Source organism: Ischnura elegans, chromosome 8 (assembly GCF_921293095.1).
Source record: "Ischnura elegans chromosome 8, ioIscEleg1.1, whole genome shotgun sequence".
NCBI classification, from domain to species: Eukaryota; Metazoa; Arthropoda; class Insecta; order Odonata; family Coenagrionidae; genus Ischnura; species Ischnura elegans.
In genome coordinates, this window is record NC_060253.1 from 117,775,880 (window position 1) to 117,889,169 (window position 113,290).

A 113,290-nucleotide genomic window follows, 5' to 3' on the forward strand; every position below is an offset into this window, starting at 1 on the left:
AGAGTGTGGGTTGCATCAGCCCAGCCCCAATTTTTAAAGAAGACAATGAATTATTTGAGTTTTTTTTAATTTCCAGCGTGTGGTATAATATGTTTTTTCAATGATCTAAGCGTTATTTCAAGTGTGGGCTCATCGCAGTGGTGAGAAAGAAATGAATTCCAAGTCATGTCATTCCACCTTCGTGCGGGTGATTTCGGGTGTGCAGCGTAGTGTTTGATGGCACCAGGTTACTCTATATATTGCCAAACCTTGTGGGCTATGGACGTTTCGCATTATTTAATGTTTCATCTCGTGATCTGTAGGACATTGAATGCGACAATCGCTTTCAGTAATTTTTAAATGACCCATTGATAACTTTACCTCGATTTTTCTGTTGATTAGTTATTTTTCTACGTTGTCGGACATGGATGAAATCCAATTGTAAAACCTGTTATCATTGTAGTTTTATTTCAGCTACGTGTGCAAAAACAATCGTTGAATTTCTTTGGTAAACAACGAAGTTATAAAGTTTTTCTTTTCCTGGACGCGAGTTGGTTGCGTAGGGTGTGGGTGGGGCCAGCCCATGCCTAATTTTCAAAGAGGGAAATGAATTATTTGAGTTTTTTTAATTTCCAGCGTGTGGTATAATATGTTTTTTCAATGATCTAAGCGTTATTTCAAGTGTGGGCTCATCGCAGTGGTGAGAAAGAAATGAATTCCAAGTCATGTCATTCCACCTTCGTGCGGGTGATTTCGGGTGTGCAGCGTAGTGTTTGATGGCACCAGGTTACTCTATATATTGCCAAACCTTGTGGGCTATGGACGTTTCGCATTATTTAATGTTTCATCTCGTGATCTGTAGGACTTTGAATGCGACAATCGCTTTCAGTAATTTTTAAATGACCCATTGATAACTTTACCTCGATTTTTCTGTTGATTAGTTATTTTTCTACGTTGTCGGACATGGATGAAATCCAATTGTAAAACCTGTTATCATTGTAGTTTATTTCTGCTACGTGTGCAGAAAAAATCGTTGAATTTCTTTGGTAAACAACGAAGTTATAAAGTTTTTCTATTCCTGGACGCGAGTTGGTTGCGTAGGGTGTGGGTGGGGCCAGCCCATGCCTAATTTTAAAAGAGGGAAATGAATTTTTTGAGTTTATTTAATTTCCAGCGATAAATATTGTATGTTTTTCCAATGATCTAAGCGTTATTTCAAGTGTGGGCTCATCGGAGTGGTGAGAAAGAAATGAATTCCAAGTCATGTCATTCCACCTTCGTGCGGGTGATTTCGGGTGTGCAGCGTAGTGTTTGATGGCACCAGGTTACTCTATATATTGCCAAACCTTGTGGGCTATGGACGTTTCATAATATCTGATGTTTTATCTCGTAATATAGAGGTACATCAACGGCGAATTTGCTTTAACTTTTTATTTAATGACCCATTGAGATTTTTATTTCGACTTGTTGGGAGGTCAATTTTTGTTATATCTATTGTCCTCTTGGGTTAGATCCAATTATATTAAATGCTCCGGTTTGTAGTTTGTTTTCACCTTGTATGTGGAAAATTGAATGAGTAATGAATTAAAAATGGCTTTTATTTTTATGAATGTTTCAGTGCATATGTTTAGCCCTACATGTGATTATTTCGGTTCCGATATGAGATAGCGCCCCATGTTTTAAATAATTATTGTATTTCTTTTTTTACTCTATAGCCATGGGGAATATCCCACACAGCATATCGTTGCCAGAGGACGTCCGCTGCGCGTCCGTCGCGTCCTCTCAGTGTCCGCGGATTTTCAGGACAGCCAGAGGACATCCGCCGGCTGTCCTGGCCATCCGTCCGCACACTGTCCTATCTTGGATGTCCAGCGGACGTCCAGCTAGTGTCCCATTATGCAGGGTTTCGGAGTTTTGGTTTCCTCTTAAAACACTCACCTCCTCAAGGAGGAACTCCGAGAGAAAGTCTCGAGATCCTCCTCCGAGTAGGGAGTATAGGAGAAGGGAGAAAGAAAAAAAACTCTCTCTCGTTTCTGAAGCCAGAATACTTCCTCCCGATCGAGGAAGAGGAAATTTTTCGTGGAGGAAGAGTTATTTTGAGGATTATTTTAGGTAACCAAGTGTAATCCTCTTGTTGGAGTGTGGACTCTGGGAGGAAATTATAAACTATTTAACGAAAAAATAAATTTGACATTTTTACCGCTTCTATAGTTTAAGAACAACAAATGTACGCTATTTTTAAGTTTTACATTGTTTATAACAATTAATTAAGTTTAAACAAAGTTAGCAACAATTTAAGTAACATTTACGAGCGTTAAAAATTTCTACATGCCTTACGGGTTAAACAACAACAATTTAACGAACTTATGACTCTCTACATTATTTATAACAATTTTTAAAGTTTTAACAAATTTAGCAACAATTTTAGCAATTTTCAAAAAATTAAAAATTTCCGCATGTTGTACGGTTGAGAAGCGTTGGATGAACAATAAACCCGTACTCTTTCATGATTATAAAAATTACTTAAATTTAGCAACTTTTACAAAAATTAACAACAGGAATAATGGAATTTATCGATTTTTACTGAAATTTTATATTATGTACCAATGTCCTGCCGACGTCGCGTAGCCGTCTCGGGGACATTCCATTCCTGCAGGTTAAATGAACTCTTTCAACTTATTGATTAATTAATATTTACTCTCCAGGGATTAAAAAATCTCAGAGGCGATTGATTGGAAAGTATTTTAATGAAACATAACGCTTTAAATTCATTTTAATTTTTAATGGTAAGAATTCTCCTAAAATTATCACGGCATCGATGGCCTCATTCCCAGATTAGACATTGTAATTGTCCAATTTAAGGATAGGCAATAGAAGGTAAGTACTGCCGTACCTTTACTTTATATTGAAATTCTAGATTTTTTGGTGGCGAACGAATTTTGAATCTACCGCTACTCCGCGATACAGATTTTCCCATGGTTCTCCACATTCCTCCGTTCCTCCTTTCCAACAGAGGAACCGGAATGGAACACCGGAGACAGCATGGTGGTTTGGCGGTTACAAAGATGCAGCTACATGTATTCCAAGTAAGTTTGATGTGACATCCAAATAATTTTTTCTTGGCGTTCACTGTCGGCAGTATAGTGTTTCCGCATGCTCCTTATATTTCTTATAACTCAGCCTGTAACATCTCGAGGAAAAATATGGCTCTGCTTGGAACAACATGACCGTCTCGGTAAAACCGTTACTTGGCAACTAAAGGTAGCGTCTTTTTCCGTTGTTCATGGTGAAATTTTCGCTTTTGTTCCTTGTTTACATGATATAATTTAAAGTGGAAGTTCTTGTACTATAGTCTCTGTACGCGAGAACGTATAGGAAATAATGTAAGTGCTAGCGTATAAAATAGAACCTGTTGTTTTGATAACGTAGGCTACGGCTGAATTTGTTGTCCGAACGGTCCGTTTGGTTCCGTTCCTAAATCAAATCAAGTAGGGTTCTTGGCAATAAATATAACTAGGAATTGACCCACATCTCGTGATATTAAAATATATATATATATATATACACACGTTTGAAAAAAACTCACACGAGCATTTTAAATAATGTAAAACTTCTTCTTGCCCTGGGGTGGGCACACAACAAAACTTAGAAATTGACAGAAAAACGAAAAATAAAATGAAAGAGAGGAACTTACGGGGAAAGGTTGTTTTTACAAATTTTCGATGGGACGCAGCCCATCTTTCTCAAGTGAGAAGAGGAGGGAAAGTGAGGAAAGGGCATAAGGAAGGGTGCAAGGCAGAGGGCAAAGATGGAGGGAGGAAAAACGGTGGACGGGGATTGGTTGTTCTTTCTAATGGGCGCGGTTGATTCCTGGACCAGAAAACGCACGGAAAGCCCATATGCATGCCTGTTCCAAGTCCTTCAGCTCTAGGGGGGTGGTAGACGGGGGGAGGGAGGCTAATATTCCCACTTTGTAGCATTGGTCAAACAGAGCTTTGTGGGAGGAAGCATGAACGGCGACTGGAAGGGAAGCAGAAACAGAAGAAACGCTATTGCATGAAGAGCGATGCCCGTTCATTCGGATGCAAAGGGGAGTGGTGGATAAGCCGATATAAAAAGCGGGGCATTTCTGGCACAACAGTATATACACAATGTTTTTTGTTGTGCAAGAAATGTCCGACACAGAGGGGAGAGGGAAGGCAAGGAATTGATCGGGAAGGGGTTCGGTGATGAGGATGTGACAAGTTTTGCATCTTGCACGGTTGCAGGGCGAGGGCTGTGGTTTAATATAGATACTTCGTTTGGGCAGTGGTTTGGTTGTTTTTAAGATGCTGGCCAGATTTGGTGGTCTTTTGAAAACGAGTGAAGGGCATCGCGGGAAAAATCTGGAAGTGGTCGTGTTATCTGAGAGGATGGGGAAAAGGTCTTTTAGGGTCCTACGCAGTACGTCCACGCCCGGAAAAAAGGTCGTACAGAGAGAAAGAAACTGCGACGAATTGTCCCCGCCTAGTTTTTTCGGGACATATGATTTTTTTCGGATCTTATTCCGGAGGAGGGGTTCCGGGTAACCCCTTCTCCTGAGAGCATGGTGTAAATTTGAAAGGAATCTATTAAGGGAGTCTGGATTATTACATATTCTGTGACCACGGATGGAAAGAGAAAAAGGGAGGGAGCGTTTTGTATGTGTCGGATGACAGCTATTGTAGTGTAGATATTGCTGTTTGTTTGTGTTTTTAATGTGTACAGATGTGTGAAATTTATTTTTTGTGAGAAAGATGTCCACATCAAGGAATGTGACATGAGTGGAGGAGGAATATGAAGTAAAATTTACAGATGAACATGAATTGAGGCAGGAGATGAAAGTGATTAGGGATTCCATGCCATGTGGCCACAAAAGAAAGATATCATCTATATATCGGACCCAAAGGGTGGGTGTGAGTGGGTATTGGGAGAGAAAAGACTGTTCTAGGCGGCCAAGAAAAAGGTTTGCATAGGACGGACTGAACCGGCTCCCCATAGCGCACCCCCTAGACTGCGTGTAGTGATTGTTATTGAACGAGAATGAATTGTGTTTCAGTATTATCTCGGAGAGGTCGACGAGAAACTTTGTGCTCGGAATCTGTGGAGTGGAGCGCTGCTCAAGGAAGTGTTCGAGAGCGGATAGGCCTTCTGTGTGCGGTATGGAGGTGTAAAGAGATGTGACGTCGATGGTCGCCATTATGACGTCTTTGTCTCCAGGAAGGGTGGTTGAGTGAAGGCGTTGGAGGAAGTGATACGTGTCTTTAATGTATGAGGGAAGAGAGTGCACTATGGGTTGGAGGTAATGGTCAACAAAAGCGGAAATTCGTTCTGTGGGAGATTGAATGGAAGAAACTATCGGACGGCCGGGATTATTAGCTTTGTGTATTTTAGGTAGTATGTAAAAATGAGGGCTTCGGGGGTTGGAAGGTGATAGCAGTGCGATGTCTTGGGTTGTTAGTCCTTCATGTGGTCCGTTTTCCTCGAGGAAAGAAAGAATCTTTTCTCGGTATTGGGGATTGGGATCAGCAGGGATGGGTTGGTACGCCGAAGCGTCGGACAATTGCCTAAGCGCCTCGTTGTTGTAGTCAGCCGCATTCATCACGACCACAGTAGACCCTTTGTCTGACGGAGTGATGACGATGTCCGGGTTATGGATGAGGGAATTTAATGCCAACTTTTCTGTTCGCGAAAGATTGTCCCTAGGTTTAATTGATTTAATGAAAGATTTGTCCGAAAATTTAGAGAGGAGGAGATTACTGAAAATTTCAATAGGATGATTGGAGGGAAGAGGTTTGGGTTCGTGCGAAGAAGGAGGCTTAAATCTCGTCAGTGCATTATGGACGGTAGAAGAATGTTGGGTGGGGTTAGGATGGGTCTCCCAGAAGAATTTCCACTTAAGTTTACGGCAGAACTGGAGTGTATCTTTCAGAATGTGAATGGGGTTTACTTTCGGCGTGGGGCAGAAAGAAAGCCCTTTGTGGAGGAGAGAGAGCTGGTCAGGGGAAAGGGGGGTGGAAGAAAGGTTGACTACACTCTCTTCCTGGGGTTCCTCCGTGGTGGCAGAGGCTGGCTCATCGGTAGGCCCTGGGCGTGAATCGCACATATGGACTCGCTTGTGGACCTTGGCGTGGGGTGGCGGTGGGGGAGGAATGTTGTAAATCACTGATAGGTCGGGTTTGAAGCTGTGAAGAGGAGGAGGCGGGGGCGGAGGGTTCACCAGATGTACGGGTAAAGAGATGCCTAGGCGGAAGAAGGATAGGATAAGCGAGGAAAGCTTCTTATGAGACCTTTGGCGTCGGATAGAAAGAGAACGTTGTGAGGCAAGCAAAACTCGATTAACCGAAGCTAGAAGGTTCGGCATGTATTGACTAATAACTTTGATAAGGGATGCAATATGTGAATAATATTTGGTGACCAGGTCGTTGTACTTAGTGAGAACTGACTGGCAGAACTGAAAAGAAATTTGGTAAGTGAAAGAGTGAAAAGATGGACGTAGGTCAGGTGGCAGGCCAGTCAGAGGAAGTTTTATAATGAGACCATTTGGTATGATTCCCAAGGATAAACACATCGAGAGGAACTCTGCGTGGCACGTGAATTGTGCTAGCTTGCTTGAAGATTTCTTTATAGACTTCAGGATGGAATCAATCGCGTCCACCGTAGGCATTTTGGTAGGTGAGAGTGTTACGGAGGAGTACTTGAGGTAGGGAGTAGGTGAATAATAAAAAAGGAAAAAATGATAGGAAGGAAAGGAACGATAGGAAGATGAGAAAGATGGGAGCGGCTCACCGTTCTGGAACTGATGTAAGTGGATCCGGCACAGGAGAGCAGCTCGAAGAAAAGATCACACGAATGGGTTGCAGATTGCAACAATATACACACGTTTGAAAAAAACTCACACGAGCATTTTAAATAATGTAAAACTTCTTCTTGCCCTGGGGTGGGCACACAACAAAACTTAGAAATTGACAGAAAAACGAAAAATAAAATGAAAGAGAGGAACTTACGGGGAAAGGTTGTTTTTACAAATTTTCGATGGGACGCAGCCCATCTTTCTCAAGTGAGAAGAGGAGGGAAAGTGAGGAAAGGGCATAAGGAAGGGTGCAAGGCAGAGGGCAAAGATGGAGGGAGGAAAAACGGTGGACGGGGATTGGTTGTTCTTTCTAATGGGCGCGGTTGATTCCTGGACCAGAAAACGCACGGAAAGCCCATATGCATGCCTGTTCCAAGTCCTTCAGCTCTAGGGGGGTGGTAGACGGGGGGAGGGAGGCTAATATTCCCACTTTGTAGCATTGGTCAAACAGAGCTTTGTGGGAGGAAGCATGAACGGCGACTGGAAGGGAAGCAGAAACAGAAGAAACGCTATTGCATGAAGAGCGATGCCCGTTCATTCGGATGCAAAGGGGAGTGGTGGATAAGCCGATATAAAAAGCGGGGCATTTCTGGCACAACAGTATATACACAATGTTTTTTGTTGTGCAAGAAATGTCCGACACAGAGGGGAGAGGGAAGGCAAGGAATTGATCGGGAAGGGGTTCGGTGATGAGGATGTGACAAGTTTTGCATCTTGCACGGTTGCAGGGCGAGGGCTGTGGTTTAATATAGATACTTCGTTTGGGCAGTGGTTTGGTTGTTTTTAAGATGCTGGCCAGATTTGGTGGTCTTTTGAAAACGAGTGAAGGGCATCGCGGGAAAAATCTGGAAGTGGTCGTGTTATCTGAGAGGATGGGGAAAAGGTCTTTTAGGGTCCTACGCAGTACGTCCACGCCCGGAAAAAAGGTCGTACAGAGAGAAAGAAACTGCGACGAATTGTCCCCGCCTAGTTTTTTCGGGACATATGATTTTTTTCGGATCTTATTCCGGAGGAGGGGTTCCGGGTAACCCCTTCTCCTGAGAGCATGGTGTAAATTTGAAAGGAATCTATTAAGGGAGTCTGGATTATTACATATTCTGTGACCACGGATGGAAAGAGAAAAAGGGAGGGAGCGTTTTGTATGTGTCGGATGACAGCTATTGTAGTGTAGATATTGCTGTTTGTTTGTGTTTTTAATGTGTACAGATGTGTGAAATTTATTTTTTGTGAGAAAGATGTCCACATCAAGGAATGTGACATGAGTGGAGGAGGAATATGAAGTAAAATTTACAGATGAACATGAATTGAGGCAGGAGATGAAAGTGATTAGGGATTCCATGCCATGTGGCCACAAAAGAAAGATATCATCTATATATCGGACCCAAAGGGTGGGTGTGAGTGGGTATTGGGAGAGAAAAGACTGTTCTAGGCGGCCAAGAAAAAGGTTTGCATAGGACGGACTGAACCGGCTCCCCATAGCGCACCCCCTAGACTGCGTGTAGTGATTGTTATTGAACGAGAATGAATTGTGTTTCAGTATTATCTCGGAGAGGTCGACGAGAAACTTTGTGCTCGGAATCTGTGGAGTGGAGCGCTGCTCAAGGAAGTGTTCGAGAGCGGATAGGCCTTCTGTGTGCGGTATGGAGGTGTAAAGAGATGTGACGTCGATGGTCGCCATTATGACGTCTTTGTCTCCAGGAAGGGTGGTTGAGTGAAGGCGTTGGAGGAAGTGATACGTGTCTTTAATGTATGAGGGAAGAGAGTGCACTATGGGTTGGAGGTAATGGTCAACAAAAGCGGAAATTCGTTCTGTGGGAGATTGAATGGAAGAAACTATCGGACGGCCGGGATTATTAGCTTTGTGTATTTTAGGTAGTATGTAACTCTCAGGAGAAGGGGTTACCCGGAACCCCTCCTCCGGAATAAGATCCGAAAAAAATCATATGTCCCGAAAAAACTAGGCGGGGACAATTCGTCGCAGTTTCTTTCTCTCTGTACGACCTTTTTTCCGGGCGTGGACGTACTGCGTAGGACCCTAAAAGACCTTTTCCCCATCCTCTCAGATAACACGACCACTTCCAGATTTTTCCCGCGATGCCCTTCACTCGTTTTCAAAAGACCACCAAATCTGGCCAGCATCTTAAAAACAACCAAACCACTGCCCAAACGAAGTATCTATATTAAACCACAGCCCTCGCCCTGCAACCGTGCAAGATGCAAAACTTGTCACATCCTCATCACCGAACCCCTTCCCGATCAATTCCTTGCCTTCCCTCTCCCCTCTGTGTCGGACATTTCTTGCACAACAAAAAACATTGTGTATATACTGTTGTGCCAGAAATGCCCCGCTTTTTATATCGGCTTATCCACCACTCCCCTTTGCATCCGAATGAACGGGCATCGCTCTTCATGCAATAGCGTTTCTTCTGTTTCTGCTTCCCTTCCAGTCGCCGTTCATGCTTCCTCCCACAAAAGAAAAAGGGGTTGTGGTCAACATCCACTTTGAAGGTCATTCAAGTTTTGATGAGGTATTCTCTGAGTGTGCTACTATGATGGTTTTCTGGGAATTTTTTTCATCAATGGGCACGCACCTTTGAACTTTCATCTCTGATCTCTTCAGGAAGTCCATTGTCATATCAATATTTATCCAGTCCACTGCTTTCCCTTCGAAAGAGGGGGCCCAATATTATTTGTGCAGTTTATCCTAAGATTCTTTCTATTATCCATTCCAAGGTCAGTTTCTATGGATGAGAAAGTGTTTTCCCTGACATGATGGTGGGTGAGAGCATTCTTTCTCTGTGGAGAAACATAATATTACATGGTATTTAGATATCTCGGAGCCCATTCGCGACATGGAGTTGGCTGTAATAAACGTTGATTCAAAGATCTGCTACTATTTATGTGTCAAAAGAGAATGGCAATCAGAGTTTTGATGACTGTATCACAGTCCCTGACTAAATAAATCGCTCACCCTGGAAAAAACACTGCATAGTTGTAAAATTGATGAGCATGGAAAAATACGAAGATCCAGCAGGAATTACTTGGGGGTTGACTTCGACATTGTAATTCTGCCAAACTCTAGAGGCAGTGACTATTTTTCATATTAGATCTAGTTCTGTTGAAGATGAAATCTTTTCAATGCTCAGGGTAAGCTAATTGTTACTCAAGGTTCAACCGTGTTTTATTAATAACTGGTGAGAAACAAGGTGAGTCAGAGTCAAGGTGATCAGTACGCTGAATAAGCAACTTCTTCTGACTCCACAAGAGACAAAAAAATGCATTAACTTGGCAAAATTCCAGATAACCTTCTGTTAAATAGATATTCCGTTATGAGGATAGAATTTCAGATTAAGGATCTTCTACTGTCTCATTATTTCACTTGTCCATAATGATGCAATGATGAGAATTTTTTTGGGGAATTATGCGTATTATATTATTTCAGACTTGCCATAGCAACATGTATGTCACTCTTATACATGGAATAAGTTTTTTTAACTCATCAAAGCCACTGAACAATTAGTAAAAATGGAATCAAGTTCATAGTAATATTTTGCTTCTTCTTCTTTGCATCTTTGCTTAAAGAAAACAATGTTGAAAGTTCATATATTTTCAAAAGATTTCTTTGAAAATGTTTCCATTATACAAAGTGTTAAAATTAGTTTAAAACACTACTTTCTAACTTTTTTAAATTTTCCCTATTTTTTAGTGTTTTAAATTTTGTCCCTCCTGAAAGACATTAAATCCGGTGTCTACTATTTTTTCTATGGCAATTTCATTTTATGAGTGTATACTATAACAATTTATTCAATGTGGTACACATTTCTCTCTGGACTAAAATAATGTTTGGTACCTCTGCTTACTCTTCTAAATTACGTTGATGTATATTGTTTTCACTTAATGGTCATGTATTTTTTAATTTATAGATTTAAGTCTGTAGTAATATCCTGTGTGTAAATTTAAATTACATCATCAGCAGGTAAGATTATTTTTTTTATGAGTTACACCTGAGAACCTTGCATTTATATAAATTGGAGAAATTGTAATTAGCGCAGCAGGTGCAATATGTACTGGAAATGGGTTCATCAATGCAATTTCATTGTACAACCTTTAAAGGCACTGTAAAAGTAAATTTTTTACATGTGCCTTCAAGTAGCCTTTTTTGAGGCGCCTTTTTAAGGCGCCTAAAAGGCGCATTTAAGATAGAAGATGATAGGCACCTTATAGGCGCCTTGTGTGTGCCTTTTGAAGGCAGTGCCTTGCCTTAAAAAAGGCACCTTTAAGGCGCCTTTTGGAGGCAGTGTCCTACGTGGGAGGCCACTTGGCGGACAATCACCGGATGTCCGAAAGGTGTCCGTGTGCTGTGTGGGTATCTGTTTCATTAATTTTGATTCTTTTTCTTTCTTATTAGGTGCGTTGTTTTTAATTATTGGCATTAGTTTGACAGTGAATGACCCACTGACATATGGTCTGCAATCACTTTTTTCTACATGGTGACTTTGTGATAGCGCTTAAGTATTTATAATTGCTTCTTTTTGATTAGCGTTTATACTACGATGTTTTTAATGATTCTTTATACACATTATGACATTGAGTATTATTTTAAGGAAAAATTTCATTGGTGCTTTGCGTTTTTGTTTTGTAAAATCCAATGTCCTAAGGAACTTCAGTTTCGTTTCCCAATGGCACTACTTTTAGGATAGCGCCCTTGTATTAAATGTGTTATTGTTATTTTATTTCTGCTGCATGGTGGTTGTAATGGTACGTTTCATAAATATTGATCATTTTTCTCTACCTTTAAGCTCGTTTCATTTGCATTCTGGCTTTAATGTATTTATGAATGACCCACTGAAACTTTGACTACACTTATATGATAAAGTCTTATTTTCGCGTATTATTAATAAAAAAGAATAATTTTATGTGGTTATATGGAAAAAATAAACGTTATTTTGGCATTTTACCTTGTTTCATTACAAAAATCGCACTGATAACGTTGATATAAAGCATTTATTCTTAGCTAATTCATTGGCGTTATTTCCTGGAGCGTGGGATGACCTTCCATGGGTCAAGATAATGTACCCCATGGAGAGGTCAATGCATTGACCTCTCCGAAATGACCCATGAAATCGCAGCTGCACAAATGTATTTTGCCTCGTTAGATGTTGCCCTTAATATGTAATAGGGTAGGCAAATATATAGACATTGATAAAAATGTCCACCTCTTCAAGTTTTTCACAAAAGATAAAATTTGATTAAATCTGTAGTTTAAACTGTTATCGTTAATAAATTTAGATTTCATATATATTAAACACTTTTTAATTTAATATAATATAGTATTATGCTTGTTTTTATACTTTCTTGTAAAAATTAATATATTTCATGTTGGTGTCTTTGCGCAAATGACCTCTCGTGTGGGCTGCTACGTCTGCTAAGGGCATGATTCACGCGACCTCCCGACATTCAGTGCGTGGCACGTGTGATCGAGGTTACTGTTCCTTGGTGAATTTTTTTGTACAAGTCGTGAAATAATGATTAATTGCTGAGTTAAATTGGCAAAAGGAATTTTTATCATCAACTGTGATGGGTGCTTCTCATAGCGTTGACATTCCTGGAGGAGGAACCGAAGGATAGCATGTACTAAGAGTAAGTTGCTTAGTAGCGGCGTTTCTTCAATTTCTTCTGATATGTGTTAATTAGGAGGCAATTTTTACTCCTGGACGCGGAATATTACGGCCGGTTTTGAGTAATTGTGGTTTTCAACAGTATTTTGATTTAAGTATCCGCTTTATCATTATCAAAATTGTGTATTAGCATATTATGTAGTGACATAATAGTCTCACTGAAATAGAACTTATATTTTTGTACTCGATTTTCCGTCAATATTCGTGCGATAGCGACTTTAGCCTTACTTACTTGTGTAACTAACCTTTTTAGCTGTATTAAATTTTAGGCTATGCATTATTTGCTTCCTCTATCTTTATAAACAGTTATGAATGACCTTAACAAAAAACTCCACATCATAGGATGCCAACAAGCTCATTATATGATATGCCAATTTGATTATTTTAGCTGCCAAGTGAGCATATTTAGACCAGTTTAGTGATTGATGACGTTTCTGCCTTCAGCTCAATCGGTGTGTTAACCTATTTAATTTTCAACGGTAATGGCAACAAATTGTTTTTATTTGCAATGAAAGCAAGCATAGCTTTTTATGTTGTCTCAGGTAGGGTGCTATTGAGGTGCATACTGCTATTTATAATTTTATTTTGGGTGTTCTATTTATATTAATGTTTACATTGTAGTCGTAAGATATTTTTGTCGTGTATTGCTTTATTAATTGGCTACTCTACGGTACGTTTTGTCAATTTGTGAATAGGTGACGTGAAATTTAATGCTTGTAGTGAACCGGTCTTCAATGCCGTAGAATTACTGATAGTGGAGTAAAAAGTTGCAGCCAGCCCGATTGTATCGTTCAAAAGTAGGCATAAGCATAAAACATTTTCTGTATAATGTACAATTAATTTTTATTATTGGTAATATACCCTACGGCGTTTTGTTGCATTCAAAGAAAAAAATTGAAGAACGAGACGAGGTCATTGGTGCAAAATTTGGCTAATCGGAAGGCCGAGGGGTTTAAAGTTTGCAACTGACAACGTTGATAAACAGATAACTGCAATATTGACGAGCCTCGTATACTTTGATGATTTTCAGCAATTTCAAATTTTTAAGAAAAAACTGTATCGATTCAACATTTTGTTTTGGTTTTTAATAATCTCGATTGAAGTTACATGCACTGGAATAAATGAATTATGTCGAAGAATGTAACTTGCTGTACTTTTCTCTTAAGCCCCCATGTAAAGAGTGCTTTGTCGTTTATTTAAAGTTAGGAACATAGAAAGTAAGAGTGGATCCTGTACACTTTCAACCATTATATTCACTCTTTAGTGTGACACAAATGCTTAGTAAATAAAATAATTCTTTTTTCCATAAAACATTGCAGAAATGAAATACATGAAAAGTTTTTTTGTATTTTACATAACTCCTGACATAATATTGGTTTCTTACTATAATTTGGCATGCTTATTTTGTAAAATATAATAGCTGCATTGGTGTGCTTTGTCTTACATGAAGTGATCTTGGCAGTTGTGTTTATGAGATTCGTTCAAAACTTTAATCGCATTTTCTTCAACAAATTCATTGACACTCACATTTGCAAGGAAACTAAATTTAGGATTCCCTCAGTTGATTTGACTCGTGTCTTTCTTTTGTTTAAGGTCCAGGATGGATCTCTGGGGCAACAGGCTGGCCTTGAATCATTCTTTGACTTCATTGTTTCCATCGGGAACAAAAGATTGGTATGTGTAGATAAGTAACCCATTGTCTACAATGAGACTTAAGCTTTAAATGTCGCTTTACACGGTGAATGATCATGCAAATGAAATCATGCACCTTGTATAACGGAAAAATTTGCGAATAAACCGTCACGCGCATGCACATTCAATGAAAATTAGAATATGTGCTACTTTTGCTAGCATGATACCGTGTATGATGGCCTGAAAATTCACTGTGTACAGCATCCATAAGGGAACCTAAATGCAACTATCAGGGTTCCCTCCCAACAGTGAAGACCTTAATACCGTGAATAAGCCATGAATTTCAACTACCGTGAAAAAGAACTCGAAAGAGCCGTGAATTTCGTCATCAAACCTTAGAAACCTCTCAAACTTGATTGTAGAACTACGATAGACAGACAAAAAGGAAGAATAAAAGCGCCGTACATTCGAAGAGCTTCTATTAATTGGTCCGTGTGCCAATACAGCACATTGACCTTAAGCCTGCGATTGGAAGACGTTAACCCTGGCAAAAAATCAGGCACTTCTTCTTCACTTCCCAGCTCTCTCCATTTTCCCACTCACACCCTTTTAGCCGGACCTGAATTTTGCTAACGATAGGTGACGTCATGAGAGATAGCACTTTTATTGTTGTGTTTGTATTCACGGCATCTGTTGCTTTTGTTATATTTTTAATTAACGTGCAGCCAATGATTGTTAGGTGATCAATATTTCTGCCTTAAATGCTTTATCTACAAACCGTGAATTTGAGGACATTTAAACCGTGAATTTTATAATGTAGTTAGAGTGGGAAGCCTGACTATACAATGGAAGTAAACCATAAGACATAGAATGTATCCAGGCCAATAAAAGCTACTCAGGATTCTATCAATGTTATCTCTCTCCATACAGCTCACGTTTCGTAACCCAAATTGCATTCCGTCATCTAGGCTGATGATGAGTGGATCAAGTGAGCCAGCTTTTTCTATTGTTCCTTGGTTGTCACATGATTGGCTTGGTGTCAGCCAACCAGATTCGGCAACGGTATAGTTATATCGAATCACCAATTTTCATCGGATCTTCACCAAAATTATTAATACATAACTTATTTCACATTCTAAACAATCCTAGGGGTGGGCGAAAGCACTTCAAGTACATATAAAAATTTACTATTTCATTACTCATCTTGGCGTCCAATGGGTAACATATATGCAACAGCAGCTGTCTTAGTCAAGAAAAGATGATCGAAAACAAACTGTTGCTACGGTGAGCAAATTAGTTTGTATTGGAATCAGTTTTTTGTATTTTTTTGTTCGATCGAAAACAATGCCAGATTTTGGCATGGTCCGTTGGGTTTGGGTATAGACAGGGCATGAAGTGTCTTACAAAGGATGCAAATTTTCCTTTCTATATTTTGTAAAATCCGAGCGAATGACTGGCCTATTCCTAGTGTACGGTCGTAAGACTGGAGGGGTGGGTTGGGTAGTGCACGGTAGAAGCCGTGCCGAAGGCAAATCATACTCGAAGGATATTTTTTTATCATTGGTTCCCTACGTGTAGAAAATCACAAAATGACATTTGAAAAAATTCACAAGCCATACTTTTTTTTGGCAGCCATTTTTAAAAGAGTGGCTGGGCAAATTTAGATGAAAAACGTGTTTTGCATAATGTTTAATTTCGAGGCTAATTTAAAAGATATCAGAATAATTCCAAAGACCAGTGTGTTCATCATGAAAAGAACTTTTGGAAACCATTTTTTAAAAATCTATCATAAAATACAGTCGGTCAAAATCTCTCCACAAAAAAAAACTGGAAAAATTTGTCAATACTAACATTTTAATGCCATAAATGTTTATGAAGGAAACGAGACTTGTAAATGAAATGTTGTTTCTGAGTTGAGTACTTAAAAAACTACATGCAGTATAAGTTTTAGCACTGAGTATGCCCTCATTTTTTATTCTTATTTGTGTGTCGACTGACTCCGACAGATGGGCTTATGACGGCATTAGCGAAATTATGTGGGCGGGTCAGATTATGCCAGAGTGGGTCGGGGAATGGTTTTCGTATTAAAAACATTAATTCGTCCCTTGAAGTGATATCAAATTCCTCCTGTCACCTGAATTGATACGAAATAAATTGTTCACCTTGGCCACAGTTTAGTTTTCGATCGTCTTTTCTCGTCTATGATGGCTCCTGAGACGTATAAGTTACCCATCCGACGCCAAGATAAGTAATGAACTAGTAAATTTTTATTTGTACTCAAAGTGCTTTTTCTCACCCCTAGGATTGTTTAAAAGGTGAAGTAAGTGATGTATACGTAATAATTTTGGTGAAGATCCGACGAAAATTGACGATTCGATAAAACTATGCTCTCACCCCAGATTCTCCTCGGGGATGGTTTCCACGCATTGCTCAGTGAGGGTTCCCACCCAACTGTGAGAACCTTAAACCCGTGAATGAGCCGTGAATTTCGTCTACCGTGAAAAAACCTGGAAAAAGCCGTGAAATTTGTCATGAAGCCTTGAAAACCTCTCAAACTTGATTGTAGAACTATGATTGACGGATAATAAGAAAAATCGATTTATGGATCATATTTCAAGGTCTGTAACTCGCAGGCACTGTCCACGCATTTATCTGCACACGTATATTCGAAGTACGAATATTGGTCTGTGTGCCATGACGACACACAGGCCTTAAGGCTGTGATTGAAAGACCTTTAGCCAATGTGATCATTAACCCTGGTGAGAAACAGACACCTCTCCACTTCCCCACCACCCTCCATTTCCTCACTCGCGATCTTTAGCCAGACCTGAATTATGCTAACGATAGGCGACGTCATACGAGCACTTTCATTGCTGCATTTGCATTCCCAGTATTTATCGCGATTGCTATGTTGTTAGTTAACGTGTGGCCTGTGATTTTTATGTGATCAATGTTTCTTCCTAAAATGGTTTATCTACCGACATGAATTTGACGACATTTAAGGCCGTTTTGCATGGGGCATGGAATTGCGCAGGTTAGAGCTGCGTTAATTTCTAAAATAGCGTGGAATTGCGCGAATGCATGAACAAAATTAGAACGGGCTATTTTGCCGTCTTGCATCCACGCATTCTCGCATGTGTTCTAGCAATTCACCGCTTTACACGACGTAATTTTGATTGCGCCTTTGCACGCACGTCAGATTGTGCAATTCCGTGTACCGTTTTCCGTGGCTTTTAGACCATGAAAAGGTGGAAAAAACCGCGAATTTTATAATTTAGTTAGAGTGGGTATTCTGTTATTAATCATGTTAGGGCCATTCCACTTCAAATCACCCAATATAAATAAAATTTGTTGTTCGACATTTTTAATTGTCCTGATTTTTTTTCTCATTGGTTCCCTACAAGTAGAAAATCACAAAAAAAAACGTGAAAAAAATTCACAAGCCATACTTTTTTTGGCAGCCATTTTGAAAGAGCGGTTTGGCAAATTTTGATGAAAAACGTGTTTTGCATAAAGATTATTTTGAAGCTATTTGAAAAGATATCAGAATAATTCAAAAACCATTGTATTCGTCATCAAAAGAGCTTTTGACAACCATTTTTGTCATTTATCATAAGGGTCATTCCATGTCAACTCAACCAATTTTTGGGGGTTCCCACGCTCACCATCTCAGATTTTGATAATTTTTTCCCTGTTGTTAGTTTCAACCTTAGTTAAGAAAAATGCAAAATATTAAAGACCCATTGCAAGTATTTTCCAAGATATGAGTGCTTGAAGTCAATGAGGCGCACACAAAAATTCTGCGCACCGGTCAAATTATTCAAAACTACCATATTTGTGCCCCTGTAAAACCTAAACCAAACGAGTGAAGCTAGTAAAAATTTTAGAGGCTATAAACATGCTGCTATAGTTTTCAAAACTGTTATCAAAACGATTTTCACTTGACAACTTTTTTTTCTATAAATGTTCAAAAATTGCACTTTTGACAAATTTCGACGTGACTCCACTCCACGTGACGTCACAGGGACCTAGTTTCTCTACGAGTGCATAGGACTTTTACATCGTCTGAGGTTACCAATGCATGCATGAGGCACAGAGCTCAGGGAAACATGTCTTAATAATCACCCATTAAAACTGCCTAAGGTCGGAGAGTTTCCTCCGTCTGATAGGATATTAATAATACGTATTTAAGCCAAGCACTACCAGCTAGCGTGGTACTCACCTACCTGCTTGCATCTTGCGTAGTATCAGCGTTCAGAGCCTCGCCCCAAGGTCACCTCAGTTGCGGCAGTGGGAACCAGAATGACGTCACACAGACTTTTTCCCGGCATTCATACTTACCCGTCGTGTTTTCGCGCGGTTGAAAATTTTCACTTTTCATTTGATCACGAAAAATAGATATCGTCATTTAAAAATCTAAGAGTGTGAAATACGTACTCCAGGAGTAATAATCTTTCGATTTGGCAATAAAAAAAATGGGAAACCACCCTATTATCTGTTAAGCTAATTCATTTAAACAAAGTATGATCGTAATTCTTCGTTAAAACTTTCGCGGGTGCTCGTCATGTTGAATTAAAACTTTTGGGCTATGTCGCCGCGTCAGATTTTGGGTGGCCCCAACGTTTCCCGACCAATGCTGGTCGCTTTCTTAAGGGAATCTGAAGAGGTGGGATTTAAAATTGATATATATAGGTATACGTGTCAGGTGGTGGAGGGAGGGGAGTGAGAGGTTGGAGGAGTAGGTTGTCTATTATTTTTGCCAATTACGGGTTGCCAAGTACAGCTGATTTTAAGGCTTGTGTCTCTGTTGAAGTTGTTTTTCTCCTCTTTAGATATTTCTATTACTTCTCTTACAAGTCTCTGTTTAAAGCCTTTCACTCTCGCAACAATTTTTGCTTCCTTAAGGTCGATTGTGTGGCCCAGCTCTGCGTGTTCGGCTGCCGCGGACTTCGTTGACTGCCCCAGTCGAATTGCTCTCTCGTGCTCCTCTAGACGTGTTTTAACCAATCTGCCTGTTTTGCCGATGTAGTTCTTCCCACAGGTCTGGCAAGGAATTAGGTATACCCCTTCAACTTGTAGTGGAGTTCTATCCTTGACGGTTTTCAATAGATGTTTTATCTGTACGTGAGGCGAGAATATTGTCCTTATCTGGAATTTGCGTAGGATATTTCCTATTGTCAGTCGTCCCCTTAATGTATGGCAGGAAGGCTTTCTTCTGGTTGCTGAGGTCATTTACAGAGGAGTTCGCTGCTTCTGTGGTGTTGATTTTGATCTCGTTGTTCTTTCTGATAACTTTATTAAATGTTCGAGAGATAACTCTGCCGTCGAATCCATTTACCCGTAGAATGGCCTCTAGCTTCTTCCTCTCTTCGGCAAAATTGTTCTGGTCGCTTATTTTGTAGGAGCGGTGAATTAACGTGTTGACTACTCCATTTATTTGTGCTGGATGATGGTGAGATAATGCGTGCAGGTACCGATTTGTTGCTGTAGGTTTTCGATACACTGCATGCCCCAATGTTCCGTCCTTCTTTTCCACGAGGACATCTAAGAATGGAAGTTTTCCGCCTTCCTCCACCTCCATTGTAAACTTTATGTTGCTGTTGATCCCATTCAAATAAGTAAAAAATTCCTGAAGCTTTTCTTTGCCGTGCGTCCAAATGATAAAAGTGTCGTCGATATATCTGACCAAAATCTTCGGCTTGTAGGGGGCGTTCTGAATGGCTGTATCTTCTATATGCTCTATGAATATATTTGCAATTGCTGGGGAGAGAGGAGAACCCATCGCTGCTCCAGACGTCTGTTGATAAAAATTATTCCTCCACTGGAAGAAAGTGCTCTTGAGGCAAATCTCTGTCATCTTGACGATGTTTTCTCCGAACCTGTCTTTTATGATATTTACCGCCTCGTCACAAGGAATATTTGTGAAGAGCGATGTTACGTCAAAGCTGACTAGGATGTCTTCTTCTTTGACCTTGATGCCACTAATGATCAGAAGAAAATGTTGTGAGTTTTTCACGAAAGATTTAGCGTCTTCTACTGCGGGCTGTAAGATCGGTGCCAGGTATTTCGCTAGTTTATATGCTGGTGAGTCAATGGCGCAGACTATGGGTCTAAGGGGCACTCCTTCCTTATGAATTTCTGGCAGGCCGTAGATACACGGAGTTTTTGGATCCTGTGGGTTGAATATTCTTCTATCGGCGGGATCTGGTATTTACGTCTTGATTATTTCTTTCACTATCCCATTGTATCGGGCGGTTGGGTGTCTGTCGATCTTTTGATATGGTCCTTCCGCGAGTAAATCTTCCATCTTCTTGTCGTAGTCTTCTTTCTCTAGGACGACCGTCGCGTTGCCTTTGTCAGCTGATAAAATCACGATGCTCTCATTTTCTTTCAATTTTCTAAGGGCTTCTCTCTCCGCCATGGTGGTATTATGCTTCTGGGTTTTGCTTTTCATTCTGAGGATTCGGCAGGCGTCCTGTCGAACTATTTCAGCCGCGCTGGGGGGCAAGTGGCCAATGGCGCTCTCTACTCCACTGATGATTTCTTCTACTGGAATTTTCTTTGGCGTCAGCGCGTAATTGAATCCTTTTTGAAGGATCGACTGGGCGGCAGGGTCCAGGGGAAGTTTTGAGAGGTTGACGATGACCTTTACCTCGCATTGTGGATTGTAGCGTTTCTGCGAAATTTCCAATCTTGTAAATTTCCTCTTCTGCTTCTCCATCATAGTCTCTGCTACCGCGATCATGGGTGATGCCATCATCCTGTCGAGCCTCTCGAAATCTTCCTTCTTCATGGCATTGGCGAGAATGATGTGAATGTTGAAAAGTTCCTTGCCGACGTTGTCCAGTTCACGGCGGGTCTCTTGAATCGTTGCTCGTAGTAATTGTTTACTGGCGTTGTGAAGAATCCGGGGTGTGCGTTGAGAGCGAAGATGATGACGTAGTCTCAGGAAATTTGGCAGAATCTGCTGGTCTCGGCAACGTAGTAGAAATGATAGTTGGCACAGAAGCGATGACTTCTTGGCTCGGAGTTTGTCGAATTTCTTCGATCGATGTTGCAATTCCTCCCCATAGAGGCGTCGTAATTCTTTGTTAAAACTTTCGCGGGTGCTCGTCATGTTGAATTAAAACTTTTGGGCTATGTCGCCGCGTCAGATTTTGGGTGGCCCCAACGTTTCCGGACCGATGCTGGTCGCTTTCTCAAGGGAATCTGAAGAGGTGGGATTTAAAATTGATATATATAGGTATACGTGTCAGGTGGTGGGGGGAGGGGAGTGAGAGGTTGGAGGAGTAGGTTGTCGATTATTTTTGCCGATTACGGGTTGCCATGTACGGCTGATTTTAAGGCCTGTGTCTCTGTTGAAGTTGTTTTTCTCCTCTTTAGATATTTCTATTGCTTCTCTTATGAGTCTCTGTTTAAAGCCTTTCACTCTCTCTACAATTTTTGCTTCAGGATGAAGAGTTTGGAAAAAATAATAATTCTCGCATAGGAGCCTCTTCTGCATTTGGTGCAGTAATCCAGGCCTCCTCGTAAAGACGCACAACAAACAGGCACGCGTCTCGAGATTTCTCCTCTAATGGCGGTAAAGAAAACTCCTTGCGGAATCGCATTGGTACAATGGGCACACGAATCACCGGGGAATTTTCTCTCTAGTGGCACTGATTGGGACAAATCCCAGGAAAATGTCAATGCACACAGTTGGATGGTCACTGGGAAATATCACTGTAAAAGTTCCTTTATGGGGTTGGAAAGAATTCGTTAGAAAGGGGGATTCATTTCCGGGAATTCATTATCCTATGCCCAAATCCTCAACGCCTGGACCCATGCTATTTACCCAGACCATTTACTACTGTACCCTGTTCTCTCGCCAAACCTTCTTTCTCCTCCTGTAATCCTACCCTCATTGTCCCCTCTGTTCCTCACCTTATTCTTTCTCTGATGGTCGAAAATCCATCAAAAGGGGGAAATCCCACAAACCCAAGGCCTCTCCTCCCCGACCCACCTTCCATTGACTCTCAACTAACCCCACCTTTTCCTGGTGCAAAGAAATAAAACCTCATAAGTTGTAACCCAGAGCTTGAACAATGGTAAAGAAATACATGCGAGGAGAAACACCTTCACATACCATTCAGGGGGTTAGCTCTCAGGAATGATTATCTGAATTTAGACAGACGCACTTAAATGTAAGATTTAGATATTGAGAATAAACAACTGCTACTAAGCCCGTTTTGGTAATAAACAGTGATAAAAATAACATTAAAGATTATATTTTAAGTGTATCCAATGAGTTTTATGCTCTTACAACGAGTGAGAATGATCAACAAAATTGAGAGTATGCAACCCGCGTGCCACCCAAAGTGTCTGACTGTAGTGGCGCATGCTCACTCTCGGTGCGATATCTCGGGAACCAAACGGCAGAAATGGAAGAAATTTGAGATGGTACTCTGCAAATGTCTAATGAGTCGATGTGGAAGACAAAAAGGTGATAGAATAATCCGAGAGTGGCATCATCTTCACTTACGTTCGGAAAACATCCAAAAATACCATAATTTCAAAACTTTAAGTGTGATATGGCATGTTATCCCCGTATCTGATTGCAAAAATAATTTTCATGACTTATTTTCTCACCAAGAGGAACAAAATTGGGGGTTATCCAAAAGAAATTCGAAAACTTCAAAAATGAGGATCACCCTACTGTGTACGTGGCGTTAAAATCATATGTTGACCCCCAAATACTTTGCTAAGTAATAATAATAATATAATAATAATAATATATAATTTATTCCATTTACAATCAAATATTACATTTTAGAACATACTTAAATAATTTTGGAATATATAGGTACCCCTTTGAGTAGTTTTGGGGCTACCATCTTAAACTTTATACATAGGTCTGGTGCTAGCACACATGAGAAGTAAAATTTCTTTGTATTCGGTTATTGGTTCTACTGCCGATTGCATTCATTATTACAAAACGTATTTCAAGTATTTGGACAAGGATAACTATTTTTCTTATATAAACTAGAGATGTGCGAATAGTATCCGCGAATACTCGAATACTAAAAAGTATTCGATATTCGAGATCTCGAATACTTATGTCAAAGGTACCGTCTCGAATACCTCGAATACTTTGAATTTCGCGTCATTCACTGTCGCTCACACGTCGTTGGAAGTTGACTCGGAAAAATGAGGAGAACTCTAGTCGTTTAGTGCATCCAGCACCGTTTTAGGCAAGCTGACGAACTACATCAAATTCGCGGGTGAGAACGGTGAAAAGAGTTCGACGAGGGGAACCGAAATTGATCGGGTGAAAAAAATCCGAAAATCCTAGGTGTCCCCCATCAGGAGAACCTCAGTTCCGTGGGATAGCAACATTGGCGCATTTCCCACGATCCGCTATCCCCCTCCATTCAGCGTTCGCCCCACCCCCTCCGTGGATTTCCTCTTCCCCGAAATCAAACAAAAGGTCCCGGCTCGTGCAGGGATCGTATTATGAAGACCTCAGCTTCGAAAAAAAATATCAAGTCACCGGAAAATAATTGAATCACTTTTCACCTTTCCTTCTTTCTCCCCACTGACCATTTTCCTGCATCCATCTTTTGATAAAATGAGACGAGGTGTTTGCCATGTGTCCTTTGTGTCTAGTAACGACAGGCACTTATTTTGAATCTTCCCCAGGAGATGAATCTACCATAGGGAGGAACTCAGTGTCGTGGGATAGTGACATTGGCGCATTTCCCACGATCTGCTATCCCCCTCCATTCAGCATTCGCCTAACCCACTCTGACGATTTCCTCTTCTCCGAAATCAAACAAAAGATCCCAGCTCGCGCAGGGATCGTATTACGAAGACCTTAGCTTCGAAAAATATATCAAGTTACACGAGAACAATAAAAACGTGTCTCACGCCCCCCCCCCTCTACTCGCCCACTGGCCTTTTCTGCTTACCTGCTTCGAAGTTCCCCATTTCTGGAGGTCAACCGCTGCATGAGTCATCTACTAGCCCAAACGTTTTCTAACAATGACTTTCGGCAATTGATATTACACTTTTATTGGATTGAAATATTAGTAATGTGCGCGTAATTTAAAAAATAAGACCAAACACGACATATTTCTGACTTAATTTAAGCATTTTATGCAGGAAAATAAATACCGGATAGATGAAGAAATACGATGGAGGCTTAGCGCTTTGGCGTAATGCTCAAATAGGGTGGTATCCTATTATTTTTGTATTGCCTAAATCGAAATATTAATACTCCTGGAGTACCTATTTCATGCTTTTAGTTTTATAAATCGATATCTATTTTTCGCGATTCAATTAAAAGTGAAAATTTTCAAGCACGCGAAAACGCGACAGGTAAGTATGACTGCCGGTAAAAACTCCGCGTGACGTTGTTCTGGTTCCCGCTGCCGCAAGTGAGGTGACCTTGGGGCGAGGCTCTGAGCGCTATTACGACGCAGAATGCTAACAGGTAGCCGAGTACCATGCTAGCTGGTAGCGCTTGGCTTAAATAAGGATTATTAATACCTTATCAAACGAAGAAAACTTTCCGACCTTAGCCAGTTTTAATAAGTGATTATTAGGACATGTTTCCCTGAGCTCTGTGCCTCATGCATGCATTGGTAACATCAGACGATGTAAAACTCCTATCCTCTGGTGTAGAAACTAGGTCCCTGTGATGTCACGTGGAGTGGCATCGCATGGGCGCCAATCTGGCCTTTTTCAAATGAGGATAAAATTGACCATTGCCTTTGGTCTAAACCGGTATTTCTAGAACCAAATAATTTGTATATTATGAATACACCAATGGTGGGTAACGAATCACAATCATTGCGCTTCGTTTTCTTTAGTGAAGGAAACTACCCTATTGTTTACATAAAATTAAAATATTCCATTAATCAGCAATTGTCCTGATTGAATCCTTTGAAGGCAATCACAATTACTCGCCAAAATCTTGGGTTTCCTGCTGCATAGGCGACCTAGTCAAACATTTTCACATTCATCGTTTAGTATTCGAGGTATTCGAAATTCGAGGTATTCGAATATTCGAGCAATGATTAGATATTCGAATTCGATAGTCGAATTCGATATTCGAATTCGAGAAATCTACTATTCGACCCATCCCTAATATAAACGCATAATTACATACATAGAATATACAACATACCTTTTATTGTAAACTTTTTAACCCACCTTTCTTAGTAGAAACTCTACTTCCTCACACTTCATAAGCCATTTTTTTACGGTGGATGCAAATCCCTATCTTTTTTCCGAGTTTGCTACATTACTCGGCAACATGCTAAACAATTTAGGCCCTAAGTAATTGTATGACTGCCGATCCATTTCAGTCGTCGGCCTAGGTATATGGAAGTTTCTCCAAGCTCTAATGTCATAGTTTTGTGGTCGGGCCTTTTCACCACTACGGTTATAGAATATTCTAAGGACTTTATAAATGAATAAATGCCTTAGTGGGAGGACATCTAATTTTTTGAATAGAGGAAATGAGTGGCTTTTCCTATACGATCGTGTTATAACCCTGATAACCCTTTTTTGCGCCACTATCAATGGTTTAATGTTGATAAAATATGCTCCACCCCAGCAGGCTATTCCGTATTGCAATCTTGAATTAACGAGAGCATAATATACCATTTTTAACACTGATTCAGGGCATATGTATCTGAGGAAGTAGAATTTTCTTACAATAGAAATCATTTCTGATTTTAATTTATTTATGTGAGACTTCCATTTACAATTTTGGCCAAAATATATACCTAAATATTTTATGTGACTAACCTGTTCAATCAAAATACATTTATCACAGGAAGTAACATTATCTTTTATACAATTTGCACATTGATAGTATAGTTTACTTTTGCTTGAGGTAGATTTACTCATGCTGAACATTATACATTTCGTTTTTTCACTTAACAACATATAGTTAGCCGAAAACCACATATTGAGTGTTAATAGATCACTTTGTATGTGTTCATATAGATCATCAACACTATTAACAGAGTAACTTAGTGCAGTGTCATCTGCGAATGACGTTAATTGACCTTTAAACCTGCCAGCACATAAATTGTTTACATATATTAAAAACAGTATGGGTCCCAACACAGAACCCTGTGGCACACCACAGGTGAGTCGAATCTTTTCACTGTAGCAATTCTTGAGACGCACACATTGATCTCGATCACAAAGATAACTTTGAAACCAATCATATGCGGTTCCACGTATACCCACTTCCCATAATCGATTCATTAGCATGTTATGATTAATGCTGTCGAAGGCTTTGGTAATGTCTACAAATAAGCCAGCAACTCTACAGTTCTTATTCAGTCCGTCGTTCAGCTCTGAACAGAATTTTAATAATGCATCCTCTGTACTCTTACCACTCATAAATCCAAATTGGTTTTTATTGAAAAAACTATGCTGATTTAGAAATTTAAGAAGTCTGACTTTAACAACTTTTTCTATTATTTTAGCAAATACAGATAATAGGGATATTGGTCTGTAATTATTTACGTTCATTTTATCACCTTTTATAAAAATTGGTATCACTATTGCAGTTTTTAATTGTTTAGGAAATATTCCAGTATACATACTTAGATTAGCAATATGGGCAAGGACCTCCGAAATATTTGCATTTACTTCTTTTATAACTTGTGTAGAAATATTATCAACACCTTTAGATTTTTTAGACTTTAATTCCTTAATAATGCTGCTTATTTCTTTCGCATCAGTGGGAACAAAAACCAGTGAGTCAATTGAATTGGAGATTGGGAATATTTCTTTGTATTTATTCGTATTACTTTCAAAATAATTGTTCTGGGTCAATGCTTGAATTACTTTACTATAATGTGAACTAAATTTGTTTACAATGTCCTGGCACTTAGTGACAATGATACCATTACTAGTTCTAATTTTTACACAATTATTATTTCCTTGCTTTCCTCCCGTGAGTGAATCTAAAATGCGCCATTGAGCAGCGGTATTATTGACATTACTATCAAATAGGTCCCTGTAATACTTTTCTTTGCACTTTTTAATATCATATTTTAATCTTTCCGTGTACGATACGTAGTACCTATTTAGCTTTTCATTTTCAGGGTGTTTCCTCATTTTTTTATACAGAAAATTTCGCCTAGAAATTCTCCCGCACAAAGCGTAAGTCATCCATGGCCTCTTCATTCCTCCCGATCTGTTACTGTCTGACACGTATTCAGCTTTTTCAATGCAGCATTTAAATTTATTTATAAATGTTTCATAGGCTTCATTGACATTTTGTTGTGAATAAACATCATTCCAGTCGCATCTTAGCAAACTATTATTTAGATGGTTAAAGTTTATCCGGCAATGGCTTCGATAAACTCGTTCGTATATATTAATGGGTACATTAATATTTAAAGAACATGATACAGCATGATGGTCTGTTAAACCCCAATCGTCCGCTCTTCCCTCATACTTATAGTTATCTCTACTTGTGCAAAAAATGTGATCTATACATGTACCACCCGTTTTGCTAATTCTAGTTGGTACTCGAATAAGCTGGTCCAGTCCATGACTAGCCATAAGGGTTCGATATCCAAAGGAAATATCGTTGGGTTGTAATATACATAAATTAATATCACCAATTACAATTAAATTCCTCTCACGAGAGATGGTTAATACATTCTCCAATTCACTCAAAAAATGTTCAACAGGGTTAAAATTAAGTCTATATACACCAATAATGCTTACACCAATACACCAATAATCCAAGAAGAATCATTTATCCCTACTGATATTTTAACCATATCAGCAGTTTTTAATTCACCCAGATCAATAGAAAAAAACTCATAAGTATCTGCTACATATGCAATAACTCCTCCAGCCCTGTAGTTATTATTACACACATCAAAACTCCGATAGCCAGTTATTTGATACATAGATACTTCAGTGTCATTGACCCAAATTTCTGTCAAAACTATTACAGCGGGTTTCATATCGAGATTAATTAGTTGAAATACAAATTTATCAAAATTAGCTCTTAGACTTCTTATATTTTGGTGCAAGACAAGGAACCTGCCACCATTAAATCCACTATCATTAACAGTACTCTGCATTTTGTTAGTAAAGATAGGTTGAAGACGTACATAACTCACTCACAGAATGCTTACAGTTTCTCCAGGTCATCAGAGGATTTCAGAGTGATTACTTCATCATTCTCCTTCTTCCTCATGAGTATTGTCCCATGCCTTAGCCATAAATATTTGTATCCCTTTTCTTTCTTCGCAAGACGCGCAGCAGCGAAGAGTCTCCTCCGACCTGGACTCAGGCTCTCGTTTATGTACACCGGAGTATCGGTCGTTAAGCCCAGGTGCCGTGTGGAGAAGGTCCTTTTCACTCGCCTCTTTTGAAGAATTTCTTCTTTTGTATACCTACGGACGAATTTGACTATGATACCTCTCGTTCCGCCTTCGTGTCCCTTCTTTCCCAATCGGTGGCATGTGTTCACCATATCGTCGGTTATTTTAACACCAAGGGTGTCCCCGACACTTTTCACGATTTCTAAGGTATTTTCATTTGGTTGCTGGGGAATGCCATGTATTTCAAGGTCATTAACGCGAGAATATTGCTCTTGGTCGTCTAACCTCTTTTCTAATTCACTCACTCGAGATTTTAAGCCAACATTTTCTTGCCTAAGCAAGTCTATTGTCGCTAAATATTCAGTAATCTGCGTTGAGTTTTCTTGGAGCACTTTAATATTTTCATCTAATCTATTGTGCACAAACTCAATAGCCCTGTTCAAGTCCAATTTCATGCGTTTCCTGTCCTCTTTAGCTTCTTCTAGAAGGTTTATAATATGAGAGATACTAGCAGTGTCCGTATCCGCCAGTGGAACTACTGACATGCTCTTACGTTTTTCCGCAGCACAGGTAGGACAACGCCAACTTTGCTTTTCAGCGCTAATATACTCGATATCCTCTTTGGACAAGTGAACACAAGTAGCGTGACACTGGGTTTGACATTCACTGCAGGTAATCCTTAGCTGGCGCTTAAGAACACTCACATTACATACACTGCAATTAGCCATTTTAAACTGTGGTTTCCACTTAATATTAGTAACTCGAGGTTCTAAATTGAGTAGGAAGTTATCCTCGTAATTGAATGCACTTATACTCTGGACGCAACTGAACACATCACTGAGGCACCTACCTGTCTCGAGCGAAGCACCAGCCCACGTCTGTCTCGTGTGGAAGCTCTACCATGACTGTAATCAGTAAGTAATCAGTTTTGATATTGTCACCGCTAAAGTTGAGGAGTAAAAAATGTCCGTTTCTTTAGCAGCTTTACATTTTTTCTTTTTTTTTCTTCAATTTTCAAATACCCTGTTATATCATGTAGTAGATTTAAGGCCATAAGTAAACAAAGGACTTCTTAAATAATGTCAGGTTTGGTTTTAGAGTCATTGCTCAACACCTGCTTCTTAATTAGTATTCATTACTAGCAATACTTATAGGAATGTTGCCGTTCTACACTAGAAGGACCAGGATCGTATGGCTGCTTAGAACGAATATTAACCATCATTTTGATGGGTAGTTATTATGATAAATATTTCTTCGTTGGTGCTAGAATTTATAGAATACCTCATCAAATATAACCTCTATCTTAATTTATCCATGCAACTGAGTAATTTTGTACAAATCATTTAACAATAAATGATTCTAAATGAACAGCAGTCACGTTGCTCCTGCTTCTCCTGCCCTAGCCTACCACACGCCTCTCGGTATGACTGACATGCTCCTTACTTCCATTCAAAATCTAGTAAGTAGTGTTAAATGTGTGTGCTAACTAAAACATCAAAATGGCTTGGCGTCATTTAGTGTACAAAGAGTCATCGTTTCACGTCGACTACCGTTCCTGAAAAACGTGACGATAAATGAAATGTTAATGGGAGTATAATATCCCATAAAAAAAACAATGTAAAAAGTGAATATCGGCTCCTAGACCTCACAATTCCTATGCGAAAAAATTTTAGCGTATCATATGTGGGGCATTTTTAACGATGGGAATGCCAAACCATGGCATAAATACGAGTTCATGTCTTCATCGACAACAGTAACAGCAGTGACGTAAATCCTCCTCCATTTTTGTATCTTCCCGCATTTGCTTTTTGGCTTAGCTCTGGTGTGCAGTCCAATGAATACTACTTCCACTACCAGACGCTACAGATGGTGCTCCGGAGCACCGGTCCATAGGCCCTACGTTCACTACGAGAATTTCTTTTCAGACCGGTCAGGAGCGAAATCAAATTGGTGTAAATGAACGAGGGCGGGCAAACTGGAAATCGAAAAGATGGTTTTAATTGCGAAGTGAGGTGGGCGGACATCGCCTGGGCATCTTCATGGCTGAAACATCGTCGTAGTAACTTCAGGAACCAAAATTATTGTGAACATTGTTCTTTTGGACATTTTCGTGGAAATTTCTCTGATGCTAAAATTTGCTAAAACAGTAATTGCAATTAACAATATACTCAGTTTTACACTTTGTTTAGACTGACTGTATTACCGCCCACGAAACGAACAACCTGCAATGCCTGCTATTTCGCCTTTTTTTCTCATGCGAAATTTAAAAGACTTGACGTTATCGCGAAGCGAAGGTGCGATAAACGAATGATGATCTCAAAATTTTCGTGACGTTATCGCGAAATGACATTAAACGGGGTGACGTACAACAAGGACTCACTCTATTTAAATAAATAAGAGATTGTAGCACTTTTCCACAAAAATGTTTTACCCTGTACAACACGTTTCAGCTCATAGAGCCATCATCTAGTACAATACCAGCTGATGTCTTGCACCACCACTTCCACCAGTAGAAGCCTGAATCTGTTGGACCTGTCATTTAGAGTAGTAATTTCTGGACTAAAAGACATTATTATAAAAAAAAAAATAGAAACGCATTTTGACAGGTGTTGGTCTTCCAAGGTAGACAAGTGGTATAACTCCATTTCTCCGTGAAAACATTAAATTATATTTTAACAGAGTATGTACTATTAAAAATAAGCATAAGTCAGATAAAATGAAGACTACAGAAAAAAAAATTCTAGGCAATATGATAAAGTGAGTAGAGGTTAACAAGTAAAAAGGTATATGGTACTTTTTCATTTTTCACACAGTTTATTTAAGACGATTATAGGTGTCATTGCTGAGGCGACATCTTCGGGCTTTGCTCTCCGGCTGTGGCGCCATGCGCATGACCTGGACTGCTAGTCGCATAATATGCTTGGCAGTCCATACCACCTTGTCCGGTACAGTCCACAAATTTCCACAGAGGAGAATGACGCCTCGGTGGCTTAACTGGCTAAAGCACTCGGCCGGAAATCGAGGGATCTGGGTTCGAATCCCGGACAAGGCGGATGATTTTTTTCCTCTATGGATTTTCCGCACGATAACAAAAACGTTTGGCGGAGGAAGACGACAGTACACTGGGCAGTCGACGTGTGCATTGAAATGAAGGAAGGATACTCCTGCGGACGAGGAGGAGGAGAGAGCCCGGCAACGTACATTACCTTTTTAATTGTTTACAATGGATTTTCACAAATTTAAGCCTGAAACCATCAAGTTTTAATAGGGGTTGCCCACCAAAATGATTTTTCTGGACCTTCAAGTGTTTAACCCTTAGTCTGCTCCCATTGTCTATTGACGATTTAAACTAAGTTTGTACTCTCTGAGTTTGTAGGTGCTCAGAAGTTCGTCCTTTGACAAGTAGATGTCATGCGGACATCTTTTACTCCTCTTTCTATTTTTATTGCCCGCCAGGAACCCTTAGTAGCCTATTTCAGATTATTTGCGCAGTTAAAGGGTTAATAAAATAACTGGTGTGGTGACTGTTGTTGCAGGACCAGGACAATGAGATGCTGAAGGAGGCCTTGCGTGATGCAGTGGGGACAGAGGCGAAGATGTGCGTCTACAGCAGCAAGACGCAGAGTGTGCGTGAGGTCATCATGCGGCCTGGAGAGGGGTGGGGGGGACAGGGGCTGTTGGGCATCTCGATACGCTTCTGCTCTTTCGAGGGAGCCAATGAGAACGTTTGGCACGTGCTGGTAAGAATCAAACAACCAATTTCAGTTGATGCTTAATGATGCTTAATTTTATTAATCTTTAACACTTTGGGTGCTGGGTGAATATCACCAGGTCTTTACCCCAGTGCTGGCTATTTTTTTGCAATTTTCAAAGCGATGTTACAAAAAGAATTTTTAAGATATGCATGAGTGAATAGCATTAGTTTTAAGACCATACTTTTATCTTTTGAATTCATATTGAAATATTTTGTATATCATAATGCATAAAGAAACTGCAGAAGCTAAAAGAAAGCCTATATTTGTATTGTCAAAAAGTTGAAAAATCATTGTTTTTCATAAATTTATTTATAAAATAATCACAACACACTAATTGGAAATAGTAATTACCAATATTTGAAATTATAATAGTAGTGAACATTTAAAATGATAATAATCAATGTTTGAACAATAATAAAAATCAAATAATAGCTATATTGCAAAGTTCTTCCTTGTGTGGAAAAGCTGGAAGCATGGCTCTATGCAGAGACCAATCTTACATGTACTACACTGATAGGAGGTACTATCGTTTTCAAAAGTATGTAGACACCCACGAGCCCCACTTAACTGATGTGGTAGGGTCGGTAAAAACTTGGAAGGTTGGCACATGAGGTAGCCTGCATCTCTCGACAGTTCGCCAGCAATAGCCGACGAGGACGGATGCAGGGGCGATTGGGATAGCGGGACGGGAGTCAAACTGTCAAACCACAGGCGCAATAGCCCAAGCAGATGGAATACACCGAGGAAACTCACGTCCACGCACGCGTTTTGGCCGTCTGGAGAGTTTTCATTTGGGCTCCGTGGTGAGGTTGTTTCCTCTCTTTAGATTCATACTTGGAGTCACCGTGTACACTTAATGTTTATGTGGCTCCGTAGCTGAGTAGGATTACTTCACGCAAATTTGATGCACTGAAGTTATGGGGGGGATTCGAACCTGAGCCAATTGTATTTTTTTTATTTTGTGAAAGGTCAATTGATAACATCAACATAATAGTTTACTCAATAAAAAAATTACCACCAAATTTTTTAAGCGACTAATTTTTTTTAAAATAATGACTCAATCTGCCTTAACACATTTATTTCTAAGCAAGTTTATTCAAAGAGTGGAAATAAGCAGGGGAAGTGGCAGAGGTTGTAATTTGTCCTTGCTACTGTCGAATTTCCATTGATAAAAATCTGTACTCATATTGTGGACAATACTCAATAAATAGCCAGATACACTCGTGTGAAATTGGAATGATAGCCGTAGATCATGATGTTTGAAACTCTATCGATAACACTGATCAACCAAAAAATAATTTTTCCTATTCTAGCCACATGTTTGGCTAATCCTCTGGTATTTTTCGGGCTGATTCCGAAACTGGGCCCAGATGTTTTCTATCGCGTTGAGTTTTTTTTAGGGCAATCGGATTCAAAGGAGTTTAAGTAAATAAATAAAATAATGTGAAAAATGGGTACTCACTCGTAATTTTCTCGCATATTTAGCTTCTGACGAATCCCTTTTCAGTGTCCACCGCTAATCTGATAATATGTTTCTGAACTTTTCATGGTGCTGTTCGTGCATCAGTGAAATATTCTGGTGGAAACACATATCGTGTTGAGCACTAACGGCGTCAAGGTATGTAGGAAAAAAGTCCAGGTGTGAGCCAATGAAGTGATTTGTTTTGAATACGTAGAGCAGCCCATTTTTAACGCAATTTAATTACATTAACCACCAGATAGTGGTGATATTTAGCCATTCTCTTTCCTAGAAAACCTTCAAATGCATTTTTGAATGACTTCCACGAATTTTTTTTGTTGAACTCTTGTTGTCAAAATTCCGAATTCTTCAGCACTTCTTCAAAAAAAAATCTGTGGCCCAATAAAAAATCCTTCTAATATCTTTTTTTTCACTGATTTTTAGGACATTTGTTTCAAATATGTAAAACCTGCACCACTTTTACACATATCTTTTACTAAATTTTTAAAAATCCCTAATTTAATACTTAGAGGTAGCAAAATAATGTTTTTAGGATCGTAAAAAGATGAAAAGGACATTTTTGAATCCAGTGACGAGTGCTTACGTTATAGCCAATCTTTTTTCAAGCAATGATTTTTTCTGTCTCTGCTATCCCAATCGCGGAAGAAGCAATAATATTTTGGTGCAGTGAAACTGTATGCCTAGTAAAATACAGCTACTTCTAATTTTCCACAAATTTTGGGTACTGAAAAATTTACTGCCTATTCTGGTAAGATTCTTTTATGTCGGTTCCATGAGCTAATGCTTTGGAGGGAAGTTCAATTCCATTATGTTAAAAAACAGCCTTTAAATGACGTTAAAGGAATCAATGAACTGAATGATCATCTGTGTTATATTCAAAACTAAGAGTACCCATAACAGAGAGAACATCATTGCAAAACTTAAATTTTGTTATCATGAGAAAAAATTATTTGAATTCGTCATTGAGAGGTGGATGCATAGAAATTTTTGTATTTGGATCCAGCAAATTCCAACCCATCAATTGTGATCTTAAGATTTCTCTCTGCTTTTTAGACAAATTTAAGTTGCGCAATAGATCACTTAAATACTCTTTTGTCATAAAATGAGGTGTATCAGAAATGTTTGGTCCGAAAATTGGGTCTTTCGAGTTTTCGAATCCATAATTCTCAGATACTTTCTGAATATTCGCTAAGATCAACATTTTGTGTGGTTCCACCACTGGTAAATTTTTCAAGTGTGGGGTTGATTCTAGGTTGTTTGGATCTTTTACAGTGCGTTTTGACTGCGGTGTTATTCCTTTAATTTCTGTTTCACAAAAATAGATTTCAGAAATATGATCCTTAGCTTCCCGTCGAATCATGAGGACGGAAAAATTCATATGACATTTTCCATCAGTCCAACCAGTCTTTCACACCTGCTACATATCACAGAAGACTCCGATCCTGTATCCTGGTCACCCAACGGACAGTCATAATAAAGTCTAAAACACTGTCTCAAAAAGGTAATATTCCTCCTTTTAGCCTTCGAAGTAATTTCACCGCACACGTAGTAAAAGTAATCGTGGTAGTTCACGCACTGTTTAGGCCCATTCCCCCTTTTAAAAATGTCTGCCAAAAAAGTATGGCTTGTAAATTTTTTCAAATGGTGTTTTGTGATTGTCTACTTGTAGGGAACCAATGAAAAAAATTCAGGATAATTAAAAATGCTGAACAACATGGCCTCGGTGATTTGAAACGGACTGACCCCATGATGAAAGCTAAGACACTTCATAACGATTACAATGTAATAAGCTGACATTTCCTGCGAGCAGCAAATTTCTAAAACCGTCTGCAGATGAAAAACACACGTCTTTACGCGCCGACAGTCACATGCTTATTTGGAGTGGAAGCTGATTATGCATTGCATCAAAAAAAAAGATAGGTTACTGCAAGTTTAATTATATATTTTGTTGGGACAGGAAGGCATGCTCTCGTAGGACAACATGTTATGACAGGAAATTATTATTTTTTCCTGTTCATGCTATTATGATATATAAATGAAATAAATTACTACTTTTGTAAAAGAAAAAACATACATTCAGCTGTCCCAATGAAACTAGACGTGATGGAAATAATCCCTGCCCAGATTCCAAATCAGCCAAAAAATACGTCTGAGATCATCCAACGACGCGTCCTGGAGACGTCGCGACGTCTCCAGGACAAAATCTTTGTTCACCAGTGTGGGAAGTTATGTAATTAAAAGCAACAATGCTTTTCTTCCAATAGGAGTGCGAAATACAAATATATCCAAGGATTAAGTTGAAGTAAATTGATACATGAAATCTTTCTCCCTTAAAAAAGGACGAAAGGGTAATTGTGTGACCTCGGCTAGGGCCCATGATAGGGGGTCCTCCACCGGAAGATTTTGGGAAATCGCACGCCTACAAATGGATTTTGACGCTATTCTGGCTCTTAAAATTTAGATTCAAGTTAATAAAAAGTATCAATTTTGTAAATAAAAATACTAAGAAAAATGAAAATTACATAGCTTAAAAATTTAGATAGGTGTGATGGTTCTATTATCTATTTAGAATATTTGTACCTAAAAACCGCACTGAAATATAAAAATCCTCCAGAATAACTTTCGAATAACCCTTTCAAAAAGCATAAGGTTCTCTTTTATCTTCTAAAACCTTTATTTCATTATTTTTTTACAAACTTTGCATGCCGATTAAGCTGTAAATAAAGCTGTAGATAAAAATAATCTAAGCTTAGAATTTTATAATTGTTAAAAATAATTTGATATTAATCGACCTTTCACAAAATAAAAAAGTCATTTGGTTCGGATTCGAATACCTCCCGATAACTTCAGTGTATCATATGCACGTGAAGTAATCCTACTCAGCTACGGAATCACATAAACATTCCGTGTTCACGGTGAGTCCAAATATGAATCTGAAGAGAGGAAATCCTCGCCACGGAGCTCGCAAGAAAACACTTCGAAGGCCCAACATGAGCGTGGACGTGAGTTTCCTCAGCGAATTCTATCCGCTAGGGCATTTCAGCCTGTAGTTTGACTCCTTTCTCGCTAGCCCGGTCGCCCCCACGTCAGTCCTCGTTGGCTATTGCTGGCGTACCGGTGAGAGATGCAGGCTAACTTATGTGCCAACCTTCTAAGTTTTTATCGACCCTACCACATAAGTTAAGTGGGACTCGTGGGTGTCTACATACTTTTGAAAACGATAGTACATTTTCTGGCAGCTTTCCCAGTCGTTTTTCGCCCTTTCTCGGAGCACACCCTACACCTCTTTCGAGCCTTCTTTTGTCCTGATGGTGCGGGAATTTTTTCAGTGAAATGCTTTTCAGATATTCTAGTTATCTCGGCTCTGGCGTTTTCAAGGGGCGATTCGTCTTCCAATGTAACTAACTCCGAACAAATTTTTTGCGTAAAATAGGTGACTGCAACGGATGTTTGGCTTAACTGATTGTGGCATTTGTCACTGCCATAACTATTAGGTGGAATACCAGCTTACGCCACCACTTCACTGATCGATGATCCAGGGCACCGTAACTCATTAGTTGATCAATTAGATCTACACCAAATTTTTTCTTGTTATAGTGTATTACTATCGCAGGTTTAGTTTTCTCCCTTCCTCTGCGATCTTTGAAAGTGATCATGTCACTTGTATGTCGAGTGGAGAGCAGAAACACATCACGTTTGTCTTTCCAACGCTGGACTAATATATTTTCATGTCGCGCGAAAACATGCTATCCATGAGATAGGCGAGCATTTTTTATCGCCAATGGAATCCCCACCCTATTTTTCATGATAGTACCTACTAATCCCGTTTGAAGGCTTTCCAATTCACGGGCCAGGGCTTGTGTAAAATCGGTCTGTATATAATGTGTGACCCTTTTTAGCAAGCGTTGCCAAAAGTCTCTTGACTATAGCCAATCCAGAGTTTTCCTGGCCATGAAACACATCCACATTCCAAACAAAACCACTGCTTGCTTCTGGGAGCATGTACACTTTGTAGCAAAACCTACCACGAAAGGGACAAATTCCTTCATCTACAGTTATATCCTCCGCAGGTTGGTAGGATTTTTGAAATTTATTTCGAAAATCCTCGAGCAATGGACGCACTTTGAATAGGGGGTCGTGACGGTCTACGCGTTTTTCAATGAATAATTGGTTGTCCGCAAGATGGAAATTTCCTAAGATTGCAAGTAATCTATCTCTAGAAAAAACACCAGGACAGAAGCCACACGCCAAGACGGGATCAGTACTCCAATGATCATGGATACGAGGACGTTTGCTAAAGCTGATGTGCATTATAACGGCAAGAAACTTTTTTACGTCACCTTGAGTCACTGTTTTCCAGGATTGCAATCTGCTTTTTGCGGATAGTAAGTTCCATCTCCTCAGTTTTGCAATTCTTTGCCTTGCATATAAGTTCGTATGTTCCTTGATACAATTTATCAAATCAATGTCGAAAAATGTTCAAAAAATCATCATCTCACTTGAACTATTTAGCCCAGTACATATTTGATTTCACACCATAGTCACCAGTGAAGATTACATACTTCAAAGATGGAAAGATTATCGTTAGAATAGAGGCTCGAAAAGTAGCTAAGTTCCATATCCTAAATAAAAACCTTGGGAAGTGCGTCAATATCACTCCAAATATCTCCCGGGCCCGCTCCTCTGTTAGTTGACCGTCTTCCTCTAGGTGCACCCCTACGATTGCACATTGTTTTTTGAGCTTCTCCTCGCTTACTTAGCTGTTGCACCATTTCTGGTTCATTCAAACCTTCAGACTCTGAAATAAATATCATATGAACAATGAAAAACAGTAATTGTACGAATAAATGTTGCGCAAAAGATATATAAAAGAAGTCAAAAAAAGGTCACGCGGGTTGCGTTACTGTACGCAAGAAATGGAAATTACCTGTTGAACTATCTTTGCTGGGCATGTAATCATCATCGCAATCTGAGTCATCAAAATCACTTTCACTATCATCGCTGTCGAAACAATTCAACGCATTGGCAATGTCTTCGTCGGCGAGATTTCGCTCCATGATCACTGGCGAAAGAACACACGAATGACGAACGAGGTAGGGATTTCCAAACCTTCAGACAAATTTTGTCTTGAAGGAGAAAAAATATGACGAAATATATAACTTTGTGGCATTAACTTCACCTGTAAGAGCAAATGCATGAATCCGAGTAATACCAGCTGCGTAACTTTGAGGCGGGAGCCGCCACAATGTAAACAAAATGCCCGTCGTAATATTACGCCTCCCGCAAATTCTGCAACACCTCGCGCCGCATAATATTAAGCGGTTAGCGTTCAAAGTGTTAAAAGTCTTAGCAGACATAAGTTGTACACCAGTGAGCTTTTATGATCACAATTGCTCAAATTTAGCACTATCTTTGTATTTTCCTTCGATTGTATCTCCTAACGTTAAAAACGATAATGATTATTTTAAGAAAATAAGACTTGGTTTAATTCGTAATCCTGAAGTATGTATGCGATGTATTTAGTGCACGAACACTTTAATACTCTCTCATGTATTCATGAGATTTGGCTGAGCAGACTTCTTTATGAATTTGCAAGTCTCATTCTCCTGTAAGTAGAATTAATTACCAGTGAATGTTCGTGCTGAAAATACATTATCAGCCTTTAAGAGAGCCATTTATAATTATTTACTGTTACCATTCCTGAATGAAATATGAAATCTAATTCCTTTATTCAACTTTAAACTAAATTATGGACTCAATTTAAAGTTGAATGATACTTCTTGCTTTTTTATTACTATTTTTTAATATAATGTACTTTAAAGTCTTTAAAAATCTTCGCAAGTCTAAAAGGGTATTAGTCGGTCGATCTTGAATAAAAAGTACCTTTGAGGATAGGGTATTTGTTGGAAAAGGTATCGTCATTTGCACTCGAATGAGATGAAGTCAATCTGGGAGGGTGCCTACTCCAAATTGCAAGACAATGAAAAATACAGTGTTGTTTCTAATTGTTGAGTCTAGATGATACCGTTTGTGTTTCCTTTGACTGCCACCAGGAGGTGAACCCATCGTCGCCAGCCGAGGAGGCCGGACTTCGAGCTTTCGAGGATTACATTATCGGAGCTGACTCGGTTCTTCACAAGAGTGGTAAACATTTTGTGGGGTGATTGGGGGCCCCAGTCGAGATAAAAGTTAATAAAAAGTAGTGATTTCTCAAGAATAAATGTTGTGAGAATGCATAGCTTGTAAAATTTTCTAATTTATCCTGGTTCTAGTATCCATTTTTTGAATTTTTTCCTTGAAACTCCACTGAAACATAAAAAGCCTCTAAAATAACCAAGGACATGAGTCGGTTCCTAAATTTTTTTTGTTCTCGGTACTGGTCCGATTCTCTCCCATTGGTTCTCGATACTCGGCTCCAAGGATGAACTATTATTATCTGAATTAATGGCAAATTTTGATGAACAACAACAAGAAGTCAATGACAATAATTTCACTAAAGAATTAAATCAGCAGGAAAGCTCTGTAGAAAAAATCTTAAGATTGTCTCCATAATTTTATTTTCCTAGTAAAAAAAAGTTTAAATAACACGTTGTTAAAGAATGCATGATCGACCAATGTGTCACATTACATCAGGTAGCCACTGGTTCTTTCTCCAGGTCTTGACTTTAAAAATTCAACATTTTTACCCTATTTATTCTGTTTTGGTAGAAATATTGCCTGCAGTACCAAACAGGCATTCACCGAAAACAGTAGTTGTCGAATGTTGGTGGTGATTTTCGGGAATTGCTGCGTAGGTAACATTTTCATGCTCAAATAACGTTTCACTCCTCCCACTGGGAGCGTTATCAAGAGAATGGGAAGGAAACTGTTGTCATCCTGAGCTTATACATGTTTTGTTACCTATTGTTGACCCGATTTTGAATTTTAGGTGATAGCCGTTGGTCATTATATTGGGCCAGGAACCCTCTCCATATGCTAATGACGCAGGCCTTTTCAAAACGCTAACCCACCGAGCCAAAACCGTGTGTGATGCGGAGCATATCAGTGGTGAAATGCAACACCTTATGTGGGCACTGAAATGGTTGCAGTGTCTCTTTCATAAAAAGAGCGATGAAAGAAAGACACCCCCCTCAAGATGATGACACAAGGGGAAGAATTAACATACGCTAAACTTCCATACATCTCCGGGGTCACCGATAGAATCGCTAGGATCCTTCAAAAAGGCTACATGAAGACTGGCTTCTGCACGGTGAAGAAAATTCATAGTATCCTACCTTCACCGAAGGGTAGCCATCCTCCCCTTTAATCTATGGGAGTGTATGAGGTTCCCTGCTGCTGCGGCAGAAGCTACGTGGGACAGAGGCAGCGTTCAATCTCCCAAAGGCTTAAAGAGCACGAAAGAGCGTTAAAACTACATCAGTGGGATGCATCAGCTGTCGCTGAACATTATGCCTCCAGCCCTGGGCATAGAATAATGTTTAACGTTACACGGGCATTGGCGAAGACGGAATAATATCATCAGCGTCTTATACGTGAATCCGTCGAGATAGCGAAGAAGGCCAAACAACTTCAATAGGGAGGATGGATGTATAACCTCAGCCGCTTATGGAGAGGGTTCCTGGCCCAATCTAATGACTGACGGCTATCGCCTAAAATTCAAAATCGGGTCAACAACAGGTTAACGAAACCTATAATATAAGCTCGGGACGAGAACGGTTTCCCTCCCATTCCCTTGATAACGCTCCCAGTAGGAGGAGTGAAACGTTGAGTGTGAAAATGTTACATACGTAGCAATTCCCGAAAACCACCATCAACATTGATAAAAGAATCCGTGAAAAACTTCATACGAAAAGTAGTGGTTGAATTTGATTGGCCACGCGAAATATGCTTGGAGCACAGCTTACATACTTCATAGCATCAGGATCTATAGTGAAACTCCCCCAACATCTGATGACATCATCCGTTAATTTGTTGTAACTAGTGAGTCAGTTCAAAATATGTTCTGTATTCTGCGATGTAGCTTAAATTGTTACTTTAATTGACAACTCACTTGCATGCTTCACTGTCACAGTTCCTATAACCTCAGCAATAAACTGCTCAATATGCCGCTACAGCGACACCATGGATAAACTGAGCGGACATGAGCTAACGCAACGTTGCAATGCAGTGCATTCTGCAGGATAACCACACTTTTCGATGCCTTGCATGGGTTTATCAACTTACGAACAATTTCTCGGAACATATCTTGCTCATATGTCGAAGATTTACTGTATATGTACGTGATTCAATCATAAGAGCACTTTGACGTGAAACGATTTTCCACTGGCTGCTGTTCATTGCAGTCCACACGGCATTGCAGAGAGTTGCATTTTCTGAACACCGCCTAAATATCACGTGAACGGCAGCTGGCTAGAAGTCATTTTGTCTGAAAGGGGCCTCAATGTAGCATTGTCTGTATTTGATGCGGTAGAAATTTCAGCGAAGAACCGACAGTACCAGGAGCCGTGTAGCGGAAGCGACACACCTCTAAAAATAACCATTATGAGTAGTCCTTTCAGAAAAGCATCAGGGTCTCTTCTATCTTCTCAACCTTTTATTTAATTTATTTTTATATGATATTGATACCCTCAGTATGTTTTAAATAAAACAAGAAATGAGTGCGTAGAATGTTATGATTGCAAAATATATTTGGTTCAAGCAATCTGAGTACAGTGAAACATCTCTTAAACGAAACTCAAGGGACCGAAATTTTGCCGTTTTGTTGATCGGGAGTTCGTTCCCCGGGTGTGATATGCATGTTGCATCATCCTAGGGGCACGGAAATTGAAGGGAGTCTGTTTGCGTTATCTTCATTCTTCCTTCGCACACTTCTAAACAGTGCTGATTTCTTCAACTGCAATGCAAATTGCGGGCCAGAGACCACAATTAGGAAGCCTAAGTGCGTATTATCCAATCACTTCGCGTGCTTTTTAATCGGTTTTCAAAAATCGGTTTCATAATAGGGGAGTTCGTTCATTGGGGTTTTTCACTACCCTGTTTACATAGGCAATTGGCCGGACCAATAGCAGTTGTTCGTTGAACGGAGTTCTTCGTTTAGCGAGAGTTCGTTAATGTGAGGTTTTACTGTATTTTTTACTACATCTTACGTATAGGCTTCACGAGAGACAAGCGCATTGTGGGGGCCTACTAAGCTCAGGGCCCAAGGCGATTGCCGATCGGCTGACCTGGCCAGACCGCCCCTGGCCATAATCACCAGGGGCAGTTTGGGCTGGCCAGAGCCACTCAAGCCCCTCTGTTTTATGTCGAGAGGTATTTTGTTTTGCAATCGGTCAACAGCCCTTATTTTGACCTCTCTGAGCACAAAAATTGTAGATGCCTGTTCAAAAAGCGTGCTGGAAGTGAGATGATATTCATGATGGCGGCTAAGTTAAGAAATGCCGTTTTCTCTTAAAGGTCGTTTTAAATGGGGCACTTCATTTTGCAGGTTAGCACTGAAAATGTTTGTTGAAATTGCAAGAATGCATGCTCGGGATTAGAGTAGAGGTTAATTTGATGTCTCGCATCCACGCATCCTCACATTTATTCTAGCAATACTCCGCTATACACGACGAAATATTGATTACGCCTCCGTATGTACGTAAGATTGAACAATAGGGAACTTGCATATATTTCAGATATAATCAATAGCCCCAAAATTATATAAAAATATATGTTTGCATATCTCGGTGAAAGTTTTTTTATTATTTTATGACGTGGTTAGCGATATTTAATGCATCAAAGCTCACGAGAATTTTCAAATGCACGTGAGAATCGAAAACGCCCGATGATTGGCTGGTAGAAAAGTGACGTCATAGTTCAGTATGAGGAGGCACGGCGGCACGGCCATAGTAGAGGTTGCATACTTGAATACAAGCGACGGCGTGGTTATGATTCATTTATTGAAGTGCAGACGTATCGGAGTTGTTCATTGTGACTTCAGGGATATTATTTGATCTATTTTTTCTTCATTGAAAGCGATAGATTGCGGAAAGATGAAGGAATATGGCTATTCTTAGGCTGATCCTAGGAAGCTTCCTGTTACTGATTCTATCATGATACCAGGGTATTTTAGTGAAACTGTAGACTTCGGCGCCGAAAGACAATGCCGAGAAATGGAAAGGTAGCTGATGTGCATCTGAAATGTTTTATAGTTCATAAGAAAGTGAGACTTGCATGTAATATTGGCGAAAGCGTATACTCATGTGAAATGTGTATTCTTTTCGCAGTCCGTTAGAGTCTTATGGTGAATTTATTTCCACCTCGAAGCTTTCGATGATACTTTCAAATTAAAAATACCTTGCCTGGAGGGCGACAGGAAGCTCTGAGGAAGCCAGACTATTAATGTTTCAATTTAGTAGCGATAATATAGACGAACTTCCAACACAATCTACCATCTTGTGACTAAAAACCCTGAAGCCACTTCCTATTCTGCAGAAAGAATCGGTTAATCGCCCTTCGATCAATATAATAAACACAACGTCTTCAGGTGTTAATAAGTTACTTTTAAATAAATACTTCCTAAATTAGCATTAGAATGTGCATGTTTTCCAAACAGAGTCTTTAATACATTTTGGGAGCTTCTCTCACGATATATCTGAAACCTACTCTAAAGGTGAGCTCATCGTCATTGCGATTGGTTGTCACTTAAAAATTCCGTATCAGAAATCGTAGAGAATGACCTTTGACGATGACTGTGATCACCTGCACTCACGCTATCACTGGAACCCGTGGTGGAAATATCAAACCAATACAATTTCTAATTGGTTTTAACTGGGGAAAGAGCAACATAGAACTGCAAATTCTTCGGGCAACTTTAGGTTTGACTTTCCCTCAAACACCCCATTTCCCCTGTGGTGCACATCAGGATCCTATCTTTATACGATGGCCTGACAACTTTTAAATGGATCCTTGGTTTATCCTGACAACCAACTAAATGGAAATTGCTGATCCACACGTCTTCCTCTATCTCCACAGTTTCCAAATCAGGGGCCGTGGAGTATTCCTCTTGTGACTCAACTTTTTCTGAAAAGCAAGCAACGGCATAGAATAAAATCAAAGAATGCTGCGATTCATTTTATGTGACCACCTCTGGATTCCATTCGTTTTCCATCTACAACTTCCTTTATCTTTCGAGGTAAACTATGGGACAAGATAATGTTTAAATATTTTCATTAATTTATAACAAAATATAAGTTCTAAAAATACCCAAAAGCCATTTTATTAATCCGCACTGATGAGTGTAAATGAAGATGAATGCTGTAGACGTAGTTGTTTTCCGTTGGTTGAGTTGCAAAGTTCATAAAGTTAAAAAAACGGCTAATTTTTCGGTGCGTGGAGTCATTTATTGCACTGGCCGCGTCTACATTTTTGAATTTTTTTGTAATAAAATCAGAATTTAGGATAAAATTTCCTTTAGAATGACGTATAGTTCATTATTATAGCATGCTGTGAAGCCAGGATATAAATTTGCAAAGTACAGCGGCACATCATTTTGACGCCGACAGTAGAAGAAAACGCTGTCTTCTTGGCTGGCACTCAATGCATGAGGATCAACGTTGCTCTTTATTTTCATATTCCATCCCTTGATTTTAAGCATCATAGAATTTTCTATGTCCTTCCGTAACTGAAATTGAACAAGTGCCATAAATAATTTGAGTCCATCTTAACCATCGAGAAATACCTATCTCGATTTTTGTTGAGAAGTTGATTTTTTATTCTACGGCAGCCGAATTATCGAAAAATCTCAGTTTCAAGTTATTCAGTCAATGAAATATGGAAATATTATTTATATTTAAGTTATCTTCGCTTACATAGCACACGGGGTTATCATTCCGATTATTATACTCTTATTTTTCCGTAACGCTCATCCCGACAGACGGCATGCATCGAGGCTTTTCTTCTAATTTGCTCGGTGGAAATGCTGACAAAAATTTTTTCTGGGGTGTTATTGCACAGAGAAACAATGCACCACTTGTAATTTTTCCGTATTTCACCCATGTTCTCCTTTAAATGCAACATGGCTCTTCCAAACCTGCAGTTACTGGGCTTGGATCTTGGACTCCTATTGAACTATGACGTCACGGCCTAAGATTAGTGGGGGCAGTATTTTTTAGCCCGCAAAACTCGGGAGACTTTTGGGAGTCATTTTCTAGTGTATAAACTGAATTTTAAGCGGAAAAAATTATATTGCGGTACTAAGTGTTTACTGTAATATATCAGCATACTGTTTATAAAAAGTATGCAATTTCCCTATTACGTGCTCCTTGTAAAACGGCATTTGGAATTGGAATAAATCGCTGTATTAAACATGTGTTGTAACAGATTGACTAAGTATTAAGAGCATAAAATGGCCTTACTTCTCAAGATACTTAGGAAAGTGGTTGCGTCTGTTTCAGAAAGTGTTACATGTGTTTGTCTTTGTTGCAGAGGATTTGTTCTCGCTGATTGAGGCTCACGAGGGGCGTGCGTTGAAGCTGTATGTGTACAACACACAGGAGGACGCTTGCCGTGAGGTGACAATCACGCCCAACTCGGGATGGGGCGGAGAGGGGAGGTAAGTGAACATTCAGCACTCTCGCTAACAGCCTTATCACAAAGGTCTTGCTTTTACGAAGCAAATCGTTTGTCCCGGTGTAGGAGCCGATCCAATCTATAGTTAAAGGAACGTCATTAAGAAATTTAAGTTGTTACTTAATCTATAATCCCTGCCCTGGGCCTTATTCATGAAGGCCTTGATTGTGTCGAATCTTCGACAATGTCGAGGTGGCGACGTTCAAGCCTCCACGTTTCCGTAAGTTGCAATTCCACGAAGCATATTGTCGCTGTTTCGAGGCCGCCCTAAACGGAATAAATATTGAAGCAAGGTAGGCCTCGACAATTATTTCGAGTCATGTTTATCCTCAATTTACAAGGATTGCAGCTGCAGCTGACATATTTAGAACCTTATAGTTCAATAGCTGACGTCCGCACAATGGTGATCACGGTCTTATTTCATGTATTTAAGGCGGCAAAATAGGTATAATGATACACATATAATTTTATAATACGATAATTCCAAAAACCAAAGTTTCATGACGTTGTTTCATGAGCTATCACCTGTGAACTAGCCTTAAAGTTATTTTCTGTGAAGAAGCGTTATTAAATATTCGCCATCACGAATCTCAGTCACATTAGAACAATATTTATACATTGGATTTTACAGCCCTCAAATTTGTGAAGTTAGGCAAAACTCATAAACTCCCACTGACTGATTTAGGGTTGTGTCTACGTTCGTGTTGATTTCGTGATTATCATGGGTTGTGTTCTTCTTTCCGATGCATGTTATATGGCTGTGTTTTCTGCTGTAGGTGATCAATGTAGAAATGTTGGAAAGGAGGAAAATCTCAGTAGTATAAGGGAGAAAATGATAACTGAATTGAGGCTTGTTTTTTTTACCTAGACTATAGCTCGCCAGCATGGAAACAACTTACAGCTGTAGAGATAAATGAGTGTGCTTGTTTTGAACTGTAGTACGTGGTGGTTCTCTTTGAACTTGATAATTTATGGAATACCTAGTGCTCTAAATGCATTGTACTTATGTGTGGATAGCATGAGATAATTTCACATTGGTTACGTTGTCATACACTTTGCAGTTAAAAGAATATGAGAACAATGACATTATTACACAAGAATAGCCATTAGAAAAAATTACCCTGGACCGGGAATCGAACCACTATGTTATCCATGTTCTTTAACCTAACTATTGGTTCTCAATCACCTAACACCTAGTGCCGTGAACCTCGGTATAATTGCCATGGGAATTAAGGAACCTGGATAGCGTAGCGGTCTGTGCAGTGGCGCGGAAAGCCAAAGGTCTGTGGTTCGATTCCCGGTCCAGGGGAATTTTTTCTCATGGCTATTCTTTTGTAATAATGTCATTAATCTTGTATTCTTTTGACTGTAAAGTGTATGACAACGTAACCGATGTGAAACCCAGCAAGGCCTCATCCATATTCTTCACTGGGAAAACTGAAGACGTTGCATTAAAACTCCAGACATTTGCTGTTGTTTTTTTGTTGTATTGAGTGGTGGAATGAATCTAATTCTGTTTTCTCTCCCTTGTAGTGTTGGCTGCGGTATTGGCTACGGATACCTTCACCGCATCCCGATCCGCAACAACCACGATGCCAGAGGTAAACCGCGTGTCGTCAAGGCAGCTGTCACGTCTCCAACTTCATCCCCCAAAGAACAACCGGCGCAGATGCCAGCTGCAGCGACGCCCACGCAAGCTGTCTCCCCACCATTGGCTCCAGCTGCATCTGATTCCATCCCAAAGGTATGATCAACAATGCCGTGTTGGTTTTACGAGTCATGGCCCCTTTGCGGACAAAATTAGCCATGAATGTAAATGAGCACATTACGAAAAACTAGATTCACAGATTTGGAGCACTTTTGGAGAAGTATTTATTACTGCGTACTCAAGCAGCGAGGGGGGGTTTAGGGGGATAAAAACCCCCCAGAGCTCAGGGAAATTTTGAAGTTTAATCCATTTTACTTAATTGGATAAGATATTCTATATTATTATTACAGTATTCTGCCAATTAAGGTAGGTTTCCATGGAGAAAGAAGTGATCTGGGAGTAAGTAACTCACAGTAAGGCCTACTCCCTTTCAATCCATCTAAAAATCCTATTCTTTTCCTTCCCCTCCCTCTTTTCCCTAACACTCTACCCTCTAACACCATTTTCAACATCCCCTCCTCACTAAGTACCCCTCCCATCCATACCTTCTGTCTCCTCCGTACCTCATCTAAAAGATGCCTCTCCTCGCCAACCATATACAGCACTTTGTCGTTCCTTTTCTTCTCCATTCTTCTCCGTACCCTCATCTCGAATGCCTCCAATCTTCTCTCGTCGTCTTTCCTTAATGTCCACGTTTCCGCACAGTAGAGCGTTACACTCAAGATCAAACTCTTCACTAACCTTTTCTTTAAACTCTTACCTAATGATGCTCTCAGAAGCTCCTTTCTGTTCATGAACGCCTCTTTTGCTAATGCAATTCTCTTCCTAATGTCCTACTACTGTGTCCGTTTTCCTCTAATGTACTCCCTTAATAGTTGAAATGCTCAACCAGCTCAAGTTTTTCACCACCCACTTTTATCATAAGTCTCACATTCCTCGCTCGTGATGCTGTACAAAACTGCATAACCTTAGTTTTCTTGTGATTAATCCTCATCCCATATTCTCGCAACGGTTGTATAACGCATCCACTAGGGCCTGAAGCCCCCTCACTGACTGGCTAATCAACGCCTGATCATCTGCGAATCTCACTGATTTGAACATCATTCCTCCTACTTTTATTCCTGCTTCTAATTCATCCCATGCTTCCCTCACCATCTCTTCAGCGTACATATTAAAGAGCAGCGGCAAAAGAGGACAGCCTTGCCTCACTCCTCGTCCCATTCTTGCTCACCCAGATTCTCCGTCCGCTATCCTCACTTGCGCAGTCTGGGCCATATATAGATTACGAATCAGTTGCCTATCCCTCCAATCTACACCTATTTTCTTGAGAATATCCAATAACTTTACCCAGTTCACTCTATCAAAAGCTTTTTCAAAATCCACAAACAGGCATACACGTCCTGCTCATATTCTAGGTTCCTCTCGACGAGGGACCTCATTGCATCACGAGTTGACTTCCCTTATCTGAAACCAAACTGATCTTCGCCCAATTACTTGTTTGCCCTCGCCTCCATTCGTCTGTTCAATATCCTAAGCACCACTTTTGCCGCATGCGATATTAGGCTGATAGTCCTGTAATCTCCACATTCCACAGCTTTCTTCTTTTTCGGTAGTGGAATTCAAACCGTCTTCACGAAATCCTCCGGCCAACATCCCTCCTCATAGATCCTGCGTACTAGTTCGAAAAACCTTTTCTTACCTTCCTTCCTTAGATTCGTCAGAAGCTCACACGGGATATTGTCCACGCTTCTTGCTTTCCTGGCCTTTATATCACAAAGTGCTTTCTCTAATTCTGAATCTAATATCCCCGGCCCAAGATTATCCTCCTCCACTTCACTTTCATCCTTTAAAGTCAATCTCTCCGGTCTGTTCCTTCCTTTATAGAGTTCCTCCATGTATTCCTTCCATCTGCTCTGTACCTCTTCTCGCTCGGTTAGTATCCTTCCATCTTTAGCCTTAATTTTAGGCATGGTTGGCCCTCTTTTTCCTCCCGATAGCGACTTAACTTTGCCATATAACGCGCCTACCTCTCCATCCTTCTGTAACTTTTCCATTTCCTCACACTGTCTTTTCCACCAAGGCTCCCTTGCCCTCTTAGTTTCATGCCGTAATCGATTACAGTGGAACCCCGATTTATCGTTCCCGCATTCATCGTTTTCCCGCATTTATCGTTCGCCGCTCCTGGTCCCAAATTAAGTTCCATAAAGACAATGTAATTTTTTCCCGCATCTATCGTTCCCCGAAGTATCATTTTCCTGCATTGATCGTTTGAAGATCGTGGTCCCGTCGAATAATTTTCCCTCATTCATCATTTGATAAAAATGAGACAAAGTGTTTACAACGTGTTATTTATGGCTAATAAAAACAGACACATAGTTTGAATCTTCCCAAGGAGAGGTCCCAGCTCGAGCTGGGATCGTATTACGAAGACCTTAGCTTCGAAAGAAAATACAGTAAACTCTCGATTATACGAAGCAGGATTTTACAAAGTTTTCGATTATAATAAGTGATGGTGCGGTCCCGGCGAAAAGCCTATGGTAAATACATGGTGCTATTCGATTATACGAAATGTTTAGAATTTACGAACTTCGGATCGGTCCCCAAGAGCGAAAGGCATTCGTTTGTACGAACTAAGGTGAAATATTTGTCAACAAAACTAGTTACGCCGGCGTAAGTAGCTAAAAAAATCAGCGCTACCAACTGTGGTTCATCAAAAGTGTGAAATCGTAAATCATAGTGCAACTTTGGAGGGAAAGGGTTTGCCTAAAACCTCACGGTGGGAATTTAGGGGAAGTAGGACTTAATTAAAATATCGCGACTGACATAATGCCCCTATTTACTTGCCTATTCGTAAACATCGCATCGACAATACTTCGTAGTTTAACATGTCAGGAAGGTCGCGCGGGGTATTTTGTGCACTCCCAATTAACCCTTTGCACTGCTGTGAACGTACCTGGTGCGTTTGCAAGGCAGGCTGCTGTGAACGTACTTCGAAGACTACTTGACTACTTTTCGCCGAAGCACTTCGAAGGGTCCCTAATCCGGGACCCTTTCCTCGACGAGCTCACCCTCGCTGGCCCCTCTCTTCGACCCTCCGAGCATGGGGCCTATCTCCCCAAAAGTGACCGCTCTGACTGCATTTTGAAAATCTATCAATCAATGCCATCATCAAAAATAATTGTTTGCATCGCACTCCTGCCAATAAGGCATTCAAGTATGTCTCTGAACCGTGTTTCTGCGATGAGAAATAACGATTTTGTTAACTTTGCTAAAATGGCCAAGTTAATAAAATTGTCATTTTTCATCACAGAAACACGGTTCATAGACGTACTTTATTTCCTCCACTACAATCGCAAATTGCTGGAAATCGGCCGAATTCCCTTTGATAGCTTATCATGAGGATGTTCTCGAGGTTGGTAATTGATACAACGAGCCTACTAGAAATTCTACCGCTATAATATCACGGCTATGGTTGATTCGTTACGTTATACCTTCAGGAAGCTGCAGCGGATAAAATTTAGGAGGATATTAGAGGCTTAACCCTTTCCGCGCGGCTGGACGTGAATTCACGTCCAGCGATTCCTAGCTAATGGCGGCCCGACGTGAATTCACGTCCAATACCCGGCGGCTTTAATAGCGGCACCACTGCGTCCAAGTCGTTCGGAGGGGCTCTTGCAGGCTCACAGCCGTCAGTTACAGCCCTACCATCGCTTGGGGAAGGTCAGTTCTTCTTGCTGGGGTGAATATTACGGTCGAAGACGCTTTCACTTGGAGGTACGTAAACATTTTTTTTTCCTTGTTCCATTTCATTTTCTGTTGTAATTATGCGTGATTTGCCTTTTATTTACCTAATTGTGCGTTGATATATGTGTTATAGATATGTATTTTGATAACTAGGTTTATGTTTTTCAAGTAAAAAGAAAATGAAAATTTTCAGTTTATTTTTTTTTTCGACTTTTACGGCGATAAATTTTCGTTATCCAAAATATTCTTCGAATATTCTTCACGTACTAGCGATGAAATATGGCGATGAAGCATTGAATGCATTTTTTATCATTTATTGTGCATAGATCCTATTTTTATTTTAAACACCCATGTACCGTGTATTCATTATTTCTTCTTATTACTTCCTACACAAGATACTGCAGCAGCAAAGAATTTATTGAAGAATTCAGGAGCTGTAAACATCCCGATCCTGTGTATTTATCAACTTTGTTTCCTTCGTCTGCCTTCAATTTGGGTGAGTTAATGAATCATTATGTTATACTTTTTTTGCTTCAAAATATTTTTTTGCGAAACGTAGCTATTTTTTATTTTTGATCATGTAACATTTTCATTTATTTTGTTTTTCAAATGACAGTTATGCGCTCCTAAATTTTTATATTTAATCCTCGGACCAGTGCATTACAAATTCATGCATAAATTGTTAATTTTTCTTTGTAAACTCGTACCTATTACTAGTAAGTATAAGCACATATTGCCTTCATTACTGAAGGTTGAAAGTGTTGTTGCTGTTATTTGTGATTAATTACCACTGTCATAATGCTGGAAACATAAAAAATAAGACACGATATCAAAGAACATTTTGGTATTCTTGTTAAAATTTTGCGGTCCTCGCTTGCTGCGTAACAAAATATCTTTGTTCATTACGAATGAAAATAACTTTGTGTTCTTGGTATCTGCATAATCAGGAAATCAAGAAAAAGAATTATCCGTGGGAGTGTTGTCATTCCCGTTAGAGATTTGGCTGTTCAGAAAAGGATGTTTTGAAAGTTGGAGTTGAAGTGGTCGCTAGCAATATCTTTAGTAGTCTTCGACATTTCACTCTTTTCAGATACCTTTCACTCTCTCCGTATATTCTTTTGTTTGATCAGTTGCCGGGGTGCCGCGCGACCTTCTTGGCCCTGCTTTCGGAAGTTTCGCAGACACAAAGAGGGTTTATTGCCACGTGAAAAGCATTAGGGATGAGGGTGTTGGGGCGGAAGAACCCTCAAGCAGGATGGCGTCAGAGGATATTTTCTTATTATGAAGCAGAGTTCAATGGTCTACCGACTGGCTCGGGGATTCCCTCTGAGAATATTTCGGAATGCATGTCATCTCCCAGCGGTAAATAGCTCTGCCCATGCTCTGTGTAAAACGGGACGGCCGCTGGTCTCCGGGTACCTGCAGGTTCAACCCTTATAATCCTCCGCAGGCAAACACCCTACCCCGGCCTATGACAATGGGAGTGGAGTAGATCTGAGTTATTCTTCGGCATTTAATAGCATAGCGATACAAGCTAAATGTTTTCTAATGAATGCTACACATACCATATTTAGAAAGTTTTTTTAAAATGATGGAAAACGACACCAAACTCGCCATAGTTTTTTTTAAATAAACAAAGATTTTGCTATATTCGCTAATTTATTCATTCATCATTGAACCAATATGTTACTAAAATCAGGTCTTTCTTTTTTTTAATCGAGATCTTATAAATAGTGGAAAATTTACATTATTATCCAAAATGTTTTTTTAGTCCATAAAAGTATGCCATCATACTATGCTTTCATTTATCATGTTTCAGAATGGTTAAAACTCGGGGAGGAAAAAAAAGGGGTGTGGAGCAATCCACCCTTAGGGAGAGTCCTCAACCCTCGACTTCTCAAGTCAGTCCCCCGCGTACTCCTGATCCTCAGGATAATACGGAGGACATTCCTCCACCGAAGTCGAGGAGAATGGCAGCTTCGGGAGTAATAACCTCCACGGAGGAACTCCGGAGGCTGCTAGAAGAGGAAGATGACAGTGAGGAAGAAGATAGTACCTTCTCCGATGAAACGGATTGCAGCGGGAGTGATAACGATGATTCGGAGGAGGAAGAGGATCCCTCGCAGGGTAATGACTTGCTATCCCCAGATTCAGGCCTCCCGAGTACCTCTTCGCAAGCCACCACTGCCAGACTAAGACAGACCACCTACACCTGGACTTCTGGCAGACCGACAATAGACCCCATTCCATTTACCCAGACCCCTGGTATGACTGCTTCACCTCAAGGAGACCAACCCCCCGACTTTTTTAATCTTTTACTGACTGACAGTATCCTCGAATTGACTGTGAGAGAGACAAATAGATTTGCCGACGAGCTGAAGGCGCAGAATGTAGCCCCGAAAGCAAGGATTGTTAAATGGAAATCCTTGACGAAAGAGGAGTTCCTTGTATTTTTAGGCGTCCTGTACCACATGGGAACAATCAGATTAAATAGGATATCGGACTTCTGGAGCAAGGACTTCCTATTTAACTTTCCTTGCTTTCGGGGATGCATGAGCCGTGACAGGTTCTCGGGTATTTTGCAATGTTTGCACTTTGCGAAAAACCCAGAACCTGGTCAGCCTCAGCCAAATGACCGACTATATAAAATTCGCCCCCTAATAGACCTCTTTCATGACTCAGTAAGTAATGCCGTGACTCCGACGCAAAAACTCTGCGTTGATGAGTCTATGCTTCTCTGGAGGGGGCGACTTGTTTTCCGAATGTTTTTGAAGGGGAAGAAACATAAATATGGAATCAAAATTTATATGCTAACGGAACCTTCCGGTTTAGTTCTCAGATTTATCGTTTACACAGGATCTAGTGACGCTGATGTAGGAGGCCGAGGCCACGTTGACACTGTTGTGAATAAGCTAATGGAGGGTCACCTTGATGCTGGCCATTCATTATTTATGGATAATTATTACAACAGTGTCAATTTGGCCCACCAACTACTGGAGCGGAAGACCTATTGTACCGGAACTTTGAGAACTAACCGGAAGGGTAATCCTCCCCAAATTAATTCAAAAAAATTAAAGAAGGGGGAAGTTGTGAATGCCTACACTGATGACGGTGTCTGCGTCATGAAGTGGAAAGACAAGAGAGAAGTACTGATGATCAGTTCGCAGTATAGCGGCGAAATGATCGATGTCCCCCGCCGAAGGGGAGGGGGAACCATACCCAAACCTGAGGCAATTGCAAGATACAACGAGGCAATGGGGGGCATTGATCATACTGATCAGATGATGTCCTATTATCCAATTGAGCGAAAAACTCTCAAGTGGTACAAGAAGTTGGGCATTCACATCTTCCACCTTCTCCTCCTCAATAGCTATTATTTGTATAAGAAATTACATCCCAGATATTCATTTTATGACTTTCGGCTTTCGGTAATCAAATCTTTACTTTCACCTGCTTTCACTCGCCCTTCAGGCCCTTCCCCTTCAGTCCCTTCCAGAGGCGTAGGCTTATCAAGGCATTTCCCTCACACCCTTCCAATTGACGAAAAAAGCAAGAGGAACAGAACGGTGCAAAGAAGGTGCCGGGAATGCCAGAAGAAGGGGATAAGAAAAGACACAACGTTCTTTTGCCCTGCTTGCGAGGGACACCCTCCCCTCTGCGTCGACACATGTTTCACGGCCTTCCACGAAAATATGCGGTTGTAAATATTTGTACATAATAATTGCAATGATGGAAACTGTATTTTTTTATTTGTGTATAAATAATATGTTTTTTTTGCTCTGCAGTCTGATGAAGTTGTAATTTCTGTTCTATTTTTACGTTTTTAAATTTGTAAATAGTATTGTAAAAGGATTTTGTGCTTGTTTTGAATTTGTGCGATTGCATTTTGTGTATATTATTTATTTGTTTAGCGCTATGTAAAAATAAATTATGCTTGTTTTAAAAGTTTTTTTTCATTTATAAATCCTGCTAGAAACTGTGTTAGTTCTTGCTGCAAAATTTCGTAACGAAATAAAAAAAAAATATTAGATTCAAATGTCAAAATAGCATACAGCATATTTCATTCTATTATTTCACAGAACATAAGAACGAGTGCGAGAAATAGCTATTTAGTCGTTGTAGTAACCGTTATAGCAGATCGCGTTTTTAGCAGAAAAATTTCAGCATTTGCAAAATAATTACAAAATTGATAAAGTATGACTATGGAATTTTAAATCAATATAAAAATAAGACTTCATATTGCATAACTATATTTGAAAGGCTTTGCATTTTTTCCCAGCAATAGGGGTAGCTAAAAACTTAGGAGAGATATATGGTCGCAAAGGGGCGTTGATACTACCCTGCATAACTCAAAGCGGCCTCAAGCGTATGGCTGAGGACGTGAATTCACGTCCGTTGAAAAAATTTAAATTTTTAGCATTAAAAAATTTTTTTTTTTTTTAATTCCTGAAGAATAATTGTTTCTTAGGTACAGTATTACTGAAAAACCCAAAAAAATGCATTCAGTCAGGGGAAAGCCATACAAAAAATAGCCTCCGCGTTGAAAGGGTTAAAAGATGATTTTGAAAAATTCTTGGAAAAAGCAGGAAGAGCACTGCGTGCACCATCAAACGATTATATTGCCCTTTACAATGATCTCCAGGCTTGCGACAATGGGATGCCGGTACATGCATCGGATGAAGCAGCGGCCGGGACTAGTCATAATAGCAGTGACGACAAAGATGAAAGTAAAGTAATTTCACCAAATAAAAAAGAAGTACACGCTGCCCTCCAAACATTAAGATATTTTGATCTGGCTAACGAGTTAGGTCCCCAATTTCATTCCCATTTATGCAAGTGAGAAACCATGGTGGAAGCGGCGATGGAGAAGGGCAAAAAGAAAAAAAATAACAGATTTTTTAGTAGTATCTTTTCGTGTATATAATAGCCTTCCTGAGTAAACAACTTAAATATCTTAAGTATTGGGCTCCATTAACCACCAACTTATTTTTCAGGCTACTCGTAATGTAGATGCACTTCTAACTCTAACCATGAGCTTTTTTCTCGCGCGTCTCCCAGTTTTCCCATGCCGAGAGATCTTTCTTTCCAAGTCTTTGTTTACTTCCGGCGGCAGCGGCCTTCTGCTGATCTTGCTGACACCCATCTTACGCATCCCAAACCCCTCCTTCCCCAGCATTTCCCATTCACTCCCCCCCTAAGGACGGAGCTTGAGTGCGTGGTAGAAAAATAAGCCCCTCAAACGTAAACTGAGGCAGAGCTGAAGGCCCTTTCCCCACCCATCTTTCTCCTGCCCCCTTCACCGCACCATATTCTGACCACTTCTTTCCTCAGGCAATCCTATCCCACTCTTATTCACCCCACCCACGTTCCCCGATTGTGGAGAAGGGCATGGTTCATCTTTACCTGCAACGGGGGTAAGTTATTAACCGGAGAGAGGCTGAAGAAGTATCTTCCACTATCGGTGAAATGGTGCCGCGCTTACAATTGTCTCTCTTCTTATCTGCTGACGTTTCGATTGAAATTATTTTCTTTGCTCTTTCCTCTCTACATTTATTTACGATTATGGCACGAGTATTTTTTAGTGCTAAAGCTAAGAAAATCTTTTCTTTACGTCAATGATTCTTTGCATAACTTTCAATGCGGCGGAGAAAGGGACACGAAAACTAAATGAGATGAATGTACAGGTTTTTGCGTGTCATTTTTGGGAATTCACGCAAGTGAACCAATACTTCACACACGTTGAGAAATGATGAAACATATCTTGTAGAAAAACAATCAATGCGGATAATAACATTTCTCTCTTTATTTCTCCGATAATGGAAAATGTTTCTCCTGTCGTTTTCCGGTTGTAACCTTGCTCCTGTGGGCATAAAAGGAGAGAGAAATACTATATGAAGATAGCACTTCACACCCGGTATGAAGAATATGGTCCGAATGAAGAATGAAGTCTTTCGTAGCAACATTTGCTAAGATGATTGAGCACAGTATACTGTGCGGATATATCCGGACGAAGAACTCGAACAGAATTTACTTCAAATATTCGCCAGAAGATAATCATATCCTACGTAATTTATAATCGTATCTGAATCTCAACAAAAATAACCAATGGAAAAGATAGCACATTCAACTGAATATACAGAGTAACTCGAAATATTAACTTACGAAGGTTATTTTGGAAACGGGTGGAGGCCCTCGTTTTTCTTTTTTTTTCTCGTCACTAAGCGATAGAGGGCGACATAAATGGCGGTTAGGACGGCTGCCGCTAAAATTCCGTGGGTGCTGGAAACAAATATATATATCTTACGCTAACTTAATATTTGTTATTCGCTCCTAACCACAAATTTATAACATTAAATTCTTATAATAAACTTTGCAATTCAATATTTGATTACGTTTTCTAAACTGGTCGGGAATTTCTTAAGCGATCGTTGATGTTGAAGTATGAACGAGAAATGGGAATTTTATGGTGGTATAATTATTTAACGATCTTTCACAGCATATATCGATAACAAAATGACTTTACTAGGAATAATATCGAGAATAACCGCCGAAAACATTTAAATAAGACCACTAAAGACAAAAAAGGGCGGAAGAAACAAAAGCGAACATTTTTTCGTGACTTATGAAAAAGGTTTGAAATTACGAAACTCGATTTTACGAAGCGCCAATTTTCCGGTCCCACTGACTTCGTAAAATCAAGAGTTTACTGTATCAAGTTACTCGAGAACAAAAGAAACCTTTTTCACGCCTCCCCCTTTCTCGACCGCTGACTTTTTTTTAGCTGACTCGCTTCAAAGATCCCCACCTCTGGAGGTCAACTGCTGCATGAATCACCGATTAGCCCGAAAGGTTTGTAAAAATGAATTTCAGCAATTGGTATTATACTTTTATTAAATTGAGATATTAGTGATGTGCACGTAATTCAAGAAAGATTCATACCAAACACGACTTATTTCTAACGTTATTTAACCATTTTAAGCAAGGAAATAGTTGGAATAATATGATGGTGATTTCCGGCAAATATCGATATCCTTGCAGCTGATAGTGAGCTTCATGGCAGTTGATGCGGATTTTTTTCGAAAACAGGGTTACAGGATCTGGTTACAATTTACGAGTTATGCTACAAGTCTCACTTGTCTGAGGTGCTAAGGAAGCGAAATATTCTCAGGATATTTTGTTTCTCGCTACTAGCAATCTGAATTCATCTGCTCATTTAGAGCTACGCTACTTATTGTTAGAAATGAGTGGGTAAGTTGCCTTCTCTATCGGATAAAAAATTTCATTGCGCAGTCATATGGTCATGCTTCACCCTCTGCAGTAAGCTCTGCCGATGCCGCACGCGATAGTATCAGTGCCGAACTTCACCTCGTACGAGTGGTTCCGTACTTTCCGGGGTGGATTGACTTAAAACTAGCAAGTGTTTTCCGTGTGGGTTCAATGGAGTCAGGTTTCAGTTTCATTAGTTTTATTCTTATTTGTCTTCGGACCATGGCCCTTCCGAAGACATAAGTGAGAACTTTAAAAGATGTACTGAAAATAATTGATGATGAAGAATAGAATCCGGGCTAGAAATGTGTGAATATTACAGTACGCCTCAGTATGTCCGCTAGTACATGACGGCAGGGGTGGGGGTAGAGCAAGATCCCTGGTGAAAACAAGAGGTGGGATGAAGCCGAGGATCAGGTGGGCGTGCCGCAAACGATTAACGCCACATTGCCTCAATCATATTAAAAATTTAATTGCTTGAAAGGAAGATTTCAAATAATAAACTATTAATGGCCTTCTTGATCCATCTCATAACCAATCACTGCGATGGCAAAATCAGTTGTTTGAGGCACGCATGCAAATTTCTCTCATAAATACGTGTACTGGAAATGGCATTTGATGGATAAGAATTTTTACATCAGACAGAAATGCATAATAGCAGTGAAAATTCCGAGTGGAGTGCAAACATTTTTTAGCAAGGCGGCTCGTTCCTTTAGGATATTTGAAAGAGAGATAAGTCGAATCAACAAAATGACCTAAGTGTTTCGATAAAGTAATAATATTCCTGTAATCAGCTAAAATCTCGTTTGAATCCATTAATGAATATCATAATTCGCAAAAATCCAGCGGATCCTGGGACATAGGCAACCCGGACTAACAATCCCGCATCGATCGTTTTCCCGCATTCATCTTTTTTTCATCCATCCCCCTGAAAAACGACAGATCGAGGTTCCACTGTATTTAGTTCCCTATGCATTCTTTTGGCCTGTTCTGTGTCCGCGTTCTTCCACTTCCTCCTCTCCTCCATTTCCCTTATCATGTTCTCCGTTATCCACGGCTTCTTTATCCTTCTACTGTCAACGTAACCAATTGACTTCTCAGCCGCTTTGATTATTCCCGTTTTAATATTATCCCTTCTTTCCTCAACAGTCTTCGTACTTTCAATCTCCCATATACTAATGTCCACTAGTTCCTGTTATTCTCTCCTCATACTCCCCTTCAGCGCTTCTAAATTCCATTTCTTTGCCTTCCTAACTTTCTTAAGTCTTTTGAATCTTACGTTGTGCTTCATGAGCACTAGGTTGTGGTCTGAATCCGCATCAGCTGCTGGGAAGCTGCGCGAGTTTTTCACACTGTTCCTAAACCTCTGTCTTACCATAATGTAGTCTATTTGATATCTCCCCACATCCCCTGGACTTTTCCATGTGTTTCTTCGCCCTTTATGATGATTGAACCACGTGTTTGTGATGAATAATTTGTTTCTCCTGCTAAATTCTGCTATTTCATTTCCATCTCTCCCTTCCCCGACTGAAGCGTTCCAGTCCCCCATCACTACCAGATTTTTCTTACCCGGTGTGTCTCTAATTATTTCCTCGAGCTGTTCATACACCTCGTCTACTTCTTCCTCCCTATGATTGCTAGTGGGCATGTAAACCTGGACCACCACAAGGTTGGTGGGCCGTGCCTCAATTTCTACCACCAGAATCCTTTCGCTTACCTGGTCTATACCTACCGCACGCTTACCCATCTTCCCGTTTAATACTAAAGCTACCCCTTGCTCCCATCCACTATATATAGCCTATACCCATCACTCCAATAGTCCCCCCCATCCCTCCACCTCACCTCGCATAATCCTAAGATATCTATCCTCCCTTTATCCATTTCTCTTTTGATATTTTCTAACTTCCCCGCCCTCATCATTGTCCTCACATTCCACGTCCCTGCATTTATAGCCGACTTCTTCTTCTCCATCTTCTTCTTGGTCGTCTTTTCTTCTCTCTTCATTGCTGCTGATGATGATAAGTCTCTGCAAGGATTTCGCATGTTGACGAAGCCGACCTCGCTGCCGTGCCGGACACCTGCCCTTTGCGGATGGGTCCCGGACGATGAGATTCCGTGACTCATTTGGTTGTACTCCATGTTTTCAGGGAAGAGATAGTTGATGGGGATTGCCACTTCCATTCCAACAGTGTTTTTCACGTCACAGCATCACGTGGACTACCTTTCATCTGGCTCCTACCATTCGACCTATCTGGCATGGGTGGCCCTACTGGGAATAATTTAGAATTAATCCTGCCAGTGCACTTCTAGGGGTCATAGGAACGTGCAAGCCTTTCCACCGCGACTAGGTTGTAGCCCAAGGGAAAGGATATTACTATGTATAAACAAGATATTCTATATTACTAATAGAATAGTATAAGGATCAATAAAATATAATATCCCTCAGAAAGCTGTAAAACTCACCATTTTGAACCATACATCTTTGAAATTCTGCAATTTATTAACCTCGCACCTACCGCTTATCCTGGTGGTTCTACAACCCCCACTCACCCCGGTATTAGTTGCACCTAAACCCCCATCAGCCTTAATTCCTATCTGCACCCCTGCGATGAATGTTCAGAAAGTAAGTTCCGTAAAGACATGATAAAAGAGAAAGTGCAAATACTTCAAAGAAATTTATTGCACACATCTCCACCATCTCTTACACTAGTTTTGGACGTAGATGCCGTCCAAATAAATTAAATAAATTGTCAGCCTTCCTGACCCCCCCCTGAGCACCACAAAATGAACAAAATTCCGCAATTTGTTTATCTCGCACCTACCGCTTATCCTGGTGGGTATTCTATAACCCCCACACACCCCGGTATTAGTTGCACGTAAATCCCCCCCTCCCCTGGCCTTAATTCCTTGCTGTGCCCCTGTACTCAAGGTCATATGTAGAGGTCCGTGGAAGTGGTTTTATTTTTTGCTAAAATTCATTTTAAAACCATGTGATTTCGGTGTTATAGAAAATGTTGGCGGTTTTATTAAAATGCCACAATTTTCCCACATTATAGGCATTTTGTTATTTTACGATACACATTTCATGAGTACTTATTCAAATATGTAGTCTTGGTGAATACGATCGGCAAACGGCAAATCCCTCTACCTCTTATATGTATACTTCGTGAGCCATTCCAGAATTTTTGTATTGTCAAGTTTCTCTACACTAAATAAAGCCTTTAAAAATGCTTCTGTAGTAGCAACAACAAGCTCCTCCTTTGCTTTCTTTGACTGAGTGACTGTGTGTTCAAATGATAGCTGTTGTTTTGCAGGTGTCCCCTTTTTTTTGCTCGCTTTTGTATATCGCTACTGATGTGCTTTAACAAAGTGTCACATCTTGCAAATTATAATCTTTTATCGCAAACTTTGCACAGTAATACTCTGTCTTTCACATTAAATCCTAATGAGCTGAATTCGCTTGCTCTGTTAGGAACAGTATCACTTGCGTTTGGCATTTTAAAATTCCCATCCTTCGTTCAATATTTAAAGCTGGAACTACGATAAAAAAACAGTCTAACCTCAAAACACAACCACTCACAAAGGTGTTTTCAAACTGAGTGCTGGGTAGCTACAGTATAACCATAGAACTGTACAACTTACAAATGGCCGAAATGTTTCATGACGTGGGTTCCCTTTCGATACCCCTCACTCAGGTGTTGAGGGAAGGTAGGACAGCTGCTAGATACAACAAAATCGCTTAGTTTTGATTACAGCTGTTGCCAATCGGTCGGGAAAGGCAGTGAAAGAATCACACGTAATAAAACATAATCGGATTCAAAGAAACTTGAAAAGTTATTTCCCATTAATCGATCCTGCAACATCTAGATTGAGACACTTTCTCTCCAGAAGAATTAGATATTACATTTGGTCAATGCCGAAATGATTTCTTTTGCATTGTAGTTCAGTGCAGAGCCGAATATGCGACGATCCATCCGCTAGTAAGGAGACCCCCCTCTCCTCCTATCCTTTCTGTTCCTTCCTTCCCTTCCTCCATTGCTAGCGCTTCGTGCTTTCAAATAACCATACTTGTCAATGGATATCTTTAAACGAATCGAATCACGCAGTTGATGGCATGGCGCTGTTGATGGCCACCATGGTCACCACGGAGCCCATTTCAATTCGGCCCGGTGGTGTGCCCTCTACGGCGTGAAATACAGGCAGTGCCACATTGAGGCTGCTTTCTGACTAAACGAAATCGAAGAGAGAGGCTGTGATAAATTGAACGGCAAATTCTGGTGGAGAAATCACTACGGTGCGCGATAATACGCGGATGCGTTATGCGCGAGGCTTAACGAGCCAGTTGACCTTGGAATCGTAATGAGATGAAGCAAGTGAACGTCGGCAGCATTAAACAATGAAGGTTTAGGCTTTAATAGACTGTGACTCATTAGATGTGATATTTTTCGCTAATCCACTTAACATTGCAAAGAATGCGAAATTTTGTTTTCATTTACCGATTTTGTATCATTTCATGTTATTTCGCGATATCGCATCTCGCGAAATTCACGGACCTCTAGTCACATGTCATTCGTCTGGAGAACTCCCGCCCACACTCTGTTGAAATTGAGTCGCTTTGTTTATCAAATGTCTTGGATTTCTTTTTCTAATAGCTCTCCTTTCCATTTTTAGAAAAGTAATTATTGCAGTCTTTTACAGATTATAAGACTCTTTTCGGTATGGCACACACCAGAAAAAAGTCCACTTGAAGGGGCAGCACGACAGGACACGAGGACTTGAGTTACCGTATAAGCGCGTGTAAGAGGCGCACCTTTTTTCCCAGAAATTGCTGCCGAAAATGAGGGTGCACCTCTTACACAAACTTCTTATCTTCCCCCCTCCCCTTTCACCGGTCGCAAGTCCAAGGGGAACTGAGTGGGCTTGGTTTTCAGTGTGAGTCAGTCATCTGAAATCCTAGGTCAAAAGCAAGCGGCAGGCAGGGGAGTTTATCCCTTAGTGACGTATTTTTAAAATGCTCCTGTTTGCTTTTCTTGTAAGCATTGCGCGGTCACGTCGGTATCTCAGAGGTGGGCATTGAAAAGATCGCGCGGGGGTTTTTCGCTCCGGAGCACGCGCTAAATTTATTGTCACGAGTAAGCATCCCACGGCATTTATACGGCATATAGTAATCGCTTATCAAACGTAGAGAAACGCATAGTTTTGAAGGACATACCTGATTAGTAGTCAAGATCTGTCTTGCTGAGCAATTTCCATTACGCTGAGCACGTGATTTTTCAAAAATCATCTTCAGATGCTAATATGAGGATTTTTGCAACTGAAAATTACATTGGTGTCAAAATCTGCGCTTTAAAAAATTCGAAGGGTGTGCTCATTGTTGGACTAAATTGTGGATATAAGAAATCAGAAATGCTTATAAGTGAAGAGCACTGAAGGAGAGGTCGAGGGGAAGGAGCGCGATCCCACCGTCCTCGAAGCTACGAGCGAAGGAGCAAGGGACAAACACGTCCGATATTGCATGTGACGTTGTTGCCTACAAAGCGAAGGGGCGAAGGCGCAGCAATGTGATGTACGCAGTTTGCATTGCCTGAAGTAACCAGTCTGTCTTGTCTTGTTTGAATGCGCTTATGCTACTCTTGCTTCTTCCGAAAGTGTGCTGTTTGGACTATTTTGAATATTAGTAGCCTTGTTGTAACTATAAATCTTTGTGTCAAACAATGAGAGCTTAAAAAACTTAAATTCTGTCAGATATGCGTCGCGTTAGATTTCTTTCTTTTTTTGTACCTCGTGCGTGTCTTGCAATTATTGAAAGCTATCGAGATATCCTCAGGCTCAGTAGATGACTCCCCTTGCATTTGGCCTCCAGAAACTGGGAGATCGATCAAGGTCAGTTGCTGAGACGGGGTAGGGATGAAACACGTTTCCGTTGTTCCCCTGTAACTTGATGTTTTCCTATTTTCCTGTGGGGTATCGGAAAGGAAAAAAAAACGTCAGAGGCATTGGCTGATGGAGGGCCGAGTGTGGCTCCGTTAAATCTATGACGTGGTTATTATCCTACGGCGCTCAGATTGCCCTGATTGTTGTCCAATCTCTTGGGAAGGTTCATGCTATGTGCCTGACGTGTTTTGCCTTAAAATTTTCCACGGCTGCAATTCTATTGCAATACTCCTGCGAGAGCATTTAAATAAAATTGTTCGTATGACAAGCAAAGTAGAGCAATGGCGTATGCTAAGAGAGGATCGGAACTCTTTCTACTCCCTCTTATGCCTCTATTACCGCCGCAGTTTATCAAAATTTCCTCTTTCAAATAGTACTGAAAGAGGAAATTTCGATAACTGAATGAACACCGCTGTGACTTACGAAGAACTTCATGCTAATAGGGTGTTTACCTATTATTTTTTTTAAATGCCTAAATCAAAAGATTATTACTCCTGGTGCACATATTTCAGGCTTTTAGATTTTTATATGAGGATATCTATTTCTTGTGATTAAATGAAAAGTGAAAACGCGACGGTTAAGTATGAATGCTGGGAAAACTCCATGTGGTGTCGTTCTGCTTCCCGCTGCCGCTAGTGAGATGACCTTGAGGCGAGGCTCTGAGTGCTGATACGACGCAGGATGCTAGCAGGTAGCAGAGTACCCTACTAGCAGGTAGCCCTTGGCTTAAATAAGGATTATTAATACCTTATCAAACGCTTAGACCATAGAAGAACTAGACCCGCCATTCCCCACCCCTACCTATGTCTCGCCGTGTGGCCAACATCTCCCCTCCGTTCCCTTCCTTCCCCACCCACTTTTAAAGGGGCGTGACGTAACGGTTGTGACGCTCATCGTCGTAGTGCATGGCAACGAATGGGGATTCACTGTATCACTGCGGTATTTTGACCATTTTCTTCACGATTTTTCAATTAAAAGTACTAATATATATTGCGTTATGTACGAGAAGTATTCTCTCAGCCATGATTGGATTGGTGAATTTACAATTAATGAACAGTGGCATTTTTCGTCATTGGCAGCGACGAAAAAATATTGTGGCAGTAAAATGAAGACAAAGCCCTTTGTAAACTTCCGCAGATTTTTTCTTATCTCGTTAGCGATCTAGCATCATTCGGAAAATCGTTATAAAAACATGAAATCTTGCACAAAAGTTGTAAACGGGGGAATTTTAGAGAGGAAAAGGGTCATGGTGTAAAGAATTTGCCGGTCGTCCACGAAGTAACGCGGCAACGCCTTCGCATATAGTAATTTTTAAACGGTCAATTATGCGACGCAAATTGAACTGCACGCTAGCGCTACTAAAAAGGGATGTCAACAAATCAGCATTCATATTATTTAGGTAAGTAATTTAGTTATTTCATAAATGCATAATTTTTTACCTAGCAGACAGCTCTCGTGTTATATATATTTTGCGATGGTGGAAAAAGGTCGCCGGCTTTGCAAGTGACACCTACGATTTACGTACGCTACGGAAAATTCTGGGGATAAATAATACCTATTAACATATTTATAATAAGAAAGAAAGAGAGGATTGGATTAAAATAATTTTAAAGATAAATTTGCTTTATAACAATCAATTATATTTAATATATTGAATAACTTATTAAATATTTTCATGTAATGTTGTACGTATGTACTTACAGAGTTTTCAATTAAATTTTTTTAAACAATTTACGACATAATTTAATTTTTTTATTCTTGTCACAATACGTAAGAAAAGAAGATGCGGATTCAACGATCATCTAAGAAATAAATCGCATTTTATTAAAAAATCCAGAAGCAATTACTCTGTCCAATGTGTGAAATGTAACGGATAATTTTCTATTTTTCACGGCAGTATAATATTTCGAAGAACTTGGAGACGCAAGAGCATAAAAGATATTTAAATACTGCTGCATCTTCCTCCAAAATACAGAAATTTTTAGTAAAAACAATTTATGGAGACGAAGAAAAGAAACTAGCATTAGCAGTAGGATGTCTTCCCATGCTATTTTTAATAGTCATTCCTTCAGATCAAAGGCATGTACAATCGGTTTTGCAGCGCACATGATACATAACGCCTTTCAAACAGCTGCTGTTATAGATATAGATATGAAAAATATTGTCATTAAAATATATTTCTATTTTTACATTACACTGTGCGTCTTCAAATACTGAAAGAATTTTGTGAAACTGCGGAAGTCGCATATATAAGAAAATACTTGGTTACTGTAAAACGCACTAGTTACCTCTTTCGTCAGCTGTAGATAGAATTTTTAAATTATACCACACTATGAATTCCTACTTTCTATATCAGGCTTAATGCCCTACAGTTGTAGAAGAGAGTTTTGAAAAAGAATCCTCAAATTTAGCTAGAGTTTAAAACCAATCAATCACCTTTTTTAAAAATGCTATTGAAGTTATTGAGGGTGATAAAATATTGGTAATCTTAGTAGTGAATGAAGTTTAAAATATCTGAATCAAAAGCGGTCAGAAAGTCAAAGCGGTCGGCTAAAATCTCTATGACCTTTGACCCACATTACGACTTTCGGTGGTCAAAATAAATTGTTGTACGGATGAATGAACTGCGTAACCGACTTTGGCACCCTTCAAAACCTATGGTTTGACACGTTGGTTGTCATGATGGCCAGACATTTAACTCTATGACCTTTGAGACCTCGGTGGTAAAAAAAAATAACAATACGGATCTATTAACTGAAAAATCGACTTTGGCACCCTTCTAAACATATGGTTCGAAACCTGGGTGTCACGATGGCCAGACGTTTACCTCTATGGTCTTTGACCTCCGTATTAACCTTGGAGGTCGATTAGTGAATAATATGGGTATTTGGACAATACCATTGACTTGGGTGCCCTATAAAATCCATGGATCGACACCTTTGTTGGTATGCTACTCTTTTTGCCTCCCTTATGACTTTGACGGTCAACGGTTAAATTTTCGTAAATAAAAGTGTTATTTTCGGGTTTCTCTGGTCCAAAAACCTAAGAATTGACATCTCGGTCAATGAAATTCAGACATTCTATCTCGACTTTTTAAACATTTAAACCCCATAGGGCAAATTCAAGTTTGGACCCACATTGTGAGGTCAAAAGGTCAAAATTGTAAAATATTGCTTACACTCAAAAAAACTTAGGCCTTTTCCCCATAAGTGTGCCAGTTTTCATGAATATTGCTCCATGCAAAGTTATTAAAATTACATTCTTAATAAATATATTTAATGCGATCGCTTCGTCTTGATTTATTTAGCTTTTTGCGCTGAGTCAAGGCTATAAAATGCCTTAGTTCATCGTAAAAATATGTTTATTAAGTGTATAATCATTTTGCGTGCCCAATATCGTCACTTTTCAGCGACTTTGCAGCGTATGAGCGTTAAAATATCTCAAGTGCGCATACGGAATATCGTCCGCAGTCCGAACCGTGACGTCACGATCCCTCATCCCACTCACTTCCCCGCGGTGCGATGTTGGCCACAGCGTTCCGTCCGAACGGCAGGTCTACTTACTTAAATGGTCTAAGATCAAACGAATAAAACTTTCCGACCTTAGCCACTTTTTAATGGGTGATTATTAAGAGATGTTTCCCTGAGCTCTGTGCCTCATGCATGCATTGGTAATCTCAGACGATGCAAAATTCTTATCTAATCGTATAGAAACAAGGTCCCTGTGACGTCACGTGGAGTGGTATTGCATGGGCGCCAATCTGGCCTTTTTCAAATGAGGATAAAATTGACCATTGCCATTCGTCTGAACTGGGATTTCTAAAACCAAATAATTTGTATATTCTGAATTCATTAATGGTGGGTAAGGAATCATGGTCAATGCATTTAGTTTTCTTTGATGAAGGAAACTTCCCTATTATGAGCTCCTACGCACATACTAATAAAACAAATTCTTGCCAAATTATATTTTATTTAAAACTGATGAAATTATAGTTGCGCAAGGAAAGGAAGGAAGCCCTGCATGCCGGATTATTGCGAGGGCAGATTGTGAAGATTGTACTGTACATTTATAGGGACGTATTAAAGTCTAGGGATGGGTTGAAGAGCATTTTTCTCGAATTCGAATATCGAATACGATGCAAGTGCTAGCTCATGAGAAAGGGTCTGGAGAAGGCAGACTGAGGTGACAAGGCGGACGTCTGGTTTCACACCTTTAATTCACAGAGCGCAGAGGTACATTCTCTCCATAGGACACACAGCGCTAGACTCCCCTTGCATTTGCCCTCCAAGAAGCTGCCCCCCGTGTAATGTCCATCTCGTGACCCGAGTGTCACTCTGGGAAAAGCCAACGTCGCGTGCATTTGAATGCATGCGTAAATTCTTCTTAGTGTTGTTCTTGTGGAGTCATCGGCATTTTACAATTTCAGTGCTTGCTCGATAAGTTTTCATAAAAATATTATTAAAGCATTAAACCAACAAAATGTGCAAAATTTCATTAAAGACCCAACCATTGTCATTAGAGATGAAGAGAATTACAGACAATCTGTGCTGTGTATTTAAAATTCGAATACACTTGGGTCTCGTATAGCGCAAGGGATGCGTTCCTTGGGGTCTTTGCGCTATACAAATTTGCGTTTTATGAGAGCGTTTTAACATTGGAAATAAGGGATGCGTTCCTGGGAGCATGGGTGTTGGGTATCTTACACCCTCTAAACCATATATATTCCCATAAATAGCCTTAGAAAACATTATTTATGCAAATGTTTATAGTTTAAAATATCTTTAAAGATAGTATGCCCGCATTCAAAGACTTTTATTCGCGTTGAAATAAATTCGTACGAGCTTTTGAAATTCCCCCATGTCGTGCTGGTGGGCTAACGTCTGCTATTTCAAGGGGTTCGTAATGCATTGCTGGCAGTTGATGATTTTTCAAACCAGTCTAAAAAAACTAATGTGTCACTCAGGCCCTTTTGTCGCTCATCGAAATGACAGGAAAATGCTACTTTGAATGCCATTTCATAGCTAGTGGTGTTTATGAATGATAAATCATTTTAATTTGAAGTCCTTCGAGTCATTAGCAGCCAGGTGAAATGGTCTTTAAATGCCTCGAAACCTGACCCAGGTTTTCCTTCCCTGAAAATGAATGAACGAGAATGCATTATTTTCCAAAAGAATATCGTCTCGTCAGAACTAAAAACTAGTTGAGGGGGAAAGGAGCCACTTTCACTCACAGCTTGGAGTTCATCAGAAAATGTTGCGGTGACTGCGCTATCAGCACTTGCAGATTCACCTGATATCGCCGCACTGAAAATACCTGCTCGCCATTTAAAATTCTGGAACCAACCGGAGCTTGTAACCACTAAATGCCTCGGAGCGATTACCACCCTCATCTTTTTGTACAGAACCACTATGAACTCTCCGTATGTGTAGACCGCTTGGTTGAAGTTGGTGCGGCTGAGGTCACTGATGTTTTAACTTCGTCTTTATTCAGAGATCGTGCGTTTAAACTTCCTCACAATATCGCTTTGACGCTCTCCATTTTCAAAGCAATTGACCTCTTTCAATTTCTCTTCTAGGTTTATGGTTTTTCTTGATAAATTCTTGATTTTTCTACCCACATTCCTATTTTTTGCCATTTTCTCTTGGTTTTTACTCTGTATGGCTCTATCAAAATCGTCTTCCACTGCTGAACTGTATTCCTGAGATGCAGAGGACCTAGGACTGCTGGGAGGGAATGAAGCTGTTGTGTTTGAGAGACTATAGCGGACCCTTTTATGTGTTGATGCTAAACATACGCAACTCGGCCACCACTCCATTTCTCATAGATGACCTTGAAGGCTTTAGTATAGACCCTCTACCTGGAAGTAAATCGCCCGATAACCTATGAAGGCAAAAATACGTCTCAAACCGTATTGCCGAAAAAAAACTCATTTCCAGTATCCCCACGCTTAATTAACAATCTAAATTATTTATCATCATTCTGTGAAGGAGACGAGATAAATTACTTCGGTAGGCCGGCTATCTGGACCCAATGACGAGTGATACTTTTGGCCATTGCACAGCAATGGATTTCGATTAATATATAAACAAAAAAGTGGATTTGAGGCAAGCAATAATATTAATATGCGTAAAATGATAGAAATTTCGTGTGTACTTAGCGCAAGTTCACGTTTTATCACGAGAGCGTTTAAGATTTTTGATTAGGCTACACTGCGTTGCAATGTTTCCCTGAGGAACGAATTTGCGCTGTATCGAAATTGAGCTAATCGAAATTTCACTGTACGAGACATGGATGTAGTAGTATTTACTTTACATCAGATGCGCTTGCGTCCTATTTGCCATTCAATTTTTTTTCGTCGCGTAAAATTTGAGCAACGTTATCGTGGAGCAACAACAACGTTGAATGATGAAGGGTTTCAATTTTTGGACAACGTTATCGTGAAACAACGTTCAACAGGACGACGTTAAATGAGGACACACTGTACTATATTTACGACATCTCTTAAAGACGTACAATCAGAAAATGAGTGTTTTTGGCTGGTGGGGATGTTTTTGGCCCAGTTTCTCTAAAATGAGAATGTCCTTATTGTTTTCTAGGTTGTCATGGCTGCAGGTTGAGAAGTCGTTGCTTCAACCAAACAGTGGCAGTCGAGTGAAGACAGGAGTTCCTTGGCAATGACCTTACAGGTGACCACTCATTGGAGTGTGGTCTGGCAGACGACGGGAGCCAAGGAGTTAGCGGTAAGTGCATTCGTCGTGGAACAGGGGGTTCAACGACCGGGAGAATCTTCTAATGGGGAACATGCATGATTTTGTTAAAGTACTAGAGAAAGAACTCTATTGTATTCAATGGAAATTTTATGGATGAATGACGTTTTATATGACTGAGGTATGAGTCTTTTGAAATACCTCTTCATCAGCTGCCTGAAAACACAATTTCATCATGAGTGCTTGTGCATGACGTCACAGCACGGTATCCACTGATGACACACTGAGGAAGTGGATAGAAAATTGGTCTATGCTGGGGCTTAAATGCAAATTTGGCAAAAATATTGCCGTTTTAACGTCAGACTGCAGATTGTGAATATGTTGGGTCGCCTACGCGTTGTTGGAACAAATAAGGGTGACGTCCAATAAACAAAACGTTTAAGTGGTGCCAGTAAACTATTTGTCACAGTTTTAGAAAAACCCATGTATCACTTAGTATCTTTTTCTCAGTACAATTTATTATCCAAGCTCTAGATTACTAAGGTCTGTTCACTTTATCTATGCGGGTGAGCTGGTGTGGCTTAACCGAGTTGGGGTGAGAGGAGGGAAAGTTTATCGACTTGTGACTTTCCCTCTTCCAATCAGCAGACAGTAGGCGTGGCCTAGCACTTTGGAATTTCAGTCGCTCTCAGACCTCTGTCGTGTCAACTTCGTGAGTCTGCTACCTGTGTGGCCAAATCTCGCGCGTTCTCTTGGTGCTCTTCGATTCTTCCATTTAAATCCAACATATAACTTATTGTTCCTTATTCTTCCACTTCAATCCTTTTCCATCTCCTTTTCGAAAGTTTTTTATCCACCTGTTGCATTCCCATCCGCACCGACTCCCTCCCTCCACCTACTCCCTCTCAGTACTTCTCCAATCCCTTTATTACCAAACCCTAACCCTTTTCCTCAACTCCGTATTTACTTTTGGGTATTACAACCTATATAGTTCTGTATACCTATGATTTAAAAGAGTAATATCCGAGCGTGTTTTTTGAAGGCTCCGAAAGTGACTCCGAAAATTAAGACACTGACGGGAGGGGAGACGAAGAGGTTGATTTATTAGCCACACCGCTCCAGCAATAAGTTACAAAATAAATTATTTAATTAAATACCTGTCGTGCTACTGTTCTCCATTCTTATTGCATCCTCATCCTCACGAATTCCCTTGCAATCCCCGTTTATCAGAATGTTACGCTTATGTATGCCCTTCACCAGTGGTCTCGCGTTTAGCGGACAATATCCTGGCTTCTGAGATGGGATTATCCTCAATCCCCTCTAAATGAGTAGCTATACATTGTATGCATTGTTTCGCCGCCGGGCCCAAAATACATGTGGCCATGTAAGAGTCACACCTTTTCAGTGGGACACTAGGGCGCCTACGTACATTTGGCAATGCTAAGGTTGCTCCTGCTCTCTCTCTCTCTCGGTACTACCCCTTCCCCTTCAACGAGGCCCTTCGATAGTGTCCGGGATCTCACGAAAGCTGACCCGCAGAGATAAAATGAACAGATGATAGTGAATGAGATTGTCGATTTAATTTGTGTTCCATTTCAATTTTGTGGATTCTCAACTCCATGCTGAGAAATCTTAAAATTAAAGTCGCAGGGCATTCTTGTAGTGCTAAAGAATTTAGAAATTTTTGGGAACTTTGAAGGTCTGTAGCAACAAGAATATTGAGAATTATGAAGTCAGATTTTGCATACATTAATAACATTAACTTGATTATCTATTCACGTTAAAAAGATACTACCTATTTCAATTTTATCAGATACCACATTAGCTTGTAGTAAATGTGTGAATATACAATGGCACTATATTTACAACTATGGAAAATGAATCATGTGTTATCATTGACACCATATTCTGATGTTGTAATTATTTTGATTTATGGTTTATGCCCATATAATTAACTTAATACAGTAAAACCTCTATGTAGTGAACCTCTTTATATCATAAAACCTCCACTTATCGTACCAAGGAGACACCCCAAAGACGGCCTAACTACCTCCGCAAATCGTACCGAGACAACTAGAGACCATTAATGCAGCCGTGATTACGTGTATGGAATGAAATTTTAAGCAATAAATGTTTCACCTTTTTTTATACATACACCCTTAATATGTTGTAATTTTAACATTAACCATTAGTTATGGCCAAATTGTTCCGTATGAGAGCATACCTAACTAGGGATGAGTCGATTCCACTTTTTTTCGATTCCGATTCCAATTCCGATTCCTTCAAATCGATTCCCGATTCTCGATTCTGATTCCATCGATTCTTACTCCTTATAGCAGGTGGGATTTTGATTTATCTGTAGCATTACTGTCATTAAAATTTAAGAATGGAGTAGAATAAAATAACTAGGGATGGACGGATCCAGGATTTTTGGAGCCTGATCTTTCGAATCTGATATTTTCGATTCCGAATGCATTTTCAAATTCCTGCCATTAAACAAAGTCATTATTCAAGTTTATTCTGGGTACATACAATTAATGGAATGCTTTTTAGATTTTCATACACATTTTAATATTTTTATAAATTAAAAATCTTTTGTATAGGCTTTCAAGTTGTTTTTTTTAAACTTCTCTACATGCTCAGGACCTAAAATGTTATGCTTGGGTTTGGAAATGAAAATAGGAAAAATCTTAGATGATCCACTGACCAGTGACCAGTGGCATAGCAAGGGGACCCCCCAAAATATAAAAACACAATTACTTTCCTTCATAAAAGGAAACAAAATATTTAAAAATCATGAATTTATAAAAATGAAAAATGAAAAAAATTAATCTTTGAAAAATGAAGTTTTTTCTATTATGAAGGGTGTTAAAATTGGTTTGAAACCCTCTCCTATGTACCCTGTTGTTTAAAAATTTTCCCCCTGGTTTTGGATTGGCGACCCCCTGCCATCGACTGAATTCAAATTTTCCTCACTCACGTTTCCCCCGAATTTTATTTTCTCATTGCATACCGACTTGTGTTTTACCCGAAATGCTTCACTATGGTGAGGTGGATTTAGCACATCCTCGCGACAATTTATACCACAGTGCACGCACACGGCATTCATTGGTTCTCCATATCTCAATGGAAATGTTTATACACAATGAAAGACATTTTTATCGGTGTATCATTAACGTCACGAGCGACGAGGTGCTCAACCGCTCAGCTTGAGGGAGGGGTGGGCAGCAGAAGCGTGTAAAGGAGAGGTGGAGAGGAAGGAGCAGTTTCGTAGCCAGGTATTTCGTTCGGAGGGGGGGGGGGCAAAAACAGGGGGAAATATTTTAGAAAAAAAACCGGGCACTAAATAATAGGTTGTAAACTAATTTTAAAACTTTTTATAATCGAAAAAACTTATTTTGTTAAAGAAAAATTTTGCGAATTCCTGAGTTTTCAACATTTTGTTTTCTTTTGTGAAGGGCAATAATTGTGTTTTTATATTTCGGGGATGGGGAGGGGTCCGGACCCTCCCCCGGGATACGCCACTGGGAAGGAGCGCGTAAAGGAGAGGTGGAGAGGAAGGAGCGCGCTCCCTCCGTATTTCAAACAATGAGGCTACAAATGAGGGAGTCAAGGACGAACAAGTCAGATCTTGCTTCAGTGACGTCGTTGCCTTCAAAGCGAAGTCGGGCACGCTATGTGATGTATGTAGTTGGCGTTTCCAATCCGTCTCTAATTGTTTGAGGGGTTAATGCTGCGCTTGTTTCTTTGAAAATTGTGCTGTTTGGACAATGTTGCATATCAGTAAAGTGTAATTGTAGAATTGTAGATAGAAAACTGAGTTGCAATCGATTAGAGCTGAAAAAAAAAACAGAAATATCGTCAGGAATGCGTCTCGTTTGGTCAAATTCTTTTTTTAATCTCGTGCATTTCATTCAACTGTCGAAGCTATCGAGATATCTTCGGGCACAGAAAGTCACTTTCCTAGCATTTGTCATCTAGAAACGGAGAACTGAAGCAGGTAGGCCAAAAAAGGTCAGTTGGTGAGACGAGGTAGAGATTAAACACGCTTCAGTTGTTTTCTTGTGATTTGATATTTTCCTGAAAAGACAATGATTTATGGTCCGTGTGATTTCGGAAACGAAAAAAAAAACAAGAGGTACGAGCTGATGGACAGCCGAGGGTGGTTTTCTAAAATCTGCGACGTAGTTACTTTTGACGTGGTTATTATGCTACGGTGCTGAGATTAACCCGATGATTGTTCAATCTCTTGGGAAGAGTCACACTATATGCCATTCGTATTTTTCCTTTTTTATTTTCTGGCTGAAAATCCTGGCCACAGCTGAAATTCTACTCGTAACCTCTGCGAGAGCTTTCGAACAAAACGGTTCATGAATAGGACAAGAATCGCATGCGACGGCGCATTCGAAGAGAGAATCGGAACTCTTTCCACCATTATGGGTCGTTGCATTCACTGAAGCTTTAATTTAAAATTTCGGATCCAGATCCGATGTTTTCCGCGACTTTGGATCCGTTGTATCCGATGAAGAACAATATCCGCGGATATTTGGATCGGAGGTATCCGATCCGACCATCCCTGAAAATAACAATAGCCGCGGTGGCTACATTCTCATTTGGCCGCGGTGGCTAAACAATAGTGTAGCGTTCATATACATACCAGAGCAGCATAGCGGGTGCGCGGTGGCGGCCGAACGCAACCTGTCGAGTCTGCCCGGAGGCCGGGGCGGCTTATGCCTAGCTAGTATCAACTTCCTCAAGGGTGTCATTGATGAAACTGGGCTATACAAATGCGAATGTGTCTATTTTTTATTATTGACGCAGACGTGTGTTAGTCTAAAAAAAGTTACTTATATAAAAAAAACCGCTCTCAGCGCGTATTTATAAGAAACTTTTTTTTTCACAGGTAAACCCGTTCTCTGATCGTTTTTATTTTCATCAGACTTCAAATAACATTTGAAAATAAAAACATATCTATCGATATATTATACTTTAAAACTGGTGGTCCAGATGAATTCTCCGAATGTGATTTATAATCGTAATAATTTGATTTGCCATGACCAGCGGTGATGAAAGAACGAAAAACGCATGCAATGCTTCCCGAACCCGTGCTTTCCAATTTTTTTCTCTGAGAGTAGCTTATAAACATGAGGCATTTCAGGGTTCGTCGGTTTGTCGCTCTTGCCGACATTTTCATGTTTCGGAGGCCTCTTAGGCATGTTCGTCGCAGCACCCGCGTGCCAGGCATATTCTCCGCGCGGGCAAGGCTGACACCGCGGCCGCTTAGGTGTGTGGCAGCCTTTGTGCCCCAAACTTATAGTCTATGCTCAAAACATTTATCTTCCTGGAATTGATGGAATCGGAATCGACTTTAGGCGATCGATTCTCCATTCCGATTCCGTTCCCGAGAATCGGTGGAATCGAGAATCGACATTTGGAATCGACTCATCCCTATACCTAACAGTAAATAAGGAAAAAGGTATCCAACGATCCAAATCATTTTAAGTGACTATTGACTTAAGAGATCACATCATTTTCTCTCTGATCATGGTACAAATCATGCGATAGCGCTCGCTTTCTGTAATTATCAAATAATAAGTACATATTCACTAATGCGTGCATGTTTATTCAAACACATAAATGTAATGGTTTAAAAGACAGTAGTGCTTTTCATTTCCAAATGATATGTAAAAATGGTGCCTATCACTAAAATCTCTCGATAGTGAACCTCCATCCGTCAAACTGCCCATCCTGCAGTGTGGGCAGAATACTCGCATACATGTGTTGCGTGAAGTGTACATCAAAGGATAGACACAAAACACGCTCAATTCGTCGCTTACGTCAGCTGTGAGTGAAGACGAACTCCAGTCCACTTTGGAGGCACAACCAAGTGCACTATTAGACGAAATCACATTTCAGCAGCTGCTTCTAACTAGACGATGCAATTTTGATATTGCCAGCAAGCAGCCTAGTCAGATCCAGGACCAGGGGCCAGTGATTTTGAGTGGGCCAGCATTTACTAGCCGCAATCAGAACTGATAATGTTGTGAAATTTCTTCGACGTACAGGCACTTTGGTTGTGTGTGTAGTTATGCCCTGATTTGGTTGTACACTTTGGAGATGAAAATGTTTCAACTGTTTCTATAAATAACATGTTCATTGTTGTTGTTTTGCTTCTGAGTAAATTGACTAAATAAAATTGAAAAGTTCAATACTTGAATTAGTAGGAAGCTCTTTTAGATCCTGAAGTCTCTAAAAATCACACAGATTGATAGAATTTGTTCTTAAAATTCTATTCTATCAATGTACGCTACACTCCTAGATTAGAAATGGTGTTTAAACATGATGCAATTATGATTAACACATTATGGTCCGCACGCATGTTTTTACGTGTTTCCGCCGCCAGCGCTTATGTGCCGATCACGTGTTTTTACGTTTTCATGCAGTGTAGTCTCCTGCTGACCTCTACGGATTTATTTGGAACTATTTCGACCTAGTTCTGGTTTGTGCGTCTTCAGGTAGCTTTACTGTTTGTTTTTGTGAAAGTTTTTCTTATTGATGTCTTTTTTATCGACGTTATAATAGTTTGAACATATATTGAAAACCTACCTACCCAGAAGAAATGCAAAAAGTAACCGGCCCCAATGGCTAGTCTAGTTTAAAGGATGCCGGACCAAGAGGTGTTAACACACTCAATGCTGAGAAAATTTATCATAACACACCGCCACGCGGAAAAAATATTTTGCAATAATATCAGATATTATGTCTTCCTTAATCGTATACAATCATACATAGGTCAAAATTATTAAAATTTGCGCTATTAATAAAGAAAATATTAAATATTATAATAAAATTATAATAAATATATAATAATAAAAAGAAGGCAAAAAATCTGCTGAAAGCAAACGACTTGTATCCAGTCACAGGAGAAGACACACTGAGACGCTGGGCACAATTGCAGGGTCTAGTAGAAGACGCGGAGGCAGATGGCGGGCCGAGAAACCTAATGGGACCGATGCCTTGTATTCAAGGCATCCGCGTCCTAGGCTAGCGCGGGATGCCTTGAATTCAAGGCATCCGCATTGAGTGTGTTAATGTAGCAAATGGGAAACTTATTTGATGTTATGGTCAAATTTCATGCATGTATGTTCACGACCAGCTGATGATTTAAAATAGTGATTTGACATCAAGTTATGATAGCCTCTTGTGGTATTTATTTTTCTCTACAATAATTACGTGTTCAACATAATGTGCAATGCCATAATTGAAGCTCTTTATTGGCTTGTTTCATTATCCATCAAATCCTACAACCTTCCCTAGAGATGTAATGATTCTTAAGTAGGTAACTCTGAAATATATTCTCATGATGTGGCATATAAGAATCACCATATAAGTCCATGAATTTTTAGCATATCCTTCTCCATGACGTGGGATAACAGGTTGTGCACAGGAAAATCAGGAATCATGCTTGAATTATGTCCCTGGAATTATGCGTGAATTACTGTATAAGCATGTGTAAGAAGCACACACGTGTAAGAGGCGCACTCCTATTTTGAGCATCAGAGCTAAAGAAAAGGAAAACTTTTCGGCATTTTTTTATCCTATCGCACGGTGTAGCAGACTTAAGCCTGGACTTTCGACAGTTATCAATTTTTCCGCTTTCAATAGTAATAATTTACACAGCATTCTTGTGCTAAATTTACATGATATGTATGGCGCTCGGAGATTAGTAGGTATTCACTTGTAGCCTTAACCTTCTGATGCTTACTAGGGACGGTCGGATCGGATACCTCAGATCCAAATATCCACGAATAATGCCCTTCACCTTAATGTACTTCGGATCCAAATTTGTCAAAGAAATTGAATCTGAATCCTAAATTTTCAATCGTTGCTTTCGTGAATGCAACATCCCATAAGAGGGAGTAGAACGAGTTCCGATCCTCTCTTCGCATGCGCCGTTGCACTACGATGTTTGTCCTACTCACGTGCAATTTTTTTAGAGCTCTTGTAGGAGTATTGCAATAGAATTTCAGCTGTGGAAAATTTCAAATCAAAACATAACAGGCACATAGCGTGAATCTTCCCAAGAGATTGGACAACAATCGGGGAAATCTCAGCGCCGTTAAAAAATAACCACTGCACAGATTTCACAAAATACCCCTAGCCCTCCATCAGCCCCTGCCTATGACGTTTATTTTCCTTTCCGAGACCCTACGGACCATAAATCACTTGCTCAAAGGAAAATATCAAGTTACGTGGGAACAATCGAAACTTGTTTCAACCCTTCCCCGTCTCACCAACTGACCTTGATCGATCTCCCAGTTTCTGGAGGCCTAATGCTGGGTGAGTCACCTAGCGAGCCTGAAGATATCTCAATAGCTTTCAATAATTGTAAGACACGCACGAAGTTCACAAAACGAAAGAAATCTACGCGACACATATCTGACAGAATTTAAGTTTTTTAAGCTCTAATTGATTGACACAAAGATTTATTGTTACCGTATTACCGCTACTAATATTCAAAATAGTCCAAACAGCACAATTTCGGAAGAAACAAGCGTAGCATAAGTGCATTCAAACAAGACAAGACGGACTGGAAACTTCTGGCAACTGAAACTGCATTTATCACATTGCTGCCCCTTCGCTTTGAAGACAATGACGTCACGTGCAAGATCGGACGTGTTCTTCCCTTTCTCCTTTGCCCTCAGCCTCGTTGTGGAGGAAAGACGGAGGGAGCGAGCTCCTTCCCATCTACCTGTCCTTCAAAGCTCTTCACTTTTAAACATTTCAGATTTCTCCTATCCGCCATTCAGTCAAACAATGTACACACTCTTTTGAATTTTTTAAACAGCAGGTTTTGACACCAATATAATTTTCAATCGCAATAACCCTTATAATATCGTCTGAAGATGATTTTTGAAAAAGCAGGCCCCTAGCGTAATGGAAATTACTTGGCAAGACAGATGTTGACTATTGACCAGGTATCGTCCTTCAAAACTGCACTTTTCTCTACGTTTGGCAAGCGTGTACTATTTGCAGTATAAATGCTGAGGTATGCCCACCCATAGCAGTAAATTTAGCGGGCCCTCCGGAGCAAAATACCCCGTGCAATCTTTTCCATGTTCACATCTGAGGTACCTACCAATGTGATGGTGCGATGCTTACGAGTTAGAAACGCAAACAGGAGCATTTTAAAAATATGTCACTAAGGAAGAAACTCCACTGCCTCCCGCTTGTTTTTGACCTTGGTTTTTAGATGACTGACTCAGCTGGAAACCTAGGCCACTCAGTTCTTTTTCGGCTAGTGACCAGGGAAAGGGAGGAGGGGAATATAAAAAATTTGTGTAAGAGGCACTCCCCCATTTTCGGCTGCAATTTCTGGGGAAAAAAGGTGTGCCTCTTAAAAGTGCCTATACGGTATTCATGAATTTTTGCTCAAACCGGGAATATTAAAATTTTTTTTCAAATTCATTCCACATATAATTTTTCCAGTTCAACGCCCTTTTTCTGGCTGAAAATGTTTGTTTCAGTTTTAAGTGCACCATCTTAGTATAATTTCTACCGCTGCAGCAAAATGTGGTATGACGGACAAGGCAACATATTCGAAATGTCTATCACTCTATGATTTATGTAACATTCAAAAACACAAAGACTTAGAATTCCGTGGGACATCAAAATCCGCTTATCAGATCAAAGTAGCGTCTTGGCTCGAATTGAATGTATTTAAATTTTAAATGCATTGTGTGCTAAGTAACCAATCCTTGTCCTTTTATGCACATAAATATAATATTATTTAGAAGCATTGAAATGATTTGGAGTGTCTTAACATTCTTAGCCATCACAGTAATAATGTGAGATTAACCTGGAATTTTTTCAGTTTTTCATGGAAAACTGGGAACTGTGCATGAATTTTTATACTTTGATTGGTTGGACATCCTGTGGAATCAATTTGAGCCATAAGGCTAATTGCATGAAAAGAGGCTAGCTAACCTCTTCCTTGTCCTTGTAAATACATAAATATAATATTATTTGAAAGTATATGAGTAATATTCGGTGTGTTAAAATTCTAATCCATCGCAGTAATAACGTGGCATCAACCAGGATTGTTGTAAAATTTCTTTTGCTTACAGGCGCTTTGTTTGTGCATATACATGTTCTGATTTGTTTGTACACTTTGAAAGATGGACTTTGACTTAGTGTATGTTACATTTATACAGGCTATGTTGGTGTGCTTGTATTGGAGTTTGGCCTGTTTCTTCACTCTTCTTTGATGTGCGTTCATTGTCTTCCGAGAACAGGGCTCGAGGATGTGGCGGATGGGGATAGTGGCAGACATTGCGTGTGCTCGCATTGCAGCCAGGGATTTGGCAAGAGCAGTCAGCTATTGTGCCACGCAAGGACGCACCACTTGGGGGAGCTCCCCTTTGCGTGCGGGGATTGCAGACAACGATACGTCAAGGCAAGCGACCTGACCCAGCACTCAAAGAGCCACAGTGCCGTCAAACTTCACAGGTAAAGTCATGAAGGAAAGTCTCCTGGAAAATACTTCGAATTGGAAGTGGAAGGAATTGTAAATTTTCTCTCGTCCAATTCGTGAGTGTTTCTTATATCTTTCCCTCCGCTGAGGATGTCTGTTTACCTGTGAAGCTGTGATGTCATGGAATCATGTGGGCCATTTTGTATTTTTGGATTACTCTGTGAATTTGATGATGAAACGCCTGAAAAAAGGCTGCTTTTGTTCAACGTAGCAATCTGCAAAAACTATTCAACTCTATTGAATTTGTGGGATGACTTGATTTGATATTTCACATTCATATTTCTGGGTCGAATTTGGCAATGACATCCCCTTGTTCTCCAACCCATACGCTCTCATATACAAATTTAATCAGTTACACAGCCTGAAAAAATTGATTTCACCCTCGGCCATGCACCTATTGGGACGGCTTGAGGGGTAATATGTTGATGTTGTAATTGAGATTGTTGATGCTTTCCAGGTGATTATAATATTTCAGGGCATCAGAACTCTTTCAAGGGCTTGGGAAAAATCATAGGGTTGACAATATTAAGAAATCTCTTCTTTTACTATTTTAAAGGTCGTTTTACAGGGTACATGGAATTGTGCAATCTGACGTACGTCCAAAGGCGCGATCAAAATTGTGTTGTGTAAAGCGGTGAATTGCTGGAACACATGTGAGAATGCGTGGATGCGAGATGGCAGAATAGCCCCTGATCTAATTTCGTTCATGCATTCGTGCAATCCACGCCACTTTAGAAATTAATGCAGCTCTAATCTGCACAATTCCATGCCCCGTGTAAAACGGCCTTAAGAATTCATTATTTCTGTCATGTAGTTTCTGTTCGCTCCGCGTGACATTTAAATTTTTACGCCGATGTTTCTCCTATCATTACAAAACCATTGCTGCCTTCCACACAAGAACCATCGCAATACCTTGAGTCACAGCCTCCGGCATCGTAGCCAGCTTCCCAGGCCCTCTCCCTGGAACACGACTTTCGACAGCTTCTCCCGGCCACCGCGCCTGGAATGCTGCCCACACCGGCGGACCAGGAGGTTCTGGAGCTGCTTACGCTCCTGGCAAACAACAAGGACTCCCCGAAGCTCACCAGGTGGGACGGACATGAGTTCCATCTCTTACTCACATTGGGGTCTGAATGGCCGACTCTTTCGACCACTATGAGGAGCATTGGGTTCAACCGTACTAGGATCCTTGCCATCGCCGCCACCCATGGGTGGGAAACAGCATCACGGGTATCGACCCCAGAAGAGATCCTGCGGTGCCTGCAAACTCTCTTGTGGGTGCAGACGGGGGAGAGGCCCTTTGCGTGTGGTGTGTGCCACAAGCGCTTCTCGCAGAAGAGCACGCTCAACCACCACGCAAAGATGCACTGAACGCTGTTAGTTGGGTGAGAGAAGAATAATAGTAATAAGCGGTCTCTGGAACTCTGTGTGATATCATTCTGGTTCCTGCTTTCACCGTGTGAGGTGACCTTGGGGTGAGGGTATGTGCGCCGCTGCAATGCAGGCTGCTAGCAGGTAGCAGAGTACCCTGCTAGCAGGTAGCAGAGTACCCTGCTAGCAGGTAGCGCTTGGCTTAAATAAGGATTATTAATACCCTATCAAACGAAGGAAACTTTCCGACCTTAAGGCTCCCGGATACATCGGCCACTTTCGAGTTGTGGATCTTTCCCCCCACCCCTCAAAAACTCGGCCTAGTGGCTAGCGAGCCTAGCCGACTAGCAACTGGCCTTGGACTCGAGGCAGGGAACATAGGGGGCAGTGTTTAGGGAAGGGAGGGGAGGCGATGTGGAGGGGATGGGTTCAGATGACTGAAATTTTGGGAACCTTCTCGCTCGGGTTTGCGACTGTTGAACAGCCGAGTGTCACCGTGCTCAGCCTCTGCGCCGCATGGAAGTAGACGAATCTCAAGGCAACACGGTGGTCTTCGAGATTGGGAAATGGATATTATTTACGGAAGTGTAGAGCACAGAGATTGGTGAAATTTCGTCTCCAAAAACCCGGAAGTATTCAAAAAATTTCTAATAATTGATTTGGTTACTAATTAAAGCAATCTCATGTAGTAGCGAGAAAATCAGGCAAGTAAGAATTGAAAGGTACAGTTTTATTATTCCTTGACATTTTTGAGAATATCGTTTGTTCTTCATGGTGTTTCAACCCGTCAAAATGTTTTAGAGATTTCGTTTTCAATGAAAAACGTAACTCCCGATACATAAAAATATTAATTTCTTAGTTTTTCCAATTTAAGTATTTCTGGAAGAAGGTAAAATTTTTTTAACTTCTCGTCCATGAGGTTTTCCCATAAAGCCTTGTCCATCTAATTTTTTTATTAAATCCACTTGGAGTACAAAAGAAAAATATACAATGCCTTTCTATATTATTTCGTATATTTCGTGGAGTATTCTGTTTCCCCTGGATTTCAAAGAAACTTTTGATCTTCGCTTCAGATAAATATTTCCTTATCGGATTTCACAGTAATCATCAAGTGTGGAATCTCGGGAGGAAATTTCTTCTTCCTGAAGGCTGCAACTGGACGTTAGGGATAACGAAGACGCATGCTATGGTATTTTAATCACTTATAAAAATTTCATAACTATAATCCGTACAAAAATATGTGCCAAAATGTATATATAATTACTAAAGTAACCTACCGATTAAGGTAGGTTTGTAATGAGTATTTACTAAACATTCTGGCTGTACTTCCTCCTATCATTTCCTCTTCAATTCACTATGAAATTCCTTTCCATCAAATCTCTTATTTCCTTTCTATCTCTCACTTAACCAACATTCTTTCCTGTAACACAGTTTTCTCTCCTCCCTTACTATGTCCTACACTTCGTCGTTCTTCTTCGTCTACGTCCGCTTCACTTTCTCCGTTCTTGTCCACCTACTTTTATCTTGTGTCTCAATCGTAGCTCGTGACTCTTTACGAACCGCATAAATAATAAGTTGACCAATTTATTTTTATTTATCCGTGGAATCATCATTAAGAGCGCATTTCAAATAAATTAGGATAAAGTAGGAATCCCATTTAGGTCTTGCCTGTAGGATACCTCAAAACAAATGACAATACGAATTGAAAAAATTAGTAAGCTGAGACCAGATACGAAACATAATAAATGCTCGAAAAAATAGCAATTTTTGTTAAATCTCAGCCTGCCGTGCAAAAAAAATATATTGAGCATTAAACGCACTATCAACCAATTAATTTATTTGGATTTTCTACAATAAGTTACCACTTACTTAATCTTTAAAAAATATGTTAAACTATTTGATCCTCTTATAATTTCTGACCATCAAGAAAACAATTTCGTCTTACATAGATAAATGAGCGTTTGAACGGAAAAATTACGCGTCGGCAAAATATAAATTTTTGTAGATCTTAAATTTAATGCATTGTGTTCAGCTTCTTCTTTAGGTTTATATCCTCTTATGGGGTAGAAAATTTTGAATACTTAGAAAAGGTTATGATTACGTAAAGGGAGAACTGTAAATCTACAAATATAGGTAAGGACGGTTCAAATTATATTTGATAGCAATCAAGCTATTGCTTTTTGGAGAATCAGCAACCAATTGCTCGAACTTTAATACCCCTCCCCAGAAGGTTATCAAGTAGTTTAATTATGATTGTACTAACACATTATTAATTGTTTTAATAAATTTTGGGTAACATCATAGAGTAAGTATATATTCTTACTCTATGGTAACATTTACTTCGGAGGGAGTAAAGCGTTGCGTGGATAATTTTATATTTCCTGGAAATTTGGTTAACTTAATTATGACTTTAGTCTTCTTGTGAGTAATCCTCATGCCATATTCATCGCATCTCTTGTCTAATGCATCCACTATACTCATCAGCCCTCTTGCTGACTGGCTAATCAACGCCTGATCGTCCGTGAACCTTACTGATTTTACATCATTCCTCCCACTTTTACTTCAGTTCCCACCTCATCCCACGCTTCTCTTGCCATCACCTCAGCGTATACTCCAGAAAACAATGGAGATAGTGAAAAGTCTTGCCCTACTACTCGGGCAAAGCTTGCCCTCCCAGTTTCTCTGTCCGCTACCTTCACTTGCGCAGTATTGGCCAAATGAAGATTACAAATGAGTCGCCTATCCCTCCAACTGACGCCTATTTTCTTGAGAATATCCATAATTTTGTCCAGTCCACTCTATGAAATACTTTTTCAAAATCCACGAATAAGGCAAACACAACCTGATTATAGCTTAGGTTCCTCTTCACGAGCGACCTCATAACCGCAATAGCATCTTTACTTACCGAAGAAAGATCTGAGGTTTTCCCGGCAAATGATGTTGTTGAAGTTTATTCGGGATTGCCACCGGATAAGGTTCTCCATCTCTGCCGACGTTTCGATGGCCGAGTCGTCCATCGTCATCAGGGCTTGATGACGATGGCCATCGAAACGTCGGCAGAGATGGAGAACCTTATCCGGTGGCAATCCCGAATAAACTTCAACAACATCTTTACTTACCTTTTCTGAATACAAACTGATCTTCGCCCAAGTAATCGATAGTCCTTTTCTCTATTCTTCTCTTTAATATTCTCATTACCACTTTGCCTTATTTTCCATTGTCGCGAAATCAGGGAGACGAAGGTCATATCAGGGAGAGCTCCCTTGATTTCCATGTCTTAGAAGCGGCCTCTTCCTTGGCTCAAGATTATGCCACACCACTGCTTCTTCTACATGTTAAATCTTTCCTGCCTGTTTCCGATGCCATGCAGATCCTCCTCTTTCCCCATCCATCTACTCTGAACTTCGATTTGCTCAGTTAGCATTCTTCCATTTTTAGCATTAATTTTTGACATGGCTTGTCCTCTTTTGCCGCCAGATAGCGACTTCACCTTGACGTACAACGCATCTACCTCTCGTTACTTCTGAATCTTTTCCATTTCCTCGCAGTCTCTCTCCTTGTTTTCCACCAATTCTTTCTCCCTTCTTAGTTTCTCACCGTAATAGATGATTATGTTTACTTAGAATTTTCCCTGTACTGTGTCTACGTTCTTCCACTTCCTTATTACCGCCATTTCTTTTTTGATTTCCTTCGTTATCCTAGTTTTCTTTGTCATACGAATCTCCAGAGGTTTCTAGTAATCTATCCTCGCATTCCCATTAAAGTTTCAACGTTCTATTTCCTCACCTTTATTATTTTACGAGTCTTTTGAATATTTCGTTTCGTTTCGTTCACCTTAGGGAGAATGGGATATATTTTTCGCCATTCCTTTACATCTGTTTTACTATTATGTGGTCTTTCTGATGTATCTCCGTATCCCTTGGACTCTTCCTGGTGGACTTTTGCACTTTAGGATAATTGGACTAGGTCTTTGTGACGAATAACTTGTTTCTCCTGCAATATATTTTTGATTTCTCTTCCCGCTCGTTTCGCGTTTCCTAACCCAAAATCTCCTATTTCCCAGCCCTTCCTCCCTCCCCGACTGAGGCGTTATACTTCCCCATCATTACTTGGTTTTTTTAAACCAGGCATTTCACTTATTATTACCTCGTCTACTTCTATCTCCATACGAATGATAGCGGACTTGTAGACTTGAACTGCTACTAAGTCGGTGGGTCGTTCCTCAAACTCTACAACCAGAATCCATACCGCTTACCGGATTAATTAATACCGTTGTCTTACTCAGCTTCCCAATTAATACTGAAGCTACTTTTGAAGTTAACTTTCCTCTCTACCATAACATATATCCACCACAATATTTATGTGGGATGGGAGGTGGCATAAATTCTACCATCACCATATGGGCAATTTCTGCGTCAGATTTTGTTTTGTTGGTTTGCGGAGTATCTTCTAGATCTGTATTTGTAGCATCTCTGGAGTCACTGTTAATATTATCAATTTGTTCATTACCATATATTACAATGATGCTCGCTGTGAGATATATAAAAATGTTGAGTTATCAGTGCCAGCAATAAAATAAGTTTCGGACAAGGGTGCTATACCACTTCACCAATGCTTTCTTCATGAAAAAATATGCTTTCTTTTCTTTGCTTTTCACTTTTATATCATATTTTTTCATATGTTAATGCAATTTGCATGGCGCTACTCTGTAAAGAAAACTTTCAAATCCCTTTTCAAATGCAATTCCCGGCAGAAGTCTTTCTGGTAAAAACTAACGAAGCATAACATATCTATCGCAAAAAATTAATTTTATATTTTTTTTACTATTTTACTTTTATAAAATGCTACAGATAAATTGACAAATAAGTATCGATGCACGACGGACTCAATAATTTTGGCTATTTTCAGGCGGTGTATCGTTGGAGGACGTTGTTGCCAATGTTAGAATGGGCGTGAATGTTCACATAATCTATTCACGCATGAAAAGTAAATTGATAAAATTGTTAAAAAGTTATTTTATTGGTGAATATGTTCCTTTGTTCTTTGGGAGATTCTGGAGACGATTACTTATTCAACCAAAGCTTTCAGTTCGAGACGTGAGTAAAAAAAATATATCGTTAAAAAATATGCTTTTTGCGGCGTATTTACTGCAAATATTGGCTTCGCAGGTAAATCGACGAAATTGTGTATGGGAAGGTGCACATGTTTTATTAATAATAATAGCGTATAAATTCTAGAGTAAGGAAGGGCTGCCAGAGGTGGAGGACCAAGTGGCAACATCAATGAACACACAAACATCAAGTCAGTCTTCCGCCGCCTACGACCTAAGGCCCAGTGATGTGAACGAGCGGTTCAATAGTTTCCAAGTAAGCTTCCGCGGAGATTATGATGATATCTGGTGATTTTCCGGGTATTCTTCCGCGTTTATCCATTTTTAGGACAATATTTCCCCTACATTTCAGTTGGCTTCCTCAGGTCCACTGAAAAGATGGTAGTCCCATATGTCGTGTATGAGAGTGTTGTCTATTGTATTTAGTGATTTTTCAAATTTGTCCTTTAGGTTGGTTAGGTGTTGGGAGAGGGGAGGAATGTTTAGGTTATTTGCGATATAGTCATTTCTGAGGAACCATGGTGCATCAACAATTCGTCTGAGTATCTTGTTTTGGCTGACGTATAGTTTGCTTAGATTGGAGTATGAAGTCCCTGCCCATGCTGGGTAGCTGTAAGTGAGAAGAGGGCCTAACATGGCGAGGTAGATTGTTCTTTTGGTGTCGAGTTTCATTCGGCTTCTCCTGTTGAGCAGAGGGTTGAGGGAATTGTTTGCTGCTTGTGTCTTATTGGTGGCGTAAGCTATATGATTGTTCTAAGAGAGCTTTGGATCCAGCATTATTCCTAGGAATTTTACCTCCTTGGAATCAGGGATTTCTTCAGTTCCATAGTAGGTTTTTGTGGTGTTTTTATATTTCGCTTTTCTGGCGAAAGTTTTGAAGTCCCAGTCGGTATTTTTGCCATTGAGGTCTCCGCCCAGATGCAAGGATGTTGGGCAAGTTTTTCGATAGTTTTGATGTCACTGAAAAGATGCATAAAGTTGTTCATATTATATACACCCCGTTTTCCGCCTTTTTTGTGGAGGTGTGCCTTGATTGGTTGCGATCTTTGAGGACCCGTTTCCTCGCGCTGGAGAGAGTGTAGCCGTCTTCAAGGTTGAAGTTCTTTGTTGTTGTGGCGATTTCAATTGCCTCCCTGATTATTCTCGGGTAGTAGCGGCCTTCTTTGTTCTTCATCGACACTTCAGTGGACCTAGGAAACCAACTGGAACCTTGGCGAAATATCGTCCTAAAAATGGATAAACGCGGAAGAATACCCGGAAAAATCACCAGATATCACGAACAGTTCAAGATAAGCCCATAATAGCTACTCTGTTTTATCACTTGCGTGATTTGAACTTGTATCGTCTCGGAGGAAGCGTCCAGTGCAACCATATATTCCAATGACTTCCGTCCCAGATTAAAAAAATCTTCGGGCAGTTCCAATCCAAGGGAAATATAAGATTATTCCGATAAAAGAAATAAGCATTTGCCATAGTGATTTCATTCTAATTTAACCAGAAGTCCTTCACTCGATGCCCATGAAAATGTAACATTATTTGAAACTGATGCCTATTTTTTCGATTTATAAGGCTTACTTGATAATGATGAAACTGCGAGCGAACTTGCAGTAAAAACCAAGGGTCTAAGGATTGACGAGAGACGAATAGGACAGTGGGAAGATGAGAATCAAATTATCTCATTTTTATGCTGCAAAATATCAAAATATGCGGTGTTGCGTGGATTGCGATGACGCGAGTGCGGAATCCTTTCCTCATTCGTGCATCCTGTTACCTCTTTAAAAAATTATGGATCCCTGAATCAATTAAATAGTGTGCGATATGATATTCTGTTTAAGTTTAAAATAATGAGAGACACAAAACTAGTCCTAAAATATTTTATCTATTTTTAAGTTTCCAAAAAACGACACTCATTCCACAGAAAAATTAGACCATTACCCTGTATGTAGGAATAACGAATTCGAAAATGCTGCCATATCTTTTGCATTATAACTTACTCATCTAAGTTTCCGGCTCAATTGATCAAATAGACAAAAAAGAAGCCAAGAAAAATTCTATTTTAGGGACCGTAGAGTGCAAGCGTGGGTTGTAAGAGACCGATGTCTTAAATATTTTCCTGTCAATTGACAAATGCATGCACCGAAGAATTAGCATTTTTTATTACAATTGCCAATTTAGAATTAGCAAGTTTTTTATGAATTAAGCAAACATGTTTCCATGCATCATGCATAGTACAAGTTGTCCATGAGTTCTTGACTTGCACGTTATAAAAAACTTCAATTACAAAAAATGGAAAATTTCGGTGATAGAACACACGGATGTAAATCTGCACGCTGGTATACGATGCGTAATCTATGACGTGACTCGAGCTATCAAGAATTATATTTGTTACATAATTTTAGGCATTTAAACTAATGAATTTCTTAAAAAATAAACATTCGAGACTCATAAATATAAAGCTAATCTTTCATTTTTAGCAGAATTAATGTAATTGATCTTATTTTTCGTATAAAATTATGGCAAGGGAGATTGCACCGATGAGAGGAAACTTTTAATCTCGAAATGAACAGATGTATCAGGGTAAAATGCAGTACTGAAGCGGATATAAACTGACCAGGGTCATTTGTAGCAATCCTCCTCGCTGAGAATAAACCGGCATTACCGATAGCAAATGTACGAAGTATATCTCCTCGCATGCAATGTGGGAAATGCATCTTGGTTGTATTGATATATTTTTTTTTGTAATTGCATCGGAACAAAAGAGTCAGGGAAAAATCATCATGGTATGACAGTATTTTGGCAATAAGGCACTGTTAAATAGTACGTGGCGTTCTGCGCTCCTACCGTGAAACAATTCATGTCCTTTAGCGTGTTGTTGGACAAGATTAAAATTCGGCTCCGAAGCACGCATCACACATACAAGAGCGACCCTCACGCGGCAAAGAGCAATGACGCAGCATTCTCTCCCGCCATACCCGGCAGCTCGGCGGCTGCCGGCGAACTGAAGGCAAGAGACTCCATACAAGCGTTGTCCCCTTCCACTGCCACGATGAGACTCGCTCAGTGGCTGAGGGCGATGTGAATGGGAGAACATCGCCGCCGTGGAGAGCGCAAAAATAGCGTGCAAAGGTTCGCATAGATTGATTTAGTGCCGCTTCTATGAGGACTACATTAAAATAGTATAAATTAATATGAAGATAAAGGATTAAAGTTTATAAAGACTGTAAAACATTTTGGGTTTCGTCATTATACACGCCGTAGCAGGCAGCCAATTTTACCGGATTTCGTGTTTTTCCGTGGTCAATATTGCAGCGTGAAAAACGAGAAATGAAAAATTACGATAATCTTTTCAAATATCGATCTTTCTTCTTCGTAAATATGCATTCAAATGTTATGTGCATAGAATAACAGAGGCGTCAGACGAATCTGCCCAGACGTCTGCAGCGTAGTTTTTGGACTAGGTATCCGGGAGCCTTAAGTAATTTTGATAGGTCATTATTAAGAGACGTTTCCCATGAGCTCTGTGCCTCATGCATGCATTGGTAATCTCAGACGATGTAGAACTCGTATCTTCTCGTATAGAAACTAGGTCCCTGTGACGTCACGTGGAGTGGCATCGCCAATCTGGCCTTTTAAAATGAGATTAAAATTGACCGTTGCCATTCGTCTATACTGAGAATTCTCAAACCAAATAATTTGTATATTATGAATTCAGTAATGGTGGGTAAGGAATCGCAATCAATGCCTTTCGTTTCCTTAGATGAAGGTAACTACCCTATTGATTCCATATTTCGCAAGGGGTGATACAAAAAGACCTAGCGTAAATAGATGTTTGATAAGGTGGGGGGTTAGGGGGAAGATGGTAAGGTGGTGGGGGGGGTATTTCTGAACAAACATTTAAACATTTCCTAGATAACAATTTGAAAAATAGATATAACCTTGTACTGCCAACGGGCTGATATATCGGTCCTTGCTGTTTGAGCGAAATTTTTTCACTTTTTTGTGATTGTGGCCTTTTTATCGGCTGTAATTTAAGTAAACCCCCTTAATCTATCTATGGTTATAAGATATAAATATATCTTAGGAATTGGGAAAAAATCTAGAAGTATTAAATATTATTAAGTAGCTGAGAAATTTTTAAACCTGAAATGTTGCTAATTCCGGAAAATAGCCTTGGCAGTCTTCGTACATCCCACCTGAAATAGGCTGGCAGTACAAGGGTTAAAATCAATGGTATTTTGCAGAGTGAAAATGATTAACAGGTGATATAATTAATGAACCTTTTCTGGCGATACTACGTTATATCTTTCATGGAATACGGAAAATATATTCCGTTTCCTTTCCTTGGAGATGATGACAACTGATAAATTTCTGTTCTCACAAAATATTTTCTTCAAAACTGCGTGATCATGTTAAAAATGCATAATTAATTTCCTCGATTAATCTTAGTTGTTTGTGTTGGAACAAATTTTCATTTTTGTCTCGCAGATATTATTTTCATAAATTTGCTTTTCCTGAAAACTTTTGCATGAGCATCTTCCAGCATTTTTATTTCACGATGAATGGAACATGCAGGAGAGGGAATTGCAATAATGGTCGTATGATATTCTTTATAGTAATACCCCGAAAATGAACCAGGAGAATCTTTCAAAGACCAAAAGTTAGTAAGTAGCAAAGTATCTCCCGTAATTTAGTTAAATTTTAAAGAAGTTATCCAAGATGGCGGCGAGTGAAAAAGCTTCTCGGAATTTACGCATTGTAATTCTGTAAAGTATCTTAAACAACCATCAAAAGAATGCGATCGAAGTACATAGCTCTAGATATCATATCTTTGAGCGTGTAAATATTGGGACATTGAGTCATTTACGAAAGTCAGCATTAACATTTTTCGCAATTCGCCGCGAGCCGCGAGTTGGGGTCGGTGGAAACACACGATGGAAGGCTATGGTTACGGTTAATAATGACGATTCTGATTGGCTTATTCAGTGGAAGTCTCTAATTTGCCCTCCAATGCTACGAATATTAAATTATTCATATGAAAATAAAAATTTAACCGGAAAAATTGGTGACTGAGAGGTGAATTTCACTCAATCGCGCCGAAATTTCATTTCGTTGATCGGGAGTTTTCGTAAAAGAGGAGTTCGTTCATCGGGGTTTTTCACTAATGTGTTTACATAGGCAATTGACCGGACCAATAGTATTTGTTCGTTGAACGGAGTTCTTCGTTTAGCGGGAGTTCGTTAAGGTGAGGTTTTACTGTATGTCTCTAGGACATAATCTATGTCGAACAGTGAAAATAATGATGTATATAATTTTCACGATTATTTTAACAAAGTTTTAAGTTTATCAAAAGAGTTCTATGGTTTAACAATGGGTGAGAATGAATAACGAATTTAGTGTATGCCATTTAAAATATATGGCTGTGTGTGGTATGACTACATTTTGCCTTTTTGGAAGCTGAATTTTGTGTTGAATTTTCTTATTTTTCACGTATTATCCCTCTTTGAATGCAGTGAAATGTCTGTATAACGTAATTCTATGAACTGCCATGATAGGTTTGTTAAACAGAAATTTCATTATGTTGAATTGTGCAAAAAATATTGCATGGAACCACAGGAATGAAAGTGCATGAAAAAAACTTAATGAAACATCATTAGTGAAAAATATATTTTGTCAAATACAATTGAAAATAACTAAAATTCAAATTCATGTACTTACCAACGGTATCTTCGATGGCGCTTATCAGTGAGGTGGAGGATTGAAAACTTTTTATGTCCACACCACGTAAATTCAATCATTGACACTACTCTTCATGGAGAATGTCCAATAGGGTAGTTTCCTTCATTAAAGAAAACGAAAGGCATTGATTGCAATTCCTTACCCATTATTAGTGTATTCATGATATACAAATTATTTGGTTTTAGAAATCCCAGTTCAGACGAATGGCAATGGTCAATTTTAACCTCATTTGAAAGAGGCCAGATTGGTGCCCATGCGATGCCACTCCACGTGACGTCACAGGGGCCTAGTTTCTATACGAGTAGATAGGAGTTCTACATCGTCTGAGATTACAAATGCATGTATGAGGCACAGAGCTTAGGGAAACATCTCTTAATAATCACCTTTTAAAACTGCCTATGGTCGGAATGTTTAATTCGTTTGATATGGTATTTATAATCCTTATTTAAGCCGAGCGCTACCAGCTAGCAGGGTACTCTACTACCTGCTAGCAGCATGCATCATAGCGGCGCTCATAGCCTTGCTCCAAAGTGGCTTTACACGGCGGTAGCTGGAACCAGAATGACGTCACACGGGCTTTTCCCAGCATTCATACTTAGCCGTCGTGTTGTTGCACGCTTGAAAATTTTCACTTTCGTTTTATTGCGAAAAATATATATCGTCATTTAAAAATCTAGAAGCATGAAATACGTACTCCAGGAGTATTAATCTATCGATAGAGGCAGTAAAAAAATAATAGGAAACCACCCTATTATGAACACTTTTTACATTTACTGTACACAAATCTATTTACACACGACACTTTTTAAAATAAATCAGTTACTTTTTTTCCACACTGTGTTTCACACAAGATCGTTCTACAAACTTGCTTACAAATTCAACTGAGTGCTCCCGACAATTGATTTAACGTCCTCCTTCGACATTAGAAGTTTATGCATATTCAGAACAAAGTTGTGTGTCATTGTTGTATGTGAATGACTGCAACCAATTGATTTTTCTTTTTCAATTGCAGCTGATTATATTTGCTATATGATTACAAATTTTTACAGTGGAACTTGGTTAGTACGTTCCTTGTTAGTACGTTTTCCTCCTTAGTACGACCATTTCTCTCGGTCCCGGTACCATCGGAACAAAATACAGGCAAAAGTATTTGGTTAGTACGTTTGAAAAAATTGCGCTTTCTTGTTAGTACGCTCAATTGCTAGCCGTGATGCAACCCGCAAATCGTTCACCAGTATCTTCTTAAGGGTCGTAAAGCTCCGAATTCATGATTTAATCTATTATTACTAGCCATTAACATTCTTTCATTTATTCTACATATCCATCTTCGACCGTGATTTATCCAAATGCATTTCTCAATTCTTATGACGTGATGAATTTATCAGGAATGTCTGACTATGCAAAACTGCAGCCAATGAGAAGCCCCAATTTTCCCCACCCCGAGCTCCTCACCTTCTGTTGCCTCTGGAGTGCCCACTGTGCACAAATTTAACGAGTGGGCAATTGTTGCTATTACACGTGTTATCATGATGAAGAAATGAGTCTTATCCATTTCCCACTTTATCTAAAGCAGTACTGCACGTACTTCATAAACTCTATGTCAATGCTACGGGGTACGTGCATATTTGACTACTGCTGTGGGAGCAGACAATGCTCTGGATCTGCACGCGAAGCTTAGCTTAAAAATACTTGATCTCGGCACGAAAGCAGACGACATTAAACAAATTTTAAAGTAAATTTCAACTGTAGAATATAAAGTCTTCTGTAATTACGACATATTCTAATAATCTTGCGTGTTATTATTTGATATATCGATATATTTAAGGTTAATATAATTTTGTCCAATTTCTATGTTTAAATACAACCCGTTGACATACTCAGGTTTGTTGTTATATTCTCCGAGTATGCTGTGACAAAAAAGAAATGACTTAGCTTTACTTGTCCTCTTTCTATAAATACATATAGGATAAATCACGGGAGAAAGACGCCGTTTTCATGTAATTGTCTTCGGGAAATCTAATAAACATTGTGATTTTTATTCACATAGTATTGTTTTTCAATGTAGCGCCCATTTTCTTGATTTTAAAGGTGAAAAGAGTTCAGGAAGGTGATCCTACGAGAACTACCGATAGTAATTGTAATTATGACGACTTTTCCACAGATTGCAATTACCCCGACTGCTATTTTTTACTTTCCTCGTTAGTACGTTTTCCTGGTTAGTATGTTCATTTTTTGTGGTCCCTTCAGAAACGTACTAAACAAGTTCCACTGTATATCTAAATACTTAACGCATGGCTGATGATATTCATGAACTATTAGCTGATCAAAATCATTTAAGTTGAATGTCAGATATCTGATATTTTCTTCTACTCTTGTTTGAATACTCTTAATTATAAGCATTATGCATTTTGCGGATACATAGTAAATAGTCTTAAATTGTGGTTAAAATGAACTAAACTCACTATGGTCCACAAACCTATTGTTAAATTTTTAAAATGCTCAGGATAGTTATTTTCAATATACTTGTAATGGTAACCAATTAATTTATAAAATAATAATGGGTTCTAGTTACTGATTACAATTTTTATTGCCAAATATATTTCACGCACTCATGATAATCTTCTTGGACTGTTAGATGATCAAAATTTTCTTTTCATTCCAGGTGAATTGCAGTTGAGTGTTTAGTCCAACTGATGCCAAAGAAGATGAGAAAATGCCCTAATACATATTTGGCGGAGAGAAGGTGCCATTAGCCATCTGGGCTCTGGTACAGGATTTTTTAGTTAATAAAGTGAATAATTACTGGTCTGGAAGTTTCTATACAGTCAATTCATATACATCGTTTTGCCTCATTTCTGGTTTTTTATAGAATTCTTTTTATAAGATTTTCTTTTATATATTTTTTTCAAGAGTGGGGCTTTACTGGAGGATTTGCGGCGTTTATATTCCCTTATTGTTGATGCCAGTTATCCCCCAAGAGAGATCTGTCTCCGATGCAACAGTTTACGTACCTCGTATCAGTTTATCTTTAGGCTGCCCTACATCAGGCGGCGATTCAGCCGAGAGTGACTTGTGTCCCGACAACATCATCATGGTGGTGATTTAATAAAAAATTCTGTGGAAAAACAAATTTTTAGGTATTCGTTAAAAAATGTCTTGCCAGGTACAAGATGGTTCGTTTGGAGTTAACCAGAGTAATTTTTAATAGGAGAATACTCAGTCAGGTTTAAATGGAGATCGCAATCACTTAATTAACCACGCTTTCACTTAGCTCCTGCTATAATTAAGGTTAGCAATTCTCAAGTAATGCAACGCCTTCACTTACCTGCAATGAAACAATTTACATTAACTTATCCCTGTAAATGTATGTAATCAGGTGTCAGTTGCCTACTTCAAAAATATAAGCCCTGGTTTTTCCTGAACCTGCTTTCACGACGGCGTGGGATAAGTAAGTGTTATTTTTTATTGATTTGGTATTACAAGAATCATCAGTATGTTCAGAGAAACATTACCCAGGATTCCAGGACACATACAATGGTCTCTCAGGTTGGCCTTTGGTCTGCGTTGGGTGGCAGTGACATGGGGAATACGATCGGGGTGGGACTGTCGTTCTTGTTCTCGATATTTTACCATAAATTCCAAGTTTCCCACTTGTATGGGTCCTCTCCTTCCCTATCAATGCGAGGGTGGCATGCTAGTATTTTTAACAATATTTGCTTTTTTCAAGCCAAAAAATTAAACAAATAGTGTGTTTTTTCAGCACGTCATTCCATGTATGTATGTACACATGAGCAATGTAAACACAGTATGTTAGGTGGGCATATATATGTATATGGTCATCTGCTATATTGCAAGTTATTTTGACTGCTAATAATCAGGGAAAAAGATTACATATGCTTACTACTTCCCTTTCAACAGAGGATATATGTATTCAATTTTTTATTTAGAATCTATCTGAAATGGATGATTATTTTTACCATAATTACTTGTCTCAGGCGTGACATCATGGAATTGAATCAACTTAATAAATAATTTGGGTTGATTTTATTAATAAGTTATAAGTTACAATATGTTAGAGTTCCACCAGATTAAATCTGAATCATTTCTCTCCATATACCGTATTTGCACGAATCTAAGACGAGGTTTTTTTTCCTCCTAACTCCTGCAGAAAAGAGAGTTCGTCTTACAATCGGATGCAAAATTCTCGACGTCAATCGGGTTGCATAATTTACGTCAGAAAAATTATGGACACCTGAGTTTGCCACCTGATAACTATTCAACGAAAAATCAACGTCAAAAATATCTTCACAGTAATTTAGCATATTTAATTTTGTGTTCAAGTAGAAAAAAAAACATTTTCCATTTTTGGGCAGCAGGCAAAAATTCGGCGCGTGCTGATCAGCCGCCGGGTGCACTTTTGCCGTGTCTGCGAGATTGCCTGCTTTACCCTGGGTTTGGCTCCATTCAAGTTAAAGCTCGATCAACTCACAAAATGTTCGTGTGATTGGTTACAATTTACCTAAATTGTAATGTTAAAGCCTCAATGCCGTCGCGGAATAAACTGCTACAAAGTCGTTGCATTTTTCTCAGAGCAACGGTAAGAAGGCAACATGATTTGCCTCTGATTAGAGAGATCGATTCAGTTGTAATTCCGTGCCTTTCAGAGTATTACGATGGCAGAGAAAAGAAGTTATTAAGTTGCCGCTGCCACTGCCGCTTTCAAAAGAAAAGTTATTCAGTGGAACCCCGATCTATCATACCTGTATTGAACATTTTCCTGCATTCATCGTTAGCCGTTTCTGGTCCCAAATAAAGTTTCATATAGACAATGTAATTTTTTCCTGCATCTCCGAAGTATCGCTTTCCCCGCATTGATTGTTTGAAGATCGTGGTCCCGATGTATAATTTTTCCTGCATCCATCTTTTGACGAAAATGAGATGAAATAAATAAATATCACGTTACTCGAGAACAATAGAAATGCGTTTCACACCCCCCATTTTCTCACCCGCTAACCTTTTTCAGCCTACTTGCTTCAAAGTTCCCAGTTTCTGGAGGTCAACCGCTGCATGAATCACCTATTAGCTCAAAAGGTGTCTAACAATGAATTTCGGCAATTGGTATTATACTTTTATTAGGCTGGAATATTTGCAATGTGCTTGTAATTCAAAAAAGAATGAGACCAAGCATGACGTATTTCTAATATTATTTAAGTATTTGCAAGGAACTAATTGGAAAAATACGATAATGATTTTTGGGGAAACTCTATATCCTCGTAGCTGAGCTTCTCGGCAGTTAATGCCGCAATTTTTTTCTGAAAACAGGATATCAGGTTATTATCAGTTGTCAATTTACGAGTTATACCATAAGTCTCACTTGTCAGAGTTACTGACGAAGGGATATCTTCTCAGGATATTTTGTTCCTCCCTACTGGTAATCCGAATTCATCCGCCCATCTGGCGCTACGCTAATTAGAAAAGAATGGGTATCTTTGGGACAAAAAATTTCATGGCGCAGTCAAATGGCCATGCTTCACCCTCAGCAGTATACTCTGCGTACGCCGAACGCAATAGCATAGCTCGTACGATTGGTTCCCTACTTTCCAGGGTGTCTTGCCTTCATACCACCGAGTGTTTTCCGTGTGGGTTTAATAAAGTCAGGCTTCATTTTCACTAGTTTAATTTTATTGGTCTTCGGACCATGGCCCCTCCAAAGAAATTATTAGTCGAATCAATAATAAGACCTAAGTGTCTCAATAAAGTACTACTATTCCTGTCATTACGCACCAAAAATCCCTCGTTTCCTGGGACATAGACAACCTAGCCAAACATCCCCACATTGAACGTTTTCCCCTAGAAAAATTTTTTCCCCATAGTGGAGTTCCAAAAAAGGGGGGGTCGTCTTAGAATCGTGTTCGTCTTAGATTCGTGCAAATACGGTAACATTGATTTCTGACTCTATATTGTTCTCTGGAATTCTACGTTCCTATCCTTACTCTTCAAAAATCACTCCCCATTGTGTTGGAAATTGTCCTCTTAGTAAATAGCAAATATAATTGCACCGTAATACTCTACACGCCAGTAAATAAACCTTTCTCCAACCTTTTCTTTTGCCCTCCTGTACTGTGCGTAGAAAACTTTTGTGAAGGACATTGTTGGGTATCTCGAGGGTACCCCATTTACAATTCATAAATTATATGCACTGTTTTAGTATTTCCTGTAATTCAACACCATGTCTTTCTTTTTTAATTATATAATATCTTGTTATGCATAATTCATAAATACATAGGAGGCTACATTTAGGTTTTTACATTTCTTTTCTCCGAAATGGCAGTCGAATATTTCATATTAATTGCTATTGCATGTAACTGTGCATTGACTATCATGGAATGGAAAAACAACTACTAAAGGTGCCATCATGTAAAATGTAGACATTGTTGAAGTTGTAAGTTAACACGTTCAGGGCGGTATGACCCACCGGTGGGTCATGGCTGGTCTATCCCCGTAGGCGGCATGACCCACCGGTGGGTCATGCGTTTCTAAGCTCTATGGGCGGCATGACCCACCGGTGGTCACGTTTCCCATGCGAATTAAAGGAGCTTCTGGCCACGTACGCCCATGAGGACGGACTTATTACGTTCTTCATCGCCCATGAAGGTGTTTTTAGTAAACTTTTTACTGATGCCAAACCGAACTTTTTGCCTAGAGAAAGGTAGCAAGTAAAATGACGGGCAATGATGTAAAGATTCAGTATTTGATGTTGTATTTGCATTTGTGCGTGAAATATTTTCAATTTTAGTTTAACTAATCGGAAAGATATTCAAATGAACTCGATCATCGGTAATCAACTTCCATAATTTTTTGAAATACGTAATTCTTGCATTGCGGGTTGCCTATCCGTCGATTGTAGGAGTTTTTAAAAATTCTAGCTGTGTTACGTACGAAGTTCTCATTCATATCAATTCCACAGGCAGTATTATGAAGCTTATTCAATAATAAAAGAAAATAAAGAATATTGCAGTCATATTGAAGGTAAGACGAGAGCTACATATAGTTGATTCGTTATTGAGCCATTATTTTCTATGACACGGCAATCTCTAGACGTAAATTTTATGTTTTGCATCGTCTATCAAAAGTATATCGAAATATAAATCAAGTTGGTTTGGCTTTATTCACATTTTACGACGAAGATAGGCTAACTAAAATATTCCTACTATTTACGTGGCATTATGCATCGCTAGAAATGCTCTTTTCATTTTCCATAAGACTGTAAGATGGCCCTACAAGAAGGACGATTACCTTCCTTGATTACACGTTGAAATAGTACTACACTCAACGTTTCAATTACATGGCTTTCACGTATCGAAGATGTTCCACTTCCGTAGATATTTAGAGGGTAGCACACACCGGAAAAATTATTTAGATCGAAAACAAAAATGGAGAAAACATTTCAAAACTATAATAAATGTCATTTTCAGTTTGGATATCCTAATTTGGTCAATGGAAACAATTTTCTAAATGGGGAATACAAATGAGCACAGCGAAAACTTGCCGAATTCAAATATAATTTCAAACTATTTTCAATATAATCACTTATTTACATTATTTTCAATATATTCACTTATTTTCTTTTACAATGTCAATGGTGAATTTTGTTGAAACAATCCAAGCACATTGTAGGGTTTCCAAGTAGGCTTCCGCGTAGATTATGATGAATTCTGCTGGTTTTTCCGGGTATTCTTCCGCGTTTATCCATTTTGTAGGACGATATTTCGCCAACGTTCCAGTTGGCTTCCTCAGGTGGCTTCAGTGGACCTGAGGAAGCCAACTGGAACATTGGCGAAATATCGTCCTACAAAATGGATAAACGCGGAAGAATACCCGGAAAAACCAGCAGAATTCACATTGTAGGGTGTCCATCACATTCCTCACAAAATGTGTTCACTTTTTTTGCCCTCTTGCTTGCCTCTTTCGTTCCCTTTTCTTTACGTATTCTCTCGTGCCAATTGAGGCATCTCTTCCTACCTATCCTCGCAGTACCTTCATATTTACTTAGGTTGTGCAAGGACTTCCACTTCTTCGAAGCTGGAACACCTCCCCCAGCCACATCGCTAAAGACGTCATCTTCTTTCAATAATCCATCAATAAATTTCTCTCGAAAATTCAGCATTTCCATTTTTTTATTTTGGCCATAATTATTATATAAAACCTATGAATTCACCATCCATGTCCCAAGAAGCAGATCTAATGCCAGTTTCTTATACCACTTGAGAGATCGTCTGATGCAACTATAATAAGCAGACATTTGGTCGGAAATGTCTACCCCGTTTTTCGCACTATTGTAGACTATGATGGCTTTTGGTTTCATTATTACCCCTCGCTTAGATTTCGACGTGGTTGGTTGCAAAATCTCACCAAGGTCGGGATTAGGGGATATCATCATAAGTGGTCTTTTGTCCTGCCATTTCATCATTCGAACACCTTTTCCATTTTGCCTTGCAATAATTTCCCCCCTTTTCAACTTTTTTTGACGAACCTCTGGTGGATTACCTTTCCGATTCGCCCGCATTGTGCCACAAACATAGGTCTCCCTACCCAAAAGGTCTTCAGCTAGGCCCATACTTGTCTAAAAATTATCAATGCACAATGTCCGCTCAGCATCAAAAAGTTCCTCCATCAGTTGCAGTACAACTTTGTGTCCATGTCCAACCTTCTCCTTCGTGTTTGGCACTTCACTTTTCCTAGAGTACACTTGCAAACTATGCGTGAATGAGTCAGGGCTACACAGTTTGTAGCATTTTATTCCATATTTATGAGACTTTCCAGGCAGGTACTGCCTAAAATGTAATCGACCTCTCCAAGGTACCATCTGTACGATTGGTGCAGTCTCCCCATTCATCGGAGCTTGATAACGCGGCATGCTCTTCCTCTTCAGGTGAATCTTCTCCAATTTCGTCCTTTGAATATGAAGATTCACTGTCTCCTTCGAAATCGGATGGAATGTATGAATCATCGGAGTCAGAACTAAATTGAGATGCATCTGAGTAAGCCATCTCCTCTAATTTTTCTTTGCCACTAATAACACAAAATCACTGCTCCACAAAAAGACAAGGAAAATGGACTGGTATATCCAGTGGCACTCGTTTATTAGCCAAGACTGAAAGTTCTTCTCTCACTGCAAGGAAAATTTTGTCACCATTGTACATGTAAGGCCTTCCGCTCGGCTCGACTAATTTGAAACTCGACGTGTGGATTGCGTTGTTGCGACAAGGCCACTATGTGAGAAGCGATGCCGCACAAGATTATTCAAAAACGAAACTGTCGGATTAGCCTCCTAAGGGTTACTTGCAACACCCAATTGTGGGTAAGCTTACGATAATAACTGCACCCACGAGTGGGCCTGCCTGCAATAAAATTGTAAGCAAAGCTTCACCTATGCCAATAATAATTTGGTTTCTTATCCGCAGACTATGGAAATAATAGATTCAAAAGTTCCGCCCCAACCACCACCCCTCTCCTAGGAGGCGTGAGGTTGGGTGCGGAATATCGTCAGCCCTAGCCTTTTCTAAGCGCCGGACAAGTGCGATTAGGCCCGTCTTGAGTCTACGAAATCCCATGGAACGTCCACCCCGAAAGGCGAGAGAAAGGGAAAGCCATTGTTTCGTATCGGGTGCTACGGACTGAGCGGTCGGTCGCCAGTGTCACAAAGGTAGAGGTTTTCCCGGTTCTTTTGGGGATAATCATTTTCGCGACTTTCTGAAAGCATAGAACCTCTAACAATGACAGCAGGAACGAGATGTATGATTTCCTTCCGCTGAATTTTGTTCCCAAAGCAATAAAACCGAAGAAAGGCATCACAGCGAAATAGAAAGAGGGTAATGAAGGCTCAGAAGATAAATTCGAAACATTTGCAAAAAAACTATGAAATACCGAATTTTTTCCGATACTTATAACTGAATTATTCCATTCTGGGCTTATAAGAAGGGTAAGTATATTATTTCATCGTTTTCATACCTAAAAGCACGTCTTATTTGTTCATTTTAAAGGTATTTACGTGACAGTAAATAAATATCGAAGAAAATAAAACGTGTAATACGTTGTTGCATATGCAAAAGGGGATTAATTAATAGCTAAATATTTCATTTTGGGCTTATAATAAGAGTAAGTGTATAAATTATTTCATCGTTTCCATATTGTACATTTTGAAGGTATTTTAGGTGACAAAAAATAAATACAGAAGAAAAAAAAACTTGTAATGCGTGGTTGCATACACAAAAGGGGATTAATTAATTACTAAATATCGGTGCATAGGTTTTCCAAAATTTATTGCAATTCATCATTTTCAACTATACCAAAGAAGTGTGCATTAATTTTAACATGATTGGATCGATTTAATTTCTACGAAAATTGACGCCCACGGGGAAGAAACGGCAAATTTCACGATAGCCGCGAACGTGTAAAATTTATTGAATTCAACTTTTATTCCTGCACTCATATGAATAAACAAGTTTTTTTCTTCCCACCAACAGCTGTGGGGTAAAATTCAAAGTTTTCAAAATAAAAATTTAATGTTTAAAAAATCATCCATCACCTAAATAATGACCAAGTGGTAGAGCTCAAATACAAAAATTGTCAAAGGGACAAAATAATTAAAAAGTGAACAAGATTAACGTAATTTGGGGTGACTAAGTTATTCACACAGCACAGTCACGGAAAGGTTGAAACTCTCATGTGATGATCCTCTCAGAAACTCTTTCCCGTTCATGAATGCTTTGGTTAAGGGTTTGCCCCCTTGTATACTAGTATTTATAGATATACTTTCCGTTACATATATATACCTACTCTAACGAATTGATATACAAACTAGCTCTAAACATATGCCCTATTTTACGTGCTCTTTTATTATGTTGCAATTGAGTGGCATAAGTTCTTTAAAGGGCCACAGCCCTCCCCTTGGGTGTCCAATGTGTGTATACACACTAGATAGAGTGGTGATTTTGTTCGAACCCCCACTAATGCAGAGAGGTAATAGATACCCCCTGCTTTGGCCCTTATTCTGCATCCACCGCTGGCTGTTACAATTATACTTGCAGGACCTATTGTGCGTGTTTGGTTTTAGTATAAGAAGCAGAGAAGAGTTTCACAAAGAAATAAATAAAGGCCTCTGGACTTATATTACCTTGCGTTTACACTTTTTGGCCAAGATCCGCCCAGCTGGGAATAATTCAACCCCTTTACGACCCTCCCCTATCAGACCGTTGTGTTTTTTAGTGGCACAGCGCACAGGGGGATTTAGGGGGATAAACCCCTCCCCCCCCCCCCCAGAGCTCATAAATTTTTTAAAGTTTAATCCATCTCACTTAATTAGATCGATATTACTAATAATATAGAATAGTGTAAGGATTAATAAAGTTTCCCTCAGAAAGCCATAAAACTCACCATTTTGAACCATTTATCTTTAACAAATATTTCTTGGGTTTGCATCCAGGTTAAAGCTTTAATGCAAGCCTGACGTTTTGGAAGACGACTTGTCTTCCATCCTCCGAAACGTCGGCTTGCATAAAAGCTTTAACCTGGATGCAAACCCGATAAATATTTGTCAGAAGTATTCACCAGGAAAAACTGAAATCGTTTATTTATCTTTAAAATTCCGCAATTTATTAATCTCGCACCTACCCCGTATCCTGGAGGGTATTCCATACCCCCACACACCCCGCGGTATAAGTTGCACGCAAACCTCTTTCCCCCCCCCCAGCCTTAATTGCTAGCTGCGCCCATGGTAACTGCGATTCTTACCTGTGATTGCGATCACCGATAGGAGAATCACTTTTAAAAGTCAGCCGTGATTTGTGGCGATGCTATTCTTGCTATGTATTTTGCCCGATTCCAATGAACGAGCTCCCTATAAGACTTTTGTGTTTGTGAGATTTAAAAAGAAAATACTTTAGTGTGTGTGACTGGTTATTCTATCGTCTTCTATGCATCTTCTGTTCCAGGCGTCGAAGGCTTAGGTCGTAGCATTTTCGCACCGAACTTCGGGTTAAGCCGACGGACGTTTTCATACGCGGAAGACCAATGACGTTGGGTATAGTTGTCGCGGATGTTTTAGATGTAAACGATCGGAGGTTGTGTCTTGCTGTCGAGAGGGAAGGGAAGCGACCGCTGAGGTAGAAAAATCTCTTTTTCTAAGATCGTGGTAGCAATGTCGGATGCATTCAGGCCCAGCCTGAGACACTCAGCTTAGCGAGTCCTTTAGGGCCATTCTTCGACAGTTAAACCCAACCCTTCAACTCATTTATGATCATCTTCACTGCAGGAATCCGTTGCTATGTGGTTAAATAGTCGATAGTTTTTTTCAATGATAAATTTCGATGAATAGTACTATATTTTCTTCTTTGAAATGAATTCTTCGGCTTTTTCTGTGCGTAAGCAGTTTTTAAACACAATTTTAGAATTAAAAATTAACAGACTTCTTCGGAAAATGGATTCTGGGGTTCCGTGGGGGAACATGTTGAGCGATCCTTCTGCGTCTAAAGAACGTGAGTGTACATTGTATTTCGATAATAACCATTAATAAATAGTAATGCCAAGAACGCACCATAACCAATCAACCAATGAAGTGTGTGCATCAGAAAAAATCACTATCAAGTGTTGAAACTTTAAAAGCAATTCAATGTGTGAAATGTAACTAAACAAATTCATGTGAAAAGTTTCATGACCTTTTCCACACAAGAAATTAAGAAAAAAATTGCTCAAATATAGCATATATGCCAATGAAAAAATAATTTTACAACAAAGTATGCGTTCTTAAAATACGCAATAGCCATTTTATCAATCTGTATTAATGTTTGCAACTTATTGTGGAAGACGAATGTTGTAGACGTATTTGTTATACCTAGGTTGAGTTGCGAAGTTCACGAAGTTGACAAAACGGCTAATTTTATGGTGCGCGGAGTCATTTATAGCACTGGCGTGTCTTGATTATTGAATTTTTCATAAAAGAAAAATATGAATCAGAATTGAGAAAAAATCATTGAAGTGACGTATTATTATTTACTTTCTTCACCAATATGTGCGGTTTTAGAAATCCGAGTTGAGACGAATGGCAACGGTCAATTTTATCCACATTTGAAAAAGGCCAGATTGGCGCCCATGCGATGCCACTCCTCGTGACGTCACAGGGACCTAGTTTCTATACGAGTAGATAGGAGTTATACATTGTCTGAGATTACCAATGCATGCATGAGGCACAGAGCTAAGGGAAACATGTCTTAATAATCACCTATTAAAACTGCCTACGGAGGGAAAGTTTCCTTCGTTCGATAGGGTATTAATTATCCTCATTTAAGCCAAGCGGTACCTGCTAGCAGGGTACTCTGCTACCCGATAGCAGCCTGCGTCGTATCAGCGCCCAGAGCCTTGCCCCAAGAACACCTCACACCGCGACAGCGGGAACCAGAATGACGTCGCACGGGCTTTACCCAGCATACATACTTTGGCGTCGCGTTTTCGCGCGCTTGAAAATTTTCACTTTTCATTTAATCGCAAAAAATAGATATCGTCATTTAAAAATATAAAAGCGTGAAATACGTACTCCAGGAGTAATTATCTTTTGATTTAGGCAATAAAAAATAATAGGAAACCACCCTTTTTATGAATCAGGAGATATTTTCAGCAGAACGCATAGATATGGGAATTGACTTCCAATGGCTTGCCTCAACCATGCGTTACACCACTTTGCCACGTCTCCAGACCAGAAGAGAGACAGAGGAGAGGAAACCCGGCGCCACGCCGAAGAACCGCGATATTGTTGTGAGGTGACCTTGGGAAGAGACTTTGAGCGCTGATACGACGCAGGATGCTAGCAGGTGGCAGAGTACCATGCTAGCAGGTAGTGCTTGGCTTAAATAAGGATAATTATTACCCTATCAAACGAAGGAAACTTTTTAACCATAGGCAATTTTAATGGGTGATTATCAAGAGATGTTTCCCTGAGCTCTGTGCCTCATGCATGCATTAGTAGTCTTAGACAATGTAGAACTCGTATAGAAACTAGGTCCCTGTGACGTCACGTGGAGTGGCATCGTATGGGCGCCAATCTGGCCTTTTTCAAATGAGGATAAAAAATGACCATTGCCATTCGTCTTGGGACTAACTGGGATTATTAAAACCGAATAATTAGTATATTATGAATACACCAATGGTGGGTAACAAATCGCAATCAATGCATTACGTTTTCTTACACGAAGGAAACTAACCTATTGGTCGTGCCCTGGACAAGTTTATTATTATGGGATAGGTTGCCGCCAATAGGTCTCTGAACACCTATGTAGATAAAGACGTTTCTGAAAAGTAGGTGTAATTATTAAGCTCAAAGTTATAACAATATGGCTGTAAAGTCATCTATTTTTTTATTATGAGCATTTAAAATACGTCTTACAAGCCATCAAGGAAAAACGTAATTCGCACCGCCGCCATCTTGAATGACGTCAGCTCATGCAATAGTGTTGTTCTTTACCACCTTGACCGTGTGCATTATTGAAGTTTACAGTGGAGATATTGTGGTTATTACGCCGTATTTTTCGTGTCGTAGTTATTCCTCGATATGTCGCAGCGTATAGCTTCAAGTACTACATTGTGCCTAAGTGCAGAAATACGGCTAGAAATGCTCCAAATAAATATTTTCATACGGTCACCAAAGACGTAGAATGAAGATTGGTTCAGATGAGAAAGTGCCGACGAATGTGAATGAATGAAAAAATTGAATTCTAATATTAACGCATTGTTTATCAGATTTGACACAATCCTATACCTACTCATCTTCACCAGTGGAAAGTTTTTTCACTTGCTGGCTTTATCCATTTCGAGGGGATCTCTGTCCGACACTTTTTTAAAAATTTATATTCCTCAGGGAGACTAATGCAACCATATAGAGCAACATTTGAGAAGTTTTACTTTAAAAAATAAAATATATATTTTTAAAACATACCTTTCTCGTGTACTATTTGTAACTATCCTTACGAGCAAAAACAGGTTAAATATTTTTTAAGATCTCTTAGTTTCCATAAGGTGAGGTGGGGTAAGTGCGACTGCGGGGTAAGTGCGACCCCCCTTCAGGTAAATCGTATTTCCGTTCTCGAAGCAGGTGGCGGTCGTGCAACATATTCCACACATTGTTATGAAACCAGAGCGAACGACTTTGTAATACTTATCCCTTAATTTCTCGTTCCCCATGCTTAGGAAATATACCCGTCCGTTCATCTCGTAGACTTAGTTGGTTGTGAGGAGAGGCTACACCGCAGTTCCCTCTGAATCAACGCATCGGAGGTGTTAGGTAAGAACTATATCTTGTTTTCTCTTCTTCATGGATTGGTTTTCCTTGCTTTACTTTAAATTTAGGAACTCGGGTCATTATATTTAGTTTAGATGGGGGGTCGCACTTTCCCCGTCGTAACCATTCATTCCTACCTTCCGGGGCAAGTGCGACCCCGTTGCCTGGGGTAAGTGCGACCCCGTTGCCCGCGGTTAATGCGACCCCCTGCCGCACTTACCCCAGGATACGAGGTTGAAGTAGGTATGGATTGAATTTTTAGCTTCTGTGTAACAGTGTTTGCGTTAAACTTTTAGTTTATGTCTGGCAGTTCTTGCGTTAAAATTTCTTAAATAAATGTTGCAAAACACCGAAGTTTATAAAACTATGTCTTTTAATTAGAGTCCTCTCATTAACTCTTATTTCGAAGGTTTATCTGATAAAGATAGCTTACTTCAGTTTGTTGATTGATTATGATAGGGCATTGAATATCATGTCTTCTGACGAGGAGGATGTAGACGACATGGCATTAATGCCTGAAACAAGATAGCATGAGCCGAAAAAGCTTAACAAATTCGGTGACTAACATTCAAAGTGAGGATTGGATTCTGGCTAGGTTCAGCAGCAAAAAGTCAGATGCTCACTCTGCAGGGAATATTCTGGAGATTAATGAATAAGGTGATGCCGTGGTTTGATTTTTGAGGACTTTTTTGGAACTGAAATAAGTTTCACCTGTCCATGGAATGAGGATTCCAGCGAAATACCTATGGAAGGTGTTGTAAAAATATTACCGAAGCCGTCTGTCGGCCGTCGACCAGCCGGCTTACAAATGTTATTTTTTTTATTTCAAAAAGTATTTCAAATACTGTTTTAGATTTCAAACTCCCAAGTCACAGGTTTTGCGCATTTCAATTTTGCCCAGCCCTACTTACACAATACTTGAACTGCTCTCAGAACTAGCTATGCAATCATTGCAAGAAAGGCTGTTAACTTCCACCTCACCGTCCTCAAAAACTCGTGCCTCCACATAATAGGTTGTGCTCGGGGCACACACGAGCTCGAACTATACATTCGTTTTCATTGTGCATAATTTGCACGCAACCAATGGCAATCTGAACATATGTTTAGATTGTGCCAATGGCGTCGTCAGCGTAATCTTCCCGTCCGACCCTAATGAATGGAATTTCATTGTTAAATTTCATAAACACATTTAATATTTATTTTACAAGAGCCGGTGATATTATATTTCCATGGCTATGCATCTTCACTCCCCGGCTTTCAACCTGCATGTAGCAATTTCTGTTGCTTACGTAAGTAAACATTGCTGCCGTTGTAATTTTCGGCAAGTTTCCGGTGTCAGCCTTGGTGAAACCAGGTTCCGTGGCGTTTGTTTTTTACGATAAAACCTCCGCAAGATGTATAAGAAATAAAATCTCACGTCAAAGTCGTTAATTAAACCGAGAAATTTGGTGACAATGCGCAACGCCACTGGATTTCCCACACGATTGCATGAGCTGACGTCACTTTCCGGCTGGCCAATGGAATTGCGTTTTGAAGTGGGTGTGTTTTTGGAGCTGTTTCGGTCATTTCTTTTCAAAGTTCTTAAGAAAATATGTGAAATGAGTGCATTAAAGTGGCCTATATGACAATTTTACTATATTTTACGATTTTTAGTTAGTATTTGAAGGGATATTAAAATTTTGTCCAGAGACCTATTCAATTTATCATGTACACTGCACACAGAATGACTTTGAGAACCAAGGCAGAAAATGTGAAGGCGGCGTGAACGGTATAAATGTACATGAATGTTGAGGACCATAAACCTACTACAGACATTATTGTAAGATGGAGGAAAGCGAATTGAAAGCAAGGAGAATATGTAATGGCCTCAGGTGGGGGATGGTATGAGAAATTTAAAAATAGACCTATTGAAACTGATTGATGCTGAAAAGTACAGTAACACCTCCAGTTAACTCACAGCGCAAATAAATGCTGGGGAAATACGATAGCCCAATCAATGTATAACAACTGCTTAGGAAATACAACATCGCTGTACCTAGGAGTGCAGCTGACGGAGCAATTAATGTACATGGAAACCTCAGTGCACATGTACTATTCAAATACTAAATTCCAGACAGCTCCTTGACAGCTAACGCCATTAAGAACAACTTCATTACTAAACTATTGTCCAATTAACGGCCTTGTGGCTTCTGGTCAAATTTCGATGAAAACTCTCCATAACAAAAATGAATGTTATTGAAAGAGACAATGAAAGATATTATTTAGAATTTAATTAACTTAGGTTTTAAAATTGGTAAAATAACGTCATATCAATTGAAGCTAGCAAAATCCAAGATTAGCTCAAAATTTAGGCAACTTGTGCTTGATAGGAAGCATCAATTGATAACTTACAGTGATACTGTGGATTTATGAAATTCGCCGATTCCGTAGAATGCTAACTTGAAACGAAGCTAATTAATTATTTTAAAGAAATTTATTTGATATCAATATTTTTATTCCCAATTGTTCACTATGCATTCACAAGCAGAAAAACCTACCTCCAAGCTGGACGTCGTCTTCCTTGGTACCACCACGTCATCCAAAAACGCGCATTGGTGGTACCACACCAACGATGGCACATAGATATCTTCGGGCGCTGACCCAGTCCTACCGCTTGCCTTCACTTTCTTCTTCTCCTGCAGATACGTGGACCGTATATTATTTATTTTTTTTTACCGCTTCCACCGACAAGTTAAAAGTCTCGGCCAGGTTCAAATATGCTCGATTTTTCAAGCCAAGCCTCCGATACTCCGGTGCTTGAATGTTCCAAAGGCATTCATGCCTTTGATATTCATCGATAAATTTTATCGTGTCTGCCTCGGTAAACGGTACCCTCCGGCAACTCATCTACTCCTATAGAAACTAGGTCCCTGTGACGTCACGTGGAGTGGCATAGCATGGGCGCCAATCTGGCCTTTTTCAAATGAGGATACAATTGACCATTGCCATTCGTCTAAACCAATATTTCTAAAACCAAATAATTTGTATATTACGAATACACTAATGGTGGGTAACGAATCGCAATCAATGCCTTTCGTTTTCTTTGATGAAGGAAAATACCATATATTGATTATTCTTATTCACCGAAACCGATAGGGAGGCATAATAAAGGACCACGGAATTTTGGAAGGAGCACACGAGGTTCAATAGCAATCAATTGACCCATTGGTTTCGAAGTTAGCAGAGATTTACGTTGTTTGCAACAAATCCATCAATTTTAATTGTATAGACAATATGTTTTTGCAAACTGTTAATACAAGTTTTGTGTTTCTTACGTCAAAATTGCTAACTACTGGAACGAAAATTACGGCGAAATAAATGCAAAAACGGGTACTTTTTTTTGAAAAAAATCAAGTAAGGGAAATGCTGTGGAGCTGAAGATTTTTTAAGTAAAGATTTTTAAGTTCCACAGTTAAGTTTTTTAAGTATCAACAATCCTTATTTAAGCCAAGCGCCACCAGCTAGCAGGGTACTCTGGTACCTGCTAGCATTCTGCGTCGTATCAGCGCTCAAAGCCTCGC

General features: G+C 39.7%; 2 protein-coding genes across 7 annotated transcripts; both read left to right on the forward strand.

The window, feature by feature from the left end:
* Positions 1-12,232: 12,232 nt before the first annotated feature.
* Positions 12,233-97,786, forward strand: LOC124163960 (Golgi reassembly-stacking protein 2-like). Of its 5 annotated transcripts, XM_046541091.1 has the most exons (11): positions 12,243-12,490; positions 14,122-14,202; positions 32,045-32,248; positions 39,797-39,887; positions 46,209-46,335; positions 47,886-48,096; positions 71,541-71,684; positions 81,947-82,160; positions 83,084-83,570; positions 97,065-97,169; positions 97,313-97,786. In XM_046541091.1, exons 3-7 carry the CDS (start codon positions 32,060-32,062, stop codon positions 71,559-71,561), a joined length of 639 nt encoding a protein of 212 aa, XP_046397047.1. In that variant the 5' UTR covers positions 12,243-12,490; positions 14,122-14,202; positions 32,045-32,059; the 3' UTR covers positions 71,562-71,684; positions 81,947-82,160; positions 83,084-83,570; positions 97,065-97,169; positions 97,313-97,786. The 5 variants fall into 5 exon arrangements, with proteins under 5 accessions (XP_046397050.1, XP_046397047.1, XP_046397045.1 ...); XM_046541089.1 differs by having other exon boundaries at positions 97,065-97,786; XM_046541092.1 differs by having other exon boundaries at positions 83,084-83,273; positions 97,065-97,786.
* On the forward strand, positions 51,526-55,668 carry LOC124163959 (piggyBac transposable element-derived protein 4-like). 2 transcript variants are annotated; one of them, XM_046541088.1, is made up of 3 exons: positions 51,526-51,774; positions 52,140-52,240; positions 53,564-55,668. In XM_046541088.1, the coding sequence occupies exon 3, from the start codon at positions 53,565-53,567 to the stop codon at positions 55,446-55,448; it is 1,884 nt and encodes a 627-aa protein (XP_046397044.1). In that variant the 5' UTR covers positions 51,526-51,774; positions 52,140-52,240; position 53,564; the 3' UTR covers positions 55,449-55,668. The 2 variants fall into 2 exon arrangements, with proteins under 2 accessions (XP_046397044.1, XP_046397043.1); XM_046541087.1 differs by having other exon boundaries at positions 51,526-52,240.
* Positions 97,787-113,290: the final 15,504 nt, after the last annotated feature.

Bases quoted from the DNA above. Each gene is read 5' to 3' on its own strand.
- LOC124163959 (XM_046541087.1), top strand. From the start codon at position 53,565: ATGGTTAAAACTCGGGGAGGAAAAAAAAGGGGTGTGGAGCAATCCACC.
- LOC124163960 (XM_046541094.1), top strand. From the start codon at position 32,060: ATGCTGAAGGAGGCCTTGCGTGATGCAGTGGGGACAGAGGCGAAGATG. The intron at 32,249-39,796 runs GTAAGAATCAAA...GACTGCCACCAG, and splicing joins AGAACGTTTGGCACGTGCTG to GAGGTGAACCCATCGTCGCC. The intron at 46,336-47,885 runs GTAAGTGAACAT...TCTCCCTTGTAG, and splicing joins GGATGGGGCGGAGAGGGGAG to TGTTGGCTGCGGTATTGGCT.